General features: G+C 38.5%; 12 protein-coding genes, 1 non-coding gene and 2 pseudogenes across 15 annotated transcripts; 3 read left to right on the plus strand and 12 right to left on the minus strand.

Annotated features, from left to right (window-relative positions):
- The first annotated feature begins 27,829 nt into the window (after positions 1 to 27,829).
- On the plus strand, positions 27,830 to 29,142 carry LOC110767557 (uncharacterized). The gene has a single exon (XM_021971135.2). The coding sequence runs from the start codon at positions 28,158 to 28,160 to the stop codon at positions 28,956 to 28,958; it is 801 nt and encodes a 266-aa protein (XP_021826827.1). The 5' UTR covers positions 27,830 to 28,157; the 3' UTR covers positions 28,959 to 29,142.
- Positions 29,143 to 30,417: 1,275 nt separating this feature from the next.
- Positions 30,418 to 32,810, plus strand: LOC110767555 (pentatricopeptide repeat-containing protein DOT4, chloroplastic pseudogene; annotated as a pseudogene).
- An 83-nt stretch (positions 32,811 to 32,893) lies between these two features.
- Positions 32,894 to 35,739, minus strand: LOC110767556 (calnexin homolog). The gene is made up of 6 exons (XM_021971134.2): positions 35,496 to 35,739; positions 35,311 to 35,380; positions 33,877 to 35,006; positions 33,706 to 33,777; positions 33,419 to 33,535; positions 32,894 to 33,306 (listed from the first exon to the last, which is right to left on the minus strand). The coding sequence occupies exons 1-6, from the start codon at positions 35,610 to 35,612 to the stop codon at positions 33,166 to 33,168; spliced, it is 1,647 nt and encodes a 548-aa protein (XP_021826826.1). The 5' UTR covers positions 35,613 to 35,739; the 3' UTR covers positions 32,894 to 33,165.
- A 1,886-nt stretch (positions 35,740 to 37,625) lies between these two features.
- Positions 37,626 to 43,191, minus strand: MCM2 (minichromosome maintenance (MCM2/3/5) family protein). Its single transcript, XM_021971142.2, has 17 exons — positions 42,795 to 43,191; positions 42,474 to 42,652; positions 42,048 to 42,217; positions 41,760 to 41,943; positions 41,383 to 41,602; positions 41,081 to 41,288; positions 40,635 to 40,769; positions 40,345 to 40,536; positions 40,091 to 40,263; positions 39,817 to 40,005; positions 39,586 to 39,702; positions 39,359 to 39,443; positions 39,130 to 39,276; positions 38,896 to 39,021; positions 38,628 to 38,810; positions 38,034 to 38,195; positions 37,626 to 37,930 (listed from the first exon to the last, which is right to left on the minus strand). The coding sequence occupies exons 1-17, from the start codon at positions 43,019 to 43,021 to the stop codon at positions 37,814 to 37,816; spliced, it is 2,814 nt and encodes a 937-aa protein (XP_021826834.2). The 5' UTR covers positions 43,022 to 43,191; the 3' UTR covers positions 37,626 to 37,813.
- An 883-nt stretch (positions 43,192 to 44,074) lies between these two features.
- On the minus strand, positions 44,075 to 45,039 carry LOC110767561 (transcription elongation factor). Its single transcript, XM_021971141.2, has one exon. It carries the CDS (start codon positions 44,937 to 44,939, stop codon positions 44,349 to 44,351), a length of 591 nt encoding a protein of 196 aa, XP_021826833.1. The 5' UTR covers positions 44,940 to 45,039; the 3' UTR covers positions 44,075 to 44,348.
- A 6,331-nt stretch (positions 45,040 to 51,370) lies between these two features.
- On the minus strand, positions 51,371 to 52,732 carry LOC110767559 (uncharacterized). The gene has a single exon (XM_021971136.2). The coding sequence runs from the start codon at positions 52,630 to 52,632 to the stop codon at positions 51,562 to 51,564; it is 1,071 nt and encodes a 356-aa protein (XP_021826828.2). The 5' UTR covers positions 52,633 to 52,732; the 3' UTR covers positions 51,371 to 51,561.
- Positions 52,733 to 53,176: 444 nt separating this feature from the next.
- HYD1 (C-8,7 sterol isomerase) lies at positions 53,177 to 54,904 on the minus strand. Its single transcript, XM_021969285.2, has 4 exons — positions 54,657 to 54,904; positions 54,066 to 54,212; positions 53,853 to 53,961; positions 53,177 to 53,692 (listed from the first exon to the last, which is right to left on the minus strand). The coding sequence occupies exons 1-4, from the start codon at positions 54,814 to 54,816 to the stop codon at positions 53,428 to 53,430; spliced, it is 681 nt and encodes a 226-aa protein (XP_021824977.1). The 5' UTR covers positions 54,817 to 54,904; the 3' UTR covers positions 53,177 to 53,427.
- Positions 54,905 to 55,218: 314 nt separating this feature from the next.
- On the minus strand, positions 55,219 to 56,502 carry LOC110766032 (uncharacterized). The gene is made up of 4 exons (XM_021969286.2): positions 56,306 to 56,502; positions 56,133 to 56,208; positions 55,936 to 56,028; positions 55,219 to 55,642 (listed from the first exon to the last, which is right to left on the minus strand). Exons 1-4 carry the CDS (start codon positions 56,422 to 56,424, stop codon positions 55,388 to 55,390), a joined length of 543 nt encoding a protein of 180 aa, XP_021824978.2. The 5' UTR covers positions 56,425 to 56,502; the 3' UTR covers positions 55,219 to 55,387.
- Positions 56,503 to 58,252: 1,750 nt separating this feature from the next.
- On the plus strand, positions 58,253 to 62,202 carry LOC110766029 (putative protein S-acyltransferase 6). 2 transcript variants are annotated; one of them, XM_021969283.2, is made up of 6 exons: positions 58,253 to 58,844; positions 59,082 to 59,388; positions 59,620 to 59,802; positions 60,245 to 60,553; positions 61,010 to 61,243; positions 61,328 to 62,202. In XM_021969283.2, exons 2-6 carry the CDS (start codon positions 59,248 to 59,250, stop codon positions 61,778 to 61,780), a joined length of 1,320 nt encoding a protein of 439 aa, XP_021824975.1. In that variant the 5' UTR covers positions 58,253 to 58,844; positions 59,082 to 59,247; the 3' UTR covers positions 61,781 to 62,202. The 2 variants fall into 2 exon arrangements, with proteins under 2 accessions (XP_021824975.1, XP_021824976.1); XM_021969284.2 differs by having other exon boundaries at positions 58,267 to 58,844; positions 59,130 to 59,388.
- A 2,607-nt stretch (positions 62,203 to 64,809) lies between these two features.
- On the minus strand, positions 64,810 to 68,926 carry LOC110766025 (potassium transporter 5-like). 2 transcript variants are annotated; one of them, XM_021969279.2, is made up of 9 exons: positions 68,771 to 68,926; positions 68,446 to 68,668; positions 67,995 to 68,243; positions 67,325 to 67,363; positions 66,912 to 67,172; positions 66,764 to 66,816; positions 66,555 to 66,669; positions 66,205 to 66,459; positions 64,810 to 66,118 (listed from the first exon to the last, which is right to left on the minus strand). In XM_021969279.2, the coding sequence occupies exons 1-9, from the start codon at positions 68,924 to 68,926 to the stop codon at positions 65,091 to 65,093; spliced, it is 2,379 nt and encodes a 792-aa protein (XP_021824971.2). In that variant the 3' UTR covers positions 64,810 to 65,090. The 2 variants fall into 2 exon arrangements, with proteins under 2 accessions (XP_021824971.2, XP_088108033.1); XM_088251907.1 differs by lacking the exon at positions 68,771 to 68,926 and having other exon boundaries at positions 68,534 to 68,652.
- Positions 68,927 to 73,408: 4,482 nt separating this feature from the next.
- On the minus strand, positions 73,409 to 76,866 carry LOC110766028 (potassium transporter 5-like). The gene is made up of 8 exons (XM_021969282.2): positions 76,687 to 76,866; positions 76,338 to 76,560; positions 75,832 to 76,080; positions 75,712 to 75,750; positions 75,337 to 75,597; positions 75,206 to 75,258; positions 74,895 to 75,009; positions 73,409 to 74,720 (listed from the first exon to the last, which is right to left on the minus strand). The coding sequence occupies exons 1-8, from the start codon at positions 76,783 to 76,785 to the stop codon at positions 73,591 to 73,593; spliced, it is 2,169 nt and encodes a 722-aa protein (XP_021824974.1). The 5' UTR covers positions 76,786 to 76,866; the 3' UTR covers positions 73,409 to 73,590.
- A 3,032-nt stretch (positions 76,867 to 79,898) lies between these two features.
- Positions 79,899 to 80,718, minus strand: LOC148297733 (uncharacterized; annotated as a pseudogene).
- Positions 80,719 to 83,975: 3,257 nt separating this feature from the next.
- LOC148297734 (small nucleolar RNA R30/Z108) lies at positions 83,976 to 84,077 on the minus strand. The gene has a single exon (XR_015833343.1). It is a non-coding gene; the product is annotated as a small nucleolar RNA R30/Z108 (small nucleolar RNA).
- Positions 84,078 to 98,980: 14,903 nt separating this feature from the next.
- On the minus strand, positions 98,981 to 100,451 carry LOC110766026 (ribosome biogenesis NEP1-like protein). The gene is made up of 4 exons (XM_021969280.2): positions 100,256 to 100,451; positions 99,983 to 100,116; positions 99,416 to 99,703; positions 98,981 to 99,310 (listed from the first exon to the last, which is right to left on the minus strand). The coding sequence occupies exons 1-4, from the start codon at positions 100,271 to 100,273 to the stop codon at positions 99,256 to 99,258; spliced, it is 495 nt and encodes a 164-aa protein (XP_021824972.1). The 5' UTR covers positions 100,274 to 100,451; the 3' UTR covers positions 98,981 to 99,255.
- A 385-nt stretch (positions 100,452 to 100,836) lies between these two features.
- Positions 100,837 to 105,650, minus strand: LOC110766027 (U-box domain-containing protein 43-like). Its single transcript, XM_021969281.2, has 4 exons — positions 105,410 to 105,650; positions 103,088 to 104,424; positions 102,696 to 102,993; positions 100,837 to 102,608 (listed from the first exon to the last, which is right to left on the minus strand). Exons 2-4 carry the CDS (start codon positions 104,309 to 104,311, stop codon positions 101,053 to 101,055), a joined length of 3,078 nt encoding a protein of 1,025 aa, XP_021824973.1. The 5' UTR covers positions 104,312 to 104,424; positions 105,410 to 105,650; the 3' UTR covers positions 100,837 to 101,052.
- Positions 105,651 to 116,220: the final 10,570 nt, after the last annotated feature.

Raw genomic sequence — 116,220 nt, forward strand, 5'->3', positions numbered from 1 at the left:
CAATTACATACCATAATTACAAAATGACAAAATCAATTTCCCAAACTCCCTTAACAGTACCAACCCAACCCCAGCCACTCCCCGCCCCTCACTTCCCCAGCTCCTCTTTCTCCCTTCCTAGTCAATGAGGTACGTTCATTCAAGAAAAACAGCGCTGAGCTCAAATCCAAGACGGAGAAGCTTGCTGGCCTCCTTCTCCAGCCACGAGCTCTACAAGAGCCCCACGCACTGCATCGATGAGACCAAGCAAACCCTCGCCAATGACCTCATGAAGCGCATCTTCATCATTATCCCCGCCACCGCGTTCCGCAAGATCTCGCATCTGCTCTAGAAATCCATCGACAAAGTGTCGTGGCTCCTCCGCGTCTCCACACCCCTCGACGACCGCGACAACGAGTACCTTGTTCTCCCTCGGATCGCTGCCAACGAGCCCATGTTGTGTTTGATATGGGAACAGATCGCGAACCCTACACTTTGTCTGCAGAGGAGCCTCGCAGATGCGGCAACTTCTTTGGTGTCGTTGGTCAGAGATAACGAAAGGTGTAACAAGCTCATCATCGAAGAAGGCGGCGTGCCTTTGATGCTGAAGATAGCCAACGAATGAGGGGAAAATGACTAGGGTTGGGTTGATTTTTTGTTTTTGGGTCAAAGGGTTGGGTTGATTAGGTTGGGTAATTGATTTTTTCAATTTTGTTTATTGTGTAATTATTGTGTAAAATTGATTTTTTAAATTTTTTATTAGTTTTTTTTTTTCCATGTTGGATGTGGGGTCCACTTTGCCTTATCATATTGGTGGGTAAATAACTCATGTGTTGGAAATGACTAAAATATCCTTGCAATGTCAGCAATTTTAATAGATTTTTAGATGGAGTTGACGGTAGGGGGTAAAGTGGAATACAAAACAGTGGTCAAGGGGGTTAAGTGGATCATTTTAACTTTCGGGGAACAAAGTGAGATTTGACCAAAGTTTCAAGGGGTACTACAGTAAATAAACCTTATGAATATTGGAAGTTATAGTATAGAAAATTAATAATAAATTGAAGAGAACGCTTCGGAAGATTGGTACATCGTTGAGGTTTCAGAATGAGTGTTCTTCTGATTTTTATTTTTATTTTTTGAATGTTTTAAGGTAAACAAAAAAGTAATAGAAACTAAAGTTTTATAACATTAATTTGTTTATAAACAAACCAAAACCATACTTAATGTTTTATAACATCACAATTTTGTTTCATTGATCCAATGATTACCATGAATTCAAATATGTTGAATTATGATTTTTAGAACTCTAATATCGAAGACATTGTCGTAAGGAGCACGTCGCTTTTTGTGGGCATATTTTTCATATTTTTAATTATAAGTTAAAATTATACTTTCAAATCTTGAGGGTGTAGACAAGGAGTTCCTATGAATTTTCGGTGTATTTTTTGGATTTTTAATTAATTAATTATGAATTTTAGAAGTAAATTCAAGAAAAATAATATTAAATAGTATAGGGCAACACGTGACTGAAGCTAAAGGTGGCGCCATCAGTGTTTCCAATAGGTGGCGTAACAATACTACTCCACATGTCATTTTGATTACTTTTTCAAGTTTATCTTCATAAAAAAAATTTAAAAAAAATACACCGAAAATTGCTATAAACTCCTCACAACATCATCCTCGATTATGGAGGTCCAAAATTATGATTTCACATCTTGGATCAAAGAACATGAGTGTTAAGTTACAAAACATTAACTAGTGTTTTATATTGTTTAGAAATAAATTTGAGTTTTCATTATCACTTTACATTTTTATAAGTGAAAATTGTACTTTTATAGTTTGAGGGTGTAGAGAATGTCACAAGAAGTTCTTAGGAATTTTCGGTGTATTTTTAATTAATTAATTATGAATTTTAGTAAAATAAAGGAAAAATAATATTAAATAGTATAAGGCAACACGTGGCAGCAGCTGAAGGTGACACCGCTAGTGTTTCCAACATGTGGCATACCATGATTGCTCCACATGTCATTTTTATTACTTTTTCCCATTTTATTTTTGAAAATTCTTTTAAAAAATAATTAAAAATCAGAAAAATACACCGAAAATTGCTACAAACTCCTCAAGACATCATCCTCAATTATGAAGGTCTGAAATCATGATTTCACATATTTGAGTTTAGGGTAATCGTTGGATTAAAGAACATGAGTATTATGTTATAGAACATCAACTAGTGTTTTCAATTGCTTACAAATAAAGCTGAATTTTTGTTATCACTTTACATTTTTATAAATAAAAATTATACTTTTAGAGCTCGACGACGTAGATAATGTCACAAGAAGTTCATAGGAATTTTCAGTGTATTTTTTGAAATTTTAATTAATTTATTATGAAGTTTAGAAATTAAATCCAAGAAAAATACTATTAAATGGTATAGGTCGACAAGTGGCATCGCTGAAGGTGGCGCCGTCAGTTTTTCCAACAGGTGACGTCCCCCGATTGCGCCACATGTCATTTTGATTACTTTTTTCAAGTTTATCTTTAAAAATTATTTAAAAATAATTAAAAATAAGAAAAATACACCGAAAAATTGATACAAACTCATCACGACATCATCCTCAATAATGGAGGTCCAAAATCATGATTTCACATATTTGAGTTTAAGGTAATTGTTGGATCAAAGAACATGAGTGGTGTATTTTAGATTGTTTTGAAATAAATTTGAGTTTTCATTATCATTTTATATTTTTATAATTTAAAAATTATGCTTTTAGAGATTAAGGGTGTATAGAGTCAGAAGGGGTTCCTAGAAATTTTTGATGTATTTTTTAGATTTTTAATTAATTTATTATGAATTTTAGAATTTAAATTTATGAAAAACAATATGAAATAGTATAGGGTGATATGTGGTAGCAACTGAAGATGGTGCCATCAGTGTTTCCAACAGGTGGCGTCCCACGATTGTGCCACACGTTGTTTTGTTTAATTTTTTTTTTCAAGTTTATCTTTAAAATTTCATAAAAAATAATTAAAAATGATTAAAAAAAAATACACCAAAAATTGCTACAAACTTCTTATGACATTATCTTCGACTCTGGAGGTTTAAAATAAAGATTCCACATATTTGAGTTCATGGTAATCATTGGATCAAAGAACATGAATATTAGGTTATAAAACATCAACTGGAGTTTTCGATTGCTTAGAAACAAAGTTGAGTTTTTATTATCAATTTACATTTGTATAACTCAAAATTGTACTTTTAGAGCTTGAAGGCGTAGAGAATGTCACAAGGAGTTTCTAGGAATTTTCGGTGTATTTTTTGGATTTTTAATTATTTTTTTTTATGAATTTTAAAAGTTAAATTCAAGATAAATAATATTAAATCATACTGAGCGGCACGTGGCAGCAACTGAAGGTGGCGTCGTCAATGTTTCCCCCAACAGGTGGTGACCCACAATGTCTATACCCTTTCTAGTATTTAGCTTCTAAAATGCATAATAAATAAAGAGTGCTGCTAAACGAACCCTAAAATTAACTGAATACACCCTACTACCAAATTATTTATTGAATTACTAATTTACCCTAATATAAAATGACCAAAAAAGATATATTTAATTGTGAAACAAATGTAATTTTAATAAGTACACCCTACTTACCATCTTCAACCACAATCAAAGAAATGTTATCACATATTGATTCTAGTATGCAACTAATAAAAGAAAAATAACAAAAATAAAAAACAAAAAACAAAAAAAACAAAAGAAACCCCGTCACCTTGGCTTCATTTATACTTAATTTAAAGAGAGGGCAACATTCATCTTCCATGGGAACATACACAGGCAAGCCAAAGAGCACGGTGATATGAATTTGGCTCATATATAAGTAGGAAAGCTCTTTGGGATGGATCGAGATGGAAATGGCACTGTCTTGGATTTAGTTGACATGATGAATAAAAGAATACAAGTGCTAGCCCACTTGATGTACGATAGTCAAGATGATAATTTGGGGGTACGGCAGGGGGTTGGGGTACCTTGATAAATTTTCGGGGCCTTGGGTCTGGGGCTGGGTACAAAGGGATGTGTGGGAGGGAGGGTGTAGAACTTGGAGATGAGTGGTGGTGGAGGAAGGAATGGGGGGTTGGGTCTGGAGGCGGTTGTGGAGGAGAGGGAGAGTGAAGGACTAGGTAGGTTTTTATATTTTTTAGTTTTATGAATAAATATTTTCAATTATTTCATTTGTATAGGGTGTACCACGGGTATTTTAGGTATTTAAATAGGGTGTATTTAGTTAATTTTATATTTTCATTTAAATATTATGATGTACTTAGATCTTAGGGTGTACTCAGTTAATTTTAGGGTTCGTTTAGTAACACTCTAAATAAATTAAAAATCATAAAAATATACCTAAAATTGCCACAAACTCCTCGCGACATCATTCTCGATTAAGGAGGTCCAAAATCATGATTTAACATATTGGAGTTTATGGTAATCTTTTGATCAAATAGCTTGAGTGTTATGTTATGAAACATCAACTAGTGTTTTAGATTGTTAACAAACAAAGGTGAGTTTTTGTTATCAATTTATATTTTTATAAGTGGAAGGTATATTTTCAGAGCTTGAGGGCATAGAGAATGCCACAAGGAGTTCATAGGACATTCTAGTGTATGTTTTAGATTTTTAATTTATTTACTAGCCTCCCTGCAAGCGTTTCCGCGCGTGCGAGAGGCTTTTTTTTAATCACGCGATATGCACGACTTACAAAGTTTCGTAAATATTTTTCGCAATTGTATCTATATAGATGTTCGTTTCAACAGTTTCATATTTTAAACGCGCACGTGTGATATATCATCGTCTTAAAAGTTTTCCTTTATCACCCGTATTTTTCTAGACGTTCATCTTAGCAGTTTAGACGCTATAAAAAAAAAAAAAAAACTTTTAAGACAACAATTTATCACATGCGAGCGATTAAAATATGAAACTGTTGAAACATACATCTATATAAATACAATTGTGAAAAAAAATATTTGCGAAACTTTGTAAGTCGCGCGTAGCGCACGTGATTGAAAAAAAGCCTCTCGAACGTGTTTCCGCACGTGCAGGAAGGCTAGTTTTTCTAGATGTTCGTCTCAACAGTGACATGTGATGTGAACCCTTCTTAATTAACATGTCACATGTGATGCAAACCCTTCTTATTATGAAAAGAATGGTTTTTGTCAGAGAGAATGGTTTATGAAAAGAAAAATGAATATCAGCGCCAAAGAGAATGGATGAAATGGATCATGCATTGTATTGTGTATTTTATTGAGTGCAAGCAACATTGTTTGTGCAAACTAATTTTCTACAATCATATAAGTTTGACTCTAAACCTCCAATTTTCTATCCTTTGCTTAATTCATGTCACTTATTAGACTTAAAACATTGTTTGAGTGGTTTGCTTTCCATTCTATCCAAATGTTATTTTCCTTCAAACTATCTCAAAATTTGAGATACTAATTCGTAAAATTGGGTTAGGAGGAATTGAATTGAGAAGGAGTTGGAATCCAAATTCCCATTAAAGGGTTTCATGAGTTAATCACAATCATCTTTTTTTTTTTTTTTTTTTTTTTTTTTTGCAATGTCACATGGATTTAAATGAAAAATATATATTTTAAACATAATTTAAATTTAAAATTTGTATTACAAGCTAAAAGATTATTTTAAAAAATTAAAAATTAAAAGAAGAAAAAACCCTCTCTCTCTCTCTCTCTCTCTCTCTCTCTCCCTTTTCCAAGCCCCAGCGCCAACCACCCAAAACAAAAAAAACAAAACCAGTGAACCTGCCCCATCCCTTTTCTTTCTTCTTTTAAATCACAACCCCTACCCCCCTACCCTAGACAGCCATATTTTCACCCCTCACAACCATTCAGTGGCGAACCTATTAAGGCGTAAGGAGGTGCTTCTCTCGTCGGAAAAATCATTGTATGTGTTTCAAATTACCCTTTTGCTCAACTAGTGTACAGATCTCCCAAATTGAATCACATGATGCTTCTGCTCTTACTTATGTCTTCAGAGATCTTCCAGATCAACTTGTATTGGCTCAATATGCATCTCTTGGAATATTATCTTGTCCCACCAAAAGAAAAAATACAAATATGGCTAAACCCAAACCCAGAAAGAATGCTTTTTCAAATTTCATTTAAAATAAATAATAATGAGGGAAAAATCAAAATAGAGATAGTGGGTATGATTATTAATCTAAAATATGTGGGAAGTTCATGATGAAAATGGTACGTGAACATTTCTTTGTAAAATTTGGTGGAAAATCAGAATCTGTAAAAAAATAAATAAAAGAAATAATAGAAAAAAAAGGGAGGAAATTCATTCATCCCAGCCCAGCCCACTACAGGCTAGTTTGGCGTTGTTGTGCTTCTAAAAAAGGCTTATTTCTTCGAATACCCCATGTGGTTTACAAAGTGTCTCAGATTGCCCCCTGATTTTCGTAATGGCTCAAATCATTCCCTGAACTTCCATTCCGTTACTATGGTTGCCCCATTCCGTGAATTTTCAAACAAAAATCGTTGACTCAGATGATGTGGCAGGGATACTCGAGTAATTTCATACAAGTGACAACAATTGAAAATATTTTTATTTCAAAAATATAATTTTACAACTAAAAATATTTTTCCTCTCTCCATCTCTCTTCATCTTTCTCTCTCTCTATTCTTCCCAACCCAATTCGATATCCCCCCCACCATCCCCTAATGCCTAGCCCCACCGAAAAACCTAGCCCCTCACCTTCCTCAATGAACCAAGCCACACCACCATCACCACCACCACTGTCACTTGCACAACACCTACGACGAATGCCGGCGTCAACATTGGGATGAGATTGGTGACTGGGTTGGCCAAAGGAGGGCGCATAGCTTAACTGCCACTTTCTCCCCCCAGATCCAAAGAGCCCGAAACTCCAAATTCGTCGTCTTCATTGCTAGCGCCACGGCACCGTCTTCGTCAAGGCCACGTTACAATCTTTGTTAAGGCCATGCCACCATCTTCTTCAAGGCTACACCACCGCAACCTACAAACCCAGCTCGCTGCTAATGCAACTCTACTAGTCGTCTTCGTCATCTTCGTCGTCATCCGACTCGAATAACGAGAAACTGGAGTGACCCAAGTCTATGCAGCCAAGATTTTTAGGATTTTCGGGAGGGAGATGTGTGTATGGAGGTTGATCTAAGATCTTATTATTTTTTGCTTAGATGCTTTTAAGCTTTGTTTAGGTGCTGAGAAAATTTCTAAACTTTTGGAAAGTTTTGATTTTTTTTTATTTCCTCTATTGTAACATACTCTCTCATGGGTCTCACCAATAACCACGTTGGATGCCAATTTCAGATCAATTATTGTCACTTGTATAAAATTACTCGAGTACCTCTGCCACATCAGCTAAGTTAACGATTTTTCATTGAAAATTCATGGCATGGGGCAACCTTAGTAATGGAATGGAAGTTCAGGGAGTAATTTGAGCCATTACAAAAGTTAGGGGGCAATTTGAGACACTTTGAAAACCACAGGGGGTATTTGAACAAATAAGCATTAAAAAAAAAAAAACTGTTTCTGTTGTGCTGTGATAATAATCAGCTGTGAAAAAAAGCCATTTGGTAATCTGTATTTGAAAAAGGATAGACTGCCAAATACCCCCTTGAATTATATCGATTGTTGAAATCTCCTCCCTGAATTATTTTTTCAGCCCTCAGATTATTTTAAATGGTCAATTTAGCCCCTACCGTTAGTTTTTTTGCAATTTCATACAATTTTCTGTCTAAATGTCACATGTTAGACACGTGATTCACTCTTCAATTAAAATTTAATTTTTTTAAGTTTAAAATAATTAAATTGTTAAAACTACAAAACTAAAAAAAAATGAAAAAAATTTTAAAAAATGAAAAGGGAAGTCACTCAACGTCTTCCTCAGTCCCTTTAACGCCGGAGATGGAATCAGATTCTTGAAAGAAAGTGAGAGGGAAGAATAAGAAGGAAAAATATGAGAGAGAGAGAGAGAGAGAGAGAGAGAGAGAGAGGAAGAAGACGGAATATGAAAACCCTTGGTATATGAAATTAAGTAACCGCTTTTGTTTTCCCTTTGCATTATTTCATAATGAATGGCGTGCCATTGGAGTTCAGCAGAGCCGTGGTTGGGTTCACTATGCAATTCATCGCCCGGAGCCCCACACATGCTCTTTAGGAGGCCACTGAACTATCAGCAACAGCAGGAGAACCAAGCCCAGCAGGTGCTTGCAAAGTTGTGTTCAATTTCACCTTGTAATCTCTAGAACTGAAATGTTAGATAAACAGGTTTATGGTTTGTTCAAAAGTAATTTGGATGTTTGGGTCTTGGCACTGTAGGGTAATTCTCTCATTTGCAGAATTGTGAGGCGTAGTTGTTGGCGAGTAGTCGTATCCTATTCTATTTGCGTTTTATTTATTTTTCCTTTTGTGTAGATATTATGTAATTAGGATTCCACTTATTTTCTAATTAAACCCTACTAGGGTTTGTAACCTGTATTATAAATACCTCCTTTCGGAGAATGAAATACATCTGAAAATATTCTACCCATATTATTTGACTTGGTATCAGAGTCGACTTTCTGGTGACCTGTGTGTGTTGTGCCCACCCGTGTTCTACTGTGTGCCCTAATTTCTTTAGGGTTCTTGTGCCTGCGCCTTTGTCGTGTTCCGCTGTGTGCTCTGTCGTGTTCGTGCCTCTATTTCCTGTGCTTTTGCCGTGTTCCACTGTGTGCATCTGCCTCTACTGTGTTCGTGCCTCTACTGTCTTCATACATCTGCCGGATTTGTGTCTGTGCTGTGTTCTGTTGTATACTCTGCGTGATTTGTTGGGTTTCTGCTACAATCATGGGTGATAATTCCATTGTTGGTGCTGCTGCTGCTTCTGCGAATTTGCGTGTTTCTGACTCTATTCCAGGTACTGGCTCTAATACTTGGATAATTGACACTGGTGCTTCTGATCATATGACTTATGATGCTAAATTTTTTGATGAGTTGTCTAGTAACACCCGTAACTCATACATAACTAGTGCTAATGGCTTGCCCTCTCCAATTATTGGTGAGGGCACCATTTCTCTCACCCCAACTCTGTCCTTGTCTCATGCGTTATTAGTTCCCAATATCCATTGTAACTTGTTATCTGTTGGTCGCTTACTTGATACACTTAATGCTTCTGCTACTTTCTATCCTACCCATTGCTCTTTTCAGGATCTTAGGACTCACGAGATGATTGGGCATGGTAAACGGATAGGGGGGTTATATTATTTGACGTTGCCTTCTGCACCAATTCGTGATCGTGTCGTTAATACTGTTCAAAGTTGCAGTGTCAAAGACAAACAACAAATTTGGTTATGGCATCGTTGCTTGGGACACCCGTCATTTGGCTACCTTAAGCGTCTGTTTCCATCTTTATTCCGCTCCTGTGATGAGTCCAGTTTTAAGTGTGAGACATGTATTTTGGCCAAGAGCCATCGCACTGTATTTCCTTTAAGTGACAGTAAAGCTGCAAAGCCTTTTGATTTAGTGCATTCTGATGTGTGGGGTCCGGCTCGCGTTACTTCGAACGGATTTCGTTGGTTCGTCACATTTATTGATGATTGTACCCGACTTACTTGGGTTTTCTTGCTGAAAAATAAACATGATGTTGTTTCAATCCTTCCAGAGTTTTGTACTATGGTGTCTACTCAGTTTCATGCTCGGGTCAAAGTATTTCGGACAGACAACGGAGGTGAATATGTTAATAATACTTTAGCATCTTTCTTCCGTACTCAAGGGATTATTCACCAAACGACAACCCCTTTTACTCCTCAACAAAATGGTGTGTCTGAAAGAAAGAACCGACACTTGCTTGAAGTTGCCCGCTCACTCATGTTGGATATGTCTGTTCCTCATCACCTTTGGGGGCATGCTGTTCTGTCTGCTGCCTATTTGATTAATCGTACTCCTAGTCGGGTTCTTGATTTCAAGACTCCGCATGATGTGTTTGGTGACCATGTTTCCCCTGTCTCCGTTTCCAAGTTGCCCCCTAAAGTTTTTGGGTGTGTTGCTTATGTTCATGTCTACCTCATCAACGGAGTAAACTTGATCCTTGTGCTCTGCGATGTGTCTTTATTGGTTATTCTTCTACTCAGAAGGGTTATAAGTGTTATCATCCACCTACCCAGAAGGTGCATGTTACTTTGGATGTGACTTTCCATGAAGAAGTGCCTTATTATGTATCTCCCTCCTCTCCAATTCAGGGGGAGAGGGGGAGTGAATTGAAGAGTTTCAGAGTGAAAAATATGGAAGATGTTGGACCTGAAGAAGGAATTTCTGAAGAACATGAAGAAGGATTTTTTGAAGAACAGGAAGCGACCGGTCGCATGGAGGAAGCGACCGGTCGTGAACGAATCTGCCTAGATACGACCGGTCGCATAGAAGTGAACGACCGGTCGCTAACGAATCTGCCTGAAAACGACCGGTCGCACATAGAAAACGACCGGTCGCCTGCCTCGACGAGCGACGACAATGACGATACGAGTGAAGCGACCGGTCGCCAGGAATGTCACGACCGGTCGCCAGGTGATATTTTGGAATTTTTCGAGCCTCTCTCAGAAGGACATAACAGTGATACTAGCGACTCTCGTACAGATGAAATTGATACAAGACCCCCCTCTACCCTGCCACTGCCCCAATCAACTCATGATAATGAGGTACTTTCTAGTGATGTGCCTACTTATTCATTGCCCCCACGCACTACCCGTGGGAAACCTAAAATACAATATTCTCCTGATATACATGCCAAGTCCAAATATCCCATTAACCATTATATGTCAACTCATCGTTTATTTAAGTCATATGCATCATATTTGTGTCAATTATCTAGTGTATGTGTGCCAACTAAGTTGCAGGATGCTCTATCTGATCAAAACTGGGTAGATGCAATGCATATTGAGATGGAAGCCTTGAACAAAAATGCTACTTGGGAATTAGTTCCTTTGCCAAAAGGGAAAAAGGCAGTTGGGTGCAGATGGGTGTTTACTTTGAAGCATAAGGCTGATGGTTCTATTGACCGTTACAAGGCAAGATTGGTAGCAAAAGGGTATACTCAGACTTATGGAGTGGATTACACGGAGACTTTCGCTCCAGTAGCCAAGCTCAACATGTACGCGTACTCTTGTCCTTAGCTGCTAATCATGATTGGCCGCTATTACAATTTGATGTCAAGAATGCATTCCTCCATGGTGACCTCAAAGAAGAAATATACATGGATCCTCCACCGGGTATCCTTGTAACCTCTAAGGAGGGTATGGTGTGTAAGTTACGGAAATCATTATATGGACTAAAGCAGTCTCCAAGAGCTTGGTTCGGGAGGTTTGCTGCAGCTATGAGGAAGTCTGGGTATGTACAAAGTAACTCGGATCATACTTTGTTTCTGAAACGTCGCAGAGGTAAATTGACAGCTTTAATAATTTATGTTGATGATATGATTGTAACTGGAGATGATCAGGTGGAAATACAGAGTCTTCAGAAATATATTGCGTCTGAATTTGAGATGAAATCATTAGGTGACTTGAAATACTTTCTTGGGATTGAAGTTGCCAGATCTAAGCATGGTATTTTTTTGTCCCAAAGAAAGTATGTTTTGGATTTGCTTGCAGAAACTGGAATGTTGGATTGTAAACCCATTGATACTCCTAGTGAACAGAATCACAAGTTGGGGTTGTATCCCGATCAAGTGCCAACTGATAAAGAACGTTATCAACGACTTGTGGGGAAGTTGATTTATTTGGCTCATACTCGTCTAGATATTGCGTATGCTGTAAATATAGTGAGTCAGTTTATGCACTCTCTTAGTGTAGATCATATGGGGGCTGTGACTCGTATTTTAAGGTATCTGAAAGTAACTCCTGGCAAGGGATTAATATTCTCCAAGTATGGCCATACAAATGTAGAAGGGTATACAGATGCTGATTGGGCAGGTTCAGCCACAGATAGGCGTTCGACATCTGGGTATTTTATGTTTGTGGGTGGCAATCTTGTTACGTGGAGGAGCAAGAAACAAAAGGTGGTGTCTAGATCTAGTGCTGAGGCCGAGTATCGGGGAATGGCCCATGGTGTATCTGAGTTACTATGGTTGAGAAGATTGTTGAAAGACCTTGGTTTTGGGCCTAATAAACCCATGGAGTTATATTGTGACAATACGGCTGCAATTGCAATTGCTCATAATCCTGTACAACATGACCGTACAAAGCATGTGGAGGTTGATCGAAATTTCATTAAGGAAAAGTTGGATGCGGAGATTGTGTCCTTCCCCTTCATCCGTTCAGAGTATCAGTTAGCTGATGTCCTTACGAAAGCTGTTTCTACGAGTATCTTTCTCAACTCGCTTGACAAGTTGGGCATGCGTGACGTCTTTGCTCCAACTTGAGGGGGAGTGTTGGCGAGTAGTCGTATCCTATTCTATTTGGGTTTTATTTATTTTTCCTTTTGTGTAGATATTATGTAATTAGGATTCCACTTATTTCCTAATTAAACCCTACTAGGGTTTGTAACCTGTATTATAAATACCTCCTTTCGGAGAATGAAATACATCTGAAAATATTCTACCCATATTATTTGACTGTAGTGACTATTATTATTGTAATCTATGGTATTGTTGATGGCTTTTATAACGTACATGGTTGTTTACCTCTTGTTTACTGCTTTTCTTGTGTGAATTTAGAACAAGTGGTGAGCTTGAATGATAATGTTCTGAACTTTTGATTGTGGGTTTTTAACCTTCTTGAGGCTCTGCTTTCTCTGATTTAGAACAAGTGGTGAGCTTGAACAAGTGCGATCTCATAATTGGAATAATGGATGGATGCGGCGGTGATTTTGCTAAATATTATACTTTCCTAACTGATTGGAAGTAGTCATGAATGCTGAATAGTTTTGTGATTGTTGAGAAGCAAAGCTGATTCTCCATTTTTGAGGAAGAAAAAGAGAGAGAAGAAATCATGATTTTACATTTTCTTTATTATTTTTGGGTATTGTCCTTGTAAAATGACAAACTTACCCTTATATTTTTTTTGGACAAAGAGAATTTCATTAAAGCCCAAAGCGGGAAACAGGGGAAGCCAAAAAACAGCAAGCAGAAAGCTGAGACTGCAGACACTATCCAAACACAGCTTAGTGTATGAAGCAGTTCCAACAAGAAAAAGAAATTACATTACAGGGGGGCATGGAAGCCCATCAGAACTTAAAACACGAACGAGGGACGGTGGTGGCTGGTTAAGCTAGGTTACCCTATGCACCGTTCCAATTCCAATTGAGGCCGCCATATGAGCCGCACGATTTTTGTTTCGAGGGATCCAACATCACTCGACAGAATCAAAGAGGGTCTCCATTCTTCGGATTTCTAAGAGAATTGGGAGAATAGACCAAGCTCGATTGCCATAGTTCCCAGAAATCCCAGACTTCACAACTCGAGAATCAGTTTCCATCATGACCTTACGGTGGTGCAAAGACAGAGCCAATTTTAGGCCACTGAGTACAGCCTCAGCTTCAGTCGCAAGGGCAGACTGACACACCTTACCTTCCGCTAAACCACCACAGAAAGCACCCTCAGAGTTTCTTATAACCACTCCCAGACCTACAGCTTTGTTCGACTTCCATGCACCGTCAGAGTTAACTTTAGACCAACCAAGTCTAGGAGGAGACCAATGGGGCTGAGCAGGGAGGACCTCCCTATTAGTTATCCCAATAGAGATCGAGGGAAGACACGCCTCGAGGAAGTCCCCTGCCGCTGAGTTAGCCAACTGAAGGACGTGAATAGGCTCAGGTTTGCAGCCATAAAAAATAAACCGACATCGAGCTTTCTAGATAGACCACAAGAGAAAGCTGATGTTGGTTAAGAAATTACGTTTATCAAGAGAAGAAGGAAACTTCATTTGGATTAAGCTTTCGAACCACTGATCAAAGGTAGTAAAACTTTGGGGATTGACCCGGTAGTTAAAGGTTGAATAGAACCAGACCATTTTGACCCAGGGACAGAGAAAGAACAAATGTTCTTCTGATTCATCCTGGTCATCGCACAAAGGACATATAGGATTCACATTCACTCTCTGCTTGCAAAGATTCAATCTGGTGGCAAGAGCCTTCGAGAGAATTCTCCAGCAAAAGACTTTGATTTTTGGCAGGGTAACAATTTTCCAAATCTCTTTCCAGACTAGCGGATTAACGCAGTGAGATGACTGACCTCCATTGCATATAGAGAAATTTCTCAAGGCATGAATAAGATGGTATCCAGACTTTGCTGAGTAAAGCCCATTTGCACACCATGGCCACACAATACGATCAGGATGGCTAACATTGCCAATAGGTAAACACAAGATTGAGTTAATAGAGTCTTGATCAAGCAGGTGCACAATTCTCTGAAGATTCCATTGATGCAAGTCCTTATCCATAATTTCAGCAACAAACTGCAGAGCATCGTGGGGGACAGGTTGAATAGGGTTGATGGTTCCTTCGTGAGGAAGAGGAAGCCATCTATCCGTCCAAATACGAGTATTATGACCACTTAAGATTTGAACCCTAGCATGCTTAATAACCTCGTCCCTACCTGCAATAAGGCTTGCCCATAACCAGGAAGATCGGTGACCCACTTCTGCATTCCAGAAGTCGACCTCGGGGAAGTACTTGTCTTTAAGAATTTTTGCCCATAGAGAATTAGGATTGTGGATAAGGCGCCAGCATTGCTTCCCCAAAAGTGCAAGGTTGAAATCCATCAAGTCTCGAAACCCTAGGCCTCCCTCCTTCTTGCATTTACTTAAAGAGGTCCAGGATTTCCAATGCATACCGTGATCTTTGTCTTGATTAGCCCACCAAAATTTAATAATGTCCCTATTGATCTCCTGACATAAACCAGCGGGGAACTTGAAGCACATCATTGGATAAGCAGGGTTTGCCATAGCTACTGTTGGGGTCCTTTTTCGTCGGAAGGCTCGTCCGGGCTTGTTGATTCTCGAACCGCCATAGAGTGGTGGATTAAGCCTTCGTTGCCCCTTTTTCTGTCACACCCCAATTTATTTACTTATTTAATTATTTATTTATTGGGAGTGTGAGGTGAAAGAAAAACTAAAACTAAAAAATTTAGATAGCAAGAAACAAGAGAACTGAACATAAACTTCTATTTAAACCAAAGTAATTTACATTGTAATTTTACAAGCAAAATTTCAGTAAATACAGACTCTTAACAAAACATCCAAAATTATCTGCAACTCATTCTTCTTGTTTCCTTGTCACAACTAAACTTCAGATTCAAAACCTGCAATAAATTCATTAAGGGGTGAGCATTACATGCTCAGTAGGGGCCCTATATGATTAGTGAGATTTTTAATGTACAATTTATGCAATGTATGAATGAACTTCAATTCTACCCAACCCGTTAATCTATATAATAGGGCAAGCAAACCTGCATGTCCCATACCATGCATTTTACCACTGTGATTCCGAATGCCCCATTATATAAACTAACACCCATTTCAATCATCCCATAATTCCCCTTTTGCTAGTCATCTTGTCCATACCATTGATCTCCAAGCCCAAATCACCAAATCGACAATTATACCGCCGATTTCCTAATCTACTGTGCACACGGGCTCGCCTGAACTTGGTCCCTACAATGGTCAGACTCAACTACACAAAAGAACCTTCCCATTACCCTCTTTTCCATAATTTCTTTGTCAACCCAAGAATTTCAAACACCACTGACAACATATGAACATGTCAATATTAATCAAATTATAATGATAATTGACAATCATGTAAACACCCAATATCAAGGATAATAATCAAACAATATTGCCAAGCATAATATAGTGTTCACAATATTTAATTAAATCAATTTATGCAAAACCTCCCCAAGAAAGAACCCCTACCTCAAATCCAAAGCTATTGTATAACTCCCAATTGTAAGCTCAAATACCTTGAATTTCTTCAAAACCTCTCCTCACTTCACTCTTTCTTTCTTCCATCTAGGATTTTTAGGATGCTAACACACTTGAAGTACCTATGATCAATGAACTATTGAGTATACCTATTTATAGTATACTAGAGTCGGTGAAAAGAAGCTTAATATTGTGCCACTTAATCATTCTATAAGTTCCTAGACTCCCAAATAGCCTTTTGCGTTGGCTTGGTAGAGTGCTTTGTGAGCACTCTCCTAACAAGTTTTTATATATATATGAATAACTACCATTATTACACCTCAAGCTTTAATGGATTTTGAGGACACCACCATGCAACACGTTAGTTTTCAACAATGCTTAGTAAGCATATATGTTTTTCTAATAGTTTTTGTAAAGTATATATATATATTATTAATTATATAATTTTTTTTGGAGATTGATAATTGTAATTATTTAATTTATGAGTTAGCGAGGACTAGGCCCAAAGCATCCCGAGGGAAAAGCATGTCCCAGGGGGTACTATGTTCTTCTTCCAGTGGCTGCGTGTTTGATGTTGACGTTTCCGGCAGCTTGACGAAAAGTTGAAGATGACTTGCTGATGTAGATCTGAGATTGTATTAGCTTGGCATGAGAGCTTGGAGTGTGGGAGCTAAAGATTCACAAGTTTAGCAAATGAGAATGCATGTGCTTGGCTTGGTGTTGGATATTCTTGAGTTTGGGGTGTTGATAATTTGTTATTTGTGGATATGGCTATGGCTATGGCTATGGGGATTTAAGAGTTTCAAGAGGAGGATGGGAGGAAAAGCTTGAGGCTTGAAGACTATGGTATTTATAGCTTGGAAGGGTATGAGAAGGAAGGAAAATCTTGGTTGTGATGGTTGAGGAATAGCTGGGATGACTGCTGGAATGCTTGCAGCAGCCAAAGGGAGAAAGGAAAGTGGTTCGATGGTTGCTGGGGGCTTAAGCAACCAAGAGATGTTGGTTGACAGCTGATGGGATGCTTGCAGCAGTCAAAAGATGGAGGTTGATGGCTGGGATGGCTGCTGGAATGCTTGCAGTAGCCAAAAATAGAAAAGAAGATGAGTTCTCATGGTTGTTGAGAAACTTGCAACAACCAAGAGAGGCTGGTTTTGGCTGGGCAAATGCCTCCCAATTTATAAAGGGGGAAGGCTCTCTTTGGTTTCCAATAGGTAAAAGGAAGTGTTGGAACTAGTTTATTTCCTATGGGTAAAAGGGAGCATTGGGACATTCTTATTTCCAATGAGTAAAGCTAAGCATTGGAAAATGACTATTTCCAACAGGTAAAGGGAAGTGTCAGAATTGGCTTGTTTCCAATGAGTAATAGGGAGTGCTGGAAAAGACTTCTTTCCAACGGGTAAAGCTAGGCATTTGGAAAATGACTATTTCCTATGGATAAAAGGAAATGCTTGGAAAATATCTCATTTGCTTACCCACATTGGAGAACTCTAAGTAATGGGCTTGGACTTTGGTGCTCCCAAGTAGCTAGCCCAAAGTCTCCATTATCCAAGAACTTCCGTGGGCCTTGTGAACCTCCGTAACCTTCCACACCACAATCCCTCATGCAAGCCCCATAACCACATGACTTGGGTTCATGTAAGCTTGATAGGTGATTGACATATGAAAAATGTATTATTGGCTTTGCATGGCATGGACACTATTATTTATTTTTTAATGAATTAATTCCTAAAATATAGCTTGGATTAACGCATGACCAAAATTATATGTTATATCGGGCCTTAAATGTCTTTGGGCTTCTCGTGACTTTTTTGAGCCTCAACAACTACAGCTTTAATCAAAGTTTCTTTTCCTGCTAGAGACAGAGAGGAAGATTTCCACCATTCCAATCGTTTCTTAATGCGCTCTCTGATGAAGCCAAGAGCTGACTTTTTTGATCTTCCCCATATTGAAGGCAGACCCAGATAAATCCCAGGATTTTCAATACCAATGATACCCATTGAAGAGCAGATACTAGCTTGCCGATGAGGAGGGGTGTTCTGGCTGAAGTAAATACAAGATTTCTAGAAATTGATTTCTTGACCTAAGGCAAGACAATACTCATGGAGGAGCTTCTTAAGACGAGCACAATTAGAAGCATCAGCCTTAAACAAGAACAAAGAATCATCTGCAAAGAAAAGATGAGAAAGAACTGGACCTCCTCTAGCCACTTTTACTCCTGCAATTTCACCATCGTTAACAAGTTTCGAAAGATTAAGGGACAACACTTTAGAGATAATGAGAAAAAGATAAGGAGACAGGGGGTCTCCTTGTCTGAGACCTCGAGAAGGGGAGAAAGGGGCTCCAGGCTTCCCGTTTAGGAGAATGGAGAAAGAGACTGTCGAAGTACAGGTCATGACAAGGTGTATCCAAAAATTATCAAAACCTATTTTAGCCATGGCTGCTGCAAGGAAGTACCATTCTACCCTATCATAAGCCTTACTCATATCCACCTTGAGACCAGCTTCATAGTTTTTACCCTTCTTCTTGAGGCGTAAATCGTGGAAAGCTTCATGAGCAACAACAATATTATCCTGAATCAGCCTTCCTTGAACAAAAGCAGTTTGGGAGTCAGATATAATCTCAGGCAGGATTTGCTTAAGTCTGTTGGCAAGGATTTTTGACAATATTTTATAAGAAGTGTTGTAGAGGCTAATTGGTCTGAACTGGCACGTTGATTCAGGAGCAGCAACTTTAGGAATAAGTGCAATATAAGTCTTATTAATTTCTCCAAGTTGAGCACGACCGTTAAACCAGTCCATAGCAGCATGGTTAACAGATTCCTTTGCCTCGTTCCAAAACTTGTGATAGAACATACTAGAGAAACCATCTGGCCCTGGGGATTTAAGAGCTCCAAGTTGATGGGCAGCCATAGAAATTTCCTCCTCAATGAAAGGGGCCACCAACCTCACATTCATTTCTCCAAAGATACAAGCAGGAATACAATTTAGAATCCCCCCCACCCCCAATTACGAGGACCACTCGAGGTGAAAAGCTGAGAATAGTAGTTCCGAAATTCTGATTCCAAAGCTTTTTCTCCAGAAAGCCAAATCCCCCTATTATTTTTAAGGCGCAGGATGCGATTGCGCTGTCTCCGCTGAATGGTAGATAGATGAAAAAAGCGAGTATTTTTGTCCCCTACTTTTAGCCAGTCTACACGGGATCTCTAACACCAATACAATTCCTCTACTTTCCACAATAAGTCAAGGTCCTTTTTTAGCCTGTCTTGCTTACTCTGATTAAGCAGAGATCCATCATTCTGCTGGATCATCTCAAGCTCAGTTAACAGAAAATTGGATGGAAGTTTAAAAACTTGACGACATGTGCTAAATTGACCATTTAAAATAGTCTGAGAGCTAAATTGGCTGAAAAAATAATTCAGGGTGGAGATTTCGACAAGCATGATAGTTCAAGGGGGTATTCAGCAATTTACCCTTTGAAAAATTGATGTGAATAGTCAAAGTGTTTGGTAAATTTTTATTAGAAGTGTTTTCAGTGTGTATAATGACCAAAAAGGACATGACGATTAAAATGTTTGTTTTTTTCTTCATTCTTTTTCCACTTAAAAAAAAAAACCAACTTCACTACATAGATTTTTTTCTTTTTTTAATTTAAACTTTTTTTTTTATCAAACCAACCACCATTCTTTTCCCTTCTCTCCTTTCTCTTTTCTTCTTCCTTCGATGGTTTTTTTTCTTTCTTTCTTCCTCTTCTCAATTACGATTTCACTCTCTCTCTCTCTCTCTCTCTCTCTCTCTCTCTCTCTCTCTCTCTCTCTCTATATATATATATATATGCCCCCCCTACTCGACCCCAAATCTACTCACCATACCCAGCCCCTTCCCCACGACAAACCCTAGCCAACCACCACCGTTTTCTCTCTCTCTCCCCTCCTCCATCCACCCAAGACGCAACCCACCCGACTCAAATCCGCCATACCCACTGCCCAAATATGAATATACTGTTTTTTACTCTATTTTAAATCAGTTTAATATAAAGTTTATGAATCTATTGATTTGATGATCAACACATAAAAATTCAATTTAATTCAGACCCAAGAAGTTACCTAAATTGATGGGAGAAGAAGGAAGAAGAAGAGTTCAGATTGGATAGGAAACCCCAATAGAACGAATATGAAGGATAAGGGCTATCATTTTGGAAAAGTAATAAGGGTGTTATGGAAAAAAAAGAAATTTTCATTAAAGGAACCGGTGACTGTTTTTAAAATCGATTTTTAGAAGTAAGGGTGGAACAGCTTTGAGAAACTGCTGCGAGAGATTCGAGATTTTAAAATAGGTTTTTTTATCACAAATGGTCCCTGACATTTGTGAAATTATCACATTTCGTCCCTAACGTTTTTTTGTGACACTAATGGTCCTTAAGGTTACTCTCTACACATCAAAATGGTCCTTGCCGTTAGCTTCCGTCAAATTTTCTGTTAAGTAGCTGACGTGGCACATGTGTAGAGCCCACACATCCAATAGTATAAAGCCACGTGGCTTTAAATAAAATAAAATATATTTTAAATATTTTAAAACTTAAATCCATAAAAAAGAAAAAGAAAAATACTTGCCCCTGCATTCTCACTATGCCCGCACGCTTCCCCCCTCGCAGATCCACCTCTTGCCTCTCTCTCCCTACTCTTCCTCCTCTTTCTCCCTCTCCCTCTCCCTCTCCCTATCCCATATGATTATGTTCAGGCACAGAGCCACTCTTCAGCTCCAATTAACTCCAGCATTTCATAAAAACTTTACACTAAACTTATGTAATTGCTGGAAAAATATGAAAAAATCTACATTATTGGCCCCACAAAAAATGATGTGGAATCACGTCTAGAACATGTAAATGTAATTACCCATAATCCACGACCTTATATAAACCAGTTCTTTCACTTAGCCAAAGAGATGCATTTTTGGTTTAATTGGAGGGTCAAAAAATCGATATAGAATAGTGGGTTATAGTTATTCAATGTGAATATATATATATATATATACCTTTTTTCGAAATATTTAACCCAGAACCGAGCCATGGCTCTCTCATAAGGATCAGTGGGCAGCAAGGGGTACTTCTGTGGCCATGTTTCTTCTATATATGTATTCGACTATGATCATGGACTCACAAATTGGCCTTTCTCCATGAACGAGCACGGGGATTTTCTTGTGAACTGGGTTGTATTTGAGGAGCTCAGGACTTTTGTTTTGAAAATCTTCTTCTATGTAATCATATGGGATAGGAAGAGAGAGGGAAAGAGGAGGAAGAGTAGGGAGAGAGGGGCAAAAGGTGTGTCTGCGAGGGGGCAAGCGCGCAGGCAGAGTGAGAATGCAGGTGCAGATATTTTTCTTTTTCTTTTTCTTTTTTATGGATTTAAGTTTTAAAATATTTAAAATATATTTTATTTTATTTAAAGCCACGTGGCTTTATACTATTGGATGTGTGGGCTCTACACACGTGCCACGTCAGCAACTTAACATAAAATTTGACGGAAATTAACGGCATGGACCATTTTGATGTGTAAAGGGTAACCTTAAGGACCATTAGTGTCACAAAAAAACGTTAGGGACGAAATGTGATAATTTCGCAAACGTCAGGGACCATTTGTGATAAAAAGCCTTTAAAATAAGTGGATGTCTAATACTTTACCAAACACTTTGGTTGGTTAAATTTTTTTTAAAAGCCTCTTTTTTTATAAGCACCACACTCCCAAATGCGGGCTACCTCCCCTCGATTCTAACTACTCTAGCCTGCTAGCCACGCCTCCACCACGACCATCCCACCCACACCCACCTGAAACCCAACCTAGATTAAATTCAATTTTGGGTATGTCAATCTAGTTAAAAGATGAAAAGAGTAACCTAGATCTGGAACTTCAGTTTCGTGGATGTCAAAGAGTGAAGGGGAGAAGAGAGAGAGAGAAAGAGAAGGGTTGGGTGGTGGGAGAAGAGGTAGAGAGAGGGTTCTGGATGTGAGGTTGTTGGATGTCGCATAGAGAGATAGGGATAGGAGAGATAAAGAAAGAGAAGGGAGAAGGTGAAACTAAAGCTCACTCGCAGGTTGTAATTTTTCTACTGGATAAAAGAGACCCGATGTAACTTACTAATGTTAACCAATGGATAGATCTGATGGCTATAATGTAAGATCCCACATTGACCAACGAAGAGGGGGTGATGTGCCTTATGCCCGCCTCCATCTAGCACGAGGCCTTTTGGGAGCTCACTGGCTTCGGAGTTATGGGAACTCCGAAATTAAGCGAGTTGGGGGCTAGAGCAATCCCAGGATGGGTGACCCACTGGGAAGTTGTCGTGAGCTCCCAAAAACAAAACCGTGAGGGCAGAGAGGGGGGCCCAAAGCGGACAATATCGTGCTACGGCGGAGCTATCCCGGGATGTCACAATTTGGTATCAGAGCCACTCTGCCGTGTGGTGCGAGTGTGCCGACGAAGACGTCGGACCCTTAAGGGGGTTGGATTGTAAGATCCCACATTGACCAACGGAGAGGAGGTGATGTGCCTTATATGTACATGCCCGCCTCCATCTAGCAGCGAGGCCTTTTGGGAGCTCACTGGCCTTCGGAGTTATGGGAACTCCGAAATTAAGCGAGTTGGGGGCTAGAGCAATCCCAGGATGGGTGACCCACTAGGAAGTTGTCATGAGCTCCCAAAAACAAAACCGTGAGGGTAGAGAGGGGGGCACAAAGCGGACAATATCGTGCTACGGCGGAGCAATCCCGGGATGTGACATATAAAGTAAACCCCACATAACTTACCCCGCATTATAGCCACGCCATAAAGTCCCACTTCAGAAATTGGACTAAATACATTACAACTTATAAAAAGTGTTTTGACTTTTAATGACGCCTTCTATGATAAAACCCAACATCTACTTGGTTTTGTAGGTGGTTAAGTTGGGGGCAATATCGGTGTTGCTAGTAGTGGGCTGTTAGCTCGTCTCTCTAAAATTTAACATAGTATCATAGCAAGACCCTGACCTAGACCTAGACCTAGACTCCGACCCAAACAGGCCACATAATAAGCGGTTCCACTCCTAATAACATCAATGCCTTTTGTGGAAATACCACAAGGGCTATAGTGGGTTGTAGCCCAGTGAGGTTTTTGGGATAAAAAAATATTAAACCTATAGATTTGTCTTCTTTCAAATATAGCCAAATATGACCTATTAAAGTCTAAAAAAATTCAATTCTTTATGAAATTAGTTGCATGATGATCGGTGCATATTTACATATCATTTTGTACCCTTCTAGCTTATGATTTGGTTATGTTTTTGAGTTAAACTTGTGCTTTTAATCCTTTTTGTGTTTATCTTTCAGTTCATTGAGCTTTAGGTAATAATGAGGGCTTTGGATAGTAAATGATGCAATCCATGCATGTTAGGGCCTAATTTGGATGAATGGATGAAGAGCTTAAAGACAAACTCAATTTTGGCTACAGTCCCCTGCCAGCCCAGTTTCGTAGGTCATATTGCAAGCTTTGTTTCAGCAACCTACATAGCTCGGATGAGGCCACATTCTTCATGAAAGTTGTTCCAATGGGTGTGTAATATAACATATCCAAAATTCAGCCCCATTGGATAAATATGGAGTCTGTTACCTAGCAAACACAAAGCCATGCTCAGGATGGATTTTATCAGCGCGCAAAATGAGTTAGCAATTTGTTTTGGCCTTAACTTCCTCCTCCGACCTTGGATTGGCCCAAATGATATATGGCTGGAAAGAAGACATTCTGAACTTCAAGTTTGAGTGCTTAAAGTCTTAATTTGCGTAAGGGAAGCCCAATTCGTAAGCCCTTGAAGTTGCTAGTCATGCTGACCTCAGGATGAGCTATTATTTCTGGTTGGAAGCTTGGTCATGGTGACATGAAGATGAGCTAGGGCTGCTGGTGGGATTTATTAGTGAAGTGCATCAACCATTTCAGATTTTATAATGGAAGTGTTGTATGCATTAGTGAAGTGCATCAACCATTTCAGATTTTATAAAACAAGTGTTGTATGCATTAGCCATACTTAATTCAGATTTTCAGCTTCCTTAGGCCTATATATAGTGAGGTTTCCCAAGCTTGTAAACACACCCCAAGGGGGGGAGCTCTCAAACACTTCTCTAGAGCTCCCTTCCCTTCTCTCCCTCAAATTCTCTTAGTTTCATTTTCTAGTTTTCAATTGTTGTAATGAAATATTTGTGCTGAAATTCTCCTTAAGTTTTTCTTAGTTCCACTTTACTTTTCATTATGTAAATTCTTTTCTTTAGTTTCAAGTTTGATTAGTTTCCAAGTTTCAATTATGGTTTTTGTTCTTATTCATTATGCTTATAAGTTAATATGCTAGTTTGAATGATTGATCACCATTTAGGCTTGCATGTTAGCTATCTTGGTTTGAATTAAGAGTAGACACCATGCTTTAATTCGAATTGAACTATGAATAGGAAGAGTATGTATGGACATTCGACAACAGGGATTAGATACATGCTTGGTTGTTTAAATTGTTCTTCTATGCTTAATGGGTTCCTAATGCTTAATTTTAGGTTAGACAACAAATGATCAAATTAGGGAATTAGGAACACAAGGTTATGACCACACACCATGGCTTAATCATACTTTAGCTAGAATCAATCCATTAATCTAAATTGAACTTGGGAACTTATCTGCTTGAGTTAGTTATTTCGTTCTTCCTTGTTTTATTTATTTCCTTTCTTTTTCATTTCTGTTTTGTGTAGGAAAAATGAATTGGATCATTCAATCACCAATCCTCGTGGGATCGACCTCGCACTTACATATGCTATACTACCAAACGGCTCGTGCACTTGCGAGTATCACAAGTTGAGGATGCAACTGAATCCATTTTGGTGCAGCTGTATCTACGCAACACATGACAACAATAAAAATACACATTAAAATATGTACATTTTCAATTCTATTGTTGAACATATTTTCATTTTGATAATATATGGTTTTTTTGTTGCAATTGATATGTATCTGTTTTAAGTTAAAGCTTATTGGAAATTGTATGGGGTTTGTAGCTCAAATAGTAAATACCATTTACCTTTGTTTAAGGTTTGATTTTCTCTCCCCCAATATCGTTTGTATCTAAAGAATTTTTTTTTTAATTATTGGAAATTAGTCAATTAAACTATGAACTAGCATGGTCTATTATAAGATTTATTGTATACTTTTATTTTTACAAAGACTATAAAAATTGTAAGTTAAAAAAAAATGATCATTAGATTTTTAGCTAATAAATATAGATAGTCCACCCGTTGAAAAATTCATGGTTGGTTCCTCTCCAGACCATGAGTGACTCAGACACTCTTGTATTTATTCCTTCCAGATCTGATAGTTATTCAAGGACATAATATACCCATACTATAAAAATCAATACCAACTATAGTTGCAGCAAATAAATTTTTTTATTTATGTGATGACTACAAGACTTAAAGATGATGGAGATAGCGAAAGGATTGAACCTTATTGGAATTACTCATATAACTTGTCAATGGAAAGTATAAATAATAAAATTTTATAATAAATCATTATAAATATAAAAAAGATTAGAGTGTGTTTTAATACTCATTCTAAAGTTTGATTAATAATTTCTATGCTTTTCTTCTTCGTATACTTAAAGTTAGGCTTGTACGTAAAGTAAATTTAACAATCTAATTTTGAAATTATGAGTCAATCCATGATCATGAATCACATGAAAACACTGTTTGGGCAATTGGAACCGACATGGATGTGGACTTAACCAATCGCCCACCTCCTTATCAGTCATTTTCATTTCAATATCCTGAACACGTGCGTTTCCGTCCACGATCTTGGTCAAAGATGGAATGATCAAAAATGATATTTCAACACACGCTTGGTTTTGTTGTACTACGTACTTTCTACTGTTTTTTTTTTTCAAATTTATTTATTTCTTCCAAAAATTAAAGAAAAAGAAACTAAGAACACCCCCCCACTTAGTTTCTCGTCTCTTATCATTTCTAATGCTTCGTTTTTGTTGGGTACTAATTGTTTGACCAAAACTTGGTCGATATAATTGGTATAAGAATTAATGGAACAGAAATGTTTCTTCTGTAGGGTCTGAGGCACTTAGGCTTTCCTGTATCTGTATCTGTATGGACATAGTCCTTCTAGAAATGCAGATGGGCGCATAGGCTTTGCCAACTTTTCTTTGACTTACAAGTTTTTGGAGGTAATGCTGGGTCCAGGAGGCACCATCAGAAACGAAAGGTGATCAAAATGACCTAAATGAGACTGTTTAATATTCAAAATCCACATTCTGATTGATGATCAGATGTGACAGATAACCCACCAAAAAAGAAAAGAATCACTAAAAATTGTCCATGGCTTAATTCCACTGGAACTCAAACACTAGCAGTCAAACTCTCTCTATCTCTGCAAGTGCTTTCAGTTTGGAAATTAGCCAGCTATAGCCTAGGGTTGGAGGAAAATAATTACAAACACTTGGACGGGTTAGAAGAAAAAAGCCTTTTGACGATGCGCAATGTGCGTTTTTAAAGGGTTTCGAACATGTTTGTTTGTGCTAAGTATGGAAAAACAAATTTTGAGCAGTTGATGAGATAACTTTTTGTCTTTGGACTAGAAATATTTTGAGCAGTTGATGGGATCAAATTAAACAGAAAAAGATTATTTTTATCTTCAAGCTTTCAGAGCTAAGTGCATGCCAAGTACCAACAAAGAGACACAGATCCTTGTCGCACGCAATCTTAATTCTGAATTCTGATTTGTATATGAAGGGCAGCTGAAACCGAAGGAATCAATGTGTTGGTTAAAGTGAAGCTTATAGGGAAACTAGTTTGAATACCATTTGCTTTACACAAACACAACCGTGCACATATTATTTGCTTTTTAATTACTACTGCAGCAGGTACTTTTGTCAGCTTCAGATTTTGTTTCTCATAAATCTGCTAAGAATTTAAAAAAATTTACTGGAATAATGGATTTTCTTGTTTTCATTTTGGTAATTGAGAGAGGCCAATAAGAAAAGATAATAAGAAGTATTTGTTTTTGGATAGAAATTAGAATGAATGAGAATCTCAACTCAACTCAAAGTAGTTTATTGAAGTTGGGAATGGTGTGTGCGTCACGTATGGGTAGTGTTACTGTTACGCTCATTGGGAAACGTAATATGTTTGTCACCCTTTCCTTAGACCGTGCAACACATGAAGGACCAGACGCACACAAAAAAGAGATATTCTTTTGTTTCTTTTCTTTTCAATGAATTATATACTCATTTTGTATTTGCATGTAGATAAGATCATAAGATAGATAAAGCCAGATGCCTCTCGACTCTCTCGACTCTCTCGACTCTTTCGACTCTGGACTGGATATTCATATTTGATGCTCTTGCTCTCTCTCTCTCTCCATTGTAATTTATTTATTTATTTATTTATTTATTCATGGTCTTTCTTTCTTCTGACCCATCTGTCTGTCTGACTGCAAATAAACTCGCTGTTCCCTCATGCATATCGCATCAAATATATGCATAAAAGAAAAAGAAAAAGAAAAAGAAAAAGAATGAGGAATAGTATAAAGCACATCAACAATCCATCTCCAGCCAATTCACTATTACACCAATCTTTTTCTTTGTTTTGTTTTTCAAAGGGCATTTATGGGTTTTTCACAGGGAGTTTAAAAAGGGTTTTGGACCACACACCATAATTCATGAATGAAAGGCGGGATCTCAGATTTAAAATTCCAGCCTTAGCTTTGGCCTCAATTGGCGTTCCAGAAGAAATTGCAGTCAAACCAACCCCAAACTGTCAAACTTTCAAAATTAATATACAAAAAGTGGATGCAAACTACTATGTATGTGAATGTGATGTGCCACAAAAGAAAGCAAAGCTTTACCCGGGTCTCTCGCCCCTCTCTCTCTCTCTCTCTCTCTTCAGTCTTCAGTCTTCTACTCCTAAATTAGATATATTATTCTTTTACATTTGCCAAATGAGATTTATATATAAACCCTAAGAAACCCACCTCAAATCTTGTTAGCTTGTACTCAATTCTCTCAACCCCACACCACCTGCACAAAAGACACAGCCCTTTTCTGCTCTCCCTTCCCTCTCTCAATAATTTAATCAAACACCTTATCATCAATCATCTTTCTGCCCTTCATATATATGCTGAAAGTTCACACCCGATTATACCTCTCTTAATTTCACACATTGACAAATGAGGTTGCGATTCTTCACTCTCCAGATGATCCCATGGTGTTTCCAGTTGATGGGCAACCACCATCTCTCTCGCGTGCGGCTTCATCACACCGATCAACAGCGCCAGGTTGTGGGTACCATCAAGCTCGTCAAATCCGACGGCCTCGTTTTGATCTACCACAGCCCAATCTACGTCTCCGAGCTCATGATGGAGTTTCCGAAACACCTTGTGTGCCGGTCCGATTCGTTCTATATCGGACAGAAGATCCCGGCTCTTTCTGAAGACGACCAGCTCCAGCTCGGCCACAAGTATTTTCTTCTTCCCCAACACTTGTTCCAGTCGGTGCTTTCTTTTGTGACCATTGCTTCGTTCAATACAAAAGACTCGTCGAAAACCGCATTTCTAAGGAAGGCTGCGAATTGCGAGCCGTTTGATATTCAGAAAACGCCATCTGGGTGCTTGAGGATACGCGTTTCCGACGAGTTTATATCCCAGATGTTGGAGGAAGGGAAGCTCAACGAGGAAGCAGCGAATAAGAACGATGAGGCAAATAATTTTGCAGAAGCCAAGAGCAGGGTTTGCACCACGGCTCAGTTGCAGAAAGACTACACGCAGCTTGTTGGGTCGCGGCAATGGAAGCCGAGGCTTGAGCCCATCAGAGAGACGAGGGAGAAGAGCAGAAGGCTGTCTTCGTTTGGGATGAGAAGATCTTCCAAGAAGAAATCTCAACCCAACTCATTAAAGGCGTCCCAGAACCAAAAGAGTTCTAGTACTGCTACTTCCAAAGCCAAGATCAAGATCAAACCATCAAGGAAATGATGATCTATGGATTGTTAATTAGTTAGGAGTTAAGAAGTAGGAGGGTCCTCTGTTTAGATTTTGATCGATTTGAAGTGAATATATGTTCTGCAGTTCATACTGATTTCTCACATCACACAGCTATGTAAATACATGACTGTTTTCATGCTCTTTTTCAATACAAATTATTCTCTTTCTCATCGCACTTTTTGCCTAATGATCACCATCATTTTTGCTAAAGCTATCAATATTAAATTCTTGGGTTCTTCTGCCATGTTAATTTATTAATTCCCGGTATAACAGTGAATCTCCCTTATCAATAACCATCCAGATTTCAAGTGCTCGATGCGAATCTGATTGTGTACATGTAAAAAATCAACCTAACTAACAAGAGACTCGTAACTCAAGTGATTAAGAACAGTGATCTTTATATCGCATGTCTTGTGTTCGAATCCCCTCCTCTAATATCACTTGTATGTCAGAGAAACATAGCTGGTTTTCTGCAAATGTCCAGAGTGGAATGTGGTGGTGTTATTGGTAGGTAGGGTAGAGAGGCCAGATGCGTGGCTGGGTTTGGCATAGTTGGGCTGTCTGGACTCTGGCTTAGATAGATGACGAACTAGCAGTGCCACTCATAACGTGCTGTGGATTTTGATTTGAGAGACGATGGGGTGAAATGGACAAAATAACAGTCAAAAGGGTCAGCTAGCTTTCAATCTACACATTTCTGCAAACTCCCATTATCTACAATTGCGTTACGTGAATGAGAATGAATTAATTTGTACACCAATCCTTGACTTGCACGTGTACTCTCATTCTCAGCTGACCCCACGAGTAGGCCCCAGCAACAGTAGCTACCAGCTCAGCCGTGCCAATACCCATCGCCCAATTCCAAGTCTTTAAACAGAGCATGAAATTTTTGGTCAAAGTTGGGCTGGTTCCTGTTGCTTTATATATCAAATGCCCAAGTGGACCCTACAGCCCCTTTTGGCCTCTTTCTACTCTACTCATTCAAAATTTTTGACTGGTGGTGAATTTTTGCGTCCCTCTTTTCTTCGTTTTTCTAGAGCCCCGTGGGATTCCCGCGGCTATAATTTAATGCCGGTTTACTTGGAAGACTGTATTGCGTTCAATGTTTTGAAACATGGTATTATAGGCAGAGTAGCTTTGGTTAAAAGATTGTATAGGGTGGTATTGGGTTTGCTAAATCAACATTTGAATCATGTTTTTTTAATTCCATTTCATCTTCTTAGCTAGCATGCTTAAACATTGAATCATGTTTAGCTAAAACAAATTTCCCACATTAGCGGCTAACATAAATGCTTGTAGGCGTTTAATCTACGACATGAGTAAGTCTTGAGTGTGACTACCTTATGCGACAGCACAATCACATGAAAGTAAGACCCTCTAAATCGAGCTTCACTTAGATCCGGCCGTGTGTGTGTGACACTGTGAGTGTTAGGCAGCCACACCCAAAGACAAGACTCTTCCAAAAACGATGTTTGAATTTAATCCATATATTGCAATTAAGACAAAAAGCATTAGAAAAATTGGTTGCCGTTGGATTGGATTCAACGAAAGAAAGCATTCACAATTTTTTTCGTTATTATTATTATTACTTTTGGGTCAAAACCTTTTTTCGTTAATAGGTGAGCGCTTCTACCAAAGGTGTCGTTACTCTATTGAGAGAAGAATCCTGATAACGAGCACGACATGTCGTCGTTCTTCAACTGAACTTCAACTGAAGCCTATCTCCAGAAAAAGAAACTTGTCCCTCGATAACATCGTAGTAATCAGTGTATATTCCCACCAACAACAACACCAGGGCTCTCCAAGTTCCCAACGGGCAATGCGGAATTGGGTTTGATTCAATCATCGCCATGGAAGTCCTTGCATCAGCTCAAATTCAGCGTTTGATCGTCACCGAGAAACCAATCGACACTGACCAGTACAAGCATCCCCGAAATTCCAAGACCAGTACAAGGGTACCTATGACCCGCAAGCTGCTCGGAAAAATGCCCCACTCAGACACCTTTGCATGGAACAAGCTTATCCAAACCCATATCGCCAATGCCCATTTCGACAACGCCCTCTCCACATACCACCAAATGCTGCTCCGCGGTGTTCTTCCCGATAGACACACTCTCCCCCGGATCTTATCCGCCTCCCGCCTTTCCGCTGATCTCCCTCTCGGCAAACAGCTCCATGGCCACGCTCTCAAGCTGGGCTGCTCCGATGACCGTTACGTGGTTGCTGCTCTCATCGAACTGTACGGCCGTCTCCACAGCTTTGACGCCGCAAAAGTGCTCTTCGACAAGTCCCCTATTAAGGACTCTGTTTCTTGGACTATGCTGGCCAGGCTGTACATCATGGAAGGTAAGCCCAGCATGGCGCTTCATGTGTTTGATGGAATGGTTGAATCTGGAGCTCAAATAGATCCTGTGGCGCTGGCAACGGCTGCTGGTGCCTGTGGCGTGTTAAAATCGGTGATTGATGGGAGAAAGGTCCACCGCGTTGCCAAGGAACGTGGATTGGAGTTTGATGTGTTGGTGAGCAATACCCTCTTGAAAATGTACATGGATTGTGGCTGTGTTGATGATGCTCGGTCAGTTTTCGATCAAATGCCTTCGAAAGATGTCATTTCCTGGACAGGAATGATTCATGCCAATGTGAAGAGGGGAGGCTTCAATGAGGGTCTTAAATTGTTTAGACAGATGATTGCGGATGGAGTGAAGCCGGATTCTCTCTCAGTATCTAGCGTTCTCCCAGCATGTGCAAGAATGTCTGCAAGTAAACAAGGAAAAGAAATTCATGGATACTTGATTCGAAATGGTATCCGTATGAATCTCACTGTCTTGAATGCTCTGATGGACATGTATGTCAAGTCAGGATTTATCGAATCTGCTTCGAAAATTTTTGCCGGGTTGAAGCACAGAGATGTTGTTTCATGGACCGTGATGATATTGGGGTACAGCTTACATGGACAAGGTCAGCTCGGAGTCGATTTGTTCTGCCAAATGGAGAAGGAGTCAAGCATACAGAAAGATGAAATCACGTATGCTGCTGCCCTTCGTGCTTGTGTTGCTGCGCTCATGGTTGAGGAAGGGAAGTTTTACTTCAACTGCATCAAGACGCCTGCAGTTGCACACTCTGTTTTGTTGGTAACTCTTCTATCTCGTTATGGGTTGTTTGACGACGCAAAGAACTTCATTGCTGACAAAAGGATTGAAGGAGATGCCGAGGTGCTGCGAGCACTGCTAGATGGCTGTAGGATTCACCAGCAATCGAAATTGGGCAAGCGGGTCATTGAGCAGCTCTGTGATTTGGAGCCTCTTAATGCTGATAATTATGTCTTACTCTCCAACTGGTATGCTCACTATGCAAAATGGGACATGGTGGAGGAACTAAGAGGAACGATTACAGATATGGGTTTGAAAACTAAGAGAGCTTATACTTGGATGGAATTGAGAAACAAAGTTCATGTGTTTGGGACGGGGGATGTTTCTCACCCAAGATCACAGGGAATATACTGGGAGTTGCAGTGTTTGAAGCAGAAAATGGAAGATGAAGGACATAGGCATGATTCGGATTTTAGCTTCCATGATGTGGATGAAGAGCGTGAGTGCATTCCAATTGGGCACAGTGAAATGTTGGCCATTTCTTTTGGTCTCATCAGTATGCAAGCCGGATCGACAATACGCATAACAAAGAATCTGCGGGTGTGCCGCAACTGCCATGATTACGCAAAAATTATATCCCAGATGGTAGGACGAGAAATCATACTTAAGGACCCAAATTGTTTCCACCATTTTAAGGATGGCTATTGTTCATGTGGTGATTTTTGGTGATTTAGTTATCTATATGTTGCTGTTATCATCTGGGCTCTTGAAGGCTATATGGTCCCAAAACATGAATTTGATAATGACAAGTTGACAACCTATAGCAGAAATGAGACATCAGAAACACAAAGCATTCCATAACTTATAACGAAGACTAGGGGGGCTAAATTGGGGGTACAACTGTAATATAGTGGAACAACATCTACCTCCAACAGAACACATTAGAAAAAGTAAAATAACGATCAGCAAAATGCGAGTATAGCCAATCCATACTCATGCAAGTGTTCTGATAAGAAGTAGAAAAGAAAATTCTGGAAACGAACTAGTAACAGATCCAGCCATTTAGGTTCTATCTCAAAATTTTGCATACATAACAAGCACATACTACTTTAAGTTTCCCTTCTGGTAGGCCGCCTGCGGGGAGGAGCAGCAGCATCTTCCTTCTCACTCTCATCTTCCTTCTCCTCACTGCTTCCTTGAGTGTTGGAAGTCTCTGCAGCTGCAGGCCTATCCGTTTCAGGAACAGTGACCTGCAAAGTCCAGGACAAAAGAGTTTACAAGGGCAATCATGTAATTACTGCAATATCAGAAGTCACAACCATTACAGAAAAATGCAAACATATGCAGGGTGTAATAGCATACCTTGGGTTTTTGGCCACCAAAAAGGATTTTAAAGACAACTGTCAAAAGAACAACCACGATGGATACAATGATACCAATTGTAATATTCGGCTGTTTTTCTCCCTTCTCAATTAGGTCCTGCATGAACATTGCATAAACATGCTCAATTAAGCATCATCTACAAGCTCAATTGTAATAGCATACAATGTTAACACCATTTACAACCTCACTAGCAGAGAAATGACAAAGGCTGTTAGATGCTGCAATAGCTCTCAATTAAAAAAAACGATGACAAGGCAAAGACTTACAATGATCTTGGGTTTGTATGCATCCAAGAAAGGAACGTCCACTATTTTGTAGAGAAGGTCAAATATTTTCTTCTGCAAGTATTAGTTTATAAAGTTTGTTAGTTAGATTACGCAGTACCAAAAATCAATAGAAATGAAGGAAGCTCAAATATAAAGTAAAAAGTTGATTGCCTGGAAGCCTGAGAGTCCGTCTGAAAGACCAGCAGCTTCTTCCTCAGCCTTCTGTTTCTCTTTCTCATTTTCAAACTTCGGCTTCCATGTTGTTAGCCTGTAAGATTCAGCAGCCTTCTCATCATCAGCTATGAGAATATTGTCAAACAATATGCCATCCTGCATTGTCCAGATCTCAATGCCAATAGCAGCGATGGCCTCAAAGTCAGGCTTCTCAGTCTCAAAGTAGCTAGGGTTTGGAATTTCTTGAGGTTTCCAAATACCCTTGTAACTGGGGTTGTCAATAAGAGGAAGGCTCCATTTTCCTTTATAAGCAGGATTCATCTTCATTGGCTTCTTCCATTCTCCACAACCAGGTGCCAACGAACACTTGGGGTTATCTGTTTTTGTTGGTTCCCATACACCATCCTCTTCATCGTCCCAATCTTCTGGCTTTGTAGCTTCAGGGTCATCAATCTCTTCAGGCTCATCATCCAACCACCCTTCAGGTTTTACAGCATCATCATCTTCAATTTCCATTGGTGCATCCTCATCCCAATCATCTGGCTTCACAGCATGTGGATCTGGAATCTTTGCCCGCTCATCCCAGTCCTCTGGCTTCTTATCATCTGGGTCAGGAATTGTCTTGGCTGGAATTAAGGCAGGCTCGAAATATTTAGCTGAAAGGAAATTTGCCTTCTTCTTCTCCTCCCCATCTATTAAAATGCTAACTTCGTTGTTAGGTTTCAGTATTGCAGTGTAGACATGAGAGAGTTTGTCAGAGGGCACAGATGGAGGTTCCTTGAGATGGTGCTCAACATACTCTCCACTCTTGGGGTTCTTGTGCTTAAAGATGAAATGAACCTTGTTTGTGGAGCCACATTTGTCAGGTCCAAACATAATGGAGTAGGGAGAATCGTTGTCAAATTCCTCTGGTTTCCATCCAGCCTCCTGGGGCCGGAGGTATTTCAAGTAAGCACCGCCACATTCAAGCCCATTCTGGAACCTAACCTCAAACTGCAGGACAATGGTTCCATCCTTAAGGCTCACAGCCTTACCCAGGTCTTTAACTACAGCATACTTCCTCGCCTTCTCACTGACCAAAAGACCATAATCATCATGTCCCTCACTCTTGGACAGTTTCCACACACCTAAATTATATAAACATATCAGTACACAAAATTTACTGCCAAAGCAACACATTCAGAGAGTGCTCAAGTGTGGCCTACATGCATGAGGAAGTTGCCGAAAACATACAACAATTAATCACAGTAGCATCGATTGATATGAGTTCAAACTGACTTGAATTACCATATGAACAAGTTTCTTGTTCACATCACAGAAAACCATTTAAACCATAAGAACAAGTTCCAACTATTTATTTCTTCAACGACGTAAGATTGTTACATAATAAACAAAGAAAAAAAGAAGACAGTAAATGGTGCAAGGGAAGACCTTTGTACTCATCCTTGGAAGAAACGATCCAGCGACCTTCAAATGACTCAGAAAATGGCTCGTAGAAGATCTGCCAATCATCAACTGTTTGTCAAAATTCTTGAAGGACAAAGAATACGAGGCGGTAGATTTTAATAATTTTGAAAAATTATGAATAATTATAATAAGGAAAGATAATAGGGTACCGCATCGGGTTCGTTTTCAGAAGAAGCTTGGATCTGAGAAGCAGAGCAACCAATCAGCAGCAGTAGCAGCAGCAGCATAAGCTCAGTGATCTTACGCCTCCCTTCCATCAGGACCATCGGCTTAACCCTAAACCCGCCTTCGATTTTGCATAAACCACCACAAATGCAACAGTCGATTTGAAAGGGGCTTGTTTTTCTATTAAAGAGACAAAAGAATAATATATACTAGAAGTGGAAGATAGGAGAGAGATGGATAGGTGGCTGCACGGTCTCACCGTTAAATCAAGGTCGCCGGTGTATTGTATTGTTGGGGTCATTTTAGACATTTTAAAGGGTTATACTTTAGCTGATGGGAGCTTCTTTAGAGCATCCACAGTGGGGGGTGTAAATTCGAGGGTGTAAAGCTCACTTTTACATCCCATTTACACCTCCGAGGGGTGTAAATATGTTTTTTGCTCCAGTGGGGGGTGTAAATTCGGGGGTGTAGCCGTGGGTCCCAGCCTTTTATGTTGACTTTTCTTCATTTTTGTTCTCTTTTCTCGGGTGGGTCCCGCCAGCAAGGGATGTAAAAATGGATGTAAATATACATTTTATTTTACATCCCCATGGTGGTGATGTATATTTACATACATTTACATCTCACTATTGGAGACGATTCCGATGACCCGGGATGTATATTTAACATACACCCCCATATACACCTCCCACTGTTGATGCTCTTAGAGCATCCACAGTGGGGGGTGTATTTTCGGGGGTGTAAAATCACTTTTACATCTCCTTTACACTTCAGGGGATTGTAAATGTAGTTTTTGCTCCAATGGAAAATATGTAAATCTAAAGATGTATAATTAATTTTGCTCACTTTTGTTCACCTTTTCTCATGTAGGCTCCACTTACAAGAGATGTACATGTGCATCTAAATTTACATCTCATGGTTGTTAGAGCATCCACAGTGGAGGGGTGTAAATTCGGGGGTGTAAAGCCACTTTTACATCCCCTTTACACATCCGGAGGGTGTAAATATGTTTTTTGCTCCAGTGGGGGGGTGTAAATTCGGGGGGTGTAGCCGTGAGTCCCAGCCTTTTATGTTGACTTTTCTTCATTTTTCTTCTCTTTTCTCGAGTGGGTCCCGCCTGCAAGGGATGTAAAAATGGATGTAAATATACATTTTATTTTACATCCCCATGGTGGTGATGTATATTTACATCCATTTACATCTCACCATTGGAGACGATTCCGATGACTCGGGGTGTATATTTAACATACACCCCCATATACACCCCCCCACTGTGGATGCTCTTGTGCAAATTTACAATCGTTTACACCTTCCCATTGCAAGTCATTCTAATCACAAATTGTGTATATTTAACATACACCTCATTATACAACCCCTCATTGGAAATGCTCTTATACACCCATTAAATTACTAAACAAACCCAGCTTCCAAACTTATAAGAACAAAGCCCCTCGTTTCTTTTTGTTCTCACCTTTCCCTCTCCCTGCTCCTCTGGCCATGGTTGACAAGGGGAGGAGGAGGTGGGGTGGGGTGAGGAAGGGAATAAACTTGAATTTTATAGTTGTAATGTTTTAGCAAATTCTAACGGTAAAATGTGCATTATAAGAATTTTATAAAATTGTTTTGAGCAAAAGAAAAAAAAAAAAAAATAGTTGGGATTTAGAAGGGGTGAGTAATTGTTTGAGTTTAAATAAGTCATCCATGAACTCTATTTAAGAGGGGCTATTTTAAAAGGGCTTTTTATTTAAATTCTGTTGAAAAAAAGGCTGCTTAAAATGGTTACTCAGACTTTCGAACACTGTATTTTATATGCGTATATTAATCAAGGGGCCTTCTCCAATGCGAACTCTAAGATGCGAACTCGTTGCGAACTTTTGTTTTTAACCGTTGGATGGCTTGTGTGGCTTTATTTTCTTTCTTTTCGCTCTTCTTCCAACGGTTAAAAACAAAAGTTCGCAACGAATTCGCATCTTAGAGTTCGCATTGGAGAAGCCCCCATTAATCAATGCCATATGTTGTATGACATGAAGCAATATATGAAGTTTCACCATAAGCTAGGTTATATGTGAGCAAAGTTCTGACAGACGAATTCTACCAAGCAAAGCATATGCATATTGGGTAGACGGGAATGCAGTACTAGGCAGAATGTTTGTAAAGAACATGAGACTAGGTAGCAGCATTCAAAGCAAATTGTCCATAATCTATCTATAATTGCTAAATTATGTGGTTCATAGTTACTAATACAGTCTCCGTCTAACATGAAAAACTCTTTCAACCGATTCAAAATCGATACTTTGTTGCATTATCTTGGAAGGTGATGCCTAATCAATCCCTGCTGTTCATCCAACACAAAGCCGGCTGATGAAAAAAGGGCACTCGTAAAGAAGGGTTTTAGATCAAATATCTCATGCTCCTGTGCCTGCACAAGATAAATCCAACACAAAAAGCTCGATGGTTAACTGCCTATTTTGTTTATGCAAGTCAAGTAAATTTCCAATATCAGCCGTTCATGTTTGCATTACCATTCTCTGCAAATCTCCAACTCTGACATCGATATGGGTGAGCGCTGAACTAGAGCCAGAAACAATTTCTTCAAAGTGAATTGCATCCTTCACAAGCTGACGGAGTAAATGGAGGAGCACATTGTTGTAATCCTTCTTGAAAGTCATGTACTTTCTGAAGCTCTGCAAATACAAAACAAATTCTTCAGGAATCGACCACTAAAGAGCTTCAAATATTTTACCAAGTAATCTTCTATACATTCTAATGCAGGCAAGCATAAGAAAATTATCAGATTATAATGTCAGAGTAGGAACAAGATCAGTTATAGTTTAGCAATGCTTGATCATGAAAACGCACACACATAGTTCTAGTCTTTAAAAATTAAGGGCGCCCATATTCAGCCAAGACCTACAGCTACAGATGATTCTCATGAGAACTTATTTTCTTCAACTATAATGTAAAGTTCCATTGCTATGAGAAATAATAGCAAAAATCAAAACCATTCAATGTGGCAACTAGATTTGCCATTTTGTCAAAATATTAGAAGCTTTGGAAGAATATCAGAACACCATAAGTAGGGGGAAATTTTAAGGGAAGATGTCACTCTTTGATACCTTTTGCAGAGCTTTCTGCACCCCAAATTTTTGGGTAGAGATAAACGAATCTAGTAATACACGAATTGCCATATCCACATCTTCTTGTATTACATGCTGTCTAAGGTGCATTCTTGCATGTGCTTCAGACATTCGAATCATTGATTCTATGTGCCTTACAGCTATGGGTACTCCTTGTCCATGCTAAACAAAAAATGAAAGAGTAAGTTTCCTATAAGACAACCCAAAACACAAACCTTCAAATAAAAAGACAAGAAGAGAAACTAACTGAAGATTCTCTCCGCAGTTCAGCATAAACAAGTGTGAGCTTTTCCAGATCAGCGTCATGCAACCTTGGGAATACATTTAACTTGGCATAAGTTAAGTATTTCTTTAGCATATCTTGAGAAAGTATCTGAAAGTTCAGGCAAAAAACTCTATGAGATTCAAAAAGAAAGAAACTCAATTCCAGACAAACCAGGAAGGTACAAGTGGATAAACTAGGTAGATATGAAGTATAAACCTCTGGATCCATTGGGCTGTCGGAGGTATCTTCTTCGGAATTGCTTAAGGGCATATTATCCATGTTAGCTCCCTTGGCTTGCGACTTGAAATGACTATCAACAACAAACCTTGCAAGCATTTCATCAGTGACGGGGTCAACCACATCCTGCATGTTATCAATTTCCTTCCCTGTGAGAATGAACGGAAACAAAAATGTGGAGAAGAAGACGAGCTTGTAGGATTCTAACCTTAACAACACAGAGGATGTCAAAACGAGAGATGATGGGGTCTGTTAACTCGACATTTTGTGAAAATGTCTTAGAGGAATCATATCTGGAATAAAGACATAAAGGTTAGATTTGTTCCTGGAAATGCAAGTGAATGGCTCAATGGAGAATAGAAGATAGTGCCAGGTTTACAAATGCAACAAAGTATGTCCAGTTGGCTACTCTTCGTCATTTATCCTCTATCATACCTTCCACCAACAGGGTTTGCAGCTGCAATGACAGAGCAGCGTGCTTGGAGAGAAGTGACAATCCCAGCTTTTGATATGCTAATACTTTGTTGCTCCATTGCTTCATGAATACTCACCCTGATTGAGATGAAAATGTAAATGCTCAAATGCTCAAAATAAGCTGGAAAGGGGCGAGGGTGGGTGTCTGTTTTCATAATTGGAAGATTTACATATATACTAGCATTGTCATACCTATCCTGATCATTCATTTTGTCAAATTCATCAATAAGGCATATTCCCTTGTCAGCAAGAACAAGAGCTCCTCCTTCAAGGGTCCACTCCCTTGTAACAGGATCCTTGTGCACAGCAGCTGTGAGTCCCACAGCAGATGCTCCTTTACCAGTAGTATACACAGCTCTCTGCCCAGTCTTTTCAACATACCTTGTGGGACAGCAATTGATAAATTAATTAGATCTTTGGAGCCAAGAAATTGATTCACTTTTAAACTGATGGTAGTAGCTCTTACTTAAGAAACTGTGATTTTGCCGTGCCAGGATCACCTAGTAGAAGTACATTTATATCCCCTCGGAGTCGGTGTTTTCCCTCAACATTTTTCTCTTGGCCTCCAAACATGGCAAGAGCTATTGCAGTCTTTATGTCCTCGTGGCCATAGATTGATGGTGCAATGGACTTGACAATCTGCGTTCATAGAACATTTAGTTATTTCATGATAATACATGAGATGCTTAGTTGAGAAAGATACAAGGGTTTGGTAGCAACCCTTTCTCCTATTCTTGGGTCTTTAGACAACTTTTCAATCTCATCTTTATCTTCCTGGGTAAGTTTGTAAGCAGAAAAGAGGTCTTGCTTCTTTGTGATATAATTTGCTTCAACCACAGTGGCAAATACAGGAAACCCATTCTTTGTATTCAAAGATAAGTCAAAATTATTTGAATAAATGCCAGTGACCTCCTGAAATAAATCAAATAGAACGGAAAACAGAGTATTAGTACGAATTCACTAAAACAAGTAACAAGAAAAAATGAGCAAGACCAGGATGAGGATCCTACAATCTCTTCCCCTGGACGAGCACAATCAATTAGATCATTCAACAGTATCACTTCCTTGTATCTTGGAAGCCGACCTGCAGGCACAATTCCTGGGCTCTCTTGGAGTGTAAGCTTTTGATAGTTCCTGTATATGGTCTGAAGCAAGAAATAGACGGACACGTATGAGGTTCAATTTGTGTTTTACCTATATTCTTGTCTGAGAAAATGCATGGAAACCCAAAACAAAACAAAAAGCAACTAATTTTACAGAGATGCTGGACCCAAAACTAAAAACCTTAACTCAGCAAAGCCTCTTACAGCTGTTTAGCATAATTGAGGTGCAATATTAATTATAAGTTCCCATAACAGCCTCCACAACATTCAATGTTAATCCCCTTTCTTCTCTTCAGAGTTTTCCAGCCAAAAAGAAAACTGAAGGCAAATGTATGTAAATTTGTAAAACTCACCTGCTCAATATTGACACTAAACGGTCCTTTTGATTGGCATTCAGGGCAAGAACCAACTTTAACTTCTGAATAAGAGTTTTGAAAGAATGGCCCCAAGATTGCCCCACATTTATTGCAATCGTACTTTACTTGTTGCAATTGGGGAAATACCCCAGAGCGTCGGGTCACAACGCCTCCAATACGAATCATGGTATTCAAATGGATCTGCCTGCACACCATAAGAGCAGATGACATTTACACCTCAAAGGAAAAAGGTAGCAAAGATGTAGCAAAAAAACAAAAACAAAAAATCTCCACAATACCGAATGTTGCGAATCTGATCGTAAACAGGTAAGTTGGTTATCCTAACGTAGATCTTTTGATGGATACGTTTGTAATTGGGGTGTAAACTAAACACCACATTCTTGGCAACATCTTCCATGACTTCAAGGACAGACTGGGGAGCATCAGCCAACCAAATGGCAATATTGGGATGAGTACCGATGAATTGCTTGTAATCAATCTCCAGACTACACTTATTGGCTACAAAATGCAACAGTGAATTTATTCAAAATTCAAATTAAAGATCCGAGGCATTATGTAGCTTGCAGCTTGCACAACTCGTTGAGATAAAAAGTACAAATGGCCAATGTACAGTTAACAGAGCATAAGAGCCGGTTAAATAAAGCTAAGCCCTTACCTAATACCATCTCATTAATGAGTCGCACATATTCAACGTCAGAAGAACCCTTCTTCACAAAGGTGAGCAGAAATTCTTTGAACTTCTTGGCTATAAATCTTCGCACTTCATCTCTAGTAACCCACTCCCTGAGTGTTCCCTGAACACGATACATCTCAAACTCGGCTTCTTGGTCATCATCATCCTGCACATGAAATTCATGTAAAATGAGAAAAGCTTGAAGAAATTTACTCAAGAAATTCATGTAAAAGGTCATCCAAGTCAGAAGCATGATTTGTATAACTAAACCTCATAGCCATCATCATCAGTCTGGTCAGTCATTGGGACATCCTCTCTGGAGTTTCCGCGCTGTGATCTTCCCGGTGAACTCTGCATTCCATCATTATCGTCGTAGCTTCTTGGAGGCCTGAAATCAGCCCTCGCCCTCTTTGAAGGCCTGTAGCTGTCATCATCAGTATCTGCAACCAAAATGCCAACAAAATCAACATTAAACTAACATCATCAACAACAACATCATCAACATCATCATCATACAATCTAATACAGCTATCTTTGGTTCCCAATTGTACGGAGACATTAATACTCAAGGCTCTAGGCTGAGTAGCAGGAGCAACTTTTAATTTATTATGAGCCCAAACGATGGATTCAATAAGTTCTTGCCAATAACCACGCCCGCTGAATTTTGACGGAAATAAAGTTTGGATGAGAGCTTACCTTGGTCATGGAGAAGATGAGGGAGCTTGCGAGTTGTTTGTACGCCGTCGCGGGTATCGAGCTCGATTTCGGCGGCTCTGCGGTCGGCCATGATCTGATCCAAATCCCTCTCGTCCTCAACCGAGTCATCAAGCCCCAACGACTCGTATTGGTCGTGCTCATCCATTCTCCGATAATCACTAATTTCACATTCACAATAACCATTTCGTGAACACTAAATCACGAAATTTTACTTTAAAAAACCGATTTCAAAAGCATCATTATTATTATAATTAATATTATCATTACTAAACAAAAATTGATAGATTTTGAAGTACTGACTCCAGGAAATTGTCGTGGAAGAGATCCTCTCCCTCCTCCTCTTCAAGGAGGACGTCTTCTTCAGGCTCATCCCGGACGATTTCCGGGTCGACGGCGGCCTCGTCGTCGTCGGACGATGATGAGAAGTTCTCGGATGTGCGGCTCGTGTGCGGCAGCTGATCCGTGTTGAACCCCACTGACGTCGGCGAGTCGGGCGTTGACGGCGGGTTCTCGGCATTTCCGGCCATTTCTTGAAATTAAATTCCTTTCGTCCTCTCAACTTCTCTGAAATTGTCAGTTTCTCATTCTCTCTGCGGCCGAAAAACCGATTTTAGGGCTACTCTACTTCAGGCTTCTACTTTTTGGCGGGAAACTTTCCCTCCATTTTGGCTCACGCGGGCTGTCTGCCACGTCGCCTGATCTCTCAACCTCTTCGCAGGCTGAGTTTGTGATGATGCTAGTGGACTGTGGAACCCAATTAAAGCCCACGAATTGTAGCCTCTATTGGACTCAGTTTCATCTCTCGTCGTCGAGAAATTTGAGACCCACCAAATATAAACCCACGGATGATTAGACGAGGACGACTTGTCGTCTCGCTTATTATTGAGCCACTTTTTTTTTTAATAAAAAAATTTATTACCGTTTCTGCTCCACCTCCAAAGATAAAAGGAAAATTCTTATGAGGCTTTCCAACACACTTTCAATTTCTTTTGGGACATCTGTAAACCGTCCAATCTCATCAAATTGTGCAAGCCATGTGCTATAGCGTAGGCCTTTAGAACTCCTCTTGTAAATAATAAAGCAACCCTTTCTAAATTAAACTAAATGAACCTAATTTAAGAGGAGGGCGGGTCACTGTTCTGATCAACGGAAATATCTTTGTTCACTATTTTAATGCAAAGTGTATGCTTACCACTTTTCTGAATACCTGATACTTGTCCGTAGACATGACTAGAATTAACTTTTTATTTTGATTTATGTAGTCATGGTTATGTTTATAGACACATGTCAAGATGTTGAGCATACACCTTAGGTTAAAGTGGTGAGCAAAAATGCTCCCGTGATCAACTAGCCTGACCCGTATATAGTATAAATATAATTAATTAATATGTAACAATGTTTATTTTACATATATATGGTGCAACCCACCAACCTTGGCCATTAGTGCAAGAATCGACTTGTGATTGAGGAAGTTAAAAAAAAAAAGTTGTGTTAACAAATCGAACTACTAAGCACCAACTTGACATGCAGAAGGCTATAAAGGCTTTAGAAAACAAGACACAGATCTGGCTAGCAGATGATTGGAACTTGGAAGGTCACTCCAACATTTTATTCCATTTCAAAAGTATACATTACAAATAGCTTTACAGCCATTTATGCATGTAAAAATTACAAAAGCCCTAAAGTTCTTTTCAGCCATGCTCAATATTCTCTGAAAAAGCCGGGCCAATAATGGATGCATGAGGCAACAAAACACACCACATACATACCTATTTATATAGGGGGTTTGATTCGATCCATCGATCCCTTCCCTAATGTAATTAATTAATGTAAACAAATCCACTTAAAAGTTAATTAGTGGCTTCTCTCTAGCATTTCTTGATATCTCTTGAAGGAGAGAAGCTTTTGCAAGCGTATCTGTTTATGAAACCTGTTAATGAACAAATCCGCAACCTGATCAATCTCATCTTCCAGCTTGAAATCCTCCCCTTCCTCCTTGGAATTCCTCACGATATCAATCACCGACCCGCCATCCTTCACGTCGTCAAAGTTCTCGTCCTCGTCGAACATCGAGTGCCTCAGATCCGGGTACTTATTGTCTTCGTCCTCGTCCTCCTCGGCCATGGCATTGTAGCTCGAACAAGCACCAACCGAACGCGAGTACTTGTTGGTGATGGTGTTGTAGAGAACGAGGGCCTTGCTTCGGTCTGATCCCTCGTCGTCCTCTTCGTCGCTTTGTTTGTCGCGGTGGTCGTGGCCGAGGAGGCTGTGGATCTTGTGAGACACCGTGTCCATCAAAACCTTCTTGTTCTTCACCAAAGAGAACATTATGAGGCGGGCTTTCACCGCGCTGGTTTTGCTCTTGATGGCCAAGGACTTGGCTTTGGCTATGGAGCTCAACACGCTCATTATCTGTTTCAAGAAAGCAGAAGCCTTGTTCTTCATGATTTTCTTGCTCGATTAAGAAAGATATATGAGATGATACTCAAGATATATTATGACTAGTGGTTTTGTATGAGATTGAAGCTCAATTTGCATGAAGGAATTCAAGAGGCCTTGGTGGGTTTATATAGAAAACAAAAGGCTTCTGCTTTTTGGTCGTGGGGTGGGGCGAAAGTGACTGAAAGCAAAGAAGAAAGTGAAAAAAAATTAGAAACACAAGTTCATTATTATTTTTATGGAACCATCCTCGCCGTACATGACTAGTGGACAAACAGTGGGTACGATTGTCTTTTGGAAACAAAAGCTTGGTGACGAGGGCTATTTATATTAATTAATTAATGATAGAAGACGATTATACCCCTGAGCTTAGCCATGCTGGTGGGATAAAGTGATTGTGAGATCTCTCAAGTTGGGGGGAAATATTTCACTTTATTATGGTGCTAAGGAATTAAAGGTGTTGAAAAGGGATTTGGACGGTGGAAGTTAAATTGAAGCCAGTGAAAAAGTAATATTTAATAGGCAAGAAAAAAGCAAACTATTCGTTGCCTCGAGCACTAAGTTTTGGAGTTCCTGCAGCAAAATGCAATGCTGAATGTGAATCATACTAATCATATAAATATGCATAGAACAGAAGAAAATATGTGCCTTTTACTGCTATGTACCCTATTTGGCGGTGACGAAGCCAGAATTTCATGTGTGTGGGAACCTCTTACAAATTATAAAGAATAAAAAATTCGAACTCACAATACGTACGAAAAATAGTGTATATATATCACATATGTCAAGAATTATATTGCTTATTGGTTGCAATCATAATTGTCCTCAACAAAGGAATAGACAAATACATTCTAAGAAAGAAAAATTGCAAGAGATAGACAAAGAGAAGCGATTTAGCAAAACCTTAGGTCCCTTCATGCATTTATATCATACATGAAAAAATATCACTACTACAAAAAACGAAATAGACGACGGGGATCCACCGTTGTTGTAATGCTTTGAAAACCGTCGTTAAATCGACCGCCATTTTTTTGGGTGTCAAATTATGACGGCTTTTCATCGTCGTTGTTTATCTGTAAAGACGACGATTTTTAAAGAAAATCGTCATTGTTTAGAGATAAAGATCGTTAATTATAGGAGGAAAGACGACGATTTTTAATAAAACCGTCGTGGATTGTAGGTTAAGATGACGGTTTTTTATGAAAACCGTCATGGATTGTAGGTTAAGACGACAATTGTTTTATAAAAACCGTCGTTAATTATCTATAAAGCCAACGGTTGGTTTATAAAAACCGTCGTTAATTATCTGTAAAGACCATGATTTATTATGAAAACCGTCGTCTAATAAGTTCCCAAACTGCTACATTTTAGTTCTTTTTTATTTCATATGATGCTATACAACGATTTTAACTAGAAAACCAACCATAATGCTTTATTAATGAATATATACACTCAAAAATAGTTTCTTTCATAAAACTTGAAGATTCAATAGTTATTACATATGGTAATTAAGTAGTACAATCCTTTCCTAATAAGACCTACATACTCCTAACCCAAGCCTTCCTCATCCAAACATACAAATGATGCACAACTGAAGTCTCCTCCATCATCCTTGTAAATAAATCAAAATGACAGAGAGAAAAAAAAAGCTAAGATTATAAACATATAAAATTAGGTGGAAGAGAAATTTTACCATTGGACCATATTTCCATAGAAAACTTGTAAAATGAGCATAAAAAAGACCATCGAGAACTTGCAAAAGGAAAAATATATAAATCAAATGATGGTGAAAGGAGAAGGTAACAAATTTTCAACAGTAAAAAAATATACGACTCACATAGAAAACCTGCAAAAGAAAAAGTTATAAATCTGCAAGATTCCTCCTCATCTCTTGAGAACCATATCAGAAAATCTAAAAAGAAACCAGAAATAAAAAAAAATATGTAAACAAACCAGACAAATCAAGAGAGATAGAAAATATGAAATCAGGGAGACAAAGAATATACCAGAAACGTAAAGTGGCTAATCTAGAATTCACTAGCAAGATATAGAAGGGTCAGAAAATCTAAAAAGAAACCAGAAATAAAAAAAAATATGTAAACAAACCAGACAAATCAAGAGAGATAGAAAATATGAAATCAGGGAGACAAAGAATATACCAGAAACGTAAAGTGGCTAATCTAGAATTCACTAGCAAGATATAGAAGGGTATTGAGAAATTAGGTGACTTTCAAATCAAACCTTTCAACCAGCTTTGATTCTCAAATACAGAACCTCCCTCTCCATCTTATGGATTTGCGAAGACCTCAATCTCTCAACTCCTTCATTGATATCGATTTTTTGATGATTTTGTAAAGAGTTTCATGAGGGTGTTTTAGAGAGCTCAGAAGGGTTTCAAGGAGGGAGAGATAAGGTTTTCAAAGACGGGGGAAAATCTGAAAATTTGTCGAGCGAGAATTCACTTAAGCAGCCTTTTTTTAGCGCGTTTTAAAAGACGACGCTTGTTAATGAGAGATAAGGTTTTCAAAGACGGGGGAAAATTTGAAAATTTGTTGAGTGCGAATTCACTTAAGCGGCCTTTTTTTAGCGTGTCTTAAAAGACGACCCTTTTAAAAAAAAAAAACCATCGTCTTTACATATAATAGACGACCCTTTTTAAAAAAAAACCGTCGTCTTTACATATAATAGACAACAATTCTTTCAAAAAAACTGTCGTCTTTACATATAATAGACGACGGTTCTTTCAAAAAACCGTCGTCTTTTAAAAATCAAGTAACCTTTTTTTTGTTCAGCATGTTTTAAAAGACGACGCTTGTTAGTAACAAGCGTCGTCTTTTAAAAATAATATAACGCTAGTAGTGTATAAGATGATATATCATGACGGTTTTAAAAACACCGTCGTCTTTTAAAACATGACAACGGTTTTAAGATGCACCGTCGTCTACTTTGTGTCGTGGTTTAACTATTTTGTAGTAGCGTATTGACTAAGTATGAAAAATGATTTTTCGGAATAATCATTTTCTCAAGATAATTTTTGGCGGCTTTTATTCCTTACACATCAAATAAGAAAACTTGATTTTATGAGATTTTAGTATGAAGTATATATTCACTTAGTGAGCCATCATTTTTAGCCTAAATCATATTTTACACTAAAACCGATTTTTCATACTTTGATTTGGTGGGAATTTGATTTTCTAGTATTTTTATTTGAATCCAAATAGGGATTACTTCTTTATTTACACTGTAAACTTAAGTAAATAGAGTAATATAAAAATAAATTAAAGTAAAAGGACAAAGACATTTACTTAAATGTTGAAATTGGAAATAAGGTAATCTGTACACCTGGAGTGCACCACCACCAGCTGAGCAAGGGGGCAATTTGAAATACCTCATTGTGCCTTAATAGGTTCGCCACAACACATATGGGTACATATCAAAACGTAAAATATTTGAAATAATATACATATAGAAATACATAACAGTATATTGCTTTTAAAATATAAAAAAACAAACCTTGAGTGGAGGCTCGAGACCGCACTGGTCCCAGTATGGCTCCGCCCCTGCTGTTTGGAAATTTGCAAGTAGTCATGCTAGGGAGATTATATTTTATATACCAATTTGTGTACGATAATTTTTTGTACGGTGTACCATTTAATTACATGGGACATGCAAAAAAATTTATTTTTATGTCCTATGTGTATTGGATAATATTTCCACATATCTCATGTGTATTATGTGGTTCACCAACTAGCCGGAACATACAAAAATTACTCTGTATGTACCACTTTTCTAATAGAAATGGAATCCACTAATACAATTATACAATGGGTCTCATTTCTATTAGAGTAGAAAAAAATTTATGAAACGGGAATAACACTGTTTTGTTATCCCCAACCAATCACAGATTGCCATGTGGAAAAATTATCACATGTGGCATACTGTGATTGACCGAGAATAATAAAATAGTGTTATCCATGTTTCATGATAGTGTAATAGAAGATGCAATATACAAGGTGGTATAAAATGTGATCTCCCTAGTATTTTCAATTTGCAAAATATGTGATTAATTAGGATTGTATATAAGATGTGTCATTTGCTTTTACAGATACGTACCATATTGTACGTCATTGCATATGCATGCTTATTTATTCTATATATATATTTTTGTTGATCTAAATTGATACGCAATATATAATTTTAATTTATGCCTAAAATATTTGATGCTTAAGTGGATTCTTTCAACCATCTCAATTCTTCTTGTAGAGTATCACTGTCATCGTGCTTGGTTTTTCTTATTTGTAAACAAATAAATAAGTTTTGATAACTTGAGATGTAATTTAACAAGAATTGATAGATTTGACAGCAGAACCAGTTTGTCGCAGATTCAGACCTGTGGGGTTCTGGCGTGCTCGCATTATCCCTCTGAATTCTTCACCATATGAAGTATGTGTGGTCAAAAGTGAAAGCGAGAGATTTGTTAGAAATTTTTTAATGCCTACATTAATAAATCATTTTGTTATAGCCTTTGTTTACAGTCAAATTAGTGATTATGATATGAGTGATGGCCTTTTGAAAGTGAAGTCAATATTATTTAGACAATATGCAAACGCGATGTATTTTCTATTATCGTTTTTTAATTTTCATTCTATTTACAATGACATTCACACAAGAATAATATTCGAATATTCCAGTAAGAGAATAATGAGAGTCTTTTCGCGTTGGATGACTTTCATGGGTAAGTTAAACATCATGGTCTCTCCTTTCACACACTCAAGCTATCCCATTAGTGTGTATGTGAGAAAACAGGAAATTGAAATATTTTTATAGAGAAGGGAATTTGAAGGTGGAATATATATCTATGATCTTCTTGTAAATTGATGGCGTATATCACGTGGTTTGAACTCCTTTCTGTATAATTGAAACTTGGTATATATGGGTTATGTAAGTTGACCATGATAATGAGTTTGAGTCCCTTTCTCGTATCGAAAAAACAATAACAATTGAGATCTGACTAGTCATGCACATGAATTTTTATTTAAATCTTTCTATATTGAAAAGCATTGAGTAATGGCATTCTTGTGAATTTCTCTGGAGCTATCACTATTTGTCTGAGAAATTATTGTGTGCCCCTTTGAGGCCTTTTCGGGAAGAACACTATTTGCCTCTTTACCTGTAAGGAGATACTCCTTTTTCATGCGAATCACAATTTGACACATATGCAAAAATAATTCATCAAAAACACAAAAAGAAAAAGTTTGCACACATGTCACACTGCTATTGACATGAATGTAAAAATTCCTACTTACATGGTAAGAAGGGAAGAACTGTCCTTTCGAGAAATATAGTAGAGGGAATATCCAAGCCAGAGACGGCTTTCTTTCTACTATATGCCAAGGAATGTAAAAGACTGAACCATGGAAGCTTTATAGTTGTCTTTGACAAAAGCAAACACCTTACTTTAATTCTTCTATAAAATAACACAAGTTGAAATTATTTGCTAACCTTAGATATTTCATAACTTTATGTTTAGGCACATGATGATGCACATAATTGAGATTAATTCCTGATAAATCTTTCTCCACAATCACTAACATATAGAACCCATTCTAATAGAAAAATAATGCAAAGGTGAGTTAATTCAGTTGAGTAGAGAGCCAAACCCCTTACACCCCTTTACACCCAAGTTCCTATTTCCTTCGGAATTTAGACTATATCACTTTGGATTTTTATTTTTATTTTTAAAATTAACGCCATGAAAATTAGAGCCTAAAAATACCTTCCTATTGTTGGTAGGTGGTCAAGTTCATTAGCTGAGAATCTTTTCAATAATAAATTGAATGGGGAGGCATGGTCAAAAGTCATAGGAGTTGATCAAACTTATAAGTTAATTGCTATGACCAAAGAAATAACAGTCAAGTCCTTCATCGTGCATGCTCCATCAACTTCTTCTAGTCCACCCTGTGCAAGAAGAGTGAGAGAGACCATGACAATGCATTCGGACGCGTCTTGACTTGGCACTAATTTTGATTAATTTCTTTAAATTAATGTTAGTCTAGAAGGTTTAACTAAAACCAACTTTTTTTTGTTAAAATGCACAAGTAAGCTAGATTCATAAATTAATAAAGCCATTTGCAAACTACGATGAAGGAACACAATACCATGAGTAGGACTGTTTAGGCGTGGCTTGTGTATGCACGGTGCAAGCCCAATGCACGGGCATGTCGAGAATGACACTCTTAAAACCGGTGATGTGCATGAAAGCTAAATTCACTTTTCTTGAAGCCCCCAATGGACAAGAAATGCCTTAAAGTTCAGTGAAAGCTCTGGTTTTGTTTATTTCCCTAAATTAAGTATGCTTAGCAACTAATTTAAACAAATTAATTGAGTGTTGCAGAAATCTGGAGGGCCACTTGGGGGAGGCGGCTCTCTCAGCAACCTTAGAAAGAAGAAGACGCTAAAATTACAGCCTGACCATACACTATTTAAAAAAAGGTACTTCAAATAATCCAAAAGGAGCGGCTGCCCAGTGCCTTCACAAGCTCAAAAATAATTGAACAAGGAAATAAAGTGCTTGGATAAAAATAAATTAGCATTAGAAACTAGGTCTATGCTAAGCTAGCACCAAATCTCAGCTGCAGCTGCCATTGCTAGTCCCCAAGTCTGGAACTGGTAGGCCACTTTTAGTCCCTGGACTATTAATCCTCCATCCATCATGGCCTTTATTCTCCACCATCCCTAATTGTCCAAACCCAGCTGGGTTCCCACAGAAACTGTAATTACCATAATTTGCCAACTCTGCTGGATGCCAATATGCCCCTGGAGTCTGTAGAAACGGCGGGAGCTGACATGGATGGCAATGCACACTTGGTGCAGGCACAGCTGCAGCAGGAAGAGTAAATGGCAGGGTTGATGGTAGACTCATAGGGTAAGATTCTGGTCTCCAATGGAAATTGAACTCTGGAGAAGGAACTGAGATTCTTGGCAAAGGAGAGGTAACTTCAGCTAGTGAAGGATAGGATATGTCCCGGAACTGGTTTTGTGCTTGAACTTCTAAGGTGGGATAAAGAGATTGGACTGTATTATCAGCAGGATCAGGAACACTGGTTACTGATTCAGAAGAAGAACCAATCTCCTTAAAATCATGAACTCCAATGTTGCTTTTGTTCTTCTTCTTCCTAATCACTTTGGAAGAAAAATTCAAGACCCCGTTAGGCTTGCCATCACAAGTCCGAACCTGATAGCTCAGAAACCTGACTGCCTCATTGACCTCATCAAGCAAATCCGTGAAGGGCACCCGGACTTTTCCCAGACTTTTCTTGCCAAAAAGGATGCCTTCACAGCGCATGTCGAATTTGACGTAAAGATGATCCAACTTGTCAACCAGAGACATGTCTTTGATGTCGAAGTGCACCGTGTGGTTCCATTCTGGGTTGCCGTCGCCGTCTCTGTCAACCGGTGTTTTCTGCCGCTGCAGATGTTGTTGCTGCTCATCTTTCTTCATTTCGTCGTTGAAGATGGAGACCACGGCGTAGACCGACAGCTTCTGGAAGAAGTTGAAGGCTTTGAGATCCTTACAGGAGATGAGCTTCAGTTCTATAGAGCTGCAATCTGTCAGGTTCTTGATTTTCTCATCTGTGGCCATCCTGAAAGCATAAGACAGAGGAAAGAGAGAGCTCTGTTTTGGGTTTATAGCCACCATCAATAATAACTTGTACGGAGCCAGAGCATTTGGAAGATGGGAACAAATCGCACAAATAATTCAGAAACGTAACCTCCAAAAATGGGACAGGCGGCATAGAGAAATTAGGTGCGAGTTTGCATCATTGACCATTTACCGTTGATTATACGATAACGACCACCAGCTTTGTATGTGAACCGAAAGCTTTTAGTGACACTAGTCTCTCGACTCTTTGCCCATTTCGACAACAAGAACACAAAGCTTTTAGTGACACTAGTTACAAAGCTTTTACCGTTGATTCGTAATGTCCATGAAGAGAAAAAATGGTAAGGGTTGTTTACGGTCGTGTCCAATATTGACAAACAGAGGAACGACCAACAACCATGATATGAAGCTCCTAAAACAAGGTCACTTGCTAATGTCATTAGTCGTACGTCAAGATTTTACAATGTATGGTCACACAGTCATAATAAAACATCTGACTTTCAACCTTCCAAGTACCAATCAATCCCATGAACATTGGACAAGAAATCTTATAAATAGAAGGAATCTTCCCTTCCAAATATACGAGAAACAGCAGAGAATCCATTCCATTAAATTAATCTCAGTGCAAGAAACCATTCATTGATTGTTTGTAAAGCTTTGTGGCCAGAACTCCAAAATAATATTTGTCTTTACAGATTGAAATGCTTAGATGACTGTTTCATGATCCCATGAGTAAACAAATTAATCAGATTATTACTATTATTGAAGAAATTATAACTAACAAAACTTGAAACTACAATAATCACAAAGCATAGGAATCTGAAGTCAACCTCAGCGGGTTTTGTTCTTTTTGTGGCCTTGAACTTGTACTGCTGCACAAATCTTCTTCCAACAGCGGATGGATATGAGCGTCGGTATTACAACCCAGGAGGCATTAGCAGCAATGTAGTATGCATAGTAGTAGAATGAACTTGCAGCAAAGTTGTCACCTTCCAAGTAGGATGTTATGAAATATACTGCAGTTCCATAGAGCTGCCCCAACGAAATGGCAAACTGAAGTATGTAGCTATATGACTTGCCTTTAGCTATTGCATATCTGTCAAATCATCATAAAGATCATATTTAGCACTGCAAAGGACAAGAGGACTGCACATACGGTCTGGACTCTGGTGAACCAGAGATTGGAATTTGAAAATCAAAACTTTACATTATGAATGAAAGCATAAACTTCATGATAACAAAATTCAAAGCCTTACACTGCAAGAAGGCAAGCTGGACCTTCTAAAACTGCAGTTAGTCCTTCAACAGCAACAACGCCTGCATCCCGAGCTGCATATCTTGAATCACCTTTGCTGTACTCTTTCCCTGCCAATTTTCATCTATGAGTATAATAACTATATACAACCCACCCAATTTGCAACAAATGCTAATTGTATAGAGATGGAGGGAAAATGAGAAACAGAACTTACAAACTTCAGAAAGGTAACAAGCAGTCTTATCCTTGTAAAACTCGGGCGAGAAGGCAAAATAGCCTTCAAGTATAATGTGGGTGAGGCCCGTGAAGGCCCACCAACACATTAGCCATCTATCAATTTTTGATTTTTTTGGAGGCCGCCCTGTTATATACATAGCAGGAAGTACAAAATAAAACATTAGATTGATTTGAACAAAAACAAAACATCTGTAGCTACAGAGCATTAGATTGTCAATAACAAATAAGAGTGGGTTTGTTTGGCAGGCAAGGGATTTAAAAAATGAACCCATGAATCCAATATGTGATTAGCAATGATATTGGGTCTTTCTAATGAGAGAATTGTCAAGTTTTAACAATCAGCAATTACCACATTCAAAAACCAAGATGATGAATTCGCAGGCAGACACAAAAGTTGTATAAAGTTAGAAACTTTTTGGATCTCAGACTCTCTAGAGTCTCATCTGATGCTCTGCCTATGAGTCTATCTATGACCCACTTCAAGCATCAATTGCTACAGTGAACTAAGAAATTCACAGAAGTAACTTGAAAAAATTGGATCTGATAAGAAAAGAAGTGAAGAGAGTACCGGAGAAGAGCCAGGTAAGCAAAACGACGAGGAGGGAAGAGAGGCCATAGACCCCAACAATGGTGGACTGTGAGAGAAACCCAGGTACGAATCCGGATAGCTTTAGATCCCTGGGTACGTATGGATGATTCTCATAAATCCCAGAGCCAGAGCCCTCCATTTTCGCTCGCTCGCTCGCTCGCTCGTACACTCTGAAACAAATCAATTCAAAAAGTCCAAAAAAGGGCTATGGCTGCCAGTCTGCCACCCACCTCCTCCCTTTCTTTACGTTTGAAACTTCTTTTGGATTGGATCTCAGATATTGTAATGGGCCATTTGGAATAAGCCCATTATCACTCTCTATCTAAGTGGGAAATTGAACTCCAATATATTATCTTGATCAACTGATCTAACCCATATCTGCAATAACGATTTAATTTAGTGATATTTAGTCTTCACTTTTTTCTGTCCAAGTTAACATGGTTGATCTTAGGACGAACTAGGATGAGTTCTGTTTCACTCCCATTTTGCAAACATTCCCATTTTCATTGATTCAATTACCAAACTATCAAGAGTGTGAAAATTGTGAGAGAAAAAACTAGTTTTCGCCTGAAAACACATGGATACATGTTACATGATGTGTATTATTCAACCATAGAATAATGCAAAGGGTTATCCAAAACAGATTACGATATAATACAACATTAAGAAGCTTATTTTGTGGTTTCCAGAGTTGGGGTTATATTTAATACTTAACCCTTCCTCCTAATTCCCAACTCAGAGGCAGACCTTGAGTCAAGAACATCAGAGAAGCGAGCAGCTCCGGTTGCAATGTAGTTATTGTTCATAATGGCAGTGCCCATGCCCCCGGCTGCCTGCTCGAAAACATAAATTGCCGATCTTGTTTCTCCCACGAGCACTCTGCCTTTCTCCGACAGCTTCAACTTCTCTAGATCTTCCTTTCTTTTTCTTAGCGTATTAGATTCTGGGACGACCCCTTGGCTGGCCTGAAAAGCACACACACAGGTACTCATTATGCCATAACGCCTTTGCTTTTAGGGCCAAAACAGTTGAAGCTTAAATATTTTGTCATGCAGTTGAAGCTTGTTTATTGCAATTCAAACAGATTTTGATGCCTTTGGGAGTGAAGTAATGCTATTTAGAGTGAAACTTTTTCCTTTAAATGTGAACAAAATGTTGCAATTGATAGAGCTGCGTACTCAATCATTGGAACTAATCATAGAATTACCTAAGAGAGAGAGAGAGAGAGAGAGAGAGAGAGAGAGAGAGAGAGATGAACCTGGGTGTGATCAATGTCTCCATCTGAAACTACAGGAATTTTTATAGCACACGCAGGTAATATGCAAATTGGTTGGCCTTCAAAGATAGCATCCTGCAAAGTGATCATTCCTTCCTTTCAGACACGCTACTAAAAAAAAAGGCAATAAAAAACACAAACCACACATACAGAGTTTGTATTTTTTTTTTTTGGCTTACATTGAGGAGAAGAGCAGTTTGAAAAGCATAAGGCTGGCCAAAAGTCACCAAAGCATATGGTAATTGATCTTCAACTCTGCGATCGAAAAAAAAGAAAAAAGAAAAACACGAAATTAATCAATAGAAAATATGATGATATATTAAATGTATGTAATAAGAGGTTGTTTAATTACCTCGAGAGCTGGATTTGACGAACAGTTCCACAATAAGAGAAGAAGGAGTTCAACTCTGCAAGAGTTGTTCTTGGAGAAAGGTTGAGAACCTGAACAGTCATCGAATCCCCTGCTCCCATTATTATTATTAAAATGTTCACACTTCTGATTCATTGCGTTAAGTGACTGGCTGCTATTGCTATACAAACCCAATGCCTACTATTTCATGAGCATCCAATCCAAACTTGATCAGGAATTTTGAAAAATCATACAGCTTGGGAATAAAGTAAGGGAGAATCGGAAAAAGGGGTCCAAAAATATCTATCTGGGGATTAAATTTAATCATTAATGGGAGTGGGATTGACAACAAATATATTATTCGTTTTTTTTTTCACAAGGGAGATGAATTTCTCACATACACACTATGATGTCGTGGGGATTCGAACATGAGACCATTAGTCTGCAAGTCAAGCTTAATATCCTTTTTTTATTATTAGTTTAAACAAAAAATTATTTTATATACAAACGATATTAAGTGAGGAAGAATTGAATTTAGAATCTCAAATACAAAGGTAAATGCTAATAACCCCTTAGTTACAAGCCCTTTGCAATATGATAAGGGTAAAACAGGGAAATGCAAATGAACATTTTGCTTCTTGTTGTGGTCTCTAATTAAGGTCTTGCGTGAGCTTGAGATCAAATAGAAAAAGATATTTCGGAGGCAAATATTCTTGGACGCACGTCGGAAATTGCAAATGCGTCGCAGTCATGGAATTGCTTTTGACTATTTGTTTTTTTCTCTCTGTTTTCTGGCCTTGAGCCACATGCCTTATTCCTTTCTTTCGCTTTCCTTGTCGCTTTACATTTTTGTAATTCCCCTTTCACATCATCCAAAGTTTCATATTAGTCGATAACTTTATTAAAGATATAAGCACCATTAAGGTAAATTAGATTCCACTTATCCAAAATTAGTATTCATCAAGCTATTCCCAAACCCCACACACGTGCAAAAAATTTCGGGCAATTTACAAAATAGACACCTAATATATCCTCATTATCGTACTCTCTTATTGTATTATCTATGAAATTTGAAATCATCACTCTTACCATGCAAAATAAATACATTAATTTTCATTGACTTATAATATTTCTAGTAATTTCAAACATCAAAGTGGTATATTGTCTAGTTGTTTTCAATACATAGTATCTTGTGTTTTTCATTTGGGAGCTGATTTTTCCATTTTTTTGTTCACTTACGAGACCTTTGTTGGAAATTATTTTCCCACTCATCTTTTACCCACTTACTCTTCATTGTATGTTATGATAAAAAATATTTAAAAACAGAAGGGAGTATAAGTGGACAAAAGAGAAAAAGGAAAATCAGCATCCTTTCGTTTTTGTAATTAATTTAATTTTGTGGTAAAATTCAAAGGTTAGTCCTTTTAGTTATTCAATCCAAATGGACCTTTAATATTGGTATGAATGTTCATAAAGGTTAGTTCTTTCAGCTGGCAAATGGCTCAACTGGGTTCTTGTTGTACCACCCTAGAGCCTAGAGCCTAGCATTTTTGTTTTCATGGTCAAGAGTTCAACCATTTCTCATTGGAAACCGGCTCCAAAACATAATGAAAAGAAAAAGGTCACATTATTGACTCCCCGAAAACAAAAGGTCACATGACCCAAAAAAAGACCAAGAAACATTGATAGCTTTAGGGAAAGTGGTTGCCGGCTTGCCGCTGCAATTTATAGGCTCAAAATGGATCCATTGGGGCAGCCTTTTTCTCTTTTAATATGTGAAATCAAATCATGGCATTAAAGAAAAAAGATAAAGACAAAAACAAAGCAAAAACTAAAGGGTAGTGAGGGGCCAAAATTTCAATGCATGGGGAGGCAGGCCAGCCAGGTCCCAACTAAAACACTTTAATTAGCGATTTAATTGCAAATTAAATTTAATAAAACTTGGGGTTGTTTGTTTGTTTCAGGTTAGTTGGTGCCTGCCTCGTGGCAAAGCAGCAAAACAAAGCCAAAGCAAAATCCTCCTAAACTAAAGCTCATCTCTCTCTCACCTATCAGCAGTCAGCTACAGCCTACAGCAAGAGAAAGCTCCGGCGAAGACCACGTTCCCCTTTGTTTCTCTCCTCCTCTTGTCCTCAGTCTAAGTGATAATATCAAAAAAAGAAACAAAATTTAATGTAAAAGGGTGCAAAAAATAAATACAAATATTTATATATTCGGAAAAATCGGCGATCCGAGTCGTTGGGAGGGAAATCGCCACGGGAGCAGAGCATTGTCCCTCCCGGACTTGTAATCACTACCCGCCTCTTCAAAGACATCTTGGGTTTGGAGACACCGGAATTCCGAGGCCCGTCCCCCGATCCGTTCCAGTTTCGAAGAGAGCTTTAATGGCGTTTCAAATGCATTAAAGGGAAAATATATGAACGCCTTCAAAAACTGAACCCGAACCCTTCGTTCCCACTTTTACGTGACAGAGCTCCGGATTCGGTTCTCTTCTCCCCATTTCAACAAAACCCAGAAAAAGAAAAACACACAAGATTAAAAGGTGCGTTAAATATTTGATTTTTTATTCGCCTCCTTCTTAAATTGGTTGGTATGAATTTGAGAATTTATTTGATTTATCTCTGCCATCATGTCATGTCTTCATTTTATAGATTGTAAATGTTGAGCTGAGTGTTCTTGATAAAGATTTGATTTTTTATTCACCTCCTTCTTAAATTGGTATGAATTTGAGAATTTATTTGATTTATCTCTGCCATCATGTCATGTCTTCATTTTATAGATTGTAAATGCTGAGCTGAGTGTTCTTGATCCTGGTTGATGCCACCAGCATTGTCTTTACCGAGTTGGGACGTCGTTGAGGGTTGGGGTTGTGTGCGTTGCAGATCGTGCAGATGGTGGTGGCTCAGAATCAAATGTGTTGAGCTTCAGGAATTGTAGGGGGGGGCATGAGAAAAAACGACATGGTCAGAACGCAGGAAAGAATGTACACAACTGCTCTGCCTCCTCAGCATTCTGACTCCGACCGTCGAATTATCGACACCCCTGGCCCATCCCTGCATCTCTATCAAGTTTGGAAAGGAAACAATGTAGGTGATTGACGTCAATTGCTACTTACATTACATGTAAAAACAACAGAGAATGAATGCAAATCTGTATATTTATCAGTTGATTATGTTAAATGTCATATGTTGTAGATTGGGCTTTCTTTGGATTGAATTTTGTGTATATGGTTTTAGAATCCCACATGGTAGAATTTTTAAAAAAGGTGTGTGTCTCATGGCCTTACAATGAACTCAGTTTTGCTTGATGTTTTGCAGAGATTTTGCTTCAATGGCAGAATTATATTGGGTCCAGATTCGAGGTCATTATTGCTTACCGTGTCCCTAATCGTTGTTCCAGTGATCCTGTTCTGCGCTTTTGTTTCCCAAAGACTAGTTGAGCAATTCCCACGCCATATTGGCAATCTTATTGTGGTTCTCTGTCCCCTGTTTGCAGTATATGTGAGTTCTTCCTCTTTAGATGACTGGTTTTTCAATTTCCCTTTAACTCTCCTACCAGGTGAAAATTGCCAAAATTATATGTAATCACATTACGCTAAGGGGAAAAACTGAGAGAAGGAGAAGAAACTTCTACTGATATCCTAAGAACATGAAATTCTCTGTATCACTCTGCCAAGTAATTGCATAAGTTAACTATTATTTTAATGTTCAGAAACCAGAATGTCGCAATATAAGGTTTGAAACTCAGATGGAGCATAAGGACTTAAGAATTTTATTTCTGCTATAAGGCAGAGAGAGACAAATGGTAGTTTTATTGGTTTGTAGCCCCAACATGGGATTTTCTGAAATGATAATATGTTGGACACATGTTGTTGATGTTTGCAGCACTGAACTTCTGTATACATTTGATAACTGAAGGTTTTTGGCTTATTGACTAGTGCAGGTTGTTATTCTTCTCTTGATTACATCTGCAAGAGATCCTGGCATTATTCCTCGTAGCCTGCATCCTCCAGAACCAGAAGATGACGGCTATGTCTCTAGTATCTCTTCTGATTGGCCAGGAAGTCAGAATGGACCTCCCGGTGTACCACCCACAAAAGATACTATGGTTAATGGCGTGATAGTCAAGATCAAATATTGTCAAACATGCATGCTATATCGTCCACCCAGATGCTCTCATTGCTCTATATGCAACAACTGTGTTGAGCGTTTTGATCACCATTGCCCGTGGGTGGGGCAATGTATTGGGAAAGTATGCTTCATATCATTAAACTCGCATTTTAGCTTGAATTTACGTAGTTTTTTCATATTTCTTTTGTAATATGGTGTAAGGTACAACCTTATAGAAGAAGAAGCTCTCACAGAAATTTAATACATATATTTACATATTAAAATTTGAATTGTGATACATTAATCCACAAGAATGATGACAATGTTATCTCATTGCGCTATTATTCTATCAGACAAACTCTTAGTTCTGACATGTTGAGTTGAGTGTCTGTGTATCACTTCCTACTTGCACGCTGCATGCATCTAGGATTGTGGATTTTCAACCCTCACTTCATCCCTACCTTAAGTTATTGCCCAGCATATGTGCATAATCCTGCATCACAATCTAGAGTTCTCTCCTTGTTTAAGTTGAAGGGGATAAGTTATATTAATTATAATCTTTTCATAATCTTTACACAGTTGAAGTTATTTTTCACAGAGGAATTACAGATTCTTTTTCATGTTTGTGTCCTCCACGACCATGCTGTGCCTCTATGTCTTTGCCTTCTGCTGGGTAAACATAATGAAGATAATGGATGCTTACCATTGCAATCTCTGGAGAGCTTTATCAAGGTCACCTGTTTCAGGATTTCTAATTCTCTATACATTTGGGGCTGCTTGGTTTGTTGGAGGTCTCACTGGATTTCATCTCTATTTAATTTTCACCAATCAGGTTCCTTGCTCTTTACCTTTTGTTGCTTCTTGGTGTTCGCTCTCTATTTATCTCTCTTAGAGTTAAATTTCATCTTGTGTGCAGACAACCTATGAGAATTTTCGGTATCGGTACAATGTGAAGATGAACCCGTACAGTCGTGGGTGTTTTCGCAATGTTGGGGAAGTCTTCTTCTCTAAAATTCCGAGATCTAAACATAACTTCAGGGAAATGGTAAAGGGTGATTCGTCTTCTGTCTATGCCACTTCAATGTCATTACGCCATCCCATGAGCCCAGAGATGCCCAAAACAAGTTCTGACATAGAGATGGGAAAACGACAAGCTGTTGCGGCTGAAGATCTGGAGGATATACAGAGTCAGATTGATAGTGTTGGTGGATTGGAGAGGTGTGGAACCCAGCCAAGACATACAAACTGGGATCACAAAACCAACTGGGAGAGCTCACCTGATATACAAATGTTGGCTGCTGAGTTTGGAATGGAGCATGGTTCAACAGGTAGACAGAAAATTGAAGGGGCTAATGACCTTAAGACCTAAATTGTTGGTGAGCAATTGTATGTTCTGATCTTACAGCCATGATGATAGCTGCTAACCTGGATAATTGAAATTGGTTATTGACATAGTGCTGAACTCCCCCACTGGCAAGATGTTGTCACACTCCCGTTCTTTGTGGATACTTGGGGCCAAGTGTAGTGCTAAAAAGCCCTCAGCAAACCAAGGTCCGCGTCTGATTTAGTCCTTATTCTTGATCGAATCACGGAAGAGCCTGCTCATTGCTTGAAGAGTTCGGTGGTTGCTTTGATTCATATGAGCATTTGAGATCAATGGACGTGTATGTGAGTTGTTTTACCTTTTAAGTTGAAAAAATTGAACAGACAACTAATTTTTCGTCCAGAAATTAGACTTGTATAAACAATGTCCTATGAAAACTTGTGTAATATAGACAGTTTATCTCTTAACGCACCGAGACCCTAAGGACTCTATGGAGGGGAGAGGTATTAGAAGAACAAAATTTTAAACTAGTTTAAAATAGCTAAAAAGGCCACAAGAGGCAAGCTGAAGATGAATGCTGATGGGGCCTTTTCCCCTTGTTTGTTCTGCTGAAAATGCAAAAAGGTTTGCTGCTAGAGAGGGAGTTACGTGGGTGCTGGAGATGGCTTTTTGCAACCCGCATTCGAAGGCCACTGATACCCTACAACTCCAAGTGATCCATGCAATTAATAGTGATAGAGTATTTTATGTCCCAAGTTTTCCACACGTTCATAATGAAGGCAAGGTTTGTTATGCTTTGTGCACTGCCGCCTCTTCTGTTTTTTGCAATCTATGAGAAGATTTCTGTAATTAAATTCCAACTTGTTAATGAAATACGTTTCCCCCAAAAAGAAAACTAAAAAGGAGGCCCCAACTTTATGAATCAACCAAACTTAGAGGCCCATGAGTTCAACTTAAACTCAGGTGTGAGGTTTTTTTTTTAAATGTTCCTTCCTCTATCTCTACTAATTCATTCTTGGTCTTGCTAACCACTTTCTTTGCATGAACCCTTATGCTTTCTTGTTCTTGATCTTCATTAAAAGCTCATTGCCTTGGTAGGTGGGTTGAACCCTATAAAACAACCCAACTACCAAGCAATGAGCTTTGAATGAAGTTCAAGAATAAAAATAAAGGGGTCCTACAAAGAAACTAGTGGCGAGCAAGCAAATCTGGATTAAAAGCTCATTGTCTTGGTAGGTAACAACCCAACTACCAAAGCAATGAGCTTTGAATGAAGTTCAAGAATAAAAATAAAGGGATCCTGCAAAGAAACTGGTGGTGAGAAAGCAAATCTGGATTGAAAGCAACACAGTGATGCCATGTGTGATTAAGTTGTAGACACCAATGCCACTAATGAAGGTGAACCACAACAAGATGATCGGAGCAAAGGCGAAGCCCACTTTATCAGTCCCAAATTGTTGAACATCAAACAGAATCACCAAGATTTGGCATGTGATAACGGGGGCTTCAGCTTTGTTCTTGTTATTGTTTGAGCAAATTTCCGCATGGGGAATATTCGCACATAGATTCTTTGACCCTCAAACGTCCTTCTCTTTCTTCTCCATTGGTTCTTGTAAAACAAATCTAGATCAACGGATCACACCCGGGAGTGTTAGCCAAATGCCCTTTGATGCCTAAGTTAGTTTGATTGGATCTTGAGAAAGATACGACAATAGCTAAAGTGGACGGAGTTTTCTCTCACGGAAGAGCCGGGTGGCCGGAGCCGTGTGGGAGAGAGGAGAGAGAGAGAGAGAGAGAGAGAGAGAGAGAGAGAGAGAGAGAGAGAGGAGTTTGTATAGGATTTCAGAGTTGAGTTTAGAATTTGCATAGGGTTTCAAAAATAGAGAAGAATTACCTTTAGTGTCTTGTGTAGCCATGTATTTATAGTGCTCCTTGTATGTTAGGGTTTGGGAGAATAATCCTTATTTGGTTAGGATTATTCATTCTAAAAAAGATGATAGGAATTAATAAGAGAGATTTGCTGGAAATTGGTTCCTTGATTTAGAGAGATATTCACATCTTAAATCAAAGATAATTACCCTAATTAAATAGGATTTAATTAGGGTAATTAGTTGACCTAAGGAATATCCCTTTTCCATATGTCGTCTTCTTATTGGTTGATGAAATATGTGTTCCCACAAATTCCCCCCAGCTTCTACACGGCGCTTGTGAGGCATGGAAGAGATAAAAAATATCTATCAGGCTTTCCAACTGCATCTAGGCTCCCTTCTTGGAGTTGGTTATCTTTTACAAGTTGGGCTCCTAATTGGAGTAAGCTTTTGACTTTTTCTTGGAGTTGGGCTCCCAATTGAAATAGGATTTTTTTTCTCATCGCACAAATGTGTGTGTGTGTGTGTGTGAGAGAGAGAGAGAGAGAGAGTTTGGGTTGTGTCGTGGGTGGGTGAGGTGACTTGGAATCGGGCAGTGAAAACTCAAAGGATTTTTGACTTTTTAGTTTCTTTCAAGGGCATATATGGAAATACAATTTAATATTTTTTTCAAATTAAAAATATTGTTTTGAATGAGAGAGAAGTGCCACATGTCGTTAGGAAGAGGGAGAAGATCCAAAGGAGAAGGTTAAAAAGAAGGTTGCTAGCATTCCCCTTTTACCAAAGACTTGTCCTCTTCTCAGTTTCAAGAGTTTCTCTCCAAGCTTGGCTCCATTAACATTTTCGAATCAGCTTGAGGGGGAGTATTGGAATATGTACAGAGTTATTTCCTTCATTTATTATTATGTTGGCTGAGTGGAGTTAGTTGTCTTGGGCTCTTCATGAGTGTAGCTTGGTACCTGATGTGTGCATTAATTGTTTTCAGTTGGCTGTTGTTTGAGTGCTCTTTATGTACCAGAGAAGCTAATTCTCTGTTTATGATGAATAAGAGTTTCTTCCTTCTTCTACCGTGGATGTAGGCAAACTAAGCTGAACCACGTTAAACACTGTGTTTCTTTTTACTTATTTCCTTTAATTTCTACACATCATGCTCAACTCCAAAACAGAAATTTACTTGGCATGATTCTACTTGGATACGGTGGCGTTCAACAGGGTCTCTATACTGTAATTTGTTTGCAGTGCTGGACTTCTTTATACAATTTCATACTGAAGGCAAAGGTTCATCTTCATCAAGTGGAAAAATTCACACGAAAGTATATACGTATATAAAATCAAATTGCTAGCTAAGTTACAATGGCATGCCTCTGCCTTGTATGAGATGAACACACATATATATTGCTTGTCAATTGGTGTTGGAGCCGCACACAAATTAGTACATTGAGAAGCACATTACACAAACCACTCCTTTTCTCACAAACACTGTCATCTCATATCTCATACGTCATTCCAACTTTGAGAAGCCTAGTCCTTGGGATTGCCATGACTTGTTCCCCTTGCCTGAAGTTTTTCCTCAAGAAATCGTAGGCATAGTTGACAACAAACTTCTTGAACAACGACGAGTTCTGTGTGGCCAACACTTCTGTCTCTCCCAGCAGATAAACTATGCCGTCCTTCATAGCTCCTTGCACAAACTGAATTTCCTCCTCAGCTCCTTTGATGGGTGCAGAGACTATTCTGCTGGATGAGTTCACCGACCTCGCAGCATTGAACGACTGAATGGACCCCGTTGAGACCCGAGGCGGGTTAACTTGTTGTGCTGATTCTTCACCATTGAATGACTCCCCATCTTTCCCTGCCTCCTCTGTTTTCTCTGTTGCTCCTCCATCAAGTACGAAGTGTTCGTGAACTTCGTGGCGGATGAATTCTTTCAAGTTCTCAACCAGTTGGCGCTCGAACTCTTCAGGTTCCTCAACTCTGTCATTGTAACCATACCTTGCTACACAGCGGAACATTCTGTACTCTCTTGGCTCCAACTGTCGAAACAGAAACCTCTCCTCCAATGCAACTTTGCTGAATGGGATAGGCTTGATGGAGACAATCACTATAACGGAGTGGATGGAGGGTATATTGTTGACAAAGTGAGAAAATATAGGGGGAATTCCCTGCACAAGCTCAGAATATAGAAGTCCAATGCCTGGCACCCTATTTATGTTGGGGTTACAGGCCAATTGTTTCATGTATTCTGTGGAAACCTTGTTGTTGAGCTCAAACATGTATTTTTGTTTGTGCACATAATGCCAAATCCCCATGATTGCCATAAGGACAGAAGCAAAGGCCAGAGGAAGGAAACCGCCTTGTGTGAATTTGTACAGCACGGCAGACGAATAAACCACCTCGATGGAGATGAACACCACAAAGAACAGACCAATCAACCATATGCTCGTCTTCCATATCACCAACATAATCAGAGTTAGCAAACATGTTGTGATGACCATAACACTGACCACAGCAATTCCTGCATCACAAACAGGTACATGTCATTTTGGAAATCTACAAATTTGTGCTGTACAAATTCAAAATGCATTGTTTGTGCTTAATTACCATATGCATTGCCAATCTTTCCGGTGGTCTTGAATGCTGCAGTGACTATAACACAAGCAACCATAAGCAGGTAGTTGATCTCAGGTATGTACACCTGACCCTCATACTTGGCAGAGGTATGAACAACCTTAACTCTAGGGAAACAACCCAAACTTAGGGACTGGGAGATGATTGAAAATGCCCCAGATATCATAGCCTGACTGGCAATAATAGCAGCAGCTACAGCGATGACGAAAGTTGGCCAATACAAAGGGTCTGCACATTGCATACCAATGAAGATAGTTATTAACTTAGTAAAATTGTTCAAGCACAGTGGTAAAGTGCAATTACATTGAGAAGTGAAAACTCACCTGGTATTGAGTCATAGAATGTGTCCTCCACCTTCCCTGGGAACTTTCTGAGGAATGCTGCTTGCCCACTATATGCAGTTATTAATGCAGGAAATGTGATGCAAGAGAAACTGATCTGCAACACATTATGGTGCAACTTGTAAGAACCTTTTTTGAGGAGACAACCAAAAACACAAAAAATATGCACAGGGCATTTGCTCTTTACTTACTTGGATAGCTTTGACATTGAAGTGACCCAAATCAGCAAACATGGCCTCAGTCCCTGGTTAATTTAAGCCACTAGTTAAATCCACATTCAAAAGGAGTGAAGGAGATCAGATATGTTAAAACTATATATAACCGCGCACGGTCGCATACCAGTAATGCAGAGGAAAACTCCCCCAAGGGAAACCCATCCTTTTTTTCCATTTCTTTTGAAGAAATCTATGATGTATTTTGGATTGAAAGCACGCAATACACTAACGTCATGTTTGAACAAGTTGTAGAGACCAATGCCGCTGATGAGCAAGAACCACAGCAGAATAATAGGTGCAAAGGTGTAGCCCACTTTATCAGTCCCAAATCGTTGAGCAGCAAAGAGAACGATCAAGATTACTATGGAAATCCCCACAACAGCATCTGTATCAATTCTCAGGCTCAACCAATGTTAGAAAACCGCTAAAATGAATGTCTTCTGATTTGCACATCCAAGTCTCCTCTGTTTTGGTCACAATATTTGGGGCAATACAAAACAAAGCAAAAAAAACAAAAAAAACATGTATATATGTTACCTTTGCCTAAAGACTTAATCCCGCTCACTGCAGAAAGGACTGCACGCAATATGTATATAGAATTTGTGTTAATATTCAACTCTGGCATGAAAATATATATTACTATACAGAATATTTAAATAACAAGTTTTCAAATACACACTATGTGTGACACAAACAACCTTTTAAGTCCACCCACAATGTTCCAACCCAAAAAAAAAAAGTCCACTCACTCACAATGTTGTATTTTTTTTTTCTGTCAGACCCACAATGTAATTTTATGATCTGAATCATTGTCAATTTTTTAGGCCCTTATCAAGATCATCCATAATCGAAATGAGTCCAAATCGAAAATGAAGTATCATCTAATTGCAATCGAATAAATAGATGATGCTTCATTTACAATTTGACTAAAAGGATTATGATGATAGACAAATGACCAATTGACTTCTGATTTTTATAATTATTTGCAGGGATGATCTTTTTGCGAGAATTAAAAAATAGAAGTTTAAATTATGAAATCACATATTGGGGTGTGTTTGAAAATTCATCATTGGAAAAGATACTTTATTAGAACACCATAAGATTATACAGCAGAAAGAATGAAAACATCCAAAACCAAACATGAAAGCGATAATTGTGTGCCTTTTATTTATTTATTTATTTTTGCCAATTGAAGTGTACTAATTACCTGAAATGCATGGAGTAAGAACCCCATCTCCAATGACCATGGAAGTTCCCATAATGGTCACAAGGAAAAGAACGTATTTGGCCATCTTACTATTCTCCAACTTCTTCTTGATGGCTTGGGCTCGTTTTAACTCGTTGGATGGTGTTTCCAGTTTGTAGTTGGATAGCTCCCTATCCTCTGGCTGGTTATTCGGAATTAAGCTCACCTTAGCATACCGACACATCAAGGAATACAGTGCAAACGTCCCCCCTACAAATTAATGTACACTTAATTAGTTTTTCAGGGTAATTAATGACAAATTAATTCATAAAGTTATTGGTTTATTTATAACAAGAAGTACTATGACGAGTCGGCCTCGACACGTCTTAGTATATTATTTGTTGAATTAAACTTGAAAAAAATGAAACACTGTTACGTGAGTTGGGATTAAACTTATGATTATCGATATTACCATCGCCGTTATCGTTGGCCCAGAGGACGATGAAGACATACTTAAGCATGGGCAAGAGAGCTATGGTATAGATGATGAGAGACAATACCCCTAGAATGTCATCGACGTTGTCGATACCATCTGTGAAAGTACTCGAAAACACATAGAGTGGAGACGTCCCTATGTCCCCATACACAATCCCTATGCTCTGAAACGCCAAACTCAACGTTCTTTGCCAACTTACCTGAAACAAAAGTATTATTAGTTACTGCTATTTGTACCATCTTAATAAATATAGAATTTTCTATTCTTTGAAAAAGACTCAGAATGGAAAGCGAGAACGGACCTGTGAGCCATGGCTCCGGGTTGTGGAAACTCTTCCAGCCTCTAAACTGAGAGAGTCCACGCGGCGCAACTTAGCCCATGACGCCTTCCTCTCCTTCAGGTGCTGGTTCGTTAACTCTGCCTCCCCTTCTCTCAGGCTCACCACTTTCTCTGCCATTTCTTCTTCTGGTACTTGTCTTAAAATTCAACACTGCCTCATGTTTTTATAGGCGAAATCAAACACGCATTGGACTCTGAACACTTGACCTGTTAGCTTATTAATTTATTTTTCCATATCCATCTGCAAAAGTATATTCGTGTAGACGTGTCAGTTACTCGTATTGTTTTTAAATGAGCAATAATATTCAGAAATTTGACAGCCTTCCACGGTAGGGGGTTTTTTGTTGGGGTCACAAAGTCGCATGTTCTCTCGTATTTCTTCTGACATTAGTACATATTTATCTGCAATTTTCAAATATGAAACACCTTCGTGCGCTTTTTTTGTTGTAAATTATGGATTAGATTTTTTGTCTTTTAGTGGAAATCAGTTTATGGTATGGCCGTCAATGACTTAATCATAGGATTAAGATAATCAGACGAAGATTTATGGATAAACAATTTTGGTAAAAGACAAAGAAGTTTATGGATATACAATTTTGGTAATGCTGATTAAATTTAGGACTATGAGATGGTATGGTACGGATCAATATGAAAATCCCTTTACGCATTCAGCGTCCAGATGTTAATTAATTAATATGAAAATGAAGAAATGCAAAACAAAACATTGGAGTTTTTGTTTTTGGTTACATTGGGAGGAAAGAAGGCCGGGATTTCGATCCTGAAAACATTGGAATTTTTTTTTTTTTTTTTGGGTCAAGAACATTGGAATTTTCATTTCATAGAAAAGTACCATAAAAATTCAAGGCCCAATTGTTGTACATGACAATTTGGGATCTAAAATTATCTTGAAAGCGAACTTCCAAAGTAAGAAATATTATTCTATCAAACATTATTGCAATGATTTCGAATATTATAACCCATATAATAATTGGTGAAAATGTAAACCAATAGCGTCTTGAAGTAAGACATCCACATGTTGATGAAAAAAGAAAGGGTTAATTTCAATTTAGTACTCGGAACTTTTACCTTTAAGGCACATTTGCTCCTGAATTTTCAATTTTAACGATTACATACCCTAAACTTTTCAATTTTATGCAATATGGTTCCAGCGTTAACTCCATCGTCAAAATTTTGGCTAATTGCTGGCGTGATAAGTCTGGGTCTCACCTATTCACTTACTTCAATGTGAATTGAAGGGTATTTTGTACAAAAAATAAAAAAACTTAGGGTATGTAATCGTTAAAATTGAGAGTGTAGGGGCAAACGTGCTTTAAGGGTAAGAGTTCAAGGGATTAAATCGAAACTAACCCAAAAAAATATTGTGAACCAACAAAAACCCAAAGTTGAAAGAAATTTCAGTTCAGACCATGGAAGGTAACATTGTCCAAAAATAAAAAAACAAAAGAAAGAAGAAACTTATGGGACACAACGCCTTAAGCTTTGTTTGACCTAATTACATGTACAAGTAATTTTACATGAGTAGTGCTATTTCCACCCACCTGTCTTATTTTCCCACCCACTTTATCTTTAAAATTTTAAAGACAAATTTATCCATTTATAAAATGACTTTTAAGGACTTAGGAAAAAAACATTAAAATCAATTTAAAAAATGAGAAAAAGATGGTAAAAAAAACTAAAAAGATTAACTCCACCTCACCCCATCATCTGTCTCTTCGCCTCCACCAGCGCACCCCTCCTCCTTCTCTATTTTCCCTCTTTGTTTCTTTAACAGTCACCACCCCTCCCTCTTTGTTTCTTTAATAGTCACCACCCCACCACAATCAAAAGATACCAAGCAGATCCACCCCCAAATTTTTAGTATTAATAATATGAAGGGACTTTTAATTGAGATTTGAATCAGCCCAGCAATTCTAGTCTCTCAAAGTCTGCACCTCTCAACAGAGAGAGAGAGAGAGAGAGCGCGAGAGAGCAGCATCTGGGTTGAGTTGTGTGGCTAGGGTGCTAGGCTGTAGGGGTTGAGTTTGATGAGTGGGGTGTGATGAAATTGGTGGGGAGGGGATCGGGTAGAACAGAGAGAAATAGTTTTTTTTTTGGAGTATTTTATATTGTTTATTAATTAATTAATAATATATTATTATTTACTTGGTGAGTGGAAAGATAATGGGTATTTTAGGAATAATGGTGGGTGGAAAGATGAGATTGTGTTTTTTCAAATTTATATGGTGGGTGAGAAAATAAGGTGGGTGGGGAAATAGGACATGGGGGTGGAAATAGCAGCACTCTTTTACATAGGGAGAGGGCGGTGCCACCATGGCAAGGATTTGCAATAATTGCCAATATTAAATACTTTATAATTGGCAGAATCGTAAATTTTTGTATTAACATGCATTTTTAGTGTCAAAATGATTTAATTTTAATTTTAAGTCAATTATGTTGTTTTAATTTTATAAACTTTATAGTTTCTATATAATCTATAATAGTACAAATAGATTAAAAAAAAAAAATTTATAAAAGATTCAACACAACCAAATGTGTCCACATCCTGCGCCTCTCGAACCACCATGTTTTAAAGCTTCAAGGGTATTTTTTATAAAAAATTTAATTTTGATACAAGTGATATTAGAGAGGAGGAATATGAACCGACCTCGACCTTGAGTACAAGAGTACACCCTGCACGATTGAAACTCCGGTTGTCAAGTATCAAAGTGATGGTAACATATATAAACATGACCCTTCTTTCTTAAGTTATAAAAGAACAATCGTGGAATAAAAATAATTATTGTTAACAGAGCAGACAAAAGAAAGGAAAATGAGCAAATCAATTTGGTTTTCAAATAGCAGCAGCCCAATCTAAAACGAAGGGTCAACTGGTGTAAAAACTCTCTGTCTTACGTTTACAAGCTTAGCTAGTTAGCGTTGCCGGGAAGCAAGCAACGAGCGTGCATAATTTGAGTACTTTATGAATTAATAATTTACTACTTAATTTGAGTACTATATATATAGCTTTCATTGAGGGATCTTTCAAATAAATTTATTTGAGGGACACTCTTGTAGGGCTCACTCCGCATTGTATTTCATTAATCAAAACCATTTGTTTTTTAGATAATCATTCAAAGATCAACCCTACAAAAAATCACTTGAATCCTATATTATTTGACCACTCAATTGAGTTATTGAGAATTTAGTACTTTCTTAAAGCACCGTGTTTATTGATTTTGCAGTACACAATTGGATATCAAAACGGCTTCCGAGTTGTCTAATTTTTTTTTGCAAGGATGATCTATGAATTTAGACATAAACAATATATAGTTTGGATCATTGAAATTTTTTTGTTGGGGACCCTAAAGGGTGTCCCTCAATAACATTATTTGAGGGATACCTCAATAAATAAAATAAAAAATAAAAAATAAATATATATATATATATATTTTTTTTTTTATGCGGCAAAATTTTATTAGTTGGCCTTCAGGCTTGAAAAAAAACAAATACATTTGTCGACCAAAAAAAACAAATACATTTGACTTTCCTTCATCATTTTATGCTATTTTATGGTCACTATAATTTTGCATCAACTTCAATCATTCCTATTCTTTTCTGCCCATAGGGGCCCAATAATTTAGTTGACTTCCAGAATTATATATAAAATATGTGATATTTTAAGCCAACAGGTCCGACACACACTTAACTAAACGATGTCATTGCTTAATTTAATTTCACCTAATATACCATTAGATAATAGATTGTTCCTTTAATTTTCAATTATATATGAACTATATGTAGCTAACACATCTTGATGATGACTTTGTGTTCTTAAGTTTAATAAAGAACACAGTTTTTAATTATTACTTCAACTTTTGCGGCTTCAAATGTCAAATGAAGGATAAATCAATACCATGTGCTCATAAAAATCTTAGTTATCAGATCATGATGAGAAATTAGGCTCAAATGTGAGCTCATCAGTTAGTTTTGCAACGTAATCTGCTTAAAATGAATGAAACTTTTGGCATACATTACAAAATTTTCATGATGATATTAAATTTCTGAGAGATAAGTCAGCAACCCACTACTAGCAGCACATATATTGTCCCCAATTTAAGCACCTAGAAAACCCAGTAGTTATGGGGTTTTATCACTCATCATATGTTGTATTTATTTATTTTGTCAAGTTTATGATATGAGACTTTATATTCTTCAACAGAGAAGTGTGCAATTAATCAAATGTTTTAGTTCCAAATGGCAAAGTAGAACGTAGTAACTTTTATTTTTATTTTTATTTTATTTTATATACAAGAGATATGGGGGAGGGAAAATCGAACCTAGAACCTCAAGTGCAGAGATAAATTCTCTTAACCACTTGAGCTACAAGCCCTTTGCAAAGTACCTAGTAATTTATTTGTGCCTTAAGGGCCTTCAGAAAGAGCACGTCACAATAAATTCTGTTTCAAAAAGAAAAAACCTAGTAGTTGTAGTCAATAAAACAAGAAAATAAAAGTAAATAAATGCTACTGCAAGCAAATACTGGAGAACTTGACGTACATATGAATTTGAATAAAATTCATGGGTGAAGCAAAAAATGAGAGAACTGAAACATTTATTCCTTGTGAAAGAATAGGCTGCATCTATTAAGCTCAACTACATTAAAAAAAGAAAAACAAAATCTGTGGTTGAAAAACCCTAAATGCTTAATTTTATTGGGGGCGAAAAGTAAAATAAAGAGCTTATAATTAGTTCTAAGTATATTAAGTCGCCCGAGGAGCTTCATTATATATCGTAGGTCATTCCAACCCTAACAAGCCTGGTCCTTGGGATCGCCATCACACTCTCAGACTGCCTAAAGTTTTTCCTCAGGAAATCGTAGATATAGTTGACAATAATCTTCTTGAACCAGGAAGATTTCTCTTCTGCCACCACCTGAGTCTCTCCCAGCAGATAAACTACACTTTTTTCCATTGCCTCTTGCACAAACTGAGTTTCCTCTTCGGCTTTCTGACGACCGCTTACACCTTGATCTTCAGAGAGCATCAAGTGTTGGTGACAAATAAACTCTTTCAAATTCTCAACCAACTGTCTCTCGAACTCCGCAGGCCCCTCAACCCTGTCGTTGTAGCCGTACCGAGCCACGCAACGGAACATTCTGTAATCTTTTGGCTCCAGTTGCCGGAAAAGAAACCTCTCCTCCAGCAACACTTTGCTCACCGGGAGGGGCTTGATCGTCACGACAACCACAACGGAGTGGACGGAGGGTATGTTGGAAACAAAGTGAGAAAATATAGGAGGAATTCCTTGAACAAGCTCTGAGTACAAAAGCCCAATTCCTGGCACCCGGTTTATGTTAGGGTTAGAGGACAACTGCTTCATGTACTCGCTAGACACCTTGTGGTTGGCCTCGTAATTGTAGCATTGTTTGTGCACGTAATGCCAAATCCCCATAATAATCATGAGCACAGCGGCAAAAAGCAGAGGAAGGTAGCCACCTTCACTGAATTTGAATAGGACCGCAGATAAATAAACCCCCTCGATCGCAATGAAGATGATAAAGAAGATAGCAATCAAGATTATGCTTATCTTCCATATGACCAACATGATTAGGGTTAGCATGCAGGTTGTGATCACCATCACACTGACCACCGCAATTCCATAAGCGTTGCCAATTTTTTCTGTGGTCTTGAAGGCCGCAGTGATGATGACGCAGAAAATCATGAGGATGTAGTTGATCTCGGGGATGTAGACCTGGCCCTCGTTTTTAGCTGAGGTGTGAACAATCTTGACTCGAGGGAAACAACCCATGCTTAGGGACTGGGAGATGATTGAGAACGTCCCAGTTATCAAAGCTTGGCTGGCAATAATGGCGGCAAATACAGCCACCACAAACGTTGGCCAGTACATAGGGCCTGCATGCATGCATACGTACCGTTGAAGATCGATACTCAAGTACTAATTAATTAGTTTTCAACTACTTCATCTCATTCACTTTCTTCCTAGCTAATGTATGTGGATTCCATCTATATTAGAGAGGTGATCATTAAAAGTAGTATTAATCATATAGAAAAGTCATGAGAACTCACGTGGTATTGATGCGTAAAAAGTCTCCGTCACCTTCTCCGGGTACTTGGTGAGATATGCTGCTTGCCCAAAGTATGCAAAGAGTATTGTGGGAAATGTGAAGCAAGTGAAACTGATCTGCGTGAAGACGTTAATTGTGGTGTTAACTCTTGATTAGGACTAGCATATAAATGCGTACGTTTTAGTTATAGTTCTTGAAAGATCAAGTAAGGCTGGTTCAAGAATTGAACGAATTAATGCACAAAACAAAAGAGTAAAGTTTGAAGAACATAAATTCATGCATGCCTGCATAATGAATTTACAATTTACTAACTTGGATTGCTCGAACACTGAAGTGACCCAGATCAGCAAACATTGCCTCGGTCCCTGGTTAATTTATGTCACTAGTTAATTAAAGCAACGGGGTAACACGTTAATTACATAATTAAAGGGTTAATTAGTTACCAGTAATGCAAAGAACTACTCCCCCAAGGGAAATCCATGCTTCTTTTCCATTTCTATGGAAGTAATGATAGATGTAGGCCGGATTGAAAGCACGTAACACCGTGATGTCATATGTGATTAAGTTGTACAGACCAATGCAACTGATGAAGACGAACCACAACAAAATGATAGGACCAAAGGTGAATCCCACTTTATCAGTCCCAAATTGTTGAACAGCGAACAGAAGCACCAAGATTACCACGGAAATCCCCACAACAGCATCTGGGATTAGTAAACAAAATTTAAGTAATTAAGATGATCTTAATTATCACTTTAATTGAGAAATAATTAACTTAATTGTGGTGTATTAAAACATGCATATATAAATATATATACCTGTGCCTAATGACTTGATCCCGCTCACCGCAGAAAGGACTGCATGCACGCAAAAGAACACACTTTTGTTAAATCTTGCAAGAAATTAGATTATTAATTACCTACTTACTAATTATTTACCTGAAATGCATGGAGTAAGAATCCCATCTCCAATCACCATGGAAGTTCCCATAATGGTGATAACGAAGAGGGCATATTTGGCAGATTTAGTATGCTCAAGCTTCTTCTTGATCGCTTGGGCCCTTTTCAACTCGTTGGATGGTAATTCAAGTTTGTAGTTGGATAGCTCTCTGTCTTCTGGCTGGGTATTTGGAATTAAGCTCACCTTCGCGTACCGGCATATCAACGAATACAATGCAAATGTCCCCCCTACAAATTAATATACTTTGAAATTAGTTCGTCATCAGAGTACTTAATAATCATAATTTTTCTTAAGAAAGTAATTAATAGACAATTTCGATCATTTAAAAACACACAACGCAACGCGTGAGTAATTGCCTAAATTTAAAAGTTGATACTTTTCGTATATATATGGAAATTGGGTTACCCTACAAGCTACGCTAGAACACTGATTAATTAGCTACACCCTAAAAGGATGCAGGAAATAATTGAAAAATCTTACATACCTTCACCATTATCATTAGCCCACAAGACTACGAGTACGTACTTAACCAGGGGTACGAGCAATATGGTATAGATGATGAGAGAGAGCACCCCCAGAATGTCATCCTTGTGGTTAATACCCTTGGGGAAGGTGCTTGAGAAGACGTAGAGCGGAGACGTCCCAATATCCCCATACACCACTCCTACGCTTTGAATTGCTAAACTCATTGTTCTCTTCCAACTTAACTGAAAAACAAAAAAGAGAAAGAAAGAAAAAAAGGTGGACAAATTAAGCACCAACGTACTATGAATTAATTTCAAGTCTCTATCAAAAGAAAGAAAAAAAAAGTGATATATAGTTGGAATGAAGACCTTTGAGCCATGATCATGAGCCGTGGAAACTTTTCCAGCCTCCAAATTGAGTGAGTCCATCCGACGCATCTTGTCGTCGGTCTCCGCTTTCTCTTCCATTTCTTTTTTTCTTTTCTCTTTAAGTTCTCTTGTGTTTTTTTTCCGATCAACTCGAAGATGACAGTGTAAACCAGAAAAGGAAAGAAAGGAAAAGGCTCTAAGATGACTGTCTTTTACATGCTGCGTTGAGTTTTATATGCAAAGACATACGTAAAACTCTGACTAGTTATGCGTATAGTCTGTGTATGTACGGTTTTTTAGGCTCCCATTTCTTAGGATATGTTTCTTTTTCTTTTTCTTTTCGAGATAAATAAAAATAAAAATGACTGTAACTAATTAGTGACAAGTTTTTGTCATGGGGTGTAGTTTGACAAACGTGGTAATAAGCTCTCCCACACTTGTAGCTTCAAATATTTGTGTTGTCAATAGAATGATGACCCTTAGTTTGTTTAGAGCTGACGAAACTGTCTCCGGCCCCTCGTTTCCTGTCAACGTACCTAAGCTAGCCTAGGGAAAGCCATATATTTCGCGACAGGCAATTACTTACCCATAAGCCATTTGGTGATCACAGGTTTCAGTCGTAGAAATAGCCTCTCTGAAAATAGCAGTATTCATGTAAAACGAGGAACGCTAACTACACTCGCTTCATATGACACTCTCCACTGCTCCTTTGCTTTCCACGTGTAGGAGAAAATGTTTTTATTTTTTTATTTTTAAATATATTTTTTGATAGATGTTGGGGCCCAAAAAGTCACGAGAAGCCCAATATAACATATAATGTTGGTCATGCATTAATCCAAGTTGTATTTTGGGAATTAATTCATTAAATAAATATAGAAATAGTGTGCCTGCCATGCCAAGCAAATAATACATTTTTCATATGTCAATCACCTACCAAGCTCACATGAACCCAAGTCATGTGGTTTACGGGGCTTGCACGAGGAATTGTGGTGTGGACGGTTATGGAGGTCCACAAGACCCACGAAAACTCTTGGATAATGAAGACTTTGGGCTAGCTATTTAGGAGCACCAAAGTCCAAGCCCATTACTTGGAGTTCTCCAATGTGGGTGAGTAAATGAGATATTCTTCAAGCATTCCCTATTACCTTTTGGAAACAATCCAATTTCGACACCTCATTTTACCCATAGGAAATAGTCATTTTCTAATGCCTAGCTTTACCTGTTGAAAATAAGAATGTCCCAATATTCCCTTTTACTCGTTGGAAATAGACTAGCTCCAACACTTCATTTTACCTATTGGAAACCAAAGAGAGCCTTCACCTTCTATAAATTGGGAGGCATTGCCCAGGCAAAATCAACCCCTCTTGGTTGCTGCAAGCTTCTCAGCAACTATGAGAACTCACTCTTTTTTTAGCTATTGCAAGCATTCCAGCAGCCATCAAAGTCATTCCTGAGCCATCAACCTCCATCTCTTGGTTGCTCAAGCATCCCAGGAACCATTAGACCATCTTGCTTCCTCCCTTCGACTGCTGCAAGCATTCCAGCAGCTATCCCAGCCATTCGTCATCTATCACAACCATTTCTTCTACTTTCTTAGCCTTGAAATCCCCCATCTTCCCTATAAAGCCTCACCTAGCATAACTCCAAGCTTTTCCTTCCTCCTCATACCATTCCAAGCTATAAACACCATAGCCTTCAAGTCTCAAGCTTTTCCTTCCATCCTTCCACCTCTAGAACTCATAAATCTCTCTAGAATCATAGTCACAAACACCATAGCCTTCAAAGTCTTAAGCTTTTCTTTCCTCAGCCATGCTTTTTGAAACCCCATTCATTTGACTGCTATAAGCATCCCAACAACCATCACAACCAAACAATCAAACCACCATAGCCATAGCTTCAAATAATAAATTCTCAACACCCAAACTCAAGCCTATCCACACCAAACCAAGCACATGCATTCTCATCATTTGCTAAACTTGCAGGTTTTTAGCTCCCACACTCTAAGCTTTCATGCCAAACTCACACAATCTCAGTTCAACATCATCAAGTCATCTTCAACCATGCAATAGCACAACCAAGCATTCCTCAAGCTGCTAGAAATCTACTCAAGCCACCCATCTGTTATCTCCATCCCTCTCTCTCTCTCTCTCTCTCTCTCTCTCTCTCTCTCTCTCTCTCTCTCAAAAAGCTCCATCCCAAATTTGAAACACCCATCCTCTCAAGCTAAGTTGAAACCATAGTCATTACCTTTTTGGTAAGAAAACACAAAAATCGTAAGCTCTTCGTCTAGCTGCTGAAAACACCCAAAATCTCAAGCGTTAATCCTTTTTTTATGCTCATTTTCTCTTAACTCCCACACCATAAGCCTCTCATGCCAAGCCTAGTAGTATCTTAATTCACCAAAGCAAACTCTCATGCCGAGCCTGTGCAACATCAATGCATCATCTCCAACTCTTCGTCTAGTTGCCGGAAACATCAGCACAAAACACGCAGCCGCTGGAAGAAGAACAAAGTACTCTCCTGCGACTTGCTTCTCCCTCAGGATGCTTTGGGCCTAATTCTCGCTACCTCAGAAAAAGGGGCAACGAAGGCTTGATTCATCACTCGATGGCGGTCCAAGATTCAACAAGCCTGGACGAGCCTTTCGAAGGAAAAAGACCCCAACAATAGGATGTGTAGGAGGAAATTGTGGAAAACAAAAAGTTTAGGCTTAAATATAGCAGTGGTGCTAATTTTCCCACTTAGGGCTCGTTTGGTACGTCGGATTGTACTGACTAATTTCTGTCGGATAGTATTAATCTGTTCCAGAGAGTACTGACTGTTTATCCATAATATTATAAGGCGTTTGGTGCTGTTCCGGATAAATAGTCTGACTAAGTTATACTGTGTTTGGTGTTGTTCCGGATAACATCGGATTAGACTATTTTTTCAAACAATTCTTTGATAATTTAAGTGGAAATTGAAATTCAAATGACACGAATTTTTTTTGGGTAAGATTCATGTGACAGGATTTGTTTTTCAATTGTTTTGCCAAGAATTTTTTTTTTTTTCATATAACCCATTATCATAATTGTAATATCTCATAAAAATTCCAACATACTTGCATACGTTAATAAAAACAGTACCAAATAATGTATAATTCAAAGTAATCACATACTAAGGTGATAAGAGCAAAAGGAAAAATTGTTCATAAACTAAACTACATCAAAGAGTTAATCACAGCTCCGTTGCCCAAGTAAGAGAAGAACAAATGCTTTTCTCATAGCACCATCCAATGTCAGGAATGTTCTCTCATCACTTGCTTTCTCCAAAATTAGCCGCAGTGCCTTAATTTGGTCATTAATAGACAAGTCCATCTTTGCCAATTCAGCAGCAATGTCAGGTCTTGGTTCTGATCCTTTCACCAAACTATTTGTTATAGTTTTCAATTGGTCAACAAACTTAGAAATCATCTCACCAAATGCTTTAGCCATTTCCTTTTGAATATCAGTATCTGCATTTCGTTTGCGGTTTCAACTGCTTGAGCTAGCTGAGTTTTGTTGATTTGATCTTGGCAAAGAGGCAGAATGATCTGGTTCAACTTCAACTTCCTCATCATCATCATTGACATCAATGTTATGCACAGGCTCATTCATCATTTCAGTGGGAGTTGCAGACCCTCTACCAGTTGCTCGGTCCTTCCCAAATATATTCTTCAACCTATCATATATTAGACATGTCCAACCATCAGCATCCTTGTTATGCTGCATCAAAATGAAAAAAAATTATAAATAAAACTATAAGTATAACAAATATAAGAATTACAAATTACTTAACAGATGTACTAACCTGCACATAAGTGTGCCATGCTTCATCACTGTCAACCTCAATGCATTTCAAAGAATCATTCCAAGCAAAACCACTTTTGTTAATCATGTCAAATATTATCCCATACAATTTTTTCCAAAATCTCATCTTGGACTCAATATGTGGGACTATCCTTAAATCAGGATTGGGAAATTTCTCAGCCAATGATTTTTCAATTTGGGTCATTGTTCCAGATTTAAAGGAACCATTATCACATCGTAAACCACGGTTGACTACATCCTCAAGTATGGTCAATAATGCTTCTTCCTCATGTGCTTTCCACATCCTTCTACTTCCTTTTGATTGACTAGACTGTCCACTCTCCATTCCTATAGCCAATATAGACAATATAATTTGCATATATATAATTAAGAAAAAAAGTTGGAAGATCAAATAAAATAACTACTACTTATCAAAACAAATAGTCTATTACAAACACATCCAAAGAGTCTACTACAAGAAAATATAAATAAATTATATGAACTACAACTTAATGTCTGTTCCTATTCCACTCATCATACATTTGCATAGCCAAATTATTCCTCCATGCAGTCCATTGATCTGAAGGTTCAATAGTGCCAAGTACATCACCATCTTTGACTCCTAATGGCATTCCTTTCTTGGCGTCGTTGTTCCAAATTGTAATTTGTCATGAACCACATCATGCACCAAGCCATAATATGCAAGAACCACAATCTAATAATAAAGTATGCCACAATCTTTCTTTCATCCATATCTAGGCATAATATAAAGGAAAAAAAATTAGTAAAAGTAATATCAATACACCCAAAAAAAGAATAAAAGGAAGATTCATTTTAAAAATTAATCTAGCCAGAAGACCATGGCCGTTAATGGAGTGTATAATTAATGCACAATTGTGCTTATCAAAAGAGATATTGAATTGTGATTGGTATTTTATGGTATGTTAATTGTGCTCTGCATGCAAGCCACACCCTGTTGGTGTGTCGTGTTTTACATACTACAATCATGGTCCTTTCCTTTTTTTATCAGTCGCAATATTTCGAAACCAAATTGCCTTTGCCGCCACAAAGCAACCATTGGTATCCCTCGCAATCATACCCCAACCATTGTTCTGTTTGTTTATAGTTCTCAACACAGTGAAAAACTGAAAAACACCCATCAAAAAGCGAAACATGGACAAAAAACAATTCCACGAATCATTTTATTTGCTAAAGATTCCCACAACGTCGAATTATATCACATACAAATAAAACATTCGATTAAAAAAATGTCAAGAAGGAAAAACTCATAACCTAATTTCCACAAAAAATTAATAAAAGAATAAATATATAGAGAAGTAGCAAGAAGAAGCATATTTGAGAGAGTATGAAAAATAGAGAGAGTGAGAGATAGATACCTGGAGAAGAGTGATGAGAATAACCCGTGTAGAAGATTGCAGAGAAGAACCCTAGGGAGAAGAATGAAAAGAGCGTTTGATTTTTCACGGTAGAACGGTCGTATAATTAAGCGTGTATTATCTAAACCAGGGTGTGTGAGTTGTATTAGTTAGTCAGGTAAGGGGAGTATTAAAAGCCCAACCCGTATAAAATAGTCAGGTAATTAAATAATACAAGTTGACACCAAACACATGACATAGACTATTTACTCCTATCCAGAGTCTAATACGGTGTACCAAACGAGCCCTTAGCATTTAACACAGTACTGATCCTTAGTGGCTAGCTAGTGACTTTTTTGGCTGAATTATGAATACAATTCCAGATTTTCTCAAAAAACAATACTGATTCATTGTGTATTTGCAGTCGTGATTCTATTTAACAAGAAAGGACATTGCTTGTCAATGATCTTGAAGTTGATTAGAAGGATTTGAGCAATTTAGTTTAGGGCTGGGCACGGTCCGGTTTGGACCGATTTTCATTAAAAAAATAGAACCTGAACCGAAAATGTAGACTGGTTATGCTTAAAATCCAAATAGAAATCCGAACCAACCCGAATCTAGCCGATTCCGGTTCGGTTCCTGCAGTTCCGGTTTGGGGCATGGGCCCAAAATTTAATTTAATTTTTATTTTTTACAGACCTGCCCAAAATGTATTTATATACCAATATACCCCAAATTTGAGGTTCCATCAAGCTTTCAACACATCAAAATGAATCAAACTTCAACAAAAATACAATCCAAATTCAATCCAACTTCAACATATAAATTACAACCCAAATTCAATCAAACTTCAACAAAATAAGTTACAAAATAAATTACAAGCCAAATACAACCAAAATTCAATCCAAATATATATTACAACCCAAATTCAATCAAACTTCATTAAATTCCTCCTAACATTGAAAAGTAGCTTGAGCTGTGGTGCTAGGTGTGGATGAACTCATAATATCTATATAAAAAAAACATGAACACATTAAAACATTAGTAAGATGTACATATTATATAATACATTAATAAAACACATAAAATTACAAAGGCATACCTAATTCAATCGATTCATAGAACTCCATCTCTTGAATTGTTGGCTCATATTGTAAAGAGGATATGTCATCCGACCTTAACCAATTTTGAGAGCAAATTATGGCCTCCACAATCTTAGGAGTAAAAAAAGCACGAAATGAATTAACTACCCGACCACTCGTGCTAAAGCATGATTCTGAAGCCACCGTTGATACCGGGATGGCAAGCACATCCTTTGCAATAAGTGCCAACCCCGGATACTTAACCCCATTCAATTTCCACCACTTCAAAACATCAAATTCGTCAACCACATCTTCAATAGGGTCGGTGATGTACCTATCAATCTCATGCTCCAATATCACAACATCATTTGCTCGAGTCTCTTTTCTCCAATTTTCAATCATTTCCCTTCGTTTCTTTCCCCCTCGGCTTAGGCTACTACATGTATGCATGGTAGTAGTATCACTAAAACAATAACTACTACTTTGAGTGGATGGTGGTGGTGGTGGTGGTGGCGGCATGGCATGAAGGTGTTGATGCAGATGCGGATGCGGATGTGGATGTGGATGTGGATACGGATGCGGATGACGACTCGACTTCACTATTAGTAGTGACATGCACCTCTCCAAAAGTTATTATTCATGATTTCTTTAAGAAAAAAAAAACAGCAACTTAAAACATGATATTAACAATTAACAACACCTCAATTAAAAAAAAAAAAAAAGATTAGTTACAATGAATTATTATAAAATAAAATAGGGCTATATGAAATGAATACAAGAACAAATAACAAAAGATGAACAAATAAAAAAAAACATATTAGTTACGATGAATTATTATAAAATAAAAAAGGGCTATATGAAATGAATACAAGAACAAATAACAAAAGATGAACAAGTGTTGGACATATATATAATATGATTGCTTCATCCCAATATATGATTCATAACTAAATGGAATTCAAAAACAGAGAGAAAAACAGCAATTACAAACATCAGACAAAAAGTTTCAAGTGGGAGCTTGATATAATAATTAGGTTCGATTCTGCCAGCAATTTTCCTCAACTTTAACTCAGAAGAGGGAGCTTGGTATCCTCATAGCAATTTCCTTTCCCACACAAATTTATAATTAAAAACAATTTTCACAGAAAATCATAAATTAAAAGTATACGAATTTCTGGGAAATCAAATGAGAAAGAGAAAGAGATGGCTCACTTGAAGAATACCTAAGAGAGAGAGAGAGAGAGAATTGCTGCTGGAAGCTGCCGCTGCCATTGCTGCTGTTGCTGTTGGAAGCTTCGATTGCTGCCGCTGGAGGACACAAATTGGTTAGACAGATTGCAACAAATTAACAAATTGCACCTTGAGGATATTTAAGAAAAATCACCCTGTCCAAACTGATTTTCAAAGGAAAAATAAAACTAAAAAATTAACCAAACAGCAAAAGAAAAAATAATAACATAAAGTGATGATTAACAGATGATTAAAACAAAGGGATTCAGAGAAGCGGGGATTGTAGAGAAGGGGGGAAAAATAAGATTAAAGAAAACCCAAGAACACAAAAGCTCTAATCTCAACTCCCACACTGTTTTTTTGCTTTTTATTTTTGCTGTGAATATATCCAAACATATGCAGAAATCAAAACATAAATACCCAAACAGATGCAAAACCCTATCACAGAATTGAAGAGGAACTGAGAAAGAGAGAGAGAGAAACACAGTACCAGAGAGAGAGACAGAGAGAGGCTGAGAGAAGATCGGCGACAAAGAGGCGTGACGTGATGGCGTTGCTCGAGGTTTGGAAGGGTTTCGGGGGCGGCGCTGTCGCTGTGTATGAAGGAATGACGAAGAAATTGAAATGGAAGAGAGGAAAACGAAGACCAAAAAACCTAAGTTACTTAGTCAAAGTCTTTTTTTTTCGTGTGATTCTGTGTGTGCTCACCTATGGTAGCAGCATACACACCCAATCAACCTTAGCCACATATGAAAATATTTATATAATTTCAAATATAAATATATAAAATATAAATATAAATATATATATATATATATATTAATTTTATTGGACCGGTTCTTTAGGATGAGAAACCGGAATCGAAATCGGTCTGAACCGGTCCCGTTTGGATTGGTCTCTGTTTTTTACTTTTCCGATCAACACGATTTTTTTCAATTTTTTTTTGATTGGTTTGGTTCGGTTTTGCGGTTTTGCGGTTCCAATGCCCACCCCTAATTTAGTTTGTTCACAAATCTAATCTTGTTGTCTTTATGGAGCAGATCTCCTCGGCTGTTCTGCCTGCACTGTGTGAGGGATCGTCTGTGGTTTGTCGTTGTGAGTTGACTCTTCTAGAGCGAGCAGGTGAGTGTCGCTAATCTCCATGGGAGCCTAATCTTGTATTAATGCTTCTCTGCGGGCCCAGGCGGGCATGAAGGGCATGAACATCAGATCGTGGGGCCAACCTCTCATGCATGTTGGTTCTTGGACCTAATCTCGATGAGAGCCTCGGTCAGGGCTTGTGGATGTATGTGACATACCAGCGTGCTGAGCAGCACACTCTAGTCCTTCTCCTTGCCTGTTTGCTCCTGCTCGACCTGCCTGGGACCTCTCGAACTGCCTGCATGCGTGCTATTCCATCCTTCTCTCTTCACTATGGGATCCAAGGCCAAGGTCTTGGACCAAATTGATCTGCCTGAGAAGCTGTCCAACCAAGTTGTTTTGGTCGTCTACTTTAAGGTTGAGGTATACTTGACTGCTTAGATTTGTAGGAGAGAATTGGGGTGAGCCCAATTTCACTCGGGCTAGGGTTTCGTCAGAGGTGTAGGGAGCAATCGTCAAGCACGGAGGCAAAGGAAGGAAAAAATGGAGTTGTTCCAAGATTGGCGGAGGCGCCAAGATGGCCGCGAGTGGTGGCTGCACCGTCTACCACAGCTTTGTCGTGGTGATGAGCCTCAGATCTGGTCGTAAGGCCATATGGCGGCCACGGAGACGTGAGGTGGAGCCACGGTCTCGGCTTTTGGATTGCGAGATGTATGGCTTTGGCTCATCTCGGATTGCGTCGTTGTGGCGGTCTTGCTTCGAGTGCCCAAGCTTCCAACCATGGTTGTTTGGAAGGCTTTGGTTGAGTGATGAATAGGAGGAAACAGATTCCTTTGATTCAGGAGCACACGTTGAGTATAACTCGTGCTCTCAATGAAAGCACCAAAATGTTTGAGCAAAATTCCGCACAGGGAATATTCGCACGTAGATTCTTTAACCCTTGAACTTCCTTCTCTTTCTTCTCCCTCGATCCCTGCGAAAGAGACTGGAGTAAATAGACCGCATTTGGGGGGGTGTTGGCCAAAGGCCCTCCGATGCCTAAGTTAGTTTGATTGGACTTGAAAAAGATATGACAATAGCTAAAGTGGTCGGAATTTTCTCTACAGTACGAGAGAACTAGGTGGCCGGAGCCGTGGGTGGTGGTGACCGGAGTCGTGAGAGAAAGAGAGTAGATAGTGGCATGAGAGAGAGAGATAGGGTTTTGGCTAGGGATTTAGGATTGAGTTTAGAATTACCTTGTATGTGTGATGTAGCCATGTATTTATAGTGCTCCTTGTCAGCTAGGGTTTGAAGAATAATCCTTATTTAATTAGGATTATTCTTACCCAAAATTAGGAGATTGGAATTAATCAAGGAGATTTGGTGGAAATCTCATCCTTAATTTAGGGAGATATCATATCTTAAATCAATTATAATTCCCCTAATTAAATAGAATTTAATTAGGATAATTAATTGACCTAAGGAATTTTCCTTTTCCACGTGTCACCAGTTTATTGGTCGCTGAAATATATGCTTCGACAATGACTCTGCTCCAAGCCACTCAATTGCACTACTATCTCAAGATTGCCACTCTTTTTCCTTTTCCTTTCATGAGCATTCCATTAACCACAAATCTAGGTATTCTTAGCATCCTCATCGTACTCCTAAATCATTTACATTTGGGTAAACTATACTCCACAAATAAAATCAATTTGTTTCCATCAATCATTGCTAAAAAATCAATCACCAATAAAAGTATAAACCATGAGAGAGAGAGAGAGAGAGAGAGAGAGAGAGAGAGAGAGAGAGAGAGAGAGAGAGAGAGAGAGAGAGAGACATACATAGGTGCTCAATTGCCTAACATAGCTAGAAAAGTTATTATGCTTGAAATACTTAATTTGGAGGAGGAGGGATATGGGTTTTGTGACGATTGGCTCGATTGGGAATTGGTTGCTGGGTTGAAGATTGAGAATTGATTTTAAGAAGAGAGAGTTTGCTTGGGCATTTTTTTTATTTTTTTAGTTCTTCTTTTTTTTTCTTATTATTTTATATTTATTTTGTTTTTGTTTGTTTGATTGATTATTTAGTTTACTTGAAATTACAAGTTTACCCTTATAGCTAACGAAAAATTGGATGAAATTCACAAAAACTTAATGGTAAGGGCTAAATTCGCCATTTTAATTAATTCGGGTGTTAGCTCTTTTTAATTCGGGGGGTTAAGTTCGATTGGGGTCCTAGATCAGGGGGGAGGGGGGGTGTACGGCAATTTACTCAAAGACAAATGGTGTTGGGCCTTCTCCAACTCATTTGAGGCTAAACCCAAATTTTCCCCCTCCAAAAAGTAACTATTTGGTTTTTTCTCATACTCAAACCAATTTTTAACCCAACCATTTAGACTCAAATTTTAAGTCCGCAACTTTATTAAATTGTTTAAGAATGGTTTAAGTCTAATTTATTTAAATGGATAACTTTTCTTCATTTAATCTTTTTAAATAACTTCATAATTTTTTTTTGTACAATTTGACCTAAAAAAATTGAAATTCCACAAATCTAATTTTTGGTACATTATTTGAGAAATGGGTGGGTATTTATAGAGTTTGGAGTGAGTTTTGGGGTTGGATATGATTTACATTAATTTAAAATATTATTTTGACCGTTGGATTTAAATTTCAGCCGTTGGATTTATTTTTTTACTATTAAAATAGCTTGGATTTAATCTAGATCGTTGATTTGGGTTACTATTGGAATATAATTTTTTTTTTTAAAGGGTTGTTTGAATTGTGCCATTGGATTTCAACGGCTACATCACATGCGCATGACACATGGCGCGAGGAAGTCTGCAGCAGAAACAGCACAGGCCCTTTTCACAGCTACTTGCACATGGCTGATGTCCACTTTTAGTGGGCTCCACAGAAAAAATTTCTAGTCCATGCAATAGCTAGACTGGTATTTGACCCCAAGTTTGGGTTGGGCGGGAAATTGGGTTAAAATTTGGGATATTTTGGATTTGACCTCATGGGTTGGAGATGGCCTTACAACCAATGTATAATTACCAACAAAAAAAAAAACTAAAAGGAAGGGAAGGGAAATCTTAAAATGCTAAGTTAAGTTAGTTCTTATTTTCAGTTTTGTGACACTTTTCTTCCCCTTGCTGCTTACAAGATCCAAAAGGAGCCATAAAGGAAATAAAATGCAACTCCCAAAAGACATCACCAAAGTTGCAAAACAATTGTATAAGGGGTGAGACAAGCTAATTCTACCATTAAAAAAAAGGCTATAAATATCTCTGGTTTACATATGCTCAAGAAGATAAACTTTCCTGAAAAATCAACTAATATATAATTGACTTCCCAAAATATGAGGAGCTACCATATTCACACCCAAATCAGTAGTAGTTATGAATTAATGATGAAAGAAAATGATACAAGCACAAGTACCATAATTGTGAAAAGAGAGCATAGAGGATATGAAATTACAGATTCTGTGCAAATTTTGGTATTTAAGAAGCAACTCCATATATGATACCTTTATATATTGTCCTTTTGATCATAGAAAAGCCTGGGGCCCATAAATTCTAACCGGCTTTTATGGATCTAACTTGAGCTTTGGGATCTTTTTACAATGTACAGTGTACACTAACATTTGAAGGACAATATATGAGCGAAATTCTATAACGATGGTGCCATATATGATACCTTTATAAGTTTTGTTATCACTTGGGTGTTCTGTTTACAATTCTGTCAACCGCGGAGATCTCACGGCCTGGGTTTCCGGGCCGAGGGGATATGCGTTGACATGCGGCTTCCTGCTTTTGGGTGCGGTGCGTTTGTGCGCGGGCGTGCCAGCACGGTCTACCGTGCGTCGAGATGGTTGATGTGGATGGAATGGTTAAGTGGTGCGCCTGTTTGGACTCGTCTTCTAATCAAACGATTGTAGTCGAGAGAGGAACTAATCTCGGCTGTTAGGTTCACGGCCTGAGCTACAAGGCCGTTTAGTGATGGTGTTGGTGGGTTTTGGGCGGTGCTCCGGCGCGCTGCTCAGGGAGCGACGGTCGTATGATATATGGGGTGAATGAGCATGTTTGCGCTAAAACTAGACAGGTAGTATGTAGGCCAACTTAAAGATGAGGTGGATGTTGAGGGTGAGGACCCTCAGTATGTAAGAGCAATCGGTAAATAAATGGACATGCATACAGAAGACAAATGTACGTGGTTCACCCGAATAATGGGCTACGTCCACATAGAAGTATGTTCTGATTATGATAATGTGTGTATACATTGTACATAGGGTTAGACCCGAGGGGAAGAGGAAGAATACCGAAGGCTGAAGGCTGAGGGCAGATGCCGAAGGCCGAAGGCAGATGCCGAAGGCTGCTGGCCGAAGGCTGATGGCCGAAGGCAGATGATCTGGCTGATGGCCGATGATTCGTGGGCTTGTAAATGGGCTCATGGGTAAGCCCATGAGGCCCTAATAGCCTGCCCAACCTCTTTCTTCCTCTCCCTCCTTTGAAGGAGAGGGGTCTTCTTTTATAGGGAAGGGAGAGTCCCCTTCTCTTGTGTTTTGTCGATGTGGGACTCCCTTCCCTTTGCTTGGATTAGCTTGGAAATGCTTGGAAATGCTTGGCCAGATATTGTACAAACAGAGCGAATAACAAGGATGATGCTCCGGCGCCTTGAAAATCAAGGGTCGTATGATATATTGATGAATGAATTTTCCTTACAGTCTAACACTACTCCTAGGAAAACAAGTAAAGATATTGAAAGTGCATTATAGGAAAATATAAGTTGCTCCGTGGGAGGCTTTGGTTTGGTGTTTGAACCCTTTGATCGTAGTTTGAGCCTTGTATTTATAGGAAGGGCTCTGGAGGATGAATCGAGGCTGAAAACCTGCATGGTGGAGCTTGATAAGAGCAAGTGGGTAGTCTAATCGACATTTGGGATTGTGAAGCATGGTGGTGTGACTCCATAAATCTTGGTAAATCTCGGCCGCCGCCCTGATCGTGGGTTCTGCGCCTCTGGCCGTGGAGACGCATTTATTGCTCTGATGGCTGGTGACCTACTCTCTCAAGCTGCAAGAATTCTTGTGAGAATGTCCACGTCTAATCACTCTGTTTCCTGTCGCCAAACCCCGACTTCAGTCACTTCCCACCTTTCCTCATGCATTAAATGCTTATTCGGGGCCAGTGGGTTTGCTGCAATAAACAGAGGCATTACTTCATTAAATGAAGCATGGGACCCTGCTATCACGTGATGATTTGATTCTGATATCTCTGGCTGTGATTTTGCTCGGCCTCGGCCTCGGCTTACAATCGAGACCGAGATGATCATGCCTTGGCAACTTTTCCTTTGTTTTCAGGAAGGCAAAACACCTTGGCGAAACACTGCGCTTTAGCTTCACGAGGAAGTGCTTGGGCCGAGAAAAGGGGCTCCTTCGGCCAGTTCATGGCCGTGATTTATTAGGCACAAACAAATTCTGTAGTCGATCAATTCCATCATCTGCGTTAGTTAGTTGAAGTCACAATTGGAATTACTCTAGTGCACATATGTAATAGCAATTGTTGAAGTTTGAAGAGTGGAGTTTTCTTGAGGAAGCACTACTACAAAAATTGAAATAGACGACGGGGAAAAACCGTCGTCTTTTTCTTTTGAAAGCCGTCGTTAAATCGACCGTCATCTTTTGAATGTCAAATTACAATGGTAATTCACCGTCGTCTATTATTTGTAAAGACGACACTTTTACTCTAAACTGTCGTCTATTAATTGTAAAGACGACGGTTTTTCTGAAAGAACTGTCATCTATTAGATGTAAAGACGACGGTTTTTCTGAAAAAAGCGTCGTCTATTAGATGTAAAGACGACAGTTTTTCTAAAAAAAGCGTCATCTATTAGAGGTAAAGACGATGGTTTTTCCTGAAAAAAGCGTCGTCTATTAGATGTAAACACAACGGTTTTTTAGAAAAAAGCGTCGTCTATTATATGTAAAGAAGACGGTTTTTCTAATAGAACCGGCGTTTATTATATCCAAAGACAACGTTTTGTTCCAAAAAACCGTCATTTATTAATTGTAAAAATGACATAGTGATTTTACATTTTAGCTTCTTTTTTCTTTTTTCTTTTTTTAAATTTTAAGTTTTCAACAGCTCTACAATGATTTTATCTAGAAAAACAACCATAATGCTTTCTGAACAATAAATTATGGTCCAAATCTTCCATTTAGTAAAAAAATATTTATTTCATATAACTTGAAGATTCAAAAGTAATTACATTGTTTACCAATCTTGATTCCTACTATATCCATACAAAATACCATATCCAAAGCATTAACCTATAGTTGTTGTATCTTCCACAATTTGTACTTGGTCTCCACGTTCAGCTGTCATCTTGGTGTTTACAGATCTGCTGTAGTAATAGTATGTCTGCACCTCTATAGCTTAGTGGCCTCAACCTGCTGTAGTATGTCTGAACCTGAGGGTATCAAGAATGCAATAACGAGGAAAGAATGCAAACCACCCCTAACCAAAAATTATATGGTCAAAAGATGATACCAAACTCAGAGCTTGCAACTTTGGCTAACAACAAGTTCTAATCTAATTAGGATAAGAACATCAAAACAAGATCAGAAAACAAAAATCTCATAACTTTAAGCTTAAACCCCAAACTCAGCAAAAGGATTGGAAAAGGTGTTTACAGATCTATCAGCCTCCAGTGTTTATTCTATACAGAGTTAGCAGTACTGGATGTGGAGGATAATGATGAAGGTGATGATGTCAATGGCCCCAAGTCTGGCATTGCACAAAGATGTATACTTTATAAATCAATTGCATGCTAATTAAAATACAATTTAACCAAATTGTGAGAGAGAAACATATATACAAGAATGGGAAATGAGAATATACTTCTTTTTAAGGCATACCATATCACTAATTAATTGAACAGTAACTTAAAACAGAGAGGTTCTAGTTCTAGGCTGCTAACTTATCTCGCCAAATCCCCACTTCCATAGAACAAATCCAACACACTTTCTCCCTTCTTTGCTCTGTCCCCAACAAGTTTCATTCATATAGTTAAGTCTGCCTACATTCTTCATGCCCTTTCCTCTTTGAAGCACAAAATATCTCCAGCAGGAAAAACAGTGGCCAAATTATCAAAAACTTAAATTTCTGGTTATGAATACCTGAGTAGGCTACTGGATTACACTGCCTATCCAACCTAGAGGAAGCATGAAATTTCCAGAGTATCCTAGGACATACGCACCGTTGATACATGTGGTGAGGTATATGAGCCAAAGAGTGAGCTCACAAACAATAAAGCAATATCAATATAAATATCACAGGGTATAAGACATGCACTTCAAGCAACCAGAATGTGCTGTGTGTTAGTGTTTGGGTTTGGGTTTTGAAGTCATAAAATTGCCAAATTCAATCACACCAGGGTATAAAGTTGTCCTGGCTCCCTGTGAGGCCTAGATATGAGCATGAACCTGGGCAGAAAATGGAACTTAAGAAGTGAGAATGTAATTTTCATTCTATGCATCTCATAATTTAGCAAAATATACAGAAATTGCTTTCAACATGCATATCCAATTTAATTGCCATTAGCTGTAATATTCACTGGCACACAAGAATGCATACCCTCTGCGTTTTCCAGTAGATAAGTCAACATTTAAAAAAAAAAAAAAATTTGAAATGTCATACAGAAAGCTAAATCCCCAAATTAAAATAAGAAAATCGAGAAGTGTAAGAACAGAATACATGGTTCTCTAAGAGGCTTCAAGAGTAGCCTAGGTTTAGCCTTCGACTCCATCAACTGCTCAAAAATCACACATTCAAAATCAAAGTAACCAAACAATAATATAGATGGTGGAAATCAGATAGAAAATTGAAACTTACACTCGTTCTTGTCTTCTAAGATTTGTCAATTTCCTTTGGCTCAAAATAAAAAATTAAATTAGAAGGAGGAGGAGGAGGAACTTACAGAGGCTGGAGAGTGGAGCAGCAGATCTGCGAGATAGAGAGAGAGAGAGTCATGACAGAGAACACATACCAAGCCAAGAGAGATCGATAAGCACAGCCTCTTCAGATTCCTTAGTAGGCCTCTCCAAATCCATGTCTTCAATTCTCAAAACGAATTTTCCTCCATTGGACCTGAGTCAACACAGATAGTCATACTCATATTCCTCTGAAAACACAGATACCTTGTTGGATTCATCAGTTGTTGCTCGTCAAATCTCTGTTCGAAGTTGCCGCCAAATTTACCTCTGACAGAACGGCTATTGTAGTATTTGAGCCAAGAGGGGCGGATCGTGAATGGGAAGGTGGCGAAGCCAGTGTTGAAGGACAGGTTCAACGAGATCCACAAGACGAAGAGCATGAAGGGCCGCGAATTTCAAAAGGAAGGAGGCTAGGGTTGGAGCTTCACAATTATCAGGACCTTTATGAGAGAGACTGAAAAGATGCGAACTAGAGAGGTTCGCGAATGGCCGCGAATTTCACTTAAGCAAAATTTTTAGTAGTGCGTCTTGGAAAGACGACGGTGACTTGTTTCAACTATCGTGCTATTAAAATCAACTAATTTGAAAGACGACGGTACCCTTTTTTCAACCGTCGTGTTATTAAAATTCACTATGGTTTTGGGACTGCACAACGACGGTTGTTATAACACCAGTCATTGTTTGTAATATTTTTTAAACCACAACGGTTTTTTCATTTTGCGTCGTGTATTTAATGTCGTTGTTTTACATTATTGTAGTAGTGAAGAAGAATATGAAAAGTGTTATAGAGAATGAGAGAGACGTTGTGTGTGTGTGGTAGAGAGAGTTTGTTACTCAGTTGTAATGATTAGAATACACACACTCTCACACTGATTTCATTCTAATAGAAACATTCCTTTTACAAGGCAGAGAATGTGATCTCAGTCATACATTTGTGACAACAATATGAGCTGTACACTTGGCATAAAACTAGGACATATGAGACCTATACTCTATGACTGAATCTAAGCCTTACACCTGTCTAGCTAAGGATTAAACCAAGAAACAATTTACATTTCAACATTCCCTTCTAAATTGTTAACTGGTTTAACTCCTACCAAACCTCTCAAATAGTTGAACCGATCCTTAGGCAAAGCTTTTGTGAAGATATCAGCCACTTGTTCTTCAAACTTGTAGTACCTCAAATCCACTACACCTTCTTGTAAAGCATCTCAGATGAAGTGATATCTGTGGTTGATATGCTTGGTCTTTTGATGAAAAACAGGATTTCTGGTTATTGCAATGGCAGAAGTGTTATCTACCATAAATGGAGTTGCTTTTGTTTGTAATTCTCCAAAATCCTCCCGCACAAACCTCAGCCATATAGCCTGAGTAGTTGCCTCACTTGCACTAATTCAGCTGTGGAGAGAGCAACACTATGTTGCTTGACAGATGCCCAAGAAAATGCACCATTTCCAAAAGAGAAAAACATATCTTGAGGTGCTCTTCATGTCATCTTGACTTCCACTCTAGTCACTGTCACAATATCCGATTAGTATAGCCTCATTTCCTTTCTGATAATCAATACCATAGTTTATTATCCCTTGTATGTACCTTAAAACGCTTTTGGCTGTTCCATAATGTTTCTTGGTAGGACAATGCATAAACCTTGCCAAAAGACTAGCTGCAAATATTATATCTGGCCTTGTAGCTGTTAGATTCAATAAACTCCCCACAATTTATCTGTACAAATTCTCATCTGCAGGTTCACTCCCATCATTCTTTCACAACTTCTCACTTGTCACTAAAGGAATACTAACAACCTTGCATTGATGTAATCCAAACTTATTCAGTAGCGCCAATGCATATTTCTTTTGATTAATGAAAATTCTATGTTCAGTTTGAATCACTGCTATTCCAAGAAAATGATACAGAAGTCCTAGATCATTTATTTCATACCTTCTCATCATTTCTGACTTGAATTCAGCAATGAGTTCTTCACTGCTGCCTGTATACACTATGTCATCAATATAAATTGAGACCATTATTGTTCCTAAATCTTCCTTAGTCTTGCAGTACAATGTGGCCTCACTTGTGCTTCTGACATACCCATAGCTAATGAGATAAGCATGAATTTCTTCATATTAGGCCTTTGGTGCCTGTTTTAAACCATACAAGGCCTTCTTCAATTTGTACACCTTATCCTCATAGTGTTTAACCACAAAACCATAACATATACCTCTTCCTTAAGTACACCATTTAGAAATGCAGACTTGACATCTAACTGGTATAGCTTCCAACCATTTTAAGCTGCCAAAGCTATGAGAGTTCTAATAGTATCAAGTCTAGCCACAAGAGCAAAAGTCTCATTGAAATCAATTCTAGGCTTTTGTGCATAGCCTTTGACCACCAACCTAGCTTTGTGCTTCTGTATTGAGCCATCAAGATTCAACTTGGTTTTGTAAACCCACATAACACCAATTAGGTTTCTCACTTGGTCTGTCAACTAATTCCCAAGTCTCATTCTTCTCAATCATTTCCATCTCAGCTTCCATTGCTTGTTGCCAAGCTTTGTCTCTTGAAGCTTCTTCAAAATTTTCTGGCTCAATGATGCTCATATTACATCGAGCATATATCTTAGTTATATCTCTTAGTTTCACATGAGTAGAACTTGGTGATTCACTTTGTGAGTCAGCATTAGTAGAAACTGAAGTTATCTCAGCTACCCCAGAGTCATTTCCAATCTGTGATTCTAGTGCAAATGAAGTTGTGACATCATAATCTTCTTCAGTAACACTAGAATTCTCTTTAGAACTCATAGGAACGATGACTTGTTCCACATTCTGCTTCTCCCAATTCCATAAAGAGTTTTCATAAAAAATTACACTCCTAGAGACTGCAATTTTATTAGTATGCAGATTGTAAACTCTGTAACCTTTCTCACATTTGCCATAGCCAACAAAAATGCACTTGACAGTTGAATCCTCCAGTTTTGATCTCAGTTGACTAGGCACATGACAAAAACATATAGAGGCAAAGACCCTTAAATGTTTAACTCCTGGCTTTCTTCCACTAGAAGCTTCAAATGGAGTTGAATTATCCAAAGCTCTTGTGGGACACATGTTTTGAATGTAGACAGCAATATTTACAGCTTCTCCCCAAAACTTAAATGGAAGTCTCTTCTCATTCACCATTGCCTTGCAAATTTCAACAATGGTTATGTTTTTCCTCTCAGCAACCCCATTTTGCTAAGGTGAGTAAGCCACAATGAGCTGCCTTTCCATGCCTACATCTTCACAAAACTTCAAAAATTCAAATGAGGTATACTCTCCTCCTCTATGACTTCTAGGCCTTTTGATCTTATAGCCACTTTGTAGTTCCACCATAGCCTTGAACTTCTTGAAAATACCAAACACTTCAGACTTGTATTGCATGAAATACACCCAACACATTCTAGTGCAATCATCAATAAAAGTCAAGAAGTATCTGTGTCCACCAATAGTTGTGGTCTGCATTGGTCCACAAACATCTGAGTGGATGAGTTCTAGTTGGCTCACTTGCTCTCCAAGCCCTTTATTTACCAAAAGATTCTCTATGTGCTTTCTCCATTGCACAACCTTGGCAAATTTTCTATGCTTTCCCAATTTCTGGCAGTCCATACACCATTTCTTGTTGTTGTAACAATCTCAAACTTTGCAAATTGAGATGACCAAACCTCCTATGCCAACACCAAGTAGAGTCTTCAACAGTTGACTTCATAGCCACAGTGCTCCCATATTTCAGTGGAAGGGGAAAACATCTATTCCTTGTCATTGGAACTTTAGCAACCAAGTGTTCCATTGAACTGTCATCAAATATCTCCACCATTGAGTACCCAAAAAAACAAAGAATATCCATGTTCCACCATTTGGCCAACACTGAGCAAATTTTCATCCAGCCTTGGCACAAGCTTGACTTCCTTAATGTATCTAGGCCCAAATTTAGTGTCAATCACCAAGGTACCTTTACCAGTTGCCTACAACAAGTCTCTAGTGCCCATTTTTACTTTTGCAGTGACCTTTGTATCAACATTGATTAGAAGGGATTCTTGTGAGGTCATGTGGTTGCTACAAGCACTATCCGCATACCACACACCATTATTTTTTACCATAGTAGCAGAATGACAAGCATAAAATATTGTACCTTCTTCCTCCTTATGTGTTGCATAGTTAGCTGTCTGAGCTGGTTTGCCTCTGCAGTCCTTTGCCATATGACCAAACCTATCACATTTGTAGCATTTAGGCTTGCCTTTGAACCAACAAGCACCATAGTGAAGCTTATCACATGTTTTGCAAGGAGCCTTTGCTCCTTCAGTCTGAATTTCCTTCTTGGAATTGTTCTCAGACTTTGCATCCCACTTCTTCCATTTCTGTGGTTCCCAAAAGGCCTCATGCTAGATGGAGGTAGAGTGGCTCTGATACCATTCTGTCACATCCTGGATCGGCTCCGCCGTAGCACGATATTGTCCGCTTTGGGCCCCCCCTGCCCTCATGGTTTTGTTTCTGGAACTCCTGAGCAACTTCCTAGTGGGTCACCCATCCTAGGATTGCTCTAGCCCAAACTCGCTTAACTTCGGAGTTCATATGGAATCCGAAGCCAGTGAGCTCCCAAAAAGCCTCGTGCTAGATGGAGGTGGACATGTACATATAAAGCACATCACCCCTTTTCCGTTGGTCGATGTGGGATGTTACAATCCACCCCCTTTAGGGGCCCAACGTCCTCATTAGCACACTCTCACCACACGGTAGAGTGGCTCTGATACCATTCTGTCACATCCCGAATCGGCTCCGCCGTAGCACTATATTGTCCGCTTTAGGCCCCCTTGCCCTCATGGTTTTGTTTATGGGAACTCCCGAGAAACTTCCCAGTGGGTCACCCATCCTGGGATTGCTCTAGCCCAAACTCGCTTAACTTCAGAGTTCCCATGGAATCCGAAGCTAGTGAGCTTCCAAAAAGCCTCGTGCTAGATGGAGGTGGGCATGTACATATAAGGCACATCACCCGCTCTCTGTTGGTCGATGTGGGATGTTACAGCTCTCCCATTCCAGATCCAGCCATGTGAGACTAAACCCACGAGATAGAGATAATCTCAGTTGGATTTCTTCGATTTCACAACACCCAGATTCAGATTCGAACCAGGGCTCCTGATACCATGTTGAAGTTTGAAGAGTAGAGTTTTCTTGAGGAAGAAGAATATGAAAAATGTTGTAGAGAATGAGAGAGACGTTGTGTGTGTGTGGGAGAGAGAGTTTGTTACTCAGCTGTAATGATTAGAATACACACACTCTCACACTGATTTCATTCCAACAGAAACATTCCTTTTACAAGGCAGAGAATGTGATCTTAGCCATACATTTGTGTCAGCAATATGAGCTGTACACTTGGCATAAAACTAGGACATATGAGACCTATATACTCTATGACTGAATCTAAACCTTACACCTGTCTAGCTAAGGATTAAACCGACAAACAATTTACATTTCAACAGGAATATTAGGTTGAATTCTGCAGATTCATATACTTAATATAATTTGGTTGGATTGTTTTGCATCAAATGCGGGGTTTGGAAGCCACAAGGGATTTGCATTATTTATTTATGTATATTTTGTAAAACACCATGCTATGCTAGAGCTCTCAAATACAATAGCAAATGCCAATATAATGATTTAGGGTATGGTGTCTCTGTTTTATTAGAACAAACAAACCAAGAAAACAAACTAAAATGGGAGCCTCTCACACCTCTGATTAATGTACTAGTGAGGGAGGGCCTCATAACCCATACGACATATTTTGTGCATTAAAACAAAAAGCTATGAACATAAAATAAAAAAGAGGAAAACAGATGGCGAAAATTCTATTTACAATGTCACACCACCATGGTGGTGACCATATATTCTAACGGGACCATGCATAGAAATTGAGAACAAAAAGTATGTTTTTGGATCTTAATTAGAGACACAATCCGATTGTTGAGATTGAAACTTCTTCTTAGCGACGGCTTGGGTCCACTCCAACAGTCTTGAGCGTCTCCGCAGTGCGAGGCCTGCAAGTTGCAACCAAGCAACCTTCATTAGTATTGCATATAAAAAATGTACCATCTGCCAAAACCTTTTCATGTATTAATATACGTATGCATGTATGTATATACCTAGTGAAAGCGTCACGCTGGACTGGATCAGGCATGGTGGGGTTGCCAGGATCCTGAATATGACCCACCTTCCTGAGGAAAGATTTGTTGATAAACTTGTCGGATGAGCTCATGGCAACATCTGGTTCCTCGACCTCGAACATGGATTCTCTCTTCTTCTTATCGAAGACGACGCTAGGGGCATGCATCAGCTGCTGTTTGAGGCTGTGCAACCCAATAATAATAGGCACCGTAATAAACCCTAGCACTATGGCAACCGGTGCATTCTCTGGCTTCGTAAGAAATTTCCTGCTTGGATTGAATATTGCATATATTACATACTTCCACATTTCTTAATTATATAATGCTTCACAAACTTTGCTATTCCCCTCTTAAGATTAAATTTAAATACAAATTTACATTATCCAAAATATAGAAAATTTCATAACCACCGATAACCAATTCGTGTGCCGGTTGACTTACATATATTCGTGTGCCGGTCGACCGACATACACTGAACTGGTTATCCGAATGTATAGTTAACCTTATATTAGAAAATTTGTACAAATTAATGATTAATGTTTAAACCTGATACGGCCGAAGGTAGACCATGTAGGTTCACTAGCATGAACGTTTTCTGCAATGGGTTTCATCTTGGGAGCGGTTGAGGTTGCAAAAGCTCGGTTCTCTCCCAACCGAACCAGCATAGATCTCCAATTGTTCTAGACAAACCCATATTAAATCATCATTTCACCATGATTAGCATCATATTAATAAGATATAAAACGTAATTAAGGCAATCAAATCAAATCAAAGAGATGATAATACAAAACAATGGAAAAGAGTTTTGGTTAGACTTACGGTTGCCCTCAAAGCCATTCTTCTTCTTCTTCTTTTTTTCTAACGAACTCAACAGCAACAAGATTCTGAGTTAATAATTTTGATGACAATGTTTAGATATTTATAAAGGGATTAGGGAGGCCGTGGATTTTGCTCATCCAATAATAGGCAGTGGCTAATAAAATAAAGGTCCTATGGTCCACTCCTAAGCTTATCCATTTGAGCGTTTCATCATGCACTTGCCAAGATTGAAACGGCACTCACGGAGAATCTGACTCCCTTGCTCCCATTAATTTCTATACTTGGTTTTAGTTTGGCCATGGCTCATGGGGAGTCACAAGCTCTGAATCTAACTCAGACCAATATGGGCCTTGTAATAGGCTACTGGAAGGCAATATGGGCCTTATAGTTGTAAGGCCAGCACTCATTAGTCTAAAACCCAATGTCGGGTTTGATATAAGTGATATTGGGGAAAGTGGAATTAAACATGGGACTTCCGGCGGAGGGTAAATGCTGCTACATGATCCTTGCCATAATAGTTCTGTTTTCATCTTCATGTGCAAGAGAGAGCAAAGATCAAAAGTGTGACAGTATATAAAAAATGACGAGAATTTGTACACTATCTAGTAACTTGAACAAAGTAATTCACAGCTGTTTCTTTCACCAACTTATTGCTAAAGCCTATCTATATCTCTAGAGTATGGTATGCGCTTTGAGAATTGTATGCTATCATCTTCAAAACTAGATCTAATGTGGTGCAGTTTCTGCACAATGCAAAAATGGCAAATGGATCACATATACAATATCATTATACATCTTTAGAAGTATGAGGATTGCTCCGGGATGATTTCCATCTGCCTAAGCACCAAAGCTGCTTTTTTCTTAAGCTCATCATCATGGAGGAGTTGGATAAGGATCCTCTCGAACCTCTGCTTTAATGTATCACTGATCGTTGTATGAACCAGGATCTTCTGAAAGAGGTCTAAGGCTTTGGTTTTGGCAGATAAAGATCCTCTGTCCAAGACTTGCAGAATGGCCACCACACCCTGGTTGTCCACAATGGCAGCAGTTGCATGTGATAGTGTGCTGTTGTCTGTCAGCAATGTTTCAAGTGCCATCAGAGCAGCCTCTGCCACACCAGATTCTGTGTTACTCAAAGTCCGCACCAATGGCCTCACCGCGTCTGCCTTGACCAGGCAGAAGGTATCTCTTGGTGAACAAGCAGCACCATGAACAGAACATATATTTCCATTCTCTGATGATGCTGGAAAGCACCAGAAATGCTTAATCAGATCAAAGAGGGGCATCGATGGCTTGGTTTGCCTGATGGTTTCTTCAGAGACTGACAGACTAGTAGACTTGGATAGTTGGGCAAGTGCAATGGCTGTTCTCTGCTTAGCTAGTGAGCTACCCCTGGTTAAGACACGAACTAATGATGGGTACACTTCAAGCTTGCCCAATTGTCTCTGAAGTTCAGGCTTGGTTGGTTCTGTGTAGCGCAGAAGGGCTGCTAGAGCATTCTCCAGTAGAGATGTCCCTTGGATGGAAGGTGCTACGTTCCCCCAATTGTCCTCATCCATGCTGCAAATTACCTCATGAATGGCTTTTAGTACTTCTGATTTGCGGAGTATCTCATCAATACTACTATCATCCCTAGGAAGCTGGCTGATAATTCCTGCAGCAGTGGACCTTTCTTCAATGTCTGGTGAATTAATGAGGATGGTTGCCAGGGTGTTAATAGCAGTTTCTTTTGCAGGGGAAGGTGGTAGTGGAACCCCAGCAGTATGACCTTCTGATATGCAATATATGAGCTTCATTGCCCATTTTTTCACCACAGGAGGATCGCTGTAAAGGGAAGAGAAGAGGTGAGCAATGGCATCCTGTTCAGATCGTATTATATCTCGAGCTATCTCTGATTTATAGCTCAGTTCAACCAGTAGGTGCAAGAACTGAATCTTGGTTTGATCTTCAGCACTGGTAACAAGCTGCAACAGTAGACAGACATTGTGCTTTGATTGGAGCTCTTGCAAGCCCTGATACTTTTGTTGTTCAAATTGTTTACTGGCTCCAATCATGTTAGCAAGAATCCCAGCAGCTTCTTGTTTCAAGTGTGGATCAGACTTGTTAAATGAGATGAGGCCAAGCAAATGTGGTACAGTGGCAGGGTCTTTCAGAAGTCGCTTTACAATCTTGTGGTGTGCTACAAGTTTCTTCATACATTTTAGGCAAGCAGATTTGCATGCTGGTGAGCTCGAAGAGAGCATCTGAAGTAAACTCTGTATAAATTGCCGGTCCTTTAATTCTTCAACACTATTCTCCTTGAGTTGCATCTTTATCAAGGCTGCAGCCATCAATGTTCTGGTCTCCTGAGGTGCTGCAAAAACAGACCACGGGAATGATTATCTTGTGCAACAGTAGAAAAGTACATCAGTTACCTTCGTTTTCGGGCATATCAATTTACCTTCATTGAAGCGAGCAACAAAAGGTTGGAAGTGTCCTGCTTCAGCCATCTTGACAACAAAATGTGTGTTTGACGAGAGGTTCTGCAACACCTTACGAGCTTCCTGTGACACATCAGGGTTATTCTTATGGAGTAAAGAAACCAGAAGAGGAATACAATCTTTTGTATCTCCTATTTTCTCCCCAAGGGTTTCCTTTGCTGACAACTCCAACAAGACTGCAATGGCATCCCTTTTACTTCCTCCTTTGTAGATATACTTCACAATTCTTCGAATGGCCCCTGCTCTGACAATGGCTTCCTGAAACAAACAACAAGACCACTTAAATTACATGTAGAATATATTACAAAGTGAAATGGAATTGGGATAAGCAACACCATTTGTTTTCTTTTACCTTTTGATCCTCATTAAGTTTAGCTAGGTAGTAGAGGCATTTTAATGCTGCCACAGACTTTACCGTATCGTCTTTTAAGATCACTACCAATTTTGTTGCAAGTCCTTCCTCTGCAGCTTTGGTTGCATATCTAGGCATTTCCAAAAGAAACTGCATGTCCTCTAAAGCCTTGTCCATTTTAAAGCGGTCACCGGATTTGACTCCATGGACTGCAGCTTGGAATTTTAAATCCTTGTCTCTCTGATTCCATTCTTCAATAGAGTTTCGCAGCACAACATTAGGCGTGAGCTCTAGTGATGAAAGGTCCTGTCTGCAGATGGGGCAGTTCCTCTCTCCACGCCCAAAGTGTTCCTGAATTGCCTTCCTCTCAAAGCTGTGGCCACATGTAACTGCTACTGGGTCTTCCATCATCTTTTTACAAAGTTCACACATGAATGAATCAATTGGATACTGCTGGTGGTATGTAGAGGTTTCCTCATCATTTGGTCTGGTAACAATTTCTGTACTGTAGAGGAAGTCAATCAGTTGAGATAGCTGAAGTGCCTCCGCCTGCTTCTTTTGAGCTTCCATGTCTTCTTTCTCTTGCTTCAAGAGTGCCAACTCAGTTTGTACCAAGGATGCATTCGCTCGAGCACCAACGGCTTCTGCAACCTTCTCCAGAAGCTTTTGAGAATTCTCCCTATTCCTAGCATTTTGAGATATTGAATTCTCCATCTCTGAAGCAATTGATTCCGTTGCACATGCTGACCTGAATTCCATTGATCCTAGATTGTTGATGATCTGTTTGGTCATAGTATTCAAGCTCAGGGAGATATCAAGATTGATCAGCTGAAAAGAGGAGACAGTCTTGGCAATATCTTTAGCTACATCCTCCATCTGCAAGAGCATTGAGTGTGATTTAAGCAAGAGGCGGAGGCGGCTTCCACATTTGTAATCCTTGATGATCTTGCTTGCTTTCTTCAACTGTATGTTCAATGTTATCAGTGCAGCCTTTGTGGACTCTAATCCCAGTGCATTTTCAACTTTTCGGGCATTCAAGCTACGGAGGAGGATATTGAGCTCAGAAATACTCCTGGAGAACTCCAGAAAGCTGTCCTTTTCAAACAATAGATCCTTCATTTCACTCACGAGCCCCGTGGCCTGAAATCCCACCTTATTCCATAATTCCTGTAGTACTGCCACTCCTACATCCTCAATTCCGATATTGAAGTCCATTGTGGTCATTTTTAGTTGCAGATGAAATCTTAAGATATCTGTTCCAATCCAAGTTTCACTAGTTTCCTATAATCTCAGTCAATTTCATTCATAATCCCTTTCAATTCCATTGCCATCCGGACCTGCAATCCTCCAAACAGCAAAAAAAGAAAGATATTAAAGGCCCATTTGATAACCATTTCAATTTTAGTTATTAGTTTTCATTTTTCATTTTTCATTTTTTGTGCTACAGTACAGAGGAAAATGAGAGTGAGAATGGGAGTGAGGATGAGAGGGAGGAGTAACAAAAGTGAAAACAAAATCTTGAAAGTGAAAACAATTTGAAATAGATTTCAATTTTTAGTTTTTGTTTTCACTTTTGTTACTCCTCCCTCCCATCCTCTCCTCTCATCTTCCCTCTCAATCCCATCTCCACTCTTATTCTCACTTCCATTCTCCCTCCTTTTCCTCTAGAGCACAAAAAAAAATGAAAACTAAAAACTAAAAACTAAAAACTAAAATTGAAATGGTTATCAAACGGGCCCTAAGATTAAATCTGTATACCACTTCATTTCTATTATATCTTTTCTTACTCGTCTATTCTCTTTTTCATATACGGGAATTATTGTTGGCCAAAAATAAAAGAAATTGTCTTTACCAATCTGCCCAACTATGTAGTTAAACAAGTAATCCTGTGCATTGTAAAGCAATTATAATGAGAATATGATCAGTAATGGCTGTTGGGCAACACCCAAAATCTGCCTAAAATCAGTTCCAAACCAGACTCCAATTATCTCTTTTTCTGTTTGTTCTGTCAGCTTATTTTTTTATTTTTTTGGGATAAATTATTTAAAAGAGAGATGTTGTTTTGTGTAATTTGTTCAGATACTTCTTCCTTCACTTTCATTACAAATTACAAGCAAAGATGAAAGTCACAAATCATATATCTTGCATATATATTAGAATTCAGAATGTATTTGATGCAAATTGGAAACCTTTTGGAGGAGAGAGATACACTCAAAGGACAAAGCCCAGAACACAAAGGAACAAAATTACGAGAGAGAGAGAGAGAGAGAGAGAGAGAGAGAGAGAGAGAGAGAGAGAAAGAGAAAGAAGTGAATTCCTGACCTCATTGGTTGACCAAATTCATGACCGCAGAAAATATTTCAGGTTCACTTCTAGTTGTAGCCTTGAAGTCTCTGTTCGAGGTACTGGCACTCTGGAGAGGGACATGGAAGATGACTAATCTGAACTCTAAGTTCCACCATCCATGGAGGAATTGTGTAAAAAAGAGCAGAGGTTTTTGCACAAGGTAAGAAGACTAAAAGAAAATGAAGAAACTCAAATGTAGGTGGAAAGGTCAAACCGAAAGACATAGAAAGTCCTCATGTCCTTGTATATGAATGCGTTGGGGTCAAAATTGAATTTTTCTCACGCTGGCGGTCACTGACTCAGAAAGCATTTGCTGCCGTTGTCAAAGTTGTATATTTGATTTTAGTTTCACTGATACGTGAATAATTCAACACACAAGTTGCACACCCAAAAATAAAAGGGTAAAAACTAAACTAAAAAGCTCATCACAATGAAAACGCCAAAAAGAAAGTTTAACATTAAGATTGACAGATTCACCATTCTCTTTCCGAATAAAAATTAATCACAATTCATCAGATTATGTTTCTTTTAAGTACGGACAAATTCGTACTAACAATGCATCATGCAATTTGCTAGAATTGAATTGATCCACAAGCTTAATAAAACAATGATCAATGACCCAATATTAGAATTGAAAGCGCGTGTAAAATTATTTATATAATAAATACAGACCTAGTCATTAATTTACTTAGAAGTTTCATTTGCCTGAAAGCAAAGACCAATTCCAAATTCCATGTGACGTCGAAATTGATGGTTCAAATCAATTTCAGTATTTAAACTGTGGCCGCTGACTGCCAAAGTCTTTCTTCCAAGCCGTGTTTGCGTCTCTCCAGTGCCAACAACAACTAACAAGACAACAATGTCAGAAGACTGCTGTGACATCTTCCGCTAAGCTGCCTTTGCGTGGCAAATTGCCCGGCCATAATTAAAACTAACGGGATTCTCTTCTATTTTTTGGGCTCAGCAAATTACTAGTTAGCTCCTGCTACTTTGTTCCCTCAATGAAACGACATTGTTTAGCTCCTAATGGTGGGCTTAAAAGGGTAATTTGCTGGGTTCAAGAGAGTGACCTAAAACTTTATAGGCAAACGTAACTTGCACCCAAAAAAAAACTATCTTTGTTTTTCAAGTGGTCTCTATTTTTGGGGAGCAGATCTGTTGTCCCCAATTTGGTGTGCCACACTGCCAGTAAGTAGTTCTTATCGGTATCGTGCGGAGAAAAGTGGGGAGGAAATTTATAACAAATGCAGAGAAAGTGAGTAGGAGATGAGAAAAGATATCAAAAAACGACTGTGTGCATGCATTATATAGTGGATGACACTTTTATATACAATTGAGTGGTTATATGTCTATGAAGGCATCAATTGCCGAAGAAATACAGAGCAATAGCGCCCGGAACTTCGTTCTCCATGAATGCTATTGCACCAATCAATCTCCCTCAGACTGACTGTGCTAACATGACTTATTACTTACCTAGCAGAAGCTCATTTGGATATAGAAGCAAAGCTAATTTATTTAACGAGATCATTCTTTTGAGGGAAGAAAGAGCTGAAGCCAGATGTTGAATTAGGTTTGCTTTTCCACAATTTGACTCTTAAGGAACTCCAACACTGAAAGCCCGCTGCACTTAAAACAAAATGTTAAGTCAAAATGATCTTATTTAATGAAGTCAAGCAAGGAAAATCTTACCGGATGTTGAAAAAAGCCACAAATCGCACCTCCAAATTAGGAAAAAAAAATAAGTTTTAAAAAAATATTAACACATGAGCTTACCAAGTTAAGAGGTCAGCAAGAGTTGCAGTCAGTGTCTGGATCTATTCAACCGATCAAGTCTGCATCACTGAAATCCAACCAATTGAAGTTAACCATGTCATCTTTGAAATGAAAATGGTACACCAGATACTTCAAAGATGCCTCAAAGGTTAAATACAAACTTCAGAGAATCAAATATGCCTAAAAAGGTTACATACAACCCTTAAGAGAAATAAATATTTACAATATCGCATATGTCTTCCACACCACGCTAAGGTTGTTTAAAATGTCAATTAAGCAATGTTAGGTAAGGGCTATTTTCTTGTACTGTTCCAGTAATCAAAATGAAATAAAGAAAATTAAGGAGAATTTCAAAAACTGAAATTATTTTCTCTCCAGTGTAATGACAACGACATCGATTCTCATTCCCATCACACAACTCCAAGGGACCAATGACACCATACTGCAACCTAAAATGCATTAAGTTTCAAACTATTGCTATATTTGCGTACAACAAAGTAATGGAAATTTAGAAAGAAAGGAAAAAAAAAACCAAGTATTGGCGCATATTATATTAAAATAGAGAATTGAACCAGATCTGAAACCTAATTGTGGAATTTATGATTTTCTAGTATCACATTATCATAAATTTTCTCCAATGACAACACTTGGTTTTCGAACTCTTCATGGATATGTGTAATCTTAAAGGTACAATCAAGGGCGGAACTAGCAAGCGGCTCACATGGGCTGTAGCCTGGGGCAAAATTTTCTTTTTAAGCTTCAACATATGAACAAACTACTATAATTCAATGTTAGCCCATTAGCACAAAACAATATTTTCGTTTTTCTCAGCCCACACAAAAGAGTAAAGTAAGACAAAAACACATTTACAACAATATTTTTTTTTAAAAGGAAAGGAATATAATAGTATATCATTAAAATAAGGCCCACATGCTGTTCGGTGGATTATTCAATTAGGGCAACAACAACAATAACATTGGTAGTCACCCCTACAAAAATTCCTGGTTCCCATTGGGTACAATGAAACTAAAAGTTAATGAGTACCATTAACATAAGTATAAGTTTCCATTCGACTTCACACACGAGATGCACTAAACTTAAAATTTCCTCTCCATCCAGCTTGTGCTGCTCATAGTTAATCTATAATATTTTCCTCCAACCAACTTTCAATGGGAGAAGACTGCAACATACTTTTTTATTTTTTTATTTTTCTTTACATACATATTTTTTCTTGTATCAGGCAAACAAGGGAATAGTCATAGGCCAACCAAGGGAACTAATAGTACAATGAATTGCAGGTCATCATGCTACGACAACTTTAGCATATGCTATGCTTGTATCTCTATCAAATTAGATACCAAAAAAAATTAAAAATAATCACACATAACGCTTGGTATATTAAAGAGTCAACCAAACTTTAACTCACTTTGTGGATCTCTAGTGCTATTGTGAATATATATATATATATATATATATACCAAATAGTCTCCTAACCGAAACAATAAATCAATGTGGTGCCGCTAGACCTATAAGCATATACATGCTTTATACAAATACAACTGTCAGGTGTGTAAAACTTCTCCAACTAATCTTAAATACAATCTGCCATAGATGTCAACTATTTCAAAATTAAAATTGTATACGAAAGAGGAAATGCTAATTGGTCTACCTATTCTAGTTCTTCTACTTTACCCTTATTTCTAGTCTAGTACTACAAGAAACACTCTTGTTTTGACCATCTTGTGCATCATAGATAGACATAGAGGTACATATGCTCAATCCACACCACTTTTCCAAAACAAAGAAAATATTGGAGAGAAAGCCATCTATCAGATAAACAATTGAATTCTCATATCCAATTGGTGACCCATAGCCACCAAATCATATCTCATCAAATATATTTTCTAAAATCCAGCTTAATTAAAAAAATTAGAAATGCATAAAATTTTGAATTAAAAATAGATTATTTGATAAACCTTTTTTCACCCAATTTGCGCAGCTTAGGAACTTCCTCCACCAATCAAGCTTAGGAACTTCTTCCACCCTTCTCGGCCTTTGCACATTTCAGAACACAATCAAACCCAAACACTCGAACCTTTTCGTTTCCCCTTTCTCTTCGTTCGAACATTTTCTCGGCAACCAAACAGAAACAATTGAATGAGGAACGGAAGTGATTCAAACAAACCTAAAGAGCGGCTTAGATTTTGTCTTTAACGCGAACGAAGGCATCGTCCCCGTAAGGGTTGAGGTCGCGCTGCTTCCCGATGTCGTACTTGTTGTATTTCTTGCATATTGAGTCGTGTTAGACCTACTCAGTGTCGGGCCACTTTTTGTCTGGCACATAAGCTAGTTGGAGGTTGTTTCTATACTTTTCAGACCATTAGCCACACAATAATCTTGTAATTCCTTTTCTATTATTTCTTTCAGTTGTCAGAATTTCATTGGATGTGCTCACTCCCATGAGTGATCTAATGATTAGGGTAAGGCTGCCCTCTTTCATTGTATTTAAGAATACTGACCTACCCTTTTGGAGGCAGCTATGAAATGAATATTTAAATTCCTTTATCTTTTCCTATGTTCGCTCTATTTTTTCTATATATCACCCAGGTCTAGTCCTAGCAAGTCGACTTGGGAGATGCTCATTCTTGTTTCTCTCATAATGAGAAGAGAAGATCTAAGATCGCTGCGTTAGATGGAGAGTGAGAGAAGATCTAAGATCGCTTCGTTCAAACATGTTGCACATTAACTAGTGAGAAAGGGGGTTGTGAGCCCCCAACGAAATCGAACTTGTCGCAGCTTGAAGTGGCCATAGCATGAGCAGTGAAGAAGGTGGAGAGGGAGAAAGAAGAGGAGATTTATGGGTCAATCGATTGCATCTCTGTGTTTTTGTTTTGTTGACATATCTCACTTGAGTGTATGATTTTTGTTTTAACCTGCTCCTATTGTACTACCCTTTTTCTTGTCCACTGTTAGATCTATCCAATGGTGACCGGATAGAAAAGCATTTCCACCCATTTCTCATGGCAAAGGGCAAGGGCTAGGGCTGTTACTATTCACGTGAATAATGGCAGCCCTTGCAAAAGACTTGTCGTGTTTCCACCCATTGCCATGGCAAATGGTAAATACTATTCATTAAAAAAAAAATTACTTAAACGATTAATTTGGAGAAGATTTTCGGTTGCCACGTGTCAATATTTATTATAAAATTCACATCTCATAATTCGTATGAATTTTTTAGATAAGATTTTTAGTTGCCACGTGTCCATATTTATTATAAAATTCACCTCTCAAATTTCAAATAAGATTTTCGGATAAGATTCTTGGTTGTCATGTGTCGATATTTATTATAAAATATAAATCTCATATTTCAAATAAGATTTTCACCCTCTAAAATCACACCACATGTCATCTCCATCTTCTAAATCCCTCTATAAAATCAGAGGCTCAACTCAGACCTCTCACACCATATCCTCTCTATCCTTTCATTTCTCAAATTTTAGATTTCATAGTCCACTCTCAATGTCGAACATGAGGAGATGCTTGGAGAGGCAAGAGCGAGAAATTAAAGAAAGAAGGTGCAAACGAGCTGAAGAAGAAAGGGAGGAGGAAGAAGATGATGAACAAGTTGCCATGGCAGTGGGTATGCTTGATCTATCAAGGCAAGACTGCCACCATGGTTCACAAACGTGGACAAACATAGGTATTCTCGGGGTAAGAATCTTTTGGAAGATTACTTTATCCCAAATTCGTTGTACTCCACTGTTGATTTTTTAGGGTGATATAGAATGCAACCCCGTTTGTTCAATAAAGTCATGCATGATGTTTGCAATTACGATGCATACTTCATTTAGAAGTGTGATGCCACTGGGGTTTTGGGGCTTCTTCCAGAGCAAAAGCTTACAGCTTCTTTATGGATGCTGGCATTTGGTGCATCTGCAGACCAGGTGGATGAGATTGCTAGGATGGGGAAATCCACTATCCTAGAGAGCTTGGTCAGATTCTGTGATGCAATCGAAACTCTCTACACAAGGGATTACCGTCGCAAACCTACGCTTGGGACCTCCAAGGGCTTCTACAAAAAGCCGAAGCTCGAGATTTCCCAGGCATGATTAGAAGTATCGACTGTATGCACTGGCAATGGAAGAATTGTCCAACCGCCTGGCAATGAGATTATGGGAATAGGAAAGAGAAAAAAATGTATTATTCTGGAAGCCATTGCATCATTTGATACATGGATTTGGCATGCCTTTTTCGGAGTTGTGGGATCTCAAAATGACCTCAATGTGCTCGGTCAATCCCCGATGTTCAACGATGTGTTGAGAAAGCAAGCCCCTCAGATCACCTATATAATCAATAATACCGTCTACTAAGGTGGGTACTACCTAGCAAACGAAATCTACTCTAGGTGAACGACATTCGTCAAAACAATTCCACATCCCTGATTGGAGAAGGAAAAATTGTTTGCTACCTATTAAGAGGGTTATAGGAAAGACGTAGAAATGTGTTTTGGTATCCTCCAAGCTCGGTGGGCAATCATTAGGGGGGCTACTCGTATGTTTGATGAAAAGCTGCTTCGGAGCATTATGATGACGTGCATCATCCGTCATAACATGGTTGTGGAGGATGAGTATGATTATGATGCTCCAGAGGTGTTCAAACCCAATCACATGAACACGACATTGACAAGAATTTATGAAAGGCCAGTGGGAGCAAATTGGACAACCACTAAAGCACAAACCGTTGCTTAAGTACAGTCGTTACAACAACCGTATGATTGATCGTTATACAGAGATGCAATATTCTTATATTCATGAACGACGCCAAGTTGACTTGATGGAGCACTTATGGGCGGTGAGAGGTAATGACGGTGGATGAAGTCAAGTGAAGATATTTTGTGTTGATGTATGCGTTGTTTGAATTATGCTTTGTTTGTGTTTTGTTTTGAATTACGCTTTGGTTGTGTTTTGTAATGAATTATTCTTTGGTTTGCTTCTCCACAATTTGACTCTTAAGGAACTCCAGCACTGAAAGCCACTGCATTTAAAACAAAATGTTAAGTTAAACTGATCAGAATCCAAACCACTTATTTAATGAAGTCAAGCAAGGAAAATCTTAGTGTCTTCATATTTTAACGTCAAAGATTTCAACAATTTATGCTTTTCTAGTATCACATTATCAGAAATTTTCTTCAATGACAACACTTAGCTTTCGAGCTCTTCATGGATATATGTAATCTTAAAGGTACAATGAAACTGAAAGTTAATGAGTACTATTAACATAAGTATAAGTTTCCATTCGACTTCACACATGAGATGCACTAAACTTAAAATTTCCTCTCCATCCAGCTTGTGCTACTCCTAGTTAATCTATAATATTTTCCTTCAACCAACTTTCAATGGAAGAAGACTGCAACATACATATTTATTTTTTATTTTTCTTTACATACATATTTTTTTTCTTGTATTAGATAATCAACGGAATAGTGCCAACCAAGGGAGCTAATAGTACAATGAATTGCAGGTCATCATGCTACGACAACTTTAGCATATGCTTGTATCTCTATCAAATTAGCTACCCAAAACAAAAAAACAAAAATAACACATAATGCTTGGTATCTCAAGAAAATAAATGGTTGAATATTTTATTGTATTCAAAACGTCAAACAGTACAATACATACATACAAGCATAGCCTTCTATCAATATATTAGTGGGATTTGACCTACACTAATTTGGGCAAGTAAAGATAGTACAAATATTTACAAAGATATTTCTTAATACTCCCCCTCAAATTGGAGAGTGAATATCATGAAGTCCTAACTTGTCGTGAAATGTCACAAACTGATCCTTCCCTAAGGCCTTTGTAAAAACATCTGCCCATTGAAAGTGTGTAGGTACATACGAAGGACTAATTGAAATTACCTGTAGGATGACAAAAATGCACTTATCCTAGACGTAATCTAGATAATATTTATCGACTTCTTCATAACCCAACTTCTGTCACCGGATGATCTTTTGACACTCCTTATGTTGAACGCAATACTGGTCACAATTGCTTTAACCTCGCCGGAGACAAACCGCCACCACGATTTTGGTGCCTTCAATCGTATGAGTCACAGAACATGCAAATGAATGCAATATGAATGATGAAAGTATTTGATAAATCACCAAGTAAACATGGAACATTTGATGACTTATCTCAACTATATGCACCGTAGCTTTTCTAGAGAAATTTAAATGATCAATCAAAACATGTGAAAGATGTACTAAAAACCAAGAAGTCAAGCCATCTTTATACAGACATCTTTTTCTTTTTCCAAGGGAATTTCTTAAAGCCTAAGAGATCAAATGTTGCCTAAAACCAATTTGATTCTATACAATTACGCCAGCTTGATGCATACATTTGAATAACTTCCAATCCCATCAATTTATATAAGGAAACAATTTAAACCAATATCAATATAATGAAGCCAAATAAGACGTGCACTCCAAGTAAAGATGAAAAAAGGATATATTAACTTTAAACCAAAATAAGGTCCAAATAGGAAAATAATATCAAGAAATAAAATCTAATCCTAATAAAAAGATGACTAATACAAAAGCATTTGAGTGAAAATAACTCTAGCTAGGAATCCTATAATGAATGCATGATTATGTCATGATTTACCTGAAATCAAGTTTCTCATATCGATCCAGTCATACTTTGAAAATCTGGAGTTGAATGTGTTGTGCTAAAACTTCCAGTAACACATATTCACACACTAATTCCTGACCTAGGCTAGAGTCTAGGAAATGCCAATACAATTTTCATACTAACAATCTCCCCCTTTGGCCTTTCCTAGACAAAACACTAGATTACATTGTAGACACATTTACATGGAGAAACTAAACAACCTAATTTACTATGCCCAACAAACATCCAGTTCTTGTAACTTCTGCACACCAACAAACAGACTACCAATGAAGCACAATAGAATTGAAAATCAAGAAACAGAACTTGGCACAATTAAACAACAATCCTTCATATGTTAAGAGGTTAAGCAAGTCATTACAAGTTCTGATATCACATACAAAATAGAAAATTATCTCCCCCAAAATATCATTCTTCTACTTCCAACAATCAAGTTACTCCCCCTAACTTGCATATGTAACAAAAGTTACAAGTTCCGATATCACATACAAAATAGAAAATTATCTCCCCCTAAATATCATGATTCTGCTTCCAACAGTCAAGTTACTCCCCTAACTTGCATATGTAACAAAAGTTTTCTCCACCTTTTTGTTTAGGAAAGCCATAGGAACACAAATAAGGCAACAAAAGGAGAACAAAGTCAGAAACAAAACAAATGGACCTTAGAGAATGCGAGCCCGAGAGTGACAAGAAGGAGGATCAGCAGGCTGGATGTACCTAACAAGAGTCAGCAGCAGCTCACCATAAGTATCAAGATGGTTCCGAATGTGGCGAAGAAGTGCATGCGTCACTTGATGGGATGCAGAGAGCGAGTCCAAAAGGTCTTGTTGCTCGATGGAGAAACCACCAGAGGCACAATGAGCATCGCTGTGAAGTGATCTGATTATTGACTTTGATAGTGTCAAAAGAGCCAATATCATCCGTAGGAAGGATAGGAATACCAGAAAGAGCAGCTAGAACCGTGATGATCCGAGGTAGAACAAGACTGGCTATAGGAACAATGGCATTTGTGGCACCAGTTGTGATGATGCTGTCACAATTGTAGAACTCGACACTGACGGAGTGCTCAATCACAAGCTAGAAGAGAATATGGGCAGCCTTCCAACTCATTTTCCCATGTTGGAAAGTAGGATTCAAATAGTTACGTATGAGCATATACAGAGTGTAGGTCCACTGGGACATCATACCTGAAGAGAGTTCGATTGGAAGAACATCGGGTGGAGACACATAGAGGGGATTCACAAGCTGATGGCGTGGAAGGAAATCTGGAACGGGCTCACAAGTAGGGCTAGAGCAAATAAGAGCCAGGCCAAGTGCAGCTGTAATAAACATGACATTAACCGAAATAGAAACACCACGCACACTCACAACAATGTCAGGAAGAGAATAAGAGACAGTGGGTTCAGCAGGAAAGTTGGCATAGAATTCTGGAACAATCTAAAAATTGGGCAATGGCAAACTGTGAGCCAACCGCAGGAGACGATGCTGAGTGAGAAAGTCAACGAAGGTGGAACTGAAACGGGAGAGATCAAAATCTTCTTCAATTAGCAACAGACAATGACAAACCACATTAAAATAGCGAGTAGAATATGCTGGAGACACAAAGTGGGAGAGCGGAGGATGGTAAAAAGCAAGTGAGGTACTGATGGAATGTGAGCAACGCGAAGAGGAGGGCCTTGATCGGGACGCAGCAGGCATGGTGACGGAAGATGGAGTAGCAGCTGAGCAGCAGCTTACGGAACGAGATGGGCTGTGGTTAGGTGTATTTGATGAAGATGAGGGCTGGCGGTTGCGCGTGGTGACCATGGCTAGGCGACAACGCCGAGAGGTGGGGAGAAGCTGCCAGAGTGTTGAAAAGAACCCTTGGTGGCGTCAATGGAGGCTATGAGAAGTTGGAAATCGAATCTAACAAACTGATGAAGTGAACCCTAGGTTGCACACTTAAGCAAACAGAGTGATGCACCGTTTCTGGGGGGATTTTTTTTTTTTTAAGGTGAGAAGTAAAAAATTAAAATAATATGAAAGAGTAAAAATAATTCAACGAAAAATAAAAGAAGTAGCAAAACAAATAACACACAAAGCAGACTATAGATGCAAACCAAAGCTCTCTTGTACATATACTTAATTCCATTCATAAACATGCCAAGTTTGTGGGTGATGAGAGAAAGAAGAATCAAACTTAGCTCTGTCTTAAACGCATGTGAAGCATAGCATGCCAGGGACAAAAGCACTACATCACATGAGACAAAAAACTCACAGAGATAAGAGTAGGCATAACACAGTCATGGTGAAAGATAAAAAAAAACACCAAATGATTCTACCATC

The sequence above is a fragment of the Prunus avium genome, chromosome 1, assembly GCF_965620075.1.
Source record: "Prunus avium chromosome 1, drPruAviu1.hap1.1, whole genome shotgun sequence".
Taxonomy (NCBI): domain Eukaryota; kingdom Viridiplantae; phylum Streptophyta; class Magnoliopsida; order Rosales; family Rosaceae; genus Prunus; species Prunus avium.

Coding starts and splice junctions, on each gene's coding strand:
- LOC110767557 (XM_021971135.2), top strand. CDS start 28,158: ATGAGGTTGCGATTCTTCACTCTCCAGATGATCCCATGGTGTTTCCAG.
- LOC110767556 (XM_021971134.2), bottom strand. CDS start 35,612: ATGGTCCTGATGGAAGGGAGGCGTAAGATCACTGAGCTTATGCTGCTG. Junction 35,007..35,310: donor TTCCAAGGATGAGTACAAAG/GTCTTCCCTTGC, acceptor TATATAATTTAG/GTGTGTGGAAACTGTCCAAG. Junction 33,307..33,418: donor TTGGTGGCCAAAAACCCAAG/GTATGCTATTAC, acceptor TGGACTTTGCAG/GTCACTGTTCCTGAAACGGA.
- MCM2 (XM_021971142.2), bottom strand. CDS start 43,021: ATGGCCGGAAATGCCGAGAACCCGCCGTCAACGCCCGACTCGCCGACG. Junction 41,603..41,759: donor CATTAATGAGATGGTATTAG/GTAAGGGCTTAG, acceptor TGCATTTTGTAG/CCAATAAGTGTAGTCTGGAG. Junction 40,264..40,344: donor ACCCAAGAATAGGAGAAAGG/GTTGCTACCAAA, acceptor CTATGAACGCAG/ATTGTCAAGTCCATTGCACC.
- LOC110767561 (XM_021971141.2), bottom strand. CDS start 44,939: ATGAAGAACAAGGCTTCTGCTTTCTTGAAACAGATAATGAGCGTGTTG.
- LOC110767559 (XM_021971136.2), bottom strand. CDS start 52,632: ATGGTGGCTATAAACCCAAAACAGAGCTCTCTCTTTCCTCTGTCTTAT.
- HYD1 (XM_021969285.2), bottom strand. CDS start 54,816: ATGGAGGGCTCTGGCTCTGGGATTTATGAGAATCATCCATACGTACCC. Junction 53,962..54,065: donor TTGTTACCTTTCTGAAGTTT/GTAAGTTCTGTT, acceptor GAAAATTGGCAG/GGAAAGAGTACAGCAAAGGT. Junction 53,693..53,852: donor CCAGCTTGCCTTCTTGCAGT/GTAAGGCTTTGA, acceptor ATGATTTGACAG/ATATGCAATAGCTAAAGGCA.
- LOC110766032 (XM_021969286.2), bottom strand. CDS start 56,424: ATGGGAGCAGGGGATTCGATGACTGTTCAGGTTCTCAACCTTTCTCCA. Junction 56,209..56,305: donor CGTCAAATCCAGCTCTCGAG/GTAATTAAACAA, acceptor TTTCGATCGCAG/AGTTGAAGATCAATTACCAT. Junction 56,029..56,132: donor AAACTGCTCTTCTCCTCAAT/GTAAGCCAAAAA, acceptor ATCACTTTGCAG/GATGCTATCTTTGAAGGCCA.
- LOC110766029 (XM_021969283.2), top strand. CDS start 59,248: ATGAGAAAAAACGACATGGTCAGAACGCAGGAAAGAATGTACACAACT. Junction 59,803..60,244: donor GTCCCCTGTTTGCAGTATAT/GTGAGTTCTTCC, acceptor TGACTAGTGCAG/GTTGTTATTCTTCTCTTGAT. Junction 61,244..61,327: donor ATTTAATTTTCACCAATCAG/GTTCCTTGCTCT, acceptor TCTTGTGTGCAG/ACAACCTATGAGAATTTTCG.
- LOC110766025 (XM_021969279.2), bottom strand. CDS start 68,926: ATGGCAGAGAAAGTGGTGAGCCTGAGAGAAGGGGAGGCAGAGTTAACG. Junction 68,669..68,770: donor CCCGGAGCCATGGCTCACAG/GTCCGTTCTCGC, acceptor CTTTTGTTTCAG/GTAAGTTGGCAAAGAACGTT. Junction 67,173..67,324: donor GATTAAGTCTTTAGGCAAAG/GTAACATATATA, acceptor GAATTGATACAG/ATGCTGTTGTGGGGATTTCC.
- LOC110766028 (XM_021969282.2), bottom strand. CDS start 76,785: ATGGAAGAGAAAGCGGAGACCGACGACAAGATGCGTCGGATGGACTCA. Junction 75,259..75,336: donor AGTAGTTCTTTGCATTACTG/GTAACTAATTAA, acceptor TAAATTAACCAG/GGACCGAGGCAATGTTTGCT. Junction 74,721..74,894: donor TTTTTACGCATCAATACCAC/GTGAGTTCTCAT, acceptor GCATGCATGCAG/GCCCTATGTACTGGCCAACG.
- LOC110766026 (XM_021969280.2), bottom strand. Junction 99,704..99,982: donor TCTACCTTCGGCCGTATCAG/GTTTAAACATTA, acceptor CAATCCAAGCAG/GAAATTTCTTACGAAGCCAG. Junction 99,311..99,415: donor CAGCGTGACGCTTTCACTAG/GTATATACATAC, acceptor TGCAACTTGCAG/GCCTCGCACTGCGGAGACGC.
- LOC110766027 (XM_021969281.2), bottom strand. CDS start 104,311: ATGACCACAATGGACTTCAATATCGGAATTGAGGATGTAGGAGTGGCA. Junction 102,994..103,087: donor AACTTAATGAGGATCAAAAG/GTAAAAGAAAAC, acceptor TGTTTGTTTCAG/GAAGCCATTGTCAGAGCAGG. Junction 102,609..102,695: donor TGTTGCTCGCTTCAATGAAG/GTAAATTGATAT, acceptor CTGTTTTTGCAG/CACCTCAGGAGACCAGAACA.